Below are 102,220 nucleotides of genomic sequence, written 5' to 3'. Positions count from 1 at the left end.
GTATGCAAAGATCAAATCACATATTTTTGATTGTCCTATGAAATGTACATCTTCCGTCTATGTAATCTGAGACTTATTGTAATGGAAATATTTGCTTCATGTTAGCGTATTCTGGATAGGAACAACAACTGTTCTATTGATTTTTTTCTTTCCTCACTATTTTTACAAATATAATGTATGCATTACTCACGCTTCCTTCTTTTGAACTAATTCTTTTCCTTCTTTTTGTAGGGAGGAGAGAGGAAAATGGGGTGTGGCACCAGTCGGAAACCCAAAATGGGTAGTCGACGGGTCATAACATCTTCAGCACACACTCCAAACGGAGGCCCAGTGGAAGCATGGATCACTAAGACACTGCAAAGTCGCTCATGGGAATCGTTGGTTCCTAGCCAGCAAGGAGGAGGGAATCACCAAAAGTCATCCAGCAATGGAGTCATTCCAAGAGTCGACTCTGACGTTCAGACGGAGCCTGTTGAGGAGGACGAGGAATTTGACTGGGACCTCTCCGACAAAGTGGATATGGAAACCCAAACAACAACGTACCTCATACGTAATCGTGAAACCTCGGATGCGTTTGCCCAGACAGATCAACGGATGATATTTCTAGCTGGTCGCGAGCAACAACACCAACATCGCAGTAGTGGCTGGGCAGAAACTAAGGACGCCATTTGTCAAACGGAAAAGTCTACAAGAACTAAAAGTGTCCAAACCGATTTTACGATAAGTCCTCCAAAAACTCCGGCTGCTAAGTGTCGATCAGTGTTACGAAGAACTCCTCGTGTCTCAGTGAAGCAGCATTCCATAGAACTTTCAACACAAGACAATAACAAGATAAATAATAATAATATCAATAATAGTGTGATAAGTGATGACAGTGTTGTTTCTCCCGAAACGGATCGGTTACGTGAAATTTTAAGAACTAGTGATAGTGCGGAATCGAATACAGGTTCTGTGTATAGAGACGCTCAAAGTTCGGTAGCTCGCGGTCATTTTTCACAAAGACTCGCACGGAAGGAGTTAGATAGCCCAGACGAAGGGTCTCCTGTTGGTTCGTGTACAGCTTTAACAGTGACTAAAGTAGATATGGCAGTCCAAACAGAAAATGATATTCTTACTGACGAAGCGCCTGAATTTGCAGCCCGTCCCCCTCCATGTCGTAAAGTGGAATTGCTCCCAGATTTGTATATATTTGATGAAATTGATGCTCATGTTCTTCTCACTCCAGAATCGGAGACCAGAGACATTCAGAGGTTAGTGCAGTACCTTGTGAAACCAGCCTCAAATGACATCGATAAAATCCGAGCGTTCTTCCGATGGATAGCCAATAATATCACGTAAGTCCTTTATCTTATTTTTAAATACTGTAAGTAATAAGTTATGGTTGACCCGAGTATATTTGTGTCCACGTCATAGTGTGATTCTAGGGGGGGGGGGGCACTGTTTTAATGTTCCTTCCTTTTTGTCTTTCATTTGATTTGTTTTTTTAATTTATCACAAGGATATTATATCCTATATCTTACAAATTCAACCGATCCCATTCGACGTAGATCCTGCTTGGCCTGTTATACAAACTTACAGAAACAAAGCATTATGGTGCGCAGACTTTTGGTTCCTTAGTTATAAGTTTTTACATATATCCTTAAGTTTCAACCAGTATTGAAACTATGTGTTAGCATTTTCAAAAATCAGAATTTCTTCATGCGGTTAAAAGTTGAAAGAGAAAGAAAACAAAAAGCTTCAGAAATTACATATCTTTGAGTCATTTGCTATAGATTATAAGGAAAAATTCTTATATCCCAAGCTACTCACCACTTCAGTAAAATGAAGAAATTTGGGAAATTATTGGTTCGAGGAGATTCCAAGCAAAACTAAAGATATAATCATTTGCTGTACTAGTCTAGGCTTTGGGCTACCTGGATCTGAAATTGAATTTGTCTCTCTTTGGCCAATTGAATTTGTCGTTCTTGAATACATATAAATTTACGAACGGATAAATGGACATGACAAATATGCATAGGTTTACTGTTCGTTTTACCTAACCTCATACATTCAAAACACTCCTCACCATGCTCGAAGTTATGCTAAATACTTAGACCATTGTTTCTATGTATGTAAGAAAACATTTTTAATATTTAAAAGTTCAATTTACAAACGGATAAATGAACATGACAAACATGCATAGGTTTACTGTTCGTTTTACCTAACCTCATACATTCAAAACACTCCTCACCATGCTTGAAGTTATGCTAAATACTTAGACCATTGTTTCTATGTATGTAAGAAAACATTTTTAAGGGGATCTTCTACCATCTCCGCTTAGGTTTCTAACTCTCCATTTGATAACATGTAAAATTTAATATGGTAATTTCTAACAAAGTATTGCAGGTAATAACTTGAAATTTTTAATACAAATACACAAGACCCATATAAATCCAACCACGGTCTCCAATTTACGTTACATGCGTTAGATTAATTGCAATATATTCTTCAGTAAGTTTGGCAACAGAGAATAAAAAGTATGCTGCAGAGGGGAGAGGGCTGACCATCTGTTTGCTTGTTAGCTGCTTTTAAAAGGAAACTCTTACCAGAAAAATCACGTTGTGATTCTCACTTCTCAGTGGTTAGAATGGTCTGGACTGGAAGAGCCCAAAACCTCTTCTTTCTTCCTTTCACGGTTTGTTTGTTTCTTCCACCCCCTGCTGTCACAAGAAGACAACTTGTTTCGGAAAGCACTTTGAATTAGTAGCGAAAAGCCAAACTGAATGACACCACGGACGGATTAAAGGGAGGGGCGGTCACTCCCTCCGAGAACATTTGAATACTTTGAAAAATCGGAGTAAGAAAATAGAAATTGCTTAATCTAATAAGAAAAGTTTGTTGAAGTATACAAATCAAGACGCATTTTAAGTGTCACAGCATTGTACTCTCATCCCCTCCCCTCCCAATTCCCTTCTGAAGAAGTTCTCTTTTGTTTCTCTGTTCCATATTAGCCTTTACACTTACACTTTCATTATCCAGTATTGATTTTTACCATACCATCTGCACAGAAGGCGAATAAGGTTTACGAGTCCTTCCTGCCCCCTTTTTTAAAAATTGCTAATTATAATAAAATTTATCGAAAACAATTCATCTCAACGATAAAGACTTACACATTCATTATTGCAATTTTAAAATAAACTCGCCGCCTGTCGCGTATGCTAGCGATCTAATATATACGAATAGATGAAAAGTTAGTTTGAAGCGTATTGTTTTTCTGTAATTAAGTCCGAATTCATATTTGTTTCTATTGTTGCATCGACAAAAGTGAGTGCTAAATCGATTTAGGCTCGTTGGTCTTTGCGAGGTCCCTCAAGATGCAAGGCCGTGGGCAGTCGCCCACCACTTGAAATGCCTCTGCACTAGAGGTCTGCACGTGCTCGTGCCTACAAAGAATGTATCACTTCGGGCCCGGGAGGGGTTCGGGCAGTAGCGTCATTTCAGATTTGGCTTGGGGGGCCAAGACCCCTTGATATATGTAAAATTTCGCGTTTTTCACTGATTTACTACTATGCTATTGATAAAATTATATAAATCTCAAACTCGGGAGGGGGGCAAATGCCTCTCCCTGTCCTCCTAAATGACGCCCCTGGGTTCGGGCTGTGAATTTTTAAATATACAACCATATTTCTCGGACTTTTTCGGGCCTAACTTTGTAAAGATAGTGTAAAACGATACAAATTGCACCGTTCTTTCTGGAGGACTTTCAAAACACAACTGCAAAATCAAACCTCGAATTGCTGTAAATAAAAATACAATTTTGCATTAATAATTAAGTTTCTGCAATTCGGGCTTATTTCGGGCTCATTTGATTATCACAGAGCTCAGTCCGGGCTAGGGCCTAAATGCTAAGACATATTTTGGACTCGGGTCGGGCCTCACATTGTAAATTCACAGGCCGGGCCCGGGCTGAAAATTCCGGCCCGTGCAGACCTCTGCTCTGCACCCGCACACATTCCTTCCTAGTCCAGAAAATCTCCTCCCCTCCGCATCGTCAATAGTGGTAAATTTGTTCCTCGTATATTTGCTTATTATTGTAAGAGAAGTTCAAACCAGAACTCTAAAATTTGTTCGTTCTCTGGGGTAATGTGAGTAATGCAAATTAAGAAAGATATGCGTAATATACAAATGTCAGATAAACTTGATATCAATTTGAATAACCTTTTACGTAATGTTTATTTTAGAAATAATAAACTTATGCAAGTATATCGAGGCATCTGAAATTTAATGTTAAATAGTGGCGAGTGAGCCAGAAGGGGCGTGCACTATTCAGTTAGTCAAAGAACTCATATATGTAGCTTGAAAACTAATACTATTTAAACCAATATTGATTCAATATTATTGAATTAGACAAATTTGATCACTCTGGCCACAGAAAAGGCGTCACCTTCTATGGCCCACCCATCGCATGATGGGAATGAAAGACAGAGGAAAAAAACACAAATTTGTAAAAAGTAGGATAACCATAATTGGAAATAGTGTGTGTATTTTTAAGGAGGAAACACAGAAGTACATTCTCGATATAATAATAATAATAATAATAATAATAATAATAATAATAATAATAATAATAATAATAATAATAATAATAATAATAATAATAATAATAATAATAATCTTTCTCACTTCAATCATAGGTTGATGCGCAAGAAGGAAATTTTAAAACTTTTCTCTCCCCTGGGAGAGCTGTTTTATAATTTGATAAGATCTCTTCTTCGTAACTGCATCTATCCCTGATCGGGCCGCGGTGGGTCAGTGGTAGAGCGTTCACCTCTAATGCATGGCGTCCTTAGTTCGATCTCAGCTCGCACCAAGTGAACTTTGTGGAGGACAAACACCAGGTGTGGGGGTTTTCTCGGGGTTCTCCCGTTTCCTTCCACTTTTTGCATTCCAGCATTTCCTTCTTTTCACAACATCACTAGCTCCTTTAACCTACCAGGCATAACTGTGGGACGTAAAACTTATAGATTTTTCTATCTTTGATCTTCCACTTCCTGATTTTTCTTCTGCCTTTTCCCCTATCAACATGGTGATCCAATCGGAGTGCCGAATAAGATGTCCAAGCATGCTGTTTCTTTTTTTTTTTCCTATTATCTTCATGATCTGTCGTCCTTCATTAGCTTCCTTTAGTACGTCTTCATTCCTTTTCCTTATACAGTATTATTATTATTACACAACCACACAAAATAAATAAAAGTTCTGTGCACTGGATCCCAGGGTATTGATTCGATGTATTTTGGTACCCAGAACCCAAATTTCGAAACTCCAGGACGATTTGACCGTGTCAACTTTGTTTTATGGGCGAAGAACGTAAGTGCTGTTTTACGTTTGCTTATGTTTATCGCCCATTTAATAAAAATATCACGGTCAATCGTCCTGGGGTTTCAAAATTTGGATTCTGGGTACCAAAATATTTTGAATCCATACCCTGGGGTCTGGTGCACAGAACTTTTATTCTTTTTGTGTAGTTGTGTTATTATTATTATTATTATTATTATTATTATTATTATTATTATTATTATTATTATTATTATTATTATTATTATTATTATTATTTTCCATGCGTACATTTTCTCGAAAATATCCTCCCCCTAAGAGATGATCAACAATTCATTCCTGAATAGTACTCAGCTTCTTTTCCTACTAATGACTATTTAGGAGTTTTTCCTTAGCTGAATCTCGTTATATTGTGTCTCCATTGTACGTAGAATAGGATTCGATTGCCAGTGTAAGCTCACAACTTCCGAAGTTGAGTCAACATCGTGAAAGAAATGAAGAACTATCCGAATAAAGTGGTAGCGATCTCTGGCCAAGAAAGACGAAAGGATTGTTTGATGTCATTGCACTGATCACGATCTTCTAGGTTGTGAATGTTTACCAGCTGGCATGTCCAGGCCCCTATGGGCTGTATTGCTGAGTTTAGATTTTAGACTAATAAACAGCTGTCTTTAGAAAATAACCTTGTAACACAAATATGATAGTCATGAGTTCCGAACCATAGTGTCAAGTGGTATAAATCTCACTTGGGTGGTAAAATTTGTTATTAGACATTCGTGGAAATCAACTGCTCTGTTAAAATATTTCAGTTTTCTAACATTGTTATGCCTAATTATTATTAAGCATTAATAATTACTTATTATTAAGAAGAAGCTGAAAATCGAGAAACATGGAAGAAATATTTCAAGGTCCAAACTGAAAATTAAGAAGAAACGAAAAAAATCTCATCAGTCCCAGGACCGGCCAAAAGGCAGAATACTTAATAATAATAATAATAATAATAATAATAATAATAATAATAATAATAATAATAATAATAATAATAATAATAATAATAATAATAATAATAATAATAATAATAATTTTAAAATTTCGTTCTTGATTATAAGAATACATTATACATTATAAAAGTCGTATACAAAGAAATGTATACATCCTAGAAATAGTATATACATATCAACGAAATACCTTACTACTGTCAAACAACATTTGTACTGTGTATACATTTATATTAATTCTATAGACTGTCACGTCTTTTAATCACGTGGCTCCCCAGCTTGCCTCACAACGATGAGCAAACGCCAATGATTTGAGTATTCTAGTGGGGAATCGAACCTAGAATCACGCGAACAGGAGTCAAAAGTTCTAACCACAAGACTATGGAACCCCTTAGTATGACGTTATGCTTGAAATTCAAATGATTCTACCAAAAACAATTATCAACGAAATAGTTTATTACATCTCTAACACATTACATTTATACTGTGCATACATCTATATTAATTAAATTATGAAAAGGAGTAGAATGACTATATGCCTGAAATTAAAATGTTCCTACAAAAAGCATATTTTTCAACGAAATACCTTCCTATTGTCATGTATACGGGTAATTTTATTCGTGGGTGGAAGGAGGAGTCGCCCGAAGTAAGGAAGAAATACAATACTCTCCTATCTGATAATTGAAATCATGAATAAATTTTATTATTATTATTCTTTCTGTATATGTTCATTTTCGAGTTAATCATTCCATATCGGACTCCCGAAGAAAAAAAAAACTATCGAAACAACTTATTGACCGTGCTGATAGCGACTACTCCCCGTCATGACACCGTTTTTCAGTTTTGTTAGTGTTAGGAAAAAGAAGAGTGAGAAAGAAGAGTAGCAGAGGGAGGCAGAGAAGAAAAGAAAAAGAGAAAGAATGAAGAAAGATAAAGGATTGGATGAGAAAGGATTACTGGATAATTCAGGAAATATAGTAATGAACTTGAATGGTTATTAACGAAGGATCAATTCCGAAGTGATCCGGAAATAGACACATGTCCATAAATACGAGCCTGATCTGGGTCCAGGCGACTGCACAAGAGGGAGTTGCCCAAACCCAGCCCAAGCTAGGTGAAAATGGAATTTAATTGGTTGTAAGGTAATCCTGAATGGTAAATATTAACTATCCAGTCTCTGAACTCCATACTCTGAGATCGACCGCACATATAAATTAGCTTGGCGAGACTTCTTTTTTGGAAGGAGAGAGTACCAAATTCTTTTCCTCTTTGATTCCTTCATTTTGTCACACTTCTTGCAACACAGATATTATAGCACAACGACAGTAGAATTTCCAGTAAGTGCACTTTGCAGTTCGTTTCAAGAATATTCTAAAACTCAAGGGTCACAAAATCACCTTCCCCTCTTTCCCTTTTCGAAGGGATCTTTCGGGGGGAAAGGTGAAAAATGTGGAAACAATTGGATACAATTACTAAGAACATTTTCCTTCTTCCTTCACAAGTCTCTTGTTTATGGTCATTTCGTCTTGTGTGATAAGGCGGACTCCAGAACACAAAATTGCAACGCTCCAGATTCCCTACCCAAATTGTCACGCGGTTCGTATGTCAGTCTTCGAGTTTCTTCAAAGAATGTTACATTATCTGCTATGAGATCTGCAAACGATCTCCATTGTATAACTGCTATCTCGATAGAGGCAGTGGACAAAACTGAGGACAAAGCTGCCCAAAACAAGTTTTTGACAAAAAAAAAAAAAAGGAAGAAACAGAGACAACATTTGTTTTTAGCCAGAAGCGCTCATAAATCACTACCACGTGACGCGAAGACTATTAGGGCTAGAGGTTCAGCAGAGAGCTCTCAATTCCTGGAGAAATTCTATCCTCTACGTTGCCAAGTGTAAACGGAAGTATACATTATAATTAATCTAAATTAATCTGGGGCATTAAATCAAAAACAGAAACCATGAACATATAGGTATTGCTGTTGGAAAATATCATGGAAAATTTTGAGACGGTAAGTGCAATATCTTGTTAAATATTCACATAGAAATATCTACGTGTTATCTTATAGGGATCCTGAAACACTTGCAAGTGGGTAGACATCCCCTTAATATTTAAAAGTTCAATTTACAAACGGATAAATGAACATGACAAACATGCATAGGTTTACTGTTCGTTTTACCTAACCTCATACATTCAAAACACTCCTCACCATGCTTGAAGTTATGCTAAATACTTAGACCATTGTTTCTATGTATGTAAGAAAACATTTTTAATATTTAAAAGTTCAATTTACAAACGGATAAATGAACATGACAAACATGCATAGGTTTACTGTTCGTTTTACCTAACCTCATACATTCAAAACACTCCTCACCATGCTTGAAGTTATGCTAAATACTTAGACCATTGTTTCTATGTATGTAAGAAAACATTTTTAATATTTAAAAGTTCAATTTACAAACGGATAAATGAACATGACAAACATGCATAGGTTTACTGTTCGTTTTACCTAACCTCATACATTCAAAACACTCCTCACCATGCTCGAAGTTATGCTAAATACTTAGACCATTGTTTCTATGTATGTAAGAAAACGTTTTTAATATTTAAAAGTTCTTAATACTAGTGTCTAATATAACAGAATAAATGTGTTTTCTAAAATGTGATGTGGACAGAATCAACTAGTTAATATTGTTCTTTTTCTGCAACATCTTAAGCAGATTGTAATATAGTATATCAATAGGTAGGGTGTGAAAATTACCGTTTTCAATTTTGAACGTATTTTCAACAGTTGAGTTCCCTTGTGTACTAACGAACCAGAGAGTGAATTCAGATTTTTTTCGTATTATAGCCAAAGGTTCCCATCAGGGGGGACAAGGTGGGACGCTCGCCCCCTAGAGGAAATTGTACTTCAGAATATTGAAAATCCAATATAATTTTTACATTTGTTACAGCAAAATTTGAAACTATTTTTGAAACGTCGCTTATACTTGCCCCCCTTGGAAATCACAACATGGACGCTCTTGATTATAGCTGAACTCTATCAAAAATTTCAGTGCGCTATGTTTAACATGATTAATGTCGAAATTGCTCCTAAGCAGGTATGAACATTTTGAAAAATAACTCCGAAACTGCTAATAAGCTAAACATGCAGTAAATAACTATGCTTTTGAACACTACTGTCACTTAACATTTGATAAAACATTAAAACCACATGAAAGCTCACATTTAAGTCTGAAGTACAATTCCATTTAAACCAATACAAGATAAGTTTCGCTATCTTGTTATGTTGGAATGATTTACAAGTGAGTCGAAAGAGTCCAAAAATTTTTAACACGTTTACTATCTAGATTTCCTTAATTATTATCATCATATCATGGATTTGTTTACTATTCACGTTGAATAGCTAAACCATTTTCTTTAATCCACTGATTTACATGAGGAATTAGAGTGTAGCAGCTAAAACTGAATCGATTTTTTAAAACTTTTTTTTTACGGTTAGTAGGCCTATTTTTATTTATTATTTTATTTTGTGTTTACATTACATCCTGTATTAAACATATATTGCATCTTGAATTCTAAAATCAGTGGTAGAACAATCGCCTTTGGTATGAAGGTTCTTTGGTTCGATCCCAAGTCATGTCGGCTTGTAGTGTACAACATCGTGTCCATAGTTTTTCCTCAGACTTTCTCGTTTCCTCCTACATTCTCATTCCACAAATTATTCTATAATAAATCATTCAATTTTCATTGATTATTATTCTTGTTCTCTTGCCTTCAGGGCACAATCGAGGGACCAAAAGAGGTTACGGTGGCTCAGTGGTAGAGCGCTTACCTCTGGTGGATGGGGTTTCTGGTTCGATCCCCGAGCAAGTAAGTTTGTGGTGGACAACATCGTGTCCATGGGTTTCCTCGTGGTACTCCCATTTCCTCCCACTTTTCATTCCACCAATTCTTCCTTTCATCATTCACTTGCTTTAATCATCATCTCCCTGAGCCTAACAGGCATAATCGTGAGACGTGAAACTGATAGATTTCTTTTCATTTCATTTCGAGGAACATAAAACTAGAAATTTCATTTCATTTTCATTTAATTTGAATTCTGAAAAGCAATGAAATACGAGGAGAAGAGAATTTTAAAAACTGATCTGTTTTGTTCAAAGTGTAGCAGCAAAAAACCGTTGGTATCGAACAGGCTACAAACTGTCATTAGGTTACGTATTACTACTTAAAACACGTATTTACTTATACATATATTTTTTCGGTCACAACCTTTTAAAAGCTTTTTACCAGAAAATCGAAAGTATTGAATCGACATCTGTTTTAGGCCATTAGTAATGAAAACATTATATTATCACGTTTCGTATGTACGTACGTACAATGCGTGGCAGCATCTGTACTTATTGTAACATATATATAGCGTGTGTCACGCTTTGTTTATTTATAAGAATCTGGGGAATTTATTGATTATTGATTTCAACGAAGTGTATATTTTTGTACGGCATGCGTTACAATAAAGATGATAATATTATTGATAGAAACTGAGTTGAAATGTTAGTACAAGCAAAATTACTAAGTTTTTTTTTCTTCTGTTAATGTTGAAGACTAAGTTTAATGTTTTTCAAAATAGTAGTAATAATATCATAGGTTTTCCTTTTAGCTCGCCTACTGAGCCTTTTATATCACATTCATACTTCATATTAGTGATGTGAGGTGGGAAAATTTTCCGCTATATTTTTCCGCAAAAATTTTCCGTTCTAAAAAATTATCAGTAATCAAGTAACAATTCCTCAGCAATCATAAAATTGGTTGAATTCATGTATAGAAATGTTAAAAATTGAAAGATTGTTTAACGAATCTGAAAATTTTCTTGGCTTAGACAATTTTCAGTACTATGTAGGAACAAGTGAAACAATTTTTCATGAATCGAAATATTTTCTGTCTTATATGGAAAAATTGAAGAACTTTTCGGAAAATTTTCATCATTTTGAAGCAAAAAGCAAAACAACTTTTTGTAAATCGGAAAGTTTTATTGCTCTGTAGAAACAAGTGAAAGGAATTGTCATAGATCAGAAAATTTTCATCACGATGTAGAAGCAAGTTGAAAAAACTTTTCGTAAGCCGGACAATTTTGGATATTATGTATAGTGATGTTAGGTGGAAAATTTTCCCTTATATTTAACTGCACGTCAGTGATGAAAATTTTGAAACGGAAAATTTTCCGATTCATAAAAACATACTCCACTTATTCTTAGATCCGTGATGTGAGGTGGAAAATTTTCTTTTATATTTTTCCGGAAAATTTTCCGTTCTTAACAAATAGCAGTGATCAAGCAACAATTCCTCAGTATTCATAAAATTGATTTAATTCATGTATAGATATTGTTAAAAAGTGAAAGATCGTTTAAAGAATCTGAAAATTTTCATGGCTCAGACAATTTTCAGTACTATGTAGGAACAAGTGAAACAATTTTTCATGAATCGAAAAAATGTCTGTCCTGTAGAGTGATGAAAATTTTCCGGAAAATATTGAAACTGAAACTTTTCCGATTCATAACAACATACTCCACTTATTCCTATATCGTTGTTTAGCTGTAAAATTTATTGGTAATAAATATTGTCTTAAAAAGTTTCATGAAGTGAAAATCTAACGATTCTTCATTTCAAGAATGTTTTAAAAACTTCAATGCGTTCTTCCCTCAGAATCCCCCTTTGATCTTACAATATTAGATTTCGTCAGTTTAATACGCATAAGACGGTTTTCTCATAGCTTTACTACATTTATAGATTTACATACACAACATTTATAAATACGTAGATAGATTTCTATACATAATAATGGTAGTTTTACAATACAAATATCTGCTCTAAGATGTTGATTATACAATATTCCAATATTGAAATTATGATTCACGAGTGTTAAACACAATAAAATCAATTTTTCTTATTTTCTGTTACAAAAATTATCTTCATAAGGAATTTTTATGTAGTTATTTCATGTCATAGGCAGTCCTACATGTGAAGAAATAGTGGAATTTTCTGTTTCTGAAATTGATAAATTCACAAAGGTTTCTTTTCAATTTCTTGTTACATTTTAAATATTGGAATGGGACATTTGTTCTCTACGAATTCGATGTATGTTCCGTGCACTTTACACACACACACACAAACACAGAGGGGGAGAGAGAGAGAAACACTGTATATTTTTACTTCCCAACTTGAAACATTACAAAATTTACTGGTTTCCGAAAGCTAACTGGAAAAATGATAATTTGTTGCTACAACTTCCCTCTACAGGAATTGAATTTTATAGCTGAATGTGTAGTTAAATATAGTGCAAAATTTTCCACCAAACATCACTATACATAATATCCAAAATTGTCCGGATTATGAAAAGTTTTTTCACTTGTTTCTACATCGTGACGAAAATTTTCCGATTCATGAAAATTCAATTTACTTGCTTCTACAGATCAATAAAACTTTCCGATTCACAAAAAGTTGTTTTACTTTTTGCTTCAAAATGATGAAAATTTTCCGACTCATAAAAAGTTCTTCAATTTTTCCATACAAGACAGAAAAGACTTCGATTCATAAAAAATTGTTTCACTTGTTCCTACATAGTACTGAAAATTGTCTGAGCTATGAAAATTTTCAGATTCTTTAAACGATCTTTCACTTTTTAACAATATCTATACATGAATTAAATCAATTTTATGAATACTGAGGGTTTGTTACTTGATCACTGCTATTTGTTAAGAACGGAAAATTTTCCGGAAAAATATAGAAGAAAATTTTCCACCTCACATCACAGCTAAATAATGATGTAGGAATAAGTGGAGTATGTTTTTATGAATCGGAAAATTTTCATCACTGCTTCATATTATCACTAATATCACCCAGGTATCGAAAACTAGTCACCTGTTCTATTTTCTCCCCTCCTGCTTCTATATTTGACAACTACCGCTTCATTCCAGTCACCATGGTTTTTTTTATTTCTAACATTTATTTTCATCCCATATTCTTCATCCCTTCCTCAAGTTTTCTAACTTTTGATTGATTTTCTTTTCAAATCGCGCCACAAGTGCCATATTATCTGCAAACCGGATACTTCTAATCATTCTACCTCCTACTGAAATGCTGTTTTAATTATGTAGGCTCTTTTTCACTGTGTCTTCTAGAGAGATATTATACAATGATAGTGAGAGACAGCATCCTTTGTCGAACTCCCTTCCAATTGCACTCTTCTCTGTCACTTTCTCTTCTATTCTAACACTTACTTGTTGGTACATATATAAGTTTTTTATGAGTCTTCGATCTTTCCATTCCAATCCAACCTTCTTTAGAACTCCCAACAACAATTCCCAATTCGCGTGGTCAATACAACATAAACCTCTTTCCCTCTTTCTATAAGATTTCACCGATCACCTTTAATAATCCAATTGCATCTCTTGTGCCCTTACCTCTCCTGAACCAGAACAGTTCCTTCTCAACTTTTTCATACAACATGCAACATTCTATTCAGAATTCGAAGCAAAATTTTTGCTGCATGCGATACGAGACTAATAGTTCTATAATTCTCACAATCTCTTTGGGTTCGATTTCTTATCCATGGGTAACATGATTGTCTTCAGGAAGATTTTTGGGCACTCTTGTATTTCACGTATTTCATTGCAGAGTCGGAACAATTCTCTATTTCCCTTGTCTTCCATAATTTTAATGGATTCGATTGGTATATTATCTATCCTGGTTGCTTTCCATTCCTAGTCTCGGATATAGCTTTTTCAAACTCAACCCCGAAGAACACTAAACCCTTTATCATCTTCACCTATTTCATTTACTACTTCAACATCTAGGCCACATGGTCTATCCCTACTCTTATATAAGACCTCAACATATTTTCTCTCGCTGGCTACCTTCCCATTTTTATTTTCTACTGCCATTATAACATCCTCCTTGCTTCCTCCGAAGTTCAGTAGATTTCACCTCCTTGTACACTTCCTCATATTTCACCATTCTTTCTAATTATTCTATGTTCTCGCATTTTCTTTTGTAAAACTCTTCCCTTGCTCTGTCTGTTTCAATTCATAACTCGTTATTTAACTTTCTGTACATCTTTCTGTCCTCTTCTGTATGAACCTGTTTCCACGTCTTCTTTTCCTCCATTTTCTGCAACATCTATTCTGTAAGTTATGGTTTCTTAGCCGTTTTGTGTTCACGGTAACCTACTACTTCTTCTGCAGCCTGCTATACGCAGAGATTTAAAATTAAAAATTCAAGACTGAACTATCTTTGAATTATATGATGAATAGGGCATTTCTAAGAACGTACTGTAATTTTATTATTTATTAATCAATTCAGATAGATTTATAGTTAATATTAAAAGAATTATTGTAAGCTTATTAAAATAAATATAAAAGATTTCTTAAATGCTAGGGCTTATAAAGTTTTAGGTTATATAATAATTCGTTATATTAAAATTATGGAAATGTTTCAAAAATAATTCATATACTAACTGTTCAAATAATAACACAAGAAATCACATCTATTCGAACTACTGTATTTTTCGTGAATTTTTTGCATTAACTTATTATTTTTATAATTAATCTTCTTTATATACGAACTTACACTATGGCTTCCTCACATACTATATAAAGAACTATCCAGAAATAACAAGTTTCTACATGTTTGGCAACGAAAAAAGAAAATGATACCATACGATGCAGACCATACGAAATGATATCATAAGATACGGACCATGATCCTTAATAATATATACATATTTTCTACAAGTTATCGTTACACGCTTTTTAGTTAAGACATCCCTTTCCACTTCTATTGAAATTGATATGAAATTGTATTCTGTTTCTGAATTTATTTCATTATTATTATTATTATTATTATTATTATTATTATTATTATTATTATTATTATTATTATTATTATTATTATTATTATTATTATTATTATTATTATACTTCATTTTGCATATCGTTCAAAATAGACTTTATTTACTGTTGATCAACATTCGCATTTCTAATTTAATTACGTGCTGTTAAGAACAATATTTATAATCTTGACGATAACCATCACAATTTACTTATTTTACAAAACCAACTTAAAACTTAATTTTCCTTACAAACTGAACACGTTTTAATATTGCTTAATTTTCGTCTATGAATATCATATACTTGAAATTGATTTATATTACATGGTTTAACTAAGTTTTCTTGCATTCATAATTTATTTTTACCAAATCTATTATCTCTTGTTCTTAAGTAATATTGTCTTTGATTTTCTTTCGATCAACTGATATAATATAAAATTATACAATAATATAGCATTTATCGTGTTAATAATTCAGTTAAATCTTGTTTATTATGAAATTTAGTGAAAGCTAGCCAATTAATATAAACTTTATCAATTTCCTATTTTAAGGTTTTCTCTACTAAATGCTATCTGAACATTTTGTTTTTGTTAATAATTCTTCTTAAAATCTTCTTTAAATTTCTTCTTTTGGCATAAATTAACCATTAAGTTACGTAACTTTCATGATATAGAATAAGTAATATTTGAAATTTCAAACAGTCATTGGGTTACCTAACAATTTTAAATATGCACTTTTAATTTGAATATAATCAAATATTTCTCTCATTCTGTTGAACAGATTTACTAGAATTTAATTTATGGTGTAATTATAATGTCTTTGAATTCCTGTATACTCTTCACTTTCTTAGTTTCTTTATTATTAGACTGTAATGAAAACATTATTTTTTTAGATTACGTTACGATAAACGAGATATAATTTTAAAAGATATTTAGTATACTGCTTAGGATAGTGAATTTGAAAATATACAGGGTATTCTCCTATATACACAGAAAATACACGAAACAATAACAGAAAAGCATGTGAAAGCCGAAAAACGAAACAATAACAGGAAATACAGGAAACAATAATGTCAAAAATACATATGATGATCTCTACAATTGCATTTTAATGCTTCCTTTTATATTAATATTTTATAACAATAACAACAACGAAATTTAAACATGATTTCTAAGGAGCAAACGCAATTTGAATAAATATTATGTTACAGGTGGATGGAGTTTAAACCTTTAAAGTTTAAACCTGAAATACTGTAAAATTTCTCTAAACGTTGATATATTATTTTTATTATTCTATTGTTCACTTGTTTCTGTTGTAGTATTTTTGTTTATTTTAGAGTCATTTATTCTTGAACATTGTTTAAAATCAATTCACTTCAGCTTCTATTTATCTCAATTTTTCTCTTAATTCTTGTGTTTACTTCCATAATAAGTTTTATTTCGTTTATGAAATATGCTTTAATTATTTGGAGGCATGTATTACAAATATTTTAAAATTTAATGTTTAAAATTAATTTTTACTACCACATAAATTTCGGAAATAATTTGATCAGTTGTATGTTACATTAACATTTTCTTTAATTAGATAGTATCTCCTGATATCCGTAGAATCTTTTTTGAATATCAAATGTAATAAATTTTAGATGTTTTCAAATTTTAAAACTAATTCTCAAATATTTCTTCAACATACTTACACAATTTTATAATGTTAAACATTTGTGATATAGAAGCAAATTACACATTTCTACAATTGATAAAGTAAATTTCTCCGTTAAGTAAGTATCAGTAAACCATAAGTAAAATATTTATGAAGGAATATTTATTGATTTAAAATTTATTAATATTGTTTTGTATGAAAACTTAAAACAAGTTAAACCGGGAGTGTATTTAAGTACATGATTATTGCCAATTTTCCATTTAATTTTTCAATTAAGCAAATTTATTATTTTCGAGTAACACTAAGAGAGAAAAATATATAGTGATGGAAAAGGAAAAGAATTCAACGAATGTACATGTTTTATGGCCATATTGAAAAGTAATTTTAGGTGTCTGTTCTGCTCGTTCTGATGTATATACATTCGGCTAGAAGTCACACCGTTCAACGTATATGCACGAATTTTTTTAACTTAAGGTTATCCAGGAAAGAGGATGAAATTTTCTTTCTACTCCCGAAACCAAGGATAGTTTACTCGAAAATGAAAATTAAAAATTGCAATTTTTTTGAAAACGGCTCTAACAATAATGAATATTTTTCATAAAATAATATTTTATTAACAGCCCCATACTATAGTATGTCGTTTTCCTAGAAAAGGCCAGAAGTAGTTTACTCTTGGAGTAAATTCATTTTGGATCATTTTCTCAGAAACAACTCTAACAATTTTGACTATATTTCATAGTTGTTTCATGAACAACTAAACAATATGGCATAATTAGCTAATTCAGGATTTCAAGATGCAAGACACATTAAAAATTATATGTAATGCACGTTAAATCGAAACTAGAATACGTTGCCGAAATCTGGAACTCTGCAAGCAAAAAATATAGCCGCAAAATAGAATCGATACAATCAAAATTCGCAAGGTACTTAGTTTTCAAGGAAACAACCATGTGTAGTAAATTTGAAACATATGATTCTTTAATGAAACGACTGAACCTTGTATCACTCAGCAGCAAAAGAAAAGTTCCTCTGCCTTCTAAATACAATTTTAAATTTTAAACAAAAAAATCTAAAAGCTGGTTTATTTCATTTAGAACTTTGAAAACCAATATAATAAAAAGCTCACCTATTTGGAGCATGTGTGATCTCTACAGCAATCTTCGTGTGGTTGATCCAAATATTGATATATTCAGAACGTCCTTCGCTGAATTAAAGAAAAAAAAGCAATACATTCTTTAAGTGATAGACTCGATGAGAAACCACTCATTAAAATTATACTTGTATGTCTATCCTACTGTTATGTTTATCTATTTCTTGTAAATACTGTAAATAGGTATATTTGCATGTAGTATTCGTCTCTCTACAAATAAATAATCATGAAAAACTCAAAAGTGGTAGTTGTACTTCGTCATGAGTTACTTTCGAACAATTTCTTCAGAAACGACTTCAGGCTTTTTTCATATTTCATAAATAAACAAGATGTAATAGCAGCAGTATAACCTGATCTAATTTAAGAGATAGGAGTGAGAAAGTTTAGAGTGGTGTCCTCTACTCTTTATTTATCAGTTAATTGAAAATTGTCGCTAAGTATATATGATTATGTTTAAGTTAAGCAATACAAATCATCTTCAAAATATTTAATCACTATATAAATAATCGATAAAGAAATTTAAATATTAGAATAATCAGTTTCAGATGCAGAAATAACAGTTCCTATAGGGCAATATAGATTTGAAAGATCTAGATAATTTTGTAACATAGTACTGTATATGATATGATTCATTCTGGGGGGGAAAAAGCTTGAAGGAGTGAATGTTACTCCTAAATATAAATATAAATAAAATTACAATGGGAAAATGAAGTATTAGATCGTGGAGAAAATGAAGCGTTACAACCTGGCTGAAATTATTTTATTTGATACTACAAACTACTTACTTACTTCTCAACGCTACAGTTCATTCAAGACTCAGGTCTCCTCAACTACACACTTCCACTTTTCTCTTTCCATGGCCTCGGCTCTTCACCTTTTAATTCCAATTTGTCTCAGGTCCTCTTCTACATCGTGTCTACATCCACCTCAACCTAGGTCTGCCGACCAATCTTTTTCCTCTATTAGCATCCTTCTTGGTAGTGTATCCTCTTCCATGCTTTAGACATGACTTAGCCACTGTATTCTTCGTTGTTCAATATGTGCCACTGGATCTAAATCTTTGTAGATTTGGTACACTTCTTCATTTTTTTCTTATCAGCCAAGATTCCTCTATCCTTCTCGATCCATAGACCCTTCTCAAAATGTTTCTTTACCATCTCAGTAATAATATTTCAGGTTTTATTTATTTGTTTCCTAGAGTCCATGCTTCCCTTGCATATGTTAATATAGGTCTTACTAGTCAGTATCATTCTATACATGGTTTCTTTTACCTGTATCGATATCTTTTCGAAAGTGGCGATTTTTTTCCTTGTAAAGATAATCTCCCGCTAATTTTGCTTTGATTTTGATTGTTATAGCATTTCCTTCCGTTAATAATGTACCTAAATATTTAAACTGGTTTACTTGCTGGTATTTATAATTCGTCATATCTTTATTCTCTTCTCCTGTTACGTCCCTTTTCGTTGTCAACACCTATTTTGTTTTGCTTTCGTTTATTGGTAGTCCAAGATTTTTTTCGTTTCTCTCTCAAATTCTTCAAAAGTTCCTCCTAGGCAAAGAAGACATCTGGATTTTTACAGACATAGATAATTGTGTGCCTGTAAAATTTGCAAAGTGCGTAGTATAGTAAATTATAAGGCATGTGCTATAATATATAAAATATCTGTACATTACACAATGATGAATATGTTATTAATATTAAACAGGCGTGAGAGAACAGGCATTATGATAATTAAAAAAATAAATACCAACTATTGTCCACTTATATTAATAATGTCCTGTCTTAGAACAAACATTTATTTTATTTACCAGTTTTAATTAATTCAAAATAGTGGAAAAATTCTTCAATAAGTATCACAGTTGAAATTTCTACATCTGCGAGAGAATATACACATTAGTACACAATATCATAATACTGTAGAAATAAATAGCACTTGAAAATGAGGCTAAGCACACACTGAAAAGACAAAACATTCCTAAATCTTTTACTCTATTGATTCTAATACCAGTAAGTTGAAGAAATTCTCACGGATTTTTTAAAAACATTAACTACTTTTCTTTTTCTTTTTCTTTTTTTTAATTTAAAAGATGATGCACTAACAACTTAAAAAATTTATGTACACATCCTTACTTAAATGTGGTACTGGTAATTTTGGCATATAATAAACAAATCTAGATATTCTGGATTGTAATCACAGATAGTGTGAAAAGAAAAAGTGCTCATCTTGTGCAGTGAATTTGAAATTGTGTATATGAGATACTCGTAATTACAACCGTATATTTTATGATTACTTGCTGCTTAAAAATAATGCTAATGATTTGCTTTTTTTAAATCTAAAAGTAGCAATATCATTATTCGAAAGACCCCAACAGATAATGTAAGACGCAAATAAAGAATTCAACTTATATGGTAAAATATCAACAATATGTTTAGAAACACTGCACCTTAAACTTTAACGGCCTTATGAAAAATCGTTTCGACAATGTTTAGCGTCATACTAAAGGGCTGACTACTGCAGAAACATATGGGACCTTATGCAGAGTCGTTCTGATTCGTGATTAGTGTCATACTAAAGAGTTTCACTAACATATGTTTCCTGCAGTAGTCAGGCCTTTAGTATGACGCTAATCATAAATCAAAAAGACTCTGCATAAGGCCCATGTTATCGAACTCTTTAGTATGGCACTAATCACGCGTCAGAACGACTCTGCATAAGGCCCTTAGCTTCTAAGTAAAGCATGACAAACACTGCTTAGTTTCTTATTTGAGTTTGAAATCTGTGTTATCCGTGGGAAAGCATCATTGACGACTTTCCTTGTAATATTTTAGTACTGTAATATTGAATTTTTCGGGAAGTTATTTCATCAGGAAGTTGTTATCATAGGTATTTACCCAGAAAGTGAAAATTTAATAAAAGATTTATTCCAGGATTTAAAATTAACTGATCCTTGTATAACCAATTTATCTGGTCAAGTATACATTATCTTCCAATGAGTAAAGCTAGCCTACGTTGTATATTAATAAAAGGGAATATTAACACATGTAATTAATAATGTTGTATATAATTTTAGGTTTGACTGGAAATACGTAGATGTCGTTTTGACGTCAGAAGATATTCTGAAACACCGAGCGGGTGTGTGCAGGGATTTTGTAAAACTGTTCACTGAAATGTGTGAAACGGAAGGGATCCGAGTGAAGAAGGTTCATGGATTTGCTCGAGGATATGACTTTCGGGCGGGTTACAAGTTCCAGCCTGGAAAGGATTCCTGTCATGCATGGAATGCAGTCTTCCTTCATGGTGCCTGGAGATTTGTGGATTGTACGTGGGGTACTGGTAGGTATTTTTCTTCTTCTTTTCTAACTCTTAAGGGTTTTAAATTTCAAAGTCCCAGCACTAAGACATAGTGGACTATATCACTGAGTTTGTTATATGTAGATGTTGTTTTAATTAATAAATAATTACATTAATTACAGTGTATATGTAAAGGGGTGTTTTCACTTAGTCGATTTGTTGATTCAGTAAAACTGACGTCACTTTCGACTCAGTCGACTGTGTGAAAAGGACTTGGACTGAATCGCCTATTGGTCGAAGACGAGACGACGAATCAACTGGCAAATTGAAAGGTGCTCTATTTTCTGTGGTCGATTCCATCAGATCGAGCAGCGAAAGCGACTACGTTGCCTAGTGGAAACACCTCACTTGTCGCCGGGTGAAAAATAGAACACGAGTGCATTGAAAATAGCCCGTTTTGAAACTAATGAGATTATACCTAGGTATAGAGTTAAATATTAACAATAAAAAGTGAATGCGCCAAAATAAATACTCCAAAGAAGTTTGATGCAGCTGTAATGAACATTTACCGAGAAAATAAAGTTTGGTTTCATGAAACAAATCATTTTTACGTCATATTATACGAGGATGAACTCCATTAATATTAAAAGAATTCGTACAGTTTGATAACTTGTCGTTGAATAAACAAACTTCATTTTTGTGCTAAAGAACAGATTCTATTTTATAATGGTAATTTTATTAGATAATTTTAGTTATACAAGTCATTATAAGTTATATCTGTTATTTTTCGCATCCCTATAGAAATACGTGACGTTTTGAGAAAAAAATGCAACGAAATTAAATCCTTAATAAAACTCAAATCATTTATACCTTTTTAGGCTAAAAGAGAACTGGTGATTATTGAAACTAACTGATTACGAACCGGAAGATTCTCGAAAACCCAAGCACAGTGTTGTCCATAAGCTCGTGTAGCCTGGAGTAGAACCAAAGTATCTTTACACAACCAGAGGCAAGTCACCACGCTCTACCCCCTCCTCTATTGCATGGCACTTCATATCTCAATATGTTATTCATGGTAAATGAAAATAAAGTGAATACCTTAATGACAGAACCATACATATATCCAGGGCCAGATCTACTAAATATTGCGCCCGGGGCAAAGGCGTATACCTGCCCCGCTTCCTCCCAATCTTGCATCGAAATGGCGCCCCCTACATACTCTCAATCAGCTGCGTCCCGGGGCAAATACTCTGAATTGACCCCCCCCCCCCTAGATCCGGCCCTGCATATATCTTAAGAGAACGAAATATAGCTGTTTCTTGTTCGTTTGATTTTTATGTTTTGTAGAATAATAAATATGTATACAAATAAAACACGGAATATTTTAAGATTATTTCCGTCAATAAACGGATACAAAACTGAAGTTATTATTAGAACTATATAAATTATATAATGGATTTATTCTTAAAATTGTAATTCTCAAAACCACACTTATACAAATTATATGTACGTATATACTAGCATAAATTACCCGCTTCACTGAGTTAAATTAAGAAAACATAGTAATAGTATATTCCATTAGTCAGTCACTTTTTACTATTACTAAAGCGCTCTTTGATATCAGTCATTTTCCATCATCTTTATATTTCTCTGTCCTCCTCCTCCCCCATATTGCGTGGCTGAATTTGGATTTCAACGGCATCGGAAGTGTCAGTATATATCAGAGCTACTCCGAAAACTATGGATTCGGCACTAATATCGGTCATTTTCGATGATTTTATACATGTCCCCCTTCCCTTAACCTATGTTACGGGTCACGGCATCGGAAGTGTCACTGATCATCTCAGCGACCCCGAAAACTATGGATTCGACACTGATATTGGCCATTTTCGATCATTTTATGTATCTCCTTCCTCCTTTTCCTTCAAGTTGTGGGACTGAATTTGAACTTAAACGGCATCGGAAGTGTCACTGTTCATCTCAACGACCCAGAAAACTATGGATTCGACACTAATATTGGCCATTTTGATCATTTTTATATATCTCCCCCTCCTCCAAATTGCGGGGCTAATGAGAATAGAAATGTCGTTGTTAATCTAGCGACCTCGGAAACTATAGAGTCGACACTAATAGACCCTATCGGTCATTTTCATCATTTTTAAATGTCTGTTCCACTTCCCCTTCTCTAAGCTCTACCGTCAAAGTGAATATACCCTAGATAAAAACTACCCTAGACCCGAACCTCATTTATGTTGAAAATTTGATCTAAATCGGTCTTGTAGTCCAAGAGATTAAGAGCCACAACATATATATAAGATAATGTTGAGACTAAATCCATTATACCATTTATGTAGTCCTAACAATAATTTCAGGTTTGTATTCGTTTATTGACTCAAATAATCTTAAAATATCCCATGTTTATTTGTATTTGTACTTATTAATCCACCAAACATAAAAATCAAACGAACAAGGAACAGCTGTATTTTATTCTCTTAAGAATCTCTAAGAAAGAATTGGCATGCGTAGTTTCTTTTTTAAAGTTCTGAAAAAAATTCAGAAGCATGCCAGTGTTGTTATTATTAATTTTTTTTCTTTCAGAAATATGAATTCAAGATTGTCTAGACAAGACATTTCTAGGGAGATTCAAGTGCATCGTTTACGGAATGAAATGCTTTCAAGCGACAGAAAATTATCATTGAGAAATATTGATTTATTCTGCCTTCAATAGCCACGTTTCAAATCTATATAATCGTTATGCTCCCTTAACTACTGCACCCGCTGATTACCTCCTGCTGCCATACCCTCCCGCAACCCTCCACTAAGACCAAGAAGTAGCTGTTACCACAGTAACAAGTTTTAGAAACAGAAAAGAAGTTCGATTTTTGTGGTTATTACTAATTTAACACGCACCATGAACTTTTGCGCTTCAACTCACGCCTACGTGAAAGAAAATACACAGTGTTTGCAAAAAGTCTATGAATTAAATATGATCATTTTTTCCTCCCTTTTATCCATTTCAATTACTTATTCATTATGAAGGTCTTCATTTCGTGTTAATGGACACTCGTGGAAATTAGCAAAACATGTTTCATAATGTTACAAGAGTTTTCACCTTCGACTTTTTCCATTTTATATTTACTTTTGAGCGACGGTAGACAAGAAGAAAGTGTGTTGGTCGGGAAAAGAAAAATCTAATTTCAGATTTCAACAGATCTGCACATATCGTGACCTCTTACGCTCCGAAAAAAGTGATTTTTCAATGTCTGTCAGTTCATTCGTTACGATTTAAGTATAGTTACTCAGAGGCCATACCGTTAAATGTATCTGCACCAAATTTTAAACTAAAGCTGTTTGATGAATGAATGATTACCTGTATAATTTAATGGAGGCGTCAGCAACGATTATATTTTTCTCTGTCACTGTATATCAAGGATGTTATAAAATAGAGGATCTGCCCATACAACAAAATCGTGAGGCCATACATCACAGTTTCGTCACACCTAGTCCGCCCGCTCCGCGCCAATAGAATAGCAATGTTTTGAGCCAACAATCATGGCGGAAACGAGAGTAGCCGATCAGACGATGCTCGGTTGTTTTTTTGGCTTCATTGAGTTCATAAGATGAAGATACGTATGGGCAGATCCTCTATTTCATAACATCCTTGCTGTATATGTCGCTGTCTCTGTCTTTGTCACTGTATATAAGGCCAATGCCCAAACACCGTTTCCTAAGATTTTCTAAGGAGATTTCAGAATGTTCTTCCTATCCGCCAAAACAGGCCGGTAGCCAGCCCAAAAATGTAGGGGGACCCGGCTGAAGTTAGGCGGGGAGGGCGATCCAACCATATTATAGTTCATCACCATATTATAGTTCATTTGCAAGCCTATCTTGAAAATTTTAGGGGGGCAGAAAAATTTAGGGGGCGTAGACCCCCCTGGATACGGGCCTGCGCCAAAATAAGAATAGTGTAATGGAAAGTGAAAATTAAAAACAAATAAATAAATGCAATTTCTTTTCTAAAACGACTCAAACAATTTTGTTTATATTTCATACATGAATATTTCATTAAAACTATATACTGCGGCATAAGTCATTTCTCTGTGAAAATCTAGAGGAGATCAGGGGTAAAAGTGCGGGGGGGTGCGAGTGGACGTTGTCCCCCCACTACCAGAAAATATCTGTGACATCCCCCCGCTTTTTTTAAAAAAAAAATTACAATGGGCAGAGATAGGCAAGGGGGACGGCTTGACGTCATGCGTCCCCGTACCTTTTCAGATCCACTTTTATCCCTGGAGGAGATAGTTTGTTCTTGGGAGTGAATCCTCTTCTAACTTTTTTTTTTTTTTTTTCAAAAAGATTCAGATGATTTTGTTCATATTTCATAAATAAATGTTTCGTCAGTACCTTACAACATGACACAACACAGTTGCCATGAAAATATCCATCCACAAGGAGTAGTTTTGTCTTCGGGAGAAGTTTTATTTGGATATTGCGGGTGTTTCCTTCAGATGCCTTATAATTTTGTTACTATTTCACAAATAAATATTTCAGTAGCATAACATGATTTAAATTAACAAATTGAAGCGAGAAAGTTCTGTGCTGTGACTCGTACCTTTTATTCTTTCTTAAGTTGCAAAAGCACTTTCTTTGTCATGGAATCGACTTCTAATAGTTTGAAAAGTCATGCTAAAATGGATCTTCAAAAATCCACGGGGTATTATGGCTGCACGTTCAATTGAGAATTTTTGGATCAAGGCCATTGTTTAATCGACGTAGGCGTTCGTTTGTCCGAATACTCCTCCGAGATGCTTAAACCGTTCTTCACCAAATTTGACATGGCGATTCGAGAGCGCGCTCTGAGTGTCGTAAGGGTCTCATGTCCCGATCAGACATATCATTGAGGAATAATCACCGAAAACTGGATCTCCGAGATGTCTAAACTGTTCTTCATCAAATTTGACATGGTGATTTGAGAGTTCGCGCTGAGTATCGTAAGGGCCTCATGTCCCGATCAGACATATCATTGAGGAATAATCACCGAAAAACTGAATCTCCGAGATGCCTGAACTGTTCTTCATCAAATTTGACATGGCGCTCCGAGAGTGCGCTCTGAGTGTCGTAAGGGTTTCAGGTCCCGATCAGACATATCATTGAGGAATAATCACCGAAAACTGGATCTCCGAGATGTCTGAATTGTTCTTCATCAAATTTGACATGGTGATTTGAGAGTTTGCGCTGTGTGTCGTAAGGGTCTCTTGTCCCGATCAGATATATCACTGAGGAATAATCACCGAGAAACGGGATCTCCGAGATGCTTGATCTGTTCTTCACGAAATTTGGTATTGCGATTCGAGAGCGCGCTCTGAGTGTCGTAAGGGTCTCATGTCCCGATCAGACATATCATTGAGGAATAATCACCGAAAATTGGATCTCCTAGATGTCTGAACTGTTCTCATCAAATTTGACATGGCGTTCCGAGAGCGCGCTCTGAGTGTTGTAAGGGTCTCATGTCCCGATCAGACATATCATTGAGGAATAATCACCGAAAACTGGATCTCCGAGTTGTCTGAACTGTTCTTCATCAAATTTGACATGGTGATTTGAGAGTTCGCGCTGAGTGTCGTAAGGGTCTCACGTCCCGATCAGACATATCATTGAGGAATAATCACCGAAAACTGGATATCCGAGATGTCTGAACTGTTCTTCATCAAATTTGACATGGTGATTTGAGAGTTCGCGCTGAGTGTCGTAAGGGGTTGCGTGTTCCGATCTTATATTCCATTAAAGAATTATCACCGAAAAACGAGATGACCATAGACTTAAATCTTGGAAAAGCATGAGACGTCCGAATTCTTATTACAAACAATGGAAAATAGAATTTTCAGCATTAGAAATAGGGCGAAGCCCTTTTCGTTTTGTTGTGCGAAAATCCATCAAGCTTTTCGCTGATATACCAAATTCAACTACTTGAATGTTGTGTTCGTTTATGAAAACAATTGATGCTCTAAAAAATTCTATGAATAATCAAAAATGGTCGATCGCTTTGCTCTAAATTTGCAATTAATGTATACCTAGTATTTCATTTTACGAAACGCACGACAGTTTGTCATTATTCATTGGCAACATTGAGTAGCAGGAGCATTGAGCAACACCTCATAAAATTTCTGAGGTGTATGAGATAAATTAAATTAAATTAAATTTGTAGTCTTACTCTCTACAATTATGCTGCTCAGGCTAAACGAGACGAATAATTATCGAAAGTGAATGATTATGAAAAAATGGTGTAATGAGAATGTGGGAGGAAAATGGTGAGGATCGAACCAGGTACCCCTGTCTTAGAAGTTGATGCTGTTAAAACAACTGTATTTTAAAACAGGCTAGTTGTCCCAGCTTGATTACTACTTTAGAGTGTTATTTCAACATCAACGGTGCAGTGTTACGGTTAACACAGGCCTGGTGATATTAATTTGACATATAGGCGGTGTTGACCGGTTGAAAATATTATCGCAGCGGTGTTACAGAATTAGGCGGTTAGAACGAAGGAACGCGGAAATAGGAAGAGTGTCACTGTTATTGTTTCTATATACGGTTTCACGATACCGCAACGCAAATTAAGTTATTTAGTTTGCGATAATCAATATAGCATTTACAATTGCTTGTGCTACTTTTTTTGTGTAGAGTTACGAATTCGCAAAAATTTTGCGAATATTGGTACGGAATGAGAATCCATGTGTTGTTACATGTAATAACATTCCATCTAGTATGCTGAACACAAGCTATTGATATATTAATATTAAATAACTATATTATTAGCCAATGGTCAATGTAACCTTTCATTTTCTAAGAACAATGATTTAGCAAAGATTTTATTCGTATAGCCACATTCAAATCTTTCTATCAGATAGATACATCTATAATGTTAATTTAACCGTGTATCAGATAGATATACCTATACTGTATTTTTAACCGTGTATAATAGATACACCTATATTGTAATTTTAAGCGTGTATCAGGTAGGTACACCTATACTGTAATTTTAAGCGTGCACATTACTTTGCAAGAACGTCATATTTGTTTAGTAACTGATATTGAGAATCTGTATTAATATTTACTTTGAAGTGACGATAGAAGAGAAAAAAGTGTGGCGATTATGAAAAAATTGAATTCGATAATTCAACGAATTCACACGTTTTATGGCTTCTAAAAGTCGAAAATATTATTTTTGGATATCTGTCCGCCAGTCCTTTCGTCCCGATGTAAATTTGTTCCAGTAGTGTCATTTCAGATTTTGCTTTGAGGGGGGGGGGGCAAGACCCTTTGGTATAAGTAAAATTTCGCGTTTTTCATTGATTTACTACTATTCTATTGATAAAATCTATATACATCTCAAACTCAGGGGGGGGGAAATTGCCCCTCCCTGCCCCCCTAAATGACGCCCCTGATTTGTTCATTCGTCAAGAATTCCTATCATTCAACGTACCCAAATTAATTTGAGTACTTTCACTTTTAGTATAAATGTCTGTGCCCTGAAGATATCTCTTTCAGTTAGAGTCTGATGAAGACAGCGTTAAGTTCTCGAAACCGTTACACTGTAATTTAGTTTTTAACAAATAACTCTGGTCAGAAGTGTTTTTTATTCCATTTAGTGAGCTCCAGAGTCGTGGTGGATAGAGTTGCATTTGGAATTAATGTTATTGTAGTATAACCCAGAACTGAGAATTAAGATTATTGTAGAGTTGTGTGTAAAACCAAGTAGTAGATAAATATTATTTAAGTAAGATTTCGATTAAACCTGAGAGGCTGAGTAAAGTACTGGTCTATGAATATTGTGCAATGTCCTTTCGGAACACGGTACTAGTTGTGACTTATTCCTTACCAGTTGACCTGATTACCAATTAGTATTTTTGTTTTTCTACATCTTATCCCACTCGCTCTCTCTTAAGCATCACCTATATACAGGGTGAACCTGAAAGATATGCACAAACTCCGGGAGGGGATTCGTGACATCAAAAGACAAAAAGTCCTCTTGTATGTTGTCGAATTCCGCATCGTGTACGAGTGACAGGGATGCCAACTTGGGGTGAACATACTTCAGGAGGTGATTTGTCACATCAAAAGAAGACAAAAAAGTCCTCTTGCGTGGTGCATTGATGTGTATATTTTTCAATTCCATTCCAATTATCAGGATTCGAGTTTCGATTGCAAGTTCGCACCCCCTGTCACTCGTATACAACGCGTAATTCGACAACATGCAAGAGAACATTTTATCTTCTTTTGATGTCACGAATCACCTTCCGGAGTTTGTGCACATCTTTCAGGTTCACCCTGTTTATTCAATAGATGTTACTACTTCTACAGAATAAATAATAATAATAATAATAATAATAATAATAATAATAATAATAATAATAATAATAATAATAATAATAATAATAATAATAATAATAATAATAATAATAATAATAAAACTCCTACACTTAAGCCACCAAGTATCGGTTAGAGAAACTGAAAATGTGGTTACTCTATCTATAGAGAAACACATAAGCTATAGCATTGACCAACATTTGATCATTTTAGACAACCTGAAATATTTTCCATTAAACCTCGGCTTCTCTTGAAATATAAACACAAAGGCGTTTATAAATAGAAGAAATGAGGTAAATGACAGAATTGTCAATAAAATACATTACATTGAACACCGTCGTTTACAAATCGATACAAGCCTTTTTTTCACAGACATACGTCATTAATACAAGGAGCACTTATCATCCTTTTTATCTACTAGTTGCATTCCTTCTTGTCCTCCCTTAGTGCGTCATGACATAGCACGATGAAGAAGAGAAGTAACATTAATTCATTTCCAAGAATAGTTAGGTCACTTGTTCGATTCATCCGCCATCTTTCATCATCATCCATCATTTTTTTTAATTTTAAAATTACCGCATTGAAAAGAATTATTTATATTTATTAATATTTTATGCAAACAGTTTCATTCATATTTAATGAAAGGAGGTGGGTTGATAAGGGCCATTTTTCGCCCATCAGGCCCGAGATATGAAATGCATGGTTTTCAATAGTATACCTCATAAAAATAAGAAAACAAATATATTTTGACGGAAAGCGCTATAAGTGAGATGTAAAAAAAATAAAATAAACAAAGACGTAAGTCGTGTGTTAACGAAGGAACGTAAACACTAATGTCATGAGTTGGAATCCGAGAAAGCAATAGTAAATAGAACACTAACGGCAAGAATAAGAAGAATGAAGTCTACTACGACTATGAGATCAATATATTACATCGGAAATAATCAAGCATAGATAATAATCAGACAGCTGGAGACACTTGTAGCTAGTTTGCAGATTAGGCATCGTGCTTGCTGTCGTCATCCGAATCGCCACTGGACCATCCTGCAGGCGGCATCTTGTAGTGTATGAGTATATTCTAGACTTGGTTTCTTAACTGCGCTGGAATTGTGGCGCCAGTAACCCAGAAACCATAGTACGGAAGCAACATGCGCACAACATCCGACGACCCGTGCGCCTACTTTACATTGGCAGTACCGCTGTATGTGTGCGATGTTGCTTTGCTCTGTTTTGATCCAAATATAGGTTTTGGATCTTATGTGTCGTGATCGTACTTGAACTTGGAGAACAGAAGCATCGTCATGATGTATGTACAGAGAGTACATACCTTCGTCACTTAAGTGCTCGTGAGTGTAAGATTGGCTTTGTTTAAGTTGATATATGCCAAGAGTTAATTGCCGTAGCTCATCCCAAGTTAGCCGTGGAAAATCTTGAAGATCTGTATAGGTTAACTTAGCCCAAATTGCCTTTTTCTCGCGCCCAGCCTTGTTGGTCGACCATCTGTTTTAAGTAATTAGGTTTTTAACTAAAGCCAGCATCCACTGAGCGATTGTTTCGTCATCTTCGGTGTTGTGAATCCTTGTAGGATAGAAAGCATTGAGAAGAACACATATAATTCGCACATAGTCACCAATATAAGGTATTTGCGTATTGGGTACCACTTTATCCAATGTGCGCCAGTTTTTCAACTGTCCATTAATGGCTTCGACGACCCATGGAACTTTCGTCACAAGACGCTCCTCGTTAGCATCCGCTGTTGTAAACTGTGGCTGCTTATTGAGTAATCTAGGCATTTCAGGTCCGAGACCCATTTCTTCCAGAAGTGTCAAACAATCACGGAAGCCTCTATCAACAATCAGAACATCCTTTGGCTGCAGCCACTCTCTGATATTGTGTGCATCTTTTTTAAGATATGAGTATGTTAGCGTCATTGTTCTTTGAATCCGCGAAGTAAGGTCCAAAGACATCCAAAATGTAACCTGCCGTCGTGACCAACATCATAGGCTTCACCAAAGGTTTTCCTTTGTGTAACGAAAATGATCGTCGCTGAAAGGAATAGTGGGAGCTCTTCTGGATATAAATGTACGTGCCATCAGAAACAAGTGTTACAGTATCATTGTCGTCGTCGGAAATGAATAATCGTGGTGCTAAAGGCTTCGTATGGTTTCAATAACCTTGTATTCCGTTCCAAGATATAGTGGAACAAAGTTCTGCATAAAAGCCTCACGTGCAGAGTGCACAGAAGATGATATTCTTCGTTTTCTGACATTGAATAATGTGGACAGAATAGCATTCGAGAGACCCGTTCGAAGCTTACAAGTAACACTGCCAAACAAGTACGAGAGGATCTCTGTTGAGGAATGCATTTTGGACTTTACTAGGTCATAAATACAGTTAAAATCAGACATTAATATACCCATAAGAGTATAATAATCGGAGTCAGAAAGTTGTCCCGGTAAGTCGAAATCGATACCTTTCTTCTGTGCTACCTTTCTGATATCGTTTATTAGACTTTCAATATCTTTGGCAGACATTGTTGTCTTCTCACTTACAGGGCGCACAGCTTGCAGAGCCTCCTCACAGAATACGGACTCCGTAAGATGCGTTTAACAGCAGCGTTTTCCCGACCAAATATAGATTCCCGTTTCTGTAAAGGCCTGCGTTCGAGCTGCTTTTGGTACAGCCACTAAGTATTTCTTACGCTTACATATTATACAACAGCTATTAGAGTAGTGACAACGAGGTATTGCTAACTCTATGTTAGGACTCTTACAGGTGGTGTCGACGGCAGTTCTCGTAGACGCACGATCTCTTTGTACAACAGACGAAGGCATAGGAGTGCTTCTTATATATATGGGGGTGGGGTGGGGGGTGTTTGTGGGTATGGGTATGTATTAGCTTGGATCGGATGCATCAGGTAGCTATTGTTGGTTGTTGTTTTTCATCTTTTCCTCAGTATTGCAATATAACGTATCAATGAATTCCCATCGGTACTTCATTGACGCGTGGTATGTATGATTCTTCGATATATATATATCGCAGAATTTCATGCAATTCTGCGACTGGTTTTCCTGCTCGCACTTTTACTCATACCACTTTCAGAAATGACAGGCCTTCTCAATACTCCAGAACGTGCTGTCTCTATTTTTACTGCCCTACACACACATCCGCGCAAACAATACATTTTCTTTATATATTTTATTGACATGCTGAGCATGTATTTTCAGTCACAATCGGTAAATAACATCAGAGCTGGAGTCTCCAGTTAAACTCGTACATTACAGCGTATAAACGGTAGTCATCGCTCTATACTCTCGCGCAATACATTTTGTTCTCTAATAGGTAGAAGGACACACTGAACCAAAATCAATTAGTACTCATATCAAAGGTTACACAGCGTTATATTATGACGAGTCAGATTTATTTTGGTTCATCGACTCCTTCTTCCTATAAGCCTCCATCAAAGACAGCAAACAGTACCAAAATGTCGCAAAACGCTGAAACGAACTCTTTTCGGGCACTCATTTCTATGACTTACTATTTTCTTTATCACGTATCTATTATCTTTATATATGTAACATATCTTCTAGTATAAAAATACATTGCAAACTTGTAGGAATCGGACACTTCATTTTTCCGTTGTCTGATGGGCGAAAAATGGCCCTTATCCGCCCACCTCCTTTCTACTTAATGCATTGTAAAGAGATATGCTTTACTCGAGTCAGTTTTTTTTATCACCTGTGTGCGCCTTAGAGGTGCATATATACAGAAAGGGAAAGTAAAAGATATCACCAAAAATACAGAAAGTGCTCAAGTTCAAGAGGTACGCATAACAATATAGTGTAGAGTTCTTGTGTACTATTTATTGTTGGCGAAAAGTTTTCTTCCTCTTTTCTCCACGTCAAAGGATTACACCGAAAAGTTTACAGGAATAAAAATAAGCTTTTCATTGTTGCGTTGCTCTCAATGATTTTGCATTGCAAATATTGGTTTAAGAAAATACAGTATGTTAAACTTGCAGTTAAATAGAATTTTCCAAGAATTGTGCTATATATTTTAAATTGTGTTTTATGCTTTATTTTCTAAAATTAAGCTTTATTATGCTTTTAAACTTAGTTTCCTCTGGACCCTTAGACAACAACAACCATGTTCAAGGTATCAACCATATGTGTACATTGCTGTTATGCTTTTTATACTTTTGTGTTGCCCTAGTAATGATGTAAAGATATAAATTTATTGATTTATTGAAAAGTAACAATGTTATGCACTGCCTTTGCATTCATAATCAACTACTCAATGGCGTTCGTATATATACATCCACACGTTCCTGAAGTTTGGTTTTCATCGATCGCTTTGCTCATGCAGAATTGTCACTAGATGGATATACAATTATAATAAAATACTTAGTTCGGTAGCAAGACTCATCGATTTTTATACTTTTCACTAGTATATTATTATATTACTGAACAAAATATATGTATATATTGGGTGTTTCAGGGAAAAGAGCAATGCTTTGGAAAATGGCAATATGGGTGATTTTAAGCAAAAACGTTCATATGAATATGTGTCGTATTCTCAACAGTCTCAAAGCTACAGATTGAGAACCATTTTTGACCTTAAGTTGCTTACTGCTCACTCTGTTATTATTCCAAAAGGGTGAGGCATAGCGCATTAGAAAGATAATAGAATAACCTTTCTAACGGAATGCAAAATGTGGCAGTGTTGTCATTGAAAATGAAGTTATTGAGGGAAATTTGGGAAAGTTAAGAGTATTTTAAGGTTAATTAAGTTAATAGGATGGTAACACTGATTCCCAAATTTCCCTGAATAATTTCCCTTCCTAAGACAACACTGCAACGTGTTGCATATCGTTGGAAAGACCATTTCATCACCTATGTTTTCCTTTTGTGGAGTAACTACAAGGTGAACAAGAAACAAAATAAAGTAAAAAATAGTTCACAACCTGAAGTTCTCAAATCATTGAGAATATGCCCCATTTCGTATGAACACTTTTTTCGCTTAGAATCTCCCATATTGCCATTTCCCAAAGTATTGCCCTCCTCGCCTGAAACATTCCACACACACACACACACACACACACATATATATATATATATATATATATATATATATATATATATATATATATATATATATATATAAACAAGACGGTGCACTGTCTATTTGTCTTCCTTACCCAGTAGCAAAGCGCAATTCCACAAACAGAGTAACTCCAAGCTAAACGTAACACAAACGTATTCATTTACAAAGGAGCAGTATTCTTCGCTATGTGAACTCACTGGCTTCAGAAACAAGCTATGTAGGGCGGAGGCTCATTAAATCGTCTAACAGTGAAGCCACCCATAATTTTTGTTATCAGAAATGGGACATTTTTAAAATAAGAATTTAAATTCATAAGAATATACTTATTAAATTTAAGGAAATAACAATAATAATATGAAAATAAAATTAATAGGATAGGATACAATGCCCTACTCAAGTTTATCGTGTCTTTCTTGAAATTCAGCTCCTTATTCCTGAAATTATCCCTGAATTATCCTTTCACTGGGAGAAAAGGATAGCGAAGTACACACAGACGATTTCCTGGTTAAAGAACCGTTTCTCATCGAGAGTGAAACCGCTGTTTGAAAAATACAGAACCATGGGCACCAGAAGGGGGAGAGGGGACTGCCCCCTGGTTCACGAAAATATGTACGTAATATAGTAAACCACAGCAAAAATACCAGACGTAATATAGCAACCATGGAGATTCCCTTCCCCCCAAGCAAATTTTCTTCGGGCGCCCCTGTACAGAACCACATTTTTTTAAACTAATTCCATTCGAGCCGAACTACACAAGGAAGAGAAATCAAAGAAATTCGCTAGTTAATCTGCTAAATATGACAAATCAGAACAATACAATATAAATAATAATAATAATTTACCATAATTATTTAAGTTGAATTCACGTACGTTCGAATAATTTGCATACTTGCCCTTTTATTTACTGTGTCTAATATTAATGTACAGTATTAACAGTACTGTTTTGGTGTTCCCTGGCATCTTCCTCAGAAGATCTGAGCAACTCACCTCACTTCTTAGAATCATATCTTGTACTATTTCATGTGGACGATAAACAATTGATGAAGCCAAAAAACTCATTAATATGATAATGTAACTTCCTTGCATTAGAATTCTCTTCTTCCGAAGGTCTTATTTATGAGAAAACCTTTCGAAAAAGATTTTTATGAAGATTACAACTTTGTACTAGTTTATAGAACTCTTGTTTAGAAATGCTAGCAGGTTTTTGTGAAGGTGCTATTATAGCCTTAAACTTACGTATTAAACATTAATTGTTGATCGTTAAACTTCGGAGATTACACACTTCTTTAACTTGTCAAGGAATAGTCAAAAACGTATAAGCTTTTATATTATTTAGTAAGTACTTACCCAACTTTCTACGTAATAACATTATTTCTTGTTTCTAGAACCACATTTGTGGTTATATATAGATTAAATGCCGCAGCTATTAGCCATGTCGACTATTACACTTTAAATTGATAAAAAGTAGAAAATTGAATTGAGCGAATTGATATACACTATATATTGTCTTGGTAATAACCGAAGTTATTAAACCAAAATGGCGCAGACATGTTATCCGAAATCGCCCGTGTTAAACTAATTGTTATACAGCTTAAACATTGTAAGTAATAAGATTGTCGTTGTCAGAAATCTCCACACTCATTTAAAATTTGTTTCACACTAAAAATAACTACAAAATAGCATTTGTAAAAAAATTAATATTGTATTAAACCAGAGCTCGAGATGGATCATCCTCTATCGGTGCCATGTAGTCTCGAACCTTCAAATAACATTATACTATGATATTTCTGAGTGTTTCTTCCTCTTCTTCTTCTGTTTGTTGGACTAACAAAACTTTTCTTTAAAATTGTTTATGTTGCCAGGTTTTCGTGTGGTTTGTCATTGTCTATCGCGAACACGAAATAGAAGATAAAATTCTAAAAAGTGAGATAAATTGCACGTAATTTGCTCAAATGTAATTTGCTAAGGAGAATGTCAGAACACACCGAAAATGCATAGTTCATAGAACGCAAAACAATAGTCACAGTAAAAAAAAAAGAAAGAAAGAAAAAACAAAAAACAGAAAAAAGAAACAAAGGACAATAAACTTAAATGCATTTTATTTTGTACAATCATAGATAGACCTTTTATTTTTCTTTTATATATAAGTTTACTAGTAGCCAAGTATCTAATAACGAACTTATCATTAAAGGTAATCATGATCATGTATATTAACAATTGAATAATAATATAAAATTTTAATTGTGTTTTAGATTTTTCATCTTTATCTAAATTAAATTGCACTCATAATAAGGTATTTTAATCAATACAAACAATTGACATAATCAATACATCGTAATCGTCCTAAAATGTAAAACAATAATAATAATATACTATAATATAATATAGGATAATATTCAAATTTTAAAATATGTATAATATGGTAACATTCTAATGTTGAAATTTTGGATTTTTGAAAACTCCTGCACAAATTCATGAATAAGATAACGTCTGTGAAAAAGGAGATGCGTCTAATATTACGAATATCATTTATTTGAGGGTCAAAGAGGAAAGATGTTCATACGTTTATTTTATGAGAATGAATTTGCTGGGACAAACAGATTATTTGTCTTAATATCTGAAAGCATTTATAACTTCTTATGCTTACTGTTATTTATTTATATCAAGTATTAGAAATAAAATTTATTGGATCAATAGATTTTATTTCCCATATTTCAGTCAAAAAGTTTCTTGTAGGCCTTATATCTGGAGAACTACATTTATGTAGCCAAACCCAAACTATCACTTAACTCAGTATAATGTGCTTATTCCGTTAAAGAAAAAAACGCGAAAACTAGCTTTAGGACCGTTCAAAAATTGTGTGGCACCTGATCTGAAACTAATTATTGATCAAGATCACAATCTTTTGGATCATTCCTAAAATTCTTGTATTTTCGTTATTTTATTTGAATTTTACAACATATTTTATATTTAAAAAAGAAAAAACTACATAATGACGTCAGACGGTTCTCAGCTGGGTTCTTAAGCCTCGAAACAAGTTAGAAGCTGCTCGAATTGGTAAGAAAGTGGTAATCAAGGCATAATAGTCACAGAAGGGAAATTGACATGTGACACTTTTCAAATAAGATTATTGTAATTTACAGAAGTAAATTCCTAAATTAAGCATAGTAAAATAAATTTGGACATTATTGTTATTAACTTCATGAAACACTTTAAAAGGAAATTTTGAAAAATCGGATTTTATAGAGTCCAACATTAAAAAGTATCAATGAAGAAAACTGTAAACAACAACTTTAAAAATCACAATTAACAACTTAGCTGCTAAATGCATGAATCAAACTTCGTGTCAACAAAAGTGAGTAGTTTCAAAAGTTTTATTTACAGTTTCAAATACAGCATGGTTGCAAGGTACAGAAAATGTAGGCCATTATATGTATTTCACTTATTTTCTTGTGGTTCCTTATCTGATTATTATGTTTGATCCGTTTGTTCTTTGCTCTTTTCGAAACAGTAAACAAAAATTACAATTTTCTCTTCCACTATAAAGTTCACCCAAAACATAATAATTGTAATATGTTAAAGATTTCATTTTATACACAATTGTGTATAAAAAATAAATAATTTGCACAATACAGGTATGTGAAAATTGATTATATATACTTTATACATAATTGCGTACAAAGCAATAACTTTAATGTATTATGGATTCTGAAATACAAATAAAACGCACAGATAGTGGGAATTATTTATTTACTTTATCACAACAATTGTAATTGAGTCGACACTTTATAAAACAATGCAGCTCCAGAGACACGTTTTTCAGGAGAGACAAAAACTGTTTTTAGGAAAACTGGTTCAAGATAGTGGAATGTTATGTTTATTTATATTTTAAGAACATTGTTATAGAAATAAATACACTCTGTACTCTGGGGATTTCACCTTGATGTGGAAAATAAGCTGAAAAATCAGAAAATTGTATTGTTTTTTTTTTCTTCTTTTTTTATTAATGTAAAATTATATTTCTCTGCAAAATATTGATACATATCTTCCATATAACATTTCTAAAACAGCACTCGAAACATCACATTAAACTTTCCAGACAAAGACATAAAACAAATATAAGATAATATATCGGAAACAGTACAGAATAACTTAACATAATTTATGTTTATTGTTTGAAAAACTTCACAAATAAAAAAAAATATGGATTGTTGCTTCCAGCAATGCCTTCATAAAACATCTTCAATTTGTCTAGAATATACTGTTCCATTTTCTTGAAATCAACTATTTTGGGTTCACTTAATTCCCTTCTTTTATTTTTATTTTTATTTTTTATTTTTATTATTTATTTATTTATTTTTTTTATTTATTTATTTTATTTATTTATTTATTTTTTTTTTTTTTGAGATGAGGTCACGTTCTCAGTGTGAATGTATGCTAAAGAAATTAAATTATATATGATGATGCGATGATGTCCTGAGACAGTTTCCAGAGCAATGAAATTATCTGAAGCATATATTTAGAAAACAACGCGCTTATCTTGTGGAACATTATTAGTTTCACTGGAATTAACAATCTTCTTATACAGATATAGGCGAGGCCAGCGTGGTCACTGTGAACTTCTGTGATCTAATGGAGTGTGCGATTATTTCCCAAATTTTCGGAATGTATACCCTGTCATATTGTGCAAGAATTTTTTTTTCCTAGTGATCTCCAAAATCACAATCATTTGGAAGACGTGAATGACCTCATAGGGGAAGGAAATGTTGAATCAAACTAAAACGTTTCAATTCTACGAGATATATTAAGAATATAACCGTACAATCCTGTTCTGGTCCCTCTCAGCTGTCGGAGAAAAGGTGAAGTTCATAAATATATCTTGTCAAGTAATTGTCTATGTAACGCAAAAGAGACTACTTTGATTAGTCTTTTAGGACCTTGAATTTCTCATACAAATAGAAATGGCCTTCTTCAGTGTTGATATTATGTATTTCAAATACATTAAGTGTTGACTGATAGAGATAAAAATAATTCCTGTACAGGAATTGTTGACAACGAATTTGCATGTAATCGAAAGTCAGAACTGCAAGGTCTTCCCTTTCCTTACTAAGCTTTATGAAATCTTGAAGTTGATTGCACAATTTCTTAGCCCTTCTTGACCTCTTAATTACTACATGTTTGTAGTCATTTCCATTTTTCACACGCTCTTGCGTTCTCTTCGTTAGGTATTTATCGTTTTATTCATTTCAACTTCAAATAGAATTTTCTTTCCTGGTCGAATCTTGCTTGTTGAACTTCTACACCAATACATGAACTAACTTCAACTTATCGTACTTCAATACGATATTGTATTGAACCTATACAATTACTTCGTTGTTGTATTGAGGGAACAAAGATTACAAATACAATATTGCCAATTGTACATAGTGTCACATAATTACAAAGCTGTAAGTGTTAAAGAGTAGAAACAACAAAACTCAAGGAGTAACATTGTTTCTGCAGTGAATGGAAATTTAACAGTACATTTTTTTGACATGTCAGTAAGTAAGAACTACGTAATTTCAGCATGAAATTATGCAACTATCTTCATGAAACAGTTCCGCACAAATTATTCATTTTCTACCAAAAAAGTAAAGTTACATCATTTTATAAATTTCCCATTCAATATCCGAATATTATATAATTGTTTGGAATATAACTGGAAATAAATGATGCTAGAAGTACATCGTTATTGAACCATCAACACCAAATACGTACCTGTACCGGTGCTATATTTGAAGACGTTCAGAGCACAAGGGAATCACCTCCCATTACCAAAGTTATGAGAAAAAGAGACATACACTACACTTAAGAGTTATTTACAACATTCGGACGTTAATCTTTTAAATTCTGAAAGGAGCTTCAGATAGAGATCTTAAAGATAATATATGTCCTAATTGACCAAAAGTGGATTTGATTCCCTTGTTTCTTACATTATAAGAGTTATTTACAATATCTGGACTGGAATCTTTAAAGCTCTAAAGGGAGCTTCAGATTAAGATATTAAAGATGAAATATGTCCATAATGACCAAAAGTAGACTTGATTCCCTTGTTTCTTACATTATAGGAGTTATTTACAATATCAGGACATGAATCTTTTAATCTCTGAAAGGAGATTTAGATAGAGATCTTAAAGATGAAATATGTCCATAATGACCAAAAGTAGACTTGATTCCCTTGTTTCTTACATTATAGGAGTTATTTACAATATCAGGACATGAATCTTTTAATCTCTGAAAGGAGATTTAGATAGAGATCTTAAAGATGAAATATGTCCATAATGACCAAAAGTAGACTTGATTCCCTTGTTTCTTACATTATAGGAGTTATTTACAATATCAGGACATGAATCTTTTAATCTCTGAAAGGAGATTTAGATAGAGATCTTAAAGATGAAATATGTCCATAATGACCAAAAGTAGACTTGATTCCCTTGTTTCTTACATTATAGGAGTTATTTATAATATTAGGACATGAATCTTTTAATCTCTGAAAGGAGCTTGAGATAGAGATCTTAAAGATGAAATATGTCCATAATGACCAAAAGTAGACTTGATTCCCTTGTTTCTTACATTATAGGAGTTATTTACAATATCAGGACATGAATCTTTTAAGCTTTAAAGGGAGCTTCAGATTAAGATATTAAAGATGAAATATGTCCAAAATGACAAAAGTGGATTTCATTCATTTGTTTCTTACATTATAAGAGTTATTTATAATATCAGGACATGAATCTTCTAAACTTTGAAAGGAGCTTCAGATAGAGATCTTAAAGATGAAATATGTCCATAATGACCAAAAGTAAACTTGATTCCCTTGTTTCTTACATTATAGGAGTTATTTACAATATCAGGACATGAATCTTTTAATCTCTGAAAGGAGATTTAGATAGAGATCTTAAAGATGAAATATGTCCATAATGACCAAAAGTAGACTTGATTCCCTTGTTTCTTACATTATAGGAGTTATTTACAATATCAGGACATGAATCTTTTAATCTCTGAAAGGAGATTTAAATAGAGATCTTAAAGATGAAATATGTCCATAATGACCAAAAGTAGACTTGATTCCCTTGTTTCTTACATTATAGGAGTTATTTATAATATCAGGACTGGAATCTTTTCAGCTTTAAAGGGAGCTTCAGATTAAGATATTAAAGATGAAATATGTCCAAAATGACAAAAGTGGATTTCATTCATTAGTTTCTTACATTATAAGAGTTATTTATAATATCAGGACATGAATCTTCTAAACTTTGAAGGGAGCTTGAGATAGAGATCTTAAAGATGAAATATGTCCATAATGACCAAAAGTAGACTTGATTCCCTTGTTTCTTGCATTATAGGCGTTATTTACAATATCAGGACACGAATCTTTTAATCTCTGAAAGGAGCTTGAGATAGAGATCTTAAAGATGAAATATGTCCATAATGACCAAAAGTAGACTTGATTCCCTTGTTTCTTACATTATAGGAGTTATTTACAATATCTGGACTGGAATCTTTTAATCTCTGAAAGGAGCTTGAGATAGAGATCTTAAAGATGAAATATGTCCATAATGACCAAAAGTAGACTTGATTCCCTTGTTTCTTACATTATAGGAGTTATTTACAATATCAGGACATGAATCTTTTAATCTCTGAAAGGAGATTTAGATAGAGATCTTAAAGATGAAATATGTCCATAATGACCAAAAGTAGACTTGATTCCCTTGTTTCTTACATTATAGGAGTTATTTACAATATCTGGACTGGAATCTTTAAAGCTCTGAAAGGAGCTTCAGATAGAGATTTTAAAGATGAAATACGTCCAAAATGACAAAAGTGGATTTCATTCATTTGTTTCTTACATTATAAGAGTTATTTACAATATCAGGACATTAATCTTTTAAGCTCTGAAAGGAGATTTAGATAGAGATCTTAAAGATGAATTATGTCCTAAATGACCAAAAGTGGACTCATTCCGTTAGGCACTGAACGTGTCATTTGTCAGCGTATATATATAGGTTGAACATCCCATAATTATGAACCACGACTAAGGGCAACGGTGATAATGTGATGGATGATAATGGTGGAATGACAAAAGTGGAAGGAAACTGGAAAATCCCGACAAAACCCACGCTCACGGTGTTTGTCCACCACAAATCTCACTTGGTGAAAGCTGAGATCGAACCAGGGACCCTACGCACCAAAAATGAGCGCTCTACCACAGAATCATCGCCTCACCAGAATATAATGATATTCTATCCTGTTTCCTAATTGTTGTCCTGATTATTTATATCAGAAAACCTATCTTAACTTTATTTATTAAGGTTACATTGAAACAGTCGAATATTTATTGTAGCCTGGGATCTCTTTTTAAAAATATACAGTTATATTCTACCTCGCCTAAGATGAAGGTTATGCTACTGTGTACCTGTCTGTCACTGTGATTTTGTCTTGGTAGTTCAATATTTTAGTTAACGGATCAGAAAATTCAATTCGTTCTGTAATCTTGTAACTTATGAGAAATATCTCCTTTCTCATATTGATTGATTTTTTTCTGTTATTGTGTTGATATCTCAAAATACAATGGCAGAGAATATCCTTTTGAGCAAAGGATTTTCTTTCAAAATGTTAATAGTAGACTCAGATATAAGAAATGCTTTATATCCACATTTACAAAGAAGGTATTATATTTTAAGCGTTGAAATTTATCGACTTTATGTTGTAAAAGACAACCTGTTAATATTTTTTTAAAACATTTATTTTTAGGTTTCACTGATACGACTGGTAGCTTTAAACGCCAGCTCAATGAACATTTCTTCCTAACGGATCCAGAAGAGCTCATCTGGACACACTACCCATACGATGAAGTAGAGAAAAATTACTCCAGGTAATACATTAGTATTAATGTTATTCAGCACTGTATATGAACTATGAAACGAATGTAGAGAGCACTTTTCTTCACAATATGTACTTATTGTTTAGCAATATAATATCTCTTATGTCTGTGATATCGTTAACGGTACGGGAAAGGAATTAATTGTCGGTTATATGATTGAAATTTTTTGAAACTTGTACTAGAAAAGAAAAGAAAAAAATACTCAATGTAATACACATGTACGGTTATGATTGTGAACATCTGTGAAACCACGGCTAAGCAACAATCTTCTGAAAGGAAAATCCCATGATATATGAGGAGAAGGTCGCATTCGAGTAATCTAATATTAAAGTCTGCATTTGTTATATCAATTTTTAATTTTATGACTGAAATATTTCTTTTCTAAAATAATATTAATGCATAATCAAGTCGTCTTTATGAGTATCTAGAAATCAAATTATTCGTAATTGCGATTTGCAGATATGTTGATTGCTACGCAAGTGCACGACAATCAAGGAAACAGTTTGTGATCTATATTCTTAGAACAGTGGGCTACTCGGTCACCAAATTTGGTTCATATTCGCCCAATAGTTGCCGAGAAATAAGGTAACACATACACAGCGAGCAGAACCAAGCCTGTCACTGCACCAGCTTGGCCACCAAATATATTGATCTTTATTCCTTAAATGATGAGCTACTTGCCCTCCAAATTAATTAGTTAAAAAACACGCCGGAAGCTAAAAGAAACAGCTTAATTTGAAGTACATAAAGTAGAGAATACAATGAAATAGAGCATGGCTATTGGACTCTTGCAGTACAGGAATTCGTTCTCATTGACAAACGTTGGGATTCCTGGAAATGATTCAACAAGTGGTATCCAATTTTTATCCGAATTACATATGCCAGTTTCCTTCAATAGTAATCACATTTCAAGTTAGTATCTTTGGTTTCTCAAAACTACAGAGAAAGACAGCACGAAGGTTATTGAAAATTTTTCTTTATTTATTAAAGTTTATCGTTCTCTTTCTGCACAGTGGCTATTTGAGACGAAACTAAGTTCTTAAAGTAGAGACAAGCATCCCTAAAGGAAACTGAACCAAGACTACGTACAAAACGCATTATCCATTTTGTCGAAAAGAAGGATTGTCGAAAAACAAATAATGTGTACAAAATTTTAATGGAAATCATCACAAAAATTACCGTACCTATAGTAACGATTCAGACACTTTTATTTATTTATTTATTTATTTATTTATTTATTTATTTATTTATTTATTTATTAGTTTAAATATAAAATAGCCTTCGTTTTCATTAGAGTTAAGATTTTTATAAACTTCTTTCCATCAGTTGAAACCGTACCTTATCAAAACTGTTATATTATCCCAAACCATCCGGAAAGCAACTAACAGAAGATCTTCTTAGATCAATCATTTGAGATGTTTAATGTGTCTCATTCATTAGGACGTTAACATAAGCAATAGTACTGAAAATAGAGTACTAATCAGTAAAATAAATGAAAAGAGGGATTTTTACACTCATACTTTCTGAAAATTTTTGTATACCAGAGCATCACAAACCAAGACATAAGTATAAGATTATATAATATTAATCAAAGCTCATCCACGCATGTGATTTATATTTGAGAGGTATTTGTGTATGTTTGTGATAAAGGAATGTCATAGTAAAATATGCAAATCAAACTGTAAGGGAATTACATAATTGCGCATTACATACACAAGACATAAACAAAGTCTATTGAGACTTAATTATCATCATTAGAATATAGAAATTATTTGCTTTCTCGTAAGGTCACCATAACGGCGAACAAAACTTGGGAACGATCTTATGTTTTTTTCTTATTTTTCTTTCACTTTTTTCCTTTTCAAAATTCCCTTACTCAGGAGTCAACATTAAAGACATAATACAAAGTTTATGGGGTACCTCTGTCTTTTTGGAAAGTTGTTCGTCATAATTTACAATAGGTTCGAAAATTTAGAAAGAAACTTTATGCTTTGTAGTCTGCTTTATGCTTTATGAGCCTGTGTTTTTCTTCTCTTTCGATGCCCTGGTAACGATTTCTTGACGAGTCTCTGTTCGTATCCATTGATTTATGTAGTGAGTAAAATAGGTAAGGACAATGCAAGAACGCAAATTTAATCATTAACGCTATCCTTTCTAAAAAAATTGTTTTACTTTTACAAACATATTCATGATAAGTTTTGTCCGAGCAACAATGTGTTAACACTAGTATATGAGGAACAATCAAAATGTTCCCAGAATTCTGTTGTAGCTCTTTATTACCACAATATAAGTACAATTATTTAATCGCCTTCAAAGTAGGCACCTTCGGAAAACACATACTTGCTCTACCGTTCCTGCCATTGCTGGAAACATCGACCAAAATCCTCTTTTGGTATCTTCCGAAATTCAGCTGTCGTGTTGGTTTTGATGTCTTCTACGGTGGCGAAACGGGTACCTTTGAGGCCCATTTTTACTTAAGGCATTGTCACCGTAAACTATTGTTAAGGCTATCAAAGTCTCTGAAGCAGATTTCCTCAATTTGCATATGAACTTGATGTTTACGCGTTGGTTGAACTGTGACATTACGCCAACTAACCTCCACACACACTCCTCTGTTCAACTACACTACTCGTACACTACTTGTTATGACCTGTTTATAATTAGCAAATTCTTAATTAGGCAACCTAAGAACTGAATTGTACAAGATTCATTATGATTGCATCACAAATACCAAAACTACATTCCGAGAACTTATTGACTACCCAACGTAAACTAATAAAACATACCTTCCACTGAAGCAATGTCTTTTTATAAATTACTTCTTTATTTTTGTCATATATTGATGCTTTTCATCATTCCTCTGTACCTAATTTCTGGACTTCTATTATCCTTATATGCCAACGGCCTAGCCGGACTGAGATACTGCTTCTCATGAGATCAGCGAGTCAAGTTGTATCGGATCTGGTCACCGTTCATACTCACCCCATGGCGTTGGTATTGCGGCGTCCACCCAGCGTTAAGAATAATCAAGAAGCTAGTTGAAAGAAAGAAGTAGCGGCCAGGATCTAGAAAGTCAGCATTAACGCCGAGGATACCCGATATATATATATATATATATATATATATATATATATATATATATATATATATATATATATATATATATATATATATATATATATATATATATATATATATATATAATTGAAATGCACCTTGTCACACACACAGGTACATGTTCCATTATATAAAATTTGGAGGTTCGGTGCGCAAATGAAGGAACTCCCACAATGAAGAACGTAAGATCTCTTTCCATTAGCCATGCGTAAAAGTGCCCATTAAAACTCAAGCTGTGCAGAAAACATCGTTTAAATGTCAACTAGACTATGCAGCATTGAAGAACATATGAATATTAGATTATACTTTAATAGGAGTCAATTCTAAACTTTTCAACAGCCCTTCTTCCAAATTACATATTATCTTAATATATTCATTATATATTATCATATTATTATCTTCCTTGTAAACATATATATAATTCTTATAGTTCATCATATCATTAAAAGCATTTTCATCTCCTTTTCAAGTTTATAGCGGCTGTATTCAAAATTAGAATTAATATTCTCACTATATTTATAAACATAATCAAAATTATTAATTATCTTTCGTTCTGTTTTCTATAAAGCTGCACATCATCTGTGAACAAATAACAATATATTTGCAACAGCTTGAACTGATTTTATATTTCTAGGCATTAAATATAAATACATACATGATTTTACAGATGGTTTAGCTTTTGACGAACGATCCGAGGTTTTTACTAATTACATCTTCATATTTTTAAGCTGAATTGGTAGTTATAAAACTCAAATCCATACTGTGTAAACTATTTATAAAATTGAATTGCTAACTAACTTTTAAATTCGATTCGAAAAAGTTATTCTTTAAATTTTAATCTTAATATCACAAGACACCCCATCACCAAATGAATTTTATGTAATGCGCTTCGGGACAGCTAGATAATAGCGGCGCATTACCTAATCAACAGAATTCAATCATCGTACATTAACTAAATAAACAAGCATCTTCTTCGAAGTATGTGACTTATTAATAAATACATTTTGCTGAAAAACATATTTTATTTTTACTAAGACTTGAAATTTTGAGAAAATACATTTTTAATACATTTCCTTTTATTGTTTACTTACTAGATGGCAGCTTCTTCCACGTCCAATATCTCTCGACCAATTCAATGCCTTGCCGAAAGTCACTTCTTTCTTCTTCGAGTACGGATTGAGGTTGGGACGACGATCTGAGTGTCCTCTAATAGTAAGAGAGCAAGTTGAGATCCAGATAGATGCTCCGGAGCCCGTGAGATATAAATATAAATTTTATAGAACAGATGCGGTAGGTAATCTAAAACTATTATACGTTTACATCTGAGATTTGTTTCACAATATTTCTGTCTACTATTAAGCGTAAATACTTCGGACATCCGTCTTACGATATGTCTCCAAATCAGATGTAAATGTACCATGAAATTTCTTCCACAAAGCTGATACTACTGAATATCATGATACAAATCTCAAACGTAAACGTTCAATAGGTAATATATTATATTTTAAAATTATTAGGATGGCAAAGAATTATATTTTAAAATTTTCACCAACACAAAATTCGTAAAGTGTAGTTATGCTTACTGTGTAGAATGGAATTTATAGTGTTCTATGGATTACGAATTTTGCATCATAATATAATTGAGTTGTTTTCAAAAATCAAAGTGTATTATTATATTGAAGCAACTGCTCAACGAAAATGTGAAAAAATTTTCATATAATGAATCATACAAATACTTACAATATCAAAATGATAAACATAAAATACCCAGATCAAAAGAAAAGTCGCTCTTATGTGTATAGCAACTAATGGTGGAGATAATGATGAAAATATGTGAATAAATCCACTCTTTAGGCTCATTCTTTTATTTGTTATTATCTGTAATGCTCCATTACGTGTTGTTAAAAATTACAGTTTAATTAATATTTTTTTCCCAGTTCTTATTATTTATTATTGTTGAATGATTTTGTAGTTATGTAATTGACGTTATGAAAAATGTTCAGATGTGATGGTGGTAAAGAATTTCACTGTAAAGAAGTGTACCAAATGCGGAATAAAAGGGGAATTACATAAGCTATTTCAGCACCGTTTAGTCCAGAGCAAATTGGTTTAGCAGCAAAAGAAAACCGAAAAAAACATACTGTTATCGAAATAGCAAGATCTATATTTACATTCCAAAACATTTCGCAGAAAGCTGGACAATAACAGTGTCTACGGGAAACATATTTGTTACTTGAATAGAAAGGATAGATAAAAAGAATATGACCGTCATTACATAAAGTTATAAATTCACATGATGTGTATTTGAAACCAGAAAATATGTGTTCTGTTTGAGAATTGTACAAAGAAGAAACAAAGACATTTCAAAAAGACAACAAAAGATTGTGTATAGACGAAAATCGAGAAACTTAGCAGATTGAAAAGATTAACCAATTAAAGGCATTAGAAATAATAGGGGTGAGAGTATATAATGTCAACTAATTGAAAAGATGTTAGGACACTATTGGGGAAAAAAAAAATTGTACTCTGAGTTACGTTCTGGAATATATAATGGAAGGAAAACAAGGAAGGTATAGAAATATGAAATTAATTGAAATGAGGGTTTTAATAGTATAATTCCTACATCAAGACGAAACTTCCTAAGGATCATAGTGTATGAAAACTTCTAAATGCGTACGTAGCAAGTGATCTACTAGTGATGGGAGAAAACTATGATTAATTGTACTGGTGGAGGTAGAAACTGATCCCGCTAGCTCCGATGGAAACTGAACAAGGTACTTCCCATCTATCTAATAATTTTGACGTTACTTTCATAAGGGTCTAAAAGCATTCTGTGTTCTACGGATCCTCCTCAATGGTTACATACTAGAGACGAACATGAAGAAAACAATAAGTTATTTTCACAATTTTTTTATGTCTTAGACTTCAGTAAACACTCCGTGTACAAGTGCCATTGAGGATTGAATGTTTTTCATTCAATTTTAGTATTACCTAGGTAAATGCACTAGTGATCAATTTTGTTCAAAAAATTTAAAGTTTTAAAAAAACAAGTTTTATACAACTCATAAACTCCAGAATAATAAAAAAAGTTTCTTCCTTTGTATTCAGTCATCTTCAATCTACAAGTAACAAAATATTTCAAAATGAAATTTTTGTAGCAAAGTAAGTTGAGCACTGAGGACGATAATAAAGAATTATTGAAACCGAATGCAAGTAATGAATGCTGTAGGACATATTGTAAAATACACAATCGGTTGTTTAACCTACCTCAAACCTGTATCAACTTTCTCTATGTTAGTGAAGGTCGGTTATCGCTGTAACCTTCTTCAGCACCAATTCTTCTTATAAGGTTTGACTCATTACATAACCACTTTAGAAGTTGTTTCCCTGTAATCTTTTATTATTATTATTATTATTATTATTATTATTATTATTATTATTATTATTATTATTATTATTATTATTATTACCAGAGTAGAAATTGTTATGATTATGGTTTTCTTCAATTACTCCCACTTGAATGCAGAAAGAACGTGGCCTGTGTTCTTTCACTCAGAACTTGTCAAGCCATTTTAAGCACTTATTTCCTATTGTAAATTTTTAAACTTCCAGTATATGTATCTTCTTAAAAACTAACCTTCAGTCATTAAATATAAACAATATCCTCAGAAAATGGTAAACAAAACCCGAAGAAATATATATTAACTGCTCTATATGCAAAATTAGTTATATATATATATATATATATATATATATATATATATATATATATATATATATATATATATAGATAGATAGATAGATAGATAGATAGATAGATAGATAGATAGATAGATAGATAGATAGATAGATAGATAGATAGATATTGGCTATTTTATAAAAGTAATACTCGTATATCCAATTTACAATCAGTAATTTCACGTATTTCTTATTCTACTCTTGCGCACACGGGTGTCTTTATTTCTAGAGCGTGAAAAATTTTTATTCTTAATTTATCTTTATTCGTTTACCGCGAAGATCATTCTAGAAGTTTTCTTTTGTAACTTTATGATATTAAACCTAAAAGAAATTGTGACTAACTTGAGTGTACTTTCATTTTAGGTTGAAAACGATTGCCAAAATCAGTATGTCTTCTGTCAAATGAGAGAAAGTCGCCTCGTAGTAAGTTTCCTGATTGCCCCTCCCTCAGAGGATCAGTTCTTCCTCAAGATCTACGCAAAGCCAGAGATCGACATTTTGGAGGACTCGAATTTGGATCACGTAGTAACATTTCTCATTGAAACCCAAAAGGTACAACAAATTTAAGAATATGATACTGTATATCAATGCAGCTTATTCTAGTTTTCGAACTACGAATAACTTAAATAGAAATAAAATCTAATCAAATCGAACACTTATTATTAATAACCTACATTACAGTTTCGGCAATATGAGCTTGTTTTATCAGACACGTTATGATTATTAATAACCTATGTTACAGTTTCGGCAATATAAGTTTGCCTTTATCAGACACATTATGATTATTAATAACCTATGTTACAGTTTCGGCAATATAAGTTTGCCTTTATCAGACACATTATAAAAATGCTATCTACGACTTCAGTTTATATGGGTTTCAGAAAATGAAAGGAGGACACTTCTAACAAGTAACAAAATTCTTCCTTTCATTTTTACGGTTCTAAAATATGAATTAGGTGCAGACCTTAACTTTTTATTAGGTTTAAACTTTCACTTTTTTTAAATTTCAACTTTGAATTAGGCACACACACTTTTAATGTCTCATGAAAGCAATGGTAAGTTGTAGAAACTGTAAAACACATTAGTAATAATAACTATTTGTTTCCATTAAATTTTATTTTCATTTAATTATTCATCCATATATTCTATTAACTGATATTTATTTATTAGTCTGTTGTGCATGCAATTAAGATTTATTTTTGAGCACGCATACAGTTGTCAATAACTACAATATAATATATAATATAATATAAATGTTTGAACAAACCAAAAATACAGAAATACTTAATAAAATAAAATAACATTTTATACACAAACACACACACACACAATACATCCAGAACATAATTAGTACAGAAGGAAAATTATAAATTGTTCTCATAAAACTCATTAACAAAGCAATAACATTTATTTTACTTACAGGTTTCTGTAATTCCCCTGGAGTCTTGGATACAGAGGTTAAAAACAGGAATTAAAAGAACAGAAACATCAAGGAATAAAAAGAAATGGACCTACCAAGAAAAAGAGCTGTGTGGAAACATGTTGTCAAGTGCGTGAGCGATCTGCAGATGTTATTAAAGCTATCTAACATATGGCGGAGTCAGTTTGTGCGTCTTTTCCCTTTCTATTAGAAAGTTGCTAACTCATGTTATTTTTATTATCATGCCAATGCTGTGAAACTTTTGTGATACTCGCTGACGCTCTTGACAACGTGTTTTCCACACAGCTCTTCCCCTTGGTAAGTCCATTCCTTTTTATTCCTTGATGTTTCTGTTCTTTTTCTTCCTGTTTTAACTTCCGTGACCAAGACCCTCGGAGAGAGTCGAAAGCTTGAAAAATTTAAAGATTCAGGAATTACAGAAACCTGTATGTAGAATGATAGTTACAATTCCTGAGTGTGGTTTTGCAATGTCTAATAACATTTAGGGAATGAGAAACCATGCTCAGGAATTCTATCATTCTACTCGCAGATTCTTGTAGTTCCTGAATTTTTTTTTAAACTTTCAAGCTTCGACTCTCCCCTGAAGTCTTGTACAGAAACACATTGCCTACGCGTTGTCAACGTTGGTACTTGACAACGTGTTTCCGCACAACACAGCTCTTCTCTTGGTAAGTCCGTTCCATTTTTATTCCTTGATGTTTTTATTTATTTTCTTTCTTGTTTTTAACCTTTACAACCAAGACTTCAGGGGAGAGTCGAAAGCTTGGAAGTTTAAAGAAAATTCAAGAATTAAAAGAATCTGTAAGTAAAATGATAAAAACATTTATTTACAAAAAAAAAAAAAAAAAAAAAAAAAGTTACAATATTTGAAGAGAATATGTCTTATTTGGTTTACAGACTCAAGTAACTTATTGTAAACTCTCGTACAGTTTATATATACACTTTTCTCAAAGAAAAAAAAACGAGTAATTTCGCGAAATAACATGTAAATTTTTGACATGTAGAGTACTGCACTTATGTACGTTACTGTTTTCCATAAATAAGTGTTTATTACTCAAACAAAATAATTTTATATAAATATATACATAGAAGAGTTTTTACTTTCTTGTCTTTGCAAGAAGTCTTTGGCGGGAATTGAAACGTAACCTTTAGTGCCTTTTTCTGCGACCAAAACGTACTGATATATACACTGGTGTGACCACAGAAAATAATACTGTAACATAATGACTGGAATTTTTCATAATAGATTGAACGTGAGACTTGCGTTGTAGTATTATCTCTTAGTAAACGAAGACCAAAAGAAACATTACTTAATTTTTTGTTAAATTAAAAAAAATACAAATTTCAATTACATTCATACCAAGAAATTTAGTTGAACTAAAAGCTCAGAGTATTTTTATTTTATTTTATTTTATTTTTGTTTGAGAAAGATGTTGATTTTGAACAAGAGAATAAACATTTAGCAAAGTAGTTTTATCTTTATTGAGAACTATACTTTCGCCGCTGTTACTCCCGCCCTGATCTAACCAACTTGTTTATTCTCGCTGACTTGAAAGCACGTGGAATTAATCCTGTGTTGCAATTTATCACTAACTTTGAACTTTCCCAATCAATTACAGCTTTATGGCTTTTGCTTATTGGCGTGACATGGCAACAGCAGAGTGCTTTCAAGAACATGAAGTCAATATCAGCTAGCTGCAAGCACCTGTATTTAAATCATTAATATATATATATATATATATATATATATATATATATATATATATATATATATATATATATATATATATATATATATATATATATATATAGGGTGGTAAGAAACTATTGAACGAACTTCGGAAGCTGATTGCTGACACCAAAAGAAACAAAAAAGTCCTCTGGAACTTGGTCGGTGAGGGATAATTTCGGCGATATAAGGTGCCGATAGCGTGGGAAAATGAACTTCAGAGGGCTGTAATTCTAAAACAACGATACGTAGAGAGTGCGTTTTAGAATATGACCCTCGAAGTCATACCTGCTCGATTGAAAAATGTATGTTTCAAACCTCCGCAAGATGTGTGAGACATTTCCCAAAGGAACGTAGGGATCCTCTATGACCTGGCAGGTATTCTCTACGTACCTTTGGAGAATCCCTCACGCTCATCTTGAGGAGGTTTGAAGCATACATTTTTCCAGATGACTTTTTGCTTATTTCTGTGTCAGAAATCAGCTTCCGAAGTTTGTTCAAATAGTTTCTCACCACCCGGTATATATATATATATATATATATATATATATATATATATATATATATATATGAGAAAGAGTAGTGGATCAAGCACTGATCCTTGTAGTACATCAGTTAGAACTTTACCTTTAAATGAAATAAAACTTCGAATTTTTGCATTAATTTCTTTCTTAATGTGGACAACTTGATATCTATTTTTCAAGTAAGATTCAATCCTCTTATTGGCAGTTCCTCTTATACCATATGAACATAATTTTCTAAGTAAGAGATCATGATTTATAGTATCAAATGTCTTAGTAAGATCAACAAAGAGTCCAGTGGCCTCTTCTGTGTTATTTATTGTGTGCAAGACCATATTAAAGACTTCAAAAACTGCAGAATAAGTACATTTGCCTCTTACAATACATGTTGTGATAGTAATAATTAATTATTGGTATGTAAGTATTTCTTTGGTCAATTTAACGTTACCGTCTTTTTTTTTTTAACAGAGATAGCACAAAGCATATATAGGGCGATAATTCTTAATATTGTAACGATTACCTTCCTTGAAGAAGGGAATTACTTCCGCCACTTTTAAACACCGAAAAAATGCCTGATTCGAGATATTGCTCATACATGTGAAAATTACGATCGTTAAATGTTTTGACTAATGTATGCATTTGAGCAAATACGATATCAGTATAGACTAGTTGCCTTGTTTATATTTCTGCATGATTTACAAACAATGTGCATAATTTCTTTAGTACAACAAGTAATATTTTAGTCCTTTATAATAGCAAATTTAAGAAAGAAAAAAATTTTTGGGCTATAGGAGTACATTATTTAAGATAAATATATGCAAAGATCTGGGTGTAACCTACGATAGCTGCTTGTCATTTAAAACTCATATAAGAAATATAATAATGAAGCATACAGAAACTTAACCCCTTTCTGCATGATTTTTTCTTTTAGCGAAAAAATAATAATCAGTATTGGAAATCCTCATATGGGAACTTGAAAAATAAATTAAAACTTGAATTTTAGATTTTTCACTTATTTCCGACGATAAATAAGTAAGTGCCATATATGACACACTTACAACTCATAAAGAACATACCAGATGACACCAAAATCTCTTATTCATACACGTCAATATCTCACACAGTAGACAAAATAGTCATTTGACGCCTTTGATAAATCACCAAAAAAAAAAAAAAAAAAAAAATTAAAAAAGGGTATCTGCCATATATGGCATGGCATGCGGTAAGGGGTTAAGCTTGGTAGTAAGAATAGGTAGAGACTTCAATACAATGCATGTGTTCAAGACATTTTACACATCTTTCGTGCGGTCGAAACTAGAATATGCCAGCCAAATATGGAACAGGAATCATGTTACCTATACAAAACAGAAACGATACATACTAAATTCTTAAGGTATCTCACTTACAAACAGACAGGTCACTACCCGAAATTTGATTCAATTGCTATCCTGGTAGCAAATTTTAGTTTTGAAACCCTTGAACAAGGAAGAAACATTATAGATGTGTTATTTTTATTCAAAATCATTAACAACGAGATAGACTGTTCGGAACTAACGAATAAGATTAAACTTTAGGTTCCTACCTTAAGAATGAGGCTAGCAAACACGGATTTTTTTTTTCTGTCAGAAAGTTAGGACGAATGTACTAATAAAGTATCCTATGTGGCGAATATGTGCTTCTTATAACAGGTACAATAAGGTAAATAAAAGTTTAGGTATCTATAGTATGTCTGCAAATGATTTGCGAGCTGAACTGTTGCACCACTTTAGAATACGAGTACTATACAGAATACTGTGATTGGGCCCTAAAAGCCTGCTGTATTTTTAAATAAAATAAATAAATAAGTAAATAGTATGACATTCAGTGTTCACACCATATATATTCCATGTTTCAGAAACCTAAGGTACTCACGTAACAATGTTTATAGAAGGAGTTAGGTTATGGGCATATAATTTCAAGTACTCACCAACTCTATAAAAATTGTTGCGGAGGTGTCGCAGGGTTCTGAAACATGTACTTTTGGATAGCACACATATTAGTTCCTAAGGGAAGTCTTGATCCGACTGCGATAGGTCCTATAGTTTTGGATATATGGACCTTTAAAGTTCATTTTTTCATATTTTCGGCAACCTATAACTCCGAAAGGAAGCATTTGTGCACCTTGGTTGGTTTATACTTTTTGTCTTGTCTTGGTGTCAGGAATCATTTCCCAAACGTTGTCGGTGTTGTTTTGAAACACCCTAACATCCTCTCTATATATATGTATATATATATATATATATATATATATATATATATATATATATATATGTATGTATGTATGTATAAAACACACTAGAAAACATAATACGTTTTTCAAAAATAAATGTTGTATCACTGTTACTTTGCTTGACTTAATTATGATATCAGAGTCAAAGAGTCAATTGTGCAATTCTGTCTTAAAATAAGTATAATACGAGTTATATTTTGTTTTTTCTTTACAGGATTATAAAAGTTTAGAATGCTTCTCCTCTTGTATCGTAGATCTTAATCATGACTTTCCTGCTCCATAATTTCTATTTTAAAATTCCCCTTCGTGATCAAGTGGTTAATCCGGATTCTTTCAATGCACGTAGTCCCAGACTCGAATCCTAGTAGGAACACTTGCGAGTAACGTGTCAGACCCTTTTTTTTAAGCAATAGATCCCTCTCAAAGATATATTATTAAACTTTAATAAATCAATTAATTTCTATGAAAATATTTATTATCTTAGAGATTATTACTAAGTTTTAAAGGTGATAGTTGCTTAATATGGATAACAGATTGCCTTAATGGGCAACAAAAGATCAATCAATCTAAACAATAAATATTCTCACGACAACTATGGTCGAGACTTGATCCCAATCATTTCCAATAATGGGATTTAATACCTTCATTTCAAGCGTACCCACCTTTACTACGTAAACGCGTAATCCTCTGATTGATTGATTGATTTTGAGTTTTTACGTCCCGTTCAGCAGCGAAGCTATATGAGACGTGGACCTACTGATTAACGTGGAATCCGAACCACATGAGCTCCCGCCGGGAATCGAACCCGGGTCTCCCACGCGAAAGGCGCGTACGCTAACCGCTTAGCCACGGAGGAGCTCGCGTAATCCTCTGGCCATTGGAGTAACTTATAAATGTTCCCAGAGCACATTTCCTTGATAATTATTTCATCATTTCATCATTATTATGAGAAATGGAATACTCAATCCTTTATAAATCTTATTAGTTGATGATTTGAGAATTCAAACGAAAGCGTTAATAATAACTGAAGAGAACAGACTCCTGATTTAGGAGATACAATATCGGTTTTCAGATCTTCGTTCCCTGTTTCTCGTTTATGACTCGCAGGACCTATAATTCTTCTGGCTTCTATTCACTTTTTCTTTTCTTAATATTGCATATTTAATTAATTTTGTTATAAATTCATTTATAAGATTACTAGAAAGAATATTTATGTCCTATAAAATGTTGCACTGTTATTTCTCATATCGTTATTTTAATCATCGGGCGAGGCGAACACAAACAGGAAGTAGGGAACTGAAGAAAGTAAAACTTCGCAACGATAGAAGCAGAAGTTCATATGAATTTTATAAATATAATTTTTATTGATAAAATTTGATATCTCTAGTTATAATAAAAATCTTATGTCTAGGACTATACCTGAAACCTGCTATAAGTATATTATTATTATTATTCATTTTTTTTTCTATAACTGCATCTGTCTTTTCTTTCCGGTAATTTTTTTCCCCACTACGAAGTTCTCTTAGAGTGGTCAGAACACCTACGTGTATTTCCTTTATGCATAGTATCGGCTTTTGCTTTTGATGATAAAAGTGATAGAAGGTTCGATTTTTGAATCAGATCCTATGTTAAATTGTAGGTGGCGTCTGGAATAAATTGATGGAGAAAGTGGATCTCGAGCTTCACTCAAACAAATACTTACCTTTCTTGTATTAATGTGTTTGTGATGATCTACACGCAAACCAGAGTTTTTTTCTTTTTTTTCTTTCTTTTCTTTTTTTTTTTTTTAATGAAGTATGTTTCAGTGTATGTAGCTGAAGGTGGTGGATAGTTTTCGTAGTTATAAATTATTAATAAGAATTTTCATAATAATAATAATGCATAATATGCTCTCCTGTGAACTAGCATGAAGGTTTTATTAGCGAGGTTTCTAGAAACAGGGAATTCAACAACCTTTATCAAGTTTGTACAAATTTTTAAATTTTCTACTGTTAGAAAAAATTAAATGTTCACTTGAAAAGAAGGATGGATAATCTCGTCTTGTTATCTCGGAATAAAAAAATATAAATAAATCTATTTTGTAATAATTTGTTTTCCCTTCTTTTGTTTTTTTAAAATACAAGTTCCAAACCGAAACGAAATATAACAAAAGAAAAAAAATACGAGAAAAATATGTATATTAAGAGCAGAAAACCTACAAATGTTTAAAAAATCTGACAATTTTCATTAAAAGGTCCGTCATATCGGGATATCCAAATTGTTTTTGTTGATTTATTTATTTATTGAACAAATTCCCAGATAGAACATAATTTTGACATTTTATGCAAGGAAATGTTAAGAAACAGAAATTAAATATCATCACAATAACAACAGCAGTTTCAACAACGAGTGTAAAAGTAATTTTATTTGGCCAAACGTGTTTCTTTACTCTGTCAAACACTGAGTAGCTCGAAAACGTATCCATATCAGTTGTTAGATGATTATAATAGTTCGGTATGCTGTGAAAAAGGGACCTCTGTATAATTGCCAACCTGGGGCGGACAAGATGGAATAGGTAGGGTATTCCGGGATTTGCAGGGACATGTAAAAGATAGATCTTGAAGTAGAGTTTCCGGTCTTAAGTCTCTATTAATTATCTTATGAAGAAATTTCAGATCAGAGTTATTTCTGCGTACTTCCGGGGTTTGGATATTAAGATGTCACAAGAGTTCCTCTTTAGGTAATATCTAAAGTGTAGAAACACGAAAGCATACTATAGCAATAAAGAAATTGAGAATATAATCAAGTTTAGAGGGATGTGTAGGTGTGGCCGTGGCCCATATGGAAGAGCAGTATTCGATCCTGAGGGGCTATTATAGTGTTTTATAGAATGTTGCTAATGATGCCACAGCGCGTAATTAAGGAAATCGGTAAAGAAGCCCCAACATACACATTAATTTCTTAATTATTGAGGGGATGTGGTCAGAGAACGTGAGTTTCGAGTCAAAGAGGACACCGAGATCATTATGCTAGTTCTTTATAAGATTTTTCTGTTAATTTATAAAGTTGCTCTATTTATTGCGTCAATAGAAATTGGTCATTTTTTTTTCTCGCCATAACGATGCTGTAAAAACTCTTGAGCTTTATTATGAATCGAAGCTGCTGTTACATAGGCTAAAGTTGAGCATATTAGTTATAGCATATGCCACAATTGAGTGGCTCAGAGGATGATAATGGTAAGCGCTACTTCCTGCGAAATTGAGTTTTAGGTAGAATGGTTTGGGGTCGGATCATAGAAGCAGGTAGTTTAAGTTCGGAACTCTACCTGCACACAGCAAGGGAAACTTGTTTCGTATGTGTCATTTCATTGCATTGCATGTAAATGTTGAACATTCTTTTTGAGGTTACCCGAAAGTTAGGAAATAGCGCTTATCATTGTCTTCCTCTGAGCCGCTCAATTAATAATATCACTTTAAAAAAGTGTATCTTTTACAGTCTCGTTCCTGCTCATAATATAATTAAAATTTCTTTGTAAATTATAGGTAAGAAAGTACCTGCAACCGTGGCCATTCAATGATGTTCCCTGGGGTTTAACTCAGAACTTTTTCAACATGGAGCTTACACACACCAATCACACTCCAGCCATGATTGTTCTTTGGGGCGGGAAGAGAATAATCATCTTTGAGAAGAAGTACGAGATGTTAACGTTAATTCAGCTTTTTGACGCAGAAGGACATGAAATGGATACAAAGGTATGTTCATTACTTGTATATGTGATATTTATTCCCAAAACAAGCATGTCATTTTAGAATTTTGTACTTTATTCAGTGAATCTAAAGTGGTTGGAGAGTAAATGGTTTGATAAAACTGAGAAATTAATAATGAAAATAAAGGAATGTAATGATAAGAAAACTATAGTCTATCTTAATAATTTACTACTTCATGTTAAAGTCTACTTCACTGGCTGAAGTATCGTATATAGAAGAGTTTGAAATATTTAAGTTTAAGAATATTACTTTACAATGTATATCCTCTGTATATGAGCAAATGTAATTTATTCAATATTTCCGCGGAAAATCATCAGCCTTGATCATAAATATAGAATAAAATTTTTTAAACGTTTTAGGGAAGAAGTGAACCATAAAGATTTTAAAATTACATAGTGAAATTATGAATATTCTACTTCTCTCCTACAATCTTATCTTATTTTAGTGATAAAGCTAACAATTTTGAACCAAAATACTGAAGAAATTACATGTACTTACATACGGAGAATGAGATACGGCTGTTTTATTACTTTTGCATTTTCAGTATATATAAAGAAAACATAGTTGAATAATTTTATGGATGATTTTTTTGTTTTAAGTATTAGTATTAGTACGAAAGTATTTCAACTTATACAGTTGAAATACAGCTTTTTAAAGAATTGCTTTCTAAATAAGTATGTTAACATATCATTTTTAAACTTTAATAGGTAAAAGCGAAAGAATAAATCCAGAAAAAGAAAACACATATGTAAATGTACTTCTATATTTTCTTTCACATTCATTTACGTAGTCATTTATCATGATCAAAAATGAAGTCAATGTTACTGTAATTTGATCCAATATCAGCTTGAAATTGTATTAATTTCCAAGTTCGTACATTTCCAAATGTCTATAACCTGAGCTATAGGGGAGCCAGCAAGAGAAGATCTCTGACAGCTCGCAGTGACGTTGCTACTACTCACGTGTCAAGGCTTGTTTCGGTGTATCTATAATGGCAATTCAATTAATGGTGTAAGACAGAGTGACTGTGGTTGGTAAGACTAATACCAAAGTAGGAGCTGCATTGTCCCAATGCATGTAGTAAGAAGCGTCAGAGACCATCTATTGTTGACCCTGCTATAGTTATCTACTTAATATTTCCTTCCAGTCTCAGCATCTGGTACCATTTCTCTTTTCGTTGTGATATACATATCGTAATTACTTGTGATGCAATGTTTGTTAGTCTCTGTTTTTGTCTTTCTCTTTCTCTTTAAAAAAAAAATCGTATCAAAATTCCTGCCGTACCTAGTTTTACCTCTCAACTCACTATATACTTGTTCAAAATACATAGAAAGCATTATTTGGATAAACCACTCTGATATAAGTAGAAAATCTCAATTACTTCTAATGCATGATTTGTGTTTTCTAGCTAGGGGAGTATATCATTTACCTAATCCAACATTTAAAAAAAAAACTTGTAAATTTTAAGTTTGCCATGCGCAGGAATGCAAATCCAAACTGATTTCACCAAACGCTAAAGAAATAAATTTTCTATACAGCTACAAATTGCTGCAACATATATGAAGTAAAAATAAAATAGAAAGCTTAATATTGATTGCAAAAGTTCCAAAAATTAAGCAGTATTTTCAAGAACATGATCCTTATCTTCAGCTTACTCACGGCTGAAAAAGGCTTTGCATGTGCTTTTATCTTTATAAAAACCTTTCAGACATGAGTATTTTAAAGATGAAGACCGTGTTCTTCGAAAATATTACTTAATTTTTGGAACTTTTGCGGTGAGTACGAAGTTTTCTATTTTTCTTCTTTCCTTTGTTTTTTTTATATTAGATAAATTTTCTATTCCTATCTTCATCGTAATTTCTTAAAATACATATATAATAATAAATAACAGAAAATTGAATAAGTGCAATGAAGTAATAAAAAAAACTCAAAAAGTACTCACTTTGTTCCTCCAAATTTTATAGATGTTTTAAAAATCATATTCCGCTGTGTGGTTGAGTGGTAGAATGCTTATCTTTGGTGCATGGAGTCTATGCTTCGATCTCAAATCACGCCAAGTTAGCCTTTGTGGTGGACAAACACTGTGTGCGTGGGTTTTCTCGGAGTTATCCCGTTTCCACTTTCTTCACTTCATTCATTATAATCATCACCATCTCCTTAGTCTCAGTGCATAAACGTGGGACGTTAAACTAAAAACAAGTCAGCATTTTCAAGACTTAGGTTCGTGTTGAAATTATTTTCTTCTTTCTTTCTTTATGCATTACGTAGATAAATGTAATTAATATCAAATAATATGTTTTTTTTTTTTATGTTTTTACTTCTGGGGTATCAAGTTACAGGATAGATGTCATGGTTGTATTACACTAGTGTAAACAGCTTAGTGTCAATCAGCAGAAAGCATGTGCTATGAAAGATTTTTTTAATGTTAAGAGTATAAAAAAAAAAAAAAAAGATAAAATTTACAAGTAACAAAAGTGCACGTTTTGTGCTTTCTATATCCTTTCTTACACTCTCTGTCCGACCTATGCCACTAGACGAAAACTGTATTGTAGAAAGCTTAACTCCATTGGTGCCACATGGCATCGGCGTGCGCTATTCGCTAATATACACATTTTAAGAATATCATTATTATTGTTATTGTTATTGATTCACTATGATGCCAATTGGCATCAAAATGCATTTTAGGGCTGAGACGGGTTTTTATGTATGGAAATTAAGTTTTTCATTCATAAATGAAACCGAAAGCAAGGTGTTCTTTTTTTTCTGTAAAGTACCAACATGTTTTAATTTATGAGTTCAAATATTTCATTTCCAAACATCCTACACTCACTAAATACCTTTCCTTACCTAAATCTTAAGAATGCTGACAACTGACAGCGAAAATTCGACGTTTAATATGATTCTTTAAAACATCTATAATAATTTGGGGAGAAAAAGTTAGTAAATTTTGTGTTTATTGATGAGATTACAAAATTAAGTAGTTTATAGCCGAGTTTATGGTAAATCTTGCGTTTTACACAGATAATATATAACTCATCTTATTTTTAACCTTTATGCACCTTGTAATTAGGATAAGAATAAGATTTTTGGATATGGATTGAGAATGAATCTCCAGAGACAGTGTTTGTAGTATCAGTTAGTTAAACTTCATATAAAATAATAATCCATGTATTGGTACTTGAATGCTCTTATGTAGTTTTTCCAATTTTTGAAAAAAATAAAATATACAAAGGTTAAGCAATGATTATAACGAAATTACAAAAAGAATTAATAAGAAATATTCTCCTGTTTCTTCTCTTTTGCTTAACAAAAAGAGATAACAGAAACATGTCTGTATTTGATACTTTTCCTAAATATACATCCTGAATACAGTAGAAAGACAATCCTTATGTGTCACAAAACTATTTTCTCAGTTACAGTGTTTAAAGAGACAACTGTGTAAAATTTTATCATAAAATGATCAAACTCATAAAATATGATTCATTTAATTTTGTGTTGCTATTCGAAAGAGAATCCTAAAAATGCATGGTCAAGAAACATCTAAGATAGCCTTTTACTGCTAATTTATTATTTTGACAATTCCCAAAATTTTCCTCTTTATTATGCATTTCAACGAGAATATACACTGTGTTCATACATGTACTGTATGATTACACGTGTTTCATGTGTGAAATTCTTTATTGCATCAAATTGACGGTATGTTGATGACTATATTTTACTTAAACTAATTCCTTAAATAGAATTAGCTAGCTAGATCCTATGTTTGCTAAGATAATTTCTAGCATAGACGTAAAAATGCGCTAATGTCGATAATGAGCACGTATGACATAAATATTCTCGATTCCTCGTATTGTGATGCCTAATATTGAATAAAAATTTCAGGTACAAAATGTCTCCTTGTGGAATAAAACGAACTAAGTGTGGTGTAAAAGGACAGAAAGTTATTCGAATTTAGTTGAATAAAGTAGCAAAAGAGTTAAACATTTTTAAAACTCCAATAGTTCATTTCAAGATGGCTTTGAGAAGTTAATAAATCTGAAAATGAGTGATTTTAAGGAGAAAACTCAATTATCTTTCCATGAAAGTCAACCTTCATTGTCTTTTTTTTTTTTTTTTGCCATTTTAATAAGTGAATAAATTCATGAAAAAATATACTAAAATTGTACCATGCTTTAACGACGTACGGAACTTGTATATTCTCCTTATTTTCAATGCCTATAGTTATTAAATAATGTTTTCTAATAAGATAGAATGTGAAGAAAAATACATACATACATACATACATGTATATATATATATATATATATATATATATATATATATATATATATATATATATATATATATAAGTGACTATGTTTGTGATTTAATAAATCTTTATGTCTATCAAATTTTCAACGTAGATGAGGTTTCGGGTCTGGGATGGTTTTTATCACTTCCCTCTTACGGTGCAACTTGGGAGAGGGGGATATATAAAAATGATCAAAAATGACCGATATTAGTGACCGAATGAAATGATCGATATAAAATGCCCGAATCCATAGTTTTCGGGGTCGCTGAGATAAACAGTGACACTTCTGGTGCCGTTTAAATGAGAATTCAGCCTTGCAACTTGGGAGAGCAGGAGGAGGAGAAATAGGCCTATAAAATGATCGAAAATGATCGATATCAGAGAGGGTTTCAGTAATAGTGGAAAATGACTGATTAACGGAACATATTGCTACTTTTTTTTTCTTATTTTAACCCAGCGAAGCGGGTAATTGACGTTAGTACATCTATAAAAACATAATACAGTGAAACCTCTACTAGCGGACACCTCCCGTAACGGACATATTTTGTAATCCCCAAACATTGCAATAGGAAAAAAACGTATTGGCAAACCTCTTTAAAGCGGAAACTCTTTAGTACGGACACGGATAGTCTTTTCTGTCTTTTATAGGTATTATTTACCTCCGTATTACGGACACTTTCTCTAGAAACAAGTTAAAAAATATAGTAAAAATTCATTTTTAGTAATTCATATATGTGTTACCAAGGAAGCAATGTGACATTTAGCTTCCTCAACTGTCTGCTCAGCAACTCAGATGATGCGTCTCTGTTTATCAACACTCTCATGTTCTTTGCTTGCATCCCACTCCCACCCAAGCTATTTTAGACACAAAAATGATTGATAGTTGCTCGCCGTTTAGGATGACATGTTATGCTACTGTCCCTCTGGAATCTCTAAGACACTTCTGAACTGTAATTATCCCACAAATTAAAGCGACATACTGAAAACGTAGTAAGTAGTGGTAAGTGTAAACTATAGCATCATAGAGTATTGGATGGCGGAGGATAATGCAGGTACCGTAACATTTGGTAATATTCCTAAGTACACGATTTATGCAAAAATATTTTTTTCTAATTACATATCACCTTGATTACTAATTTACGTAAGAAAATATTGAAACCTCTGTCAGGCGGACACCTCTCTACAGCGAACAATTTTTGATTCCCCACGGCTGTCCGCTTTAGAGAGGTTTCACTGTACACCACATTTGATATAATAGAACAACGCCTCAAATGTAAGTAAAATAAATAACATAGCGTAACATAAAAAGATTACCCATACGTTCAAGCTGAAATGTGCTTATAAGAATTTGTAACCTTAGTATCAGTGCAAGCTCTTGAAATAAGTCACATAGGTAAAATGTATAATCATAATTAAAAATTCTAAATCAGTGTATTTGTTTATATGCATTTTAACTAACCACAAGGATGCAGTATAGATATCCAATGAAATATGATGAACTAAAAAGTAAATATAGTAAATTCCAAAATTCTATGTTGGAGTCAATAATTAGTTTTATTGCGAGCTAACTGTTCATTTTGTGTTTGTTCCACAGGGAATTGTGGGGAAAGACGAATCACCCAGTGAAATACGAATTGCTGTCGTCCCACCTCTAAAATGTGGTTATTACAAGTTGTTAATCTACGCAACGAAAAAACCCAAAGTGAAAGGGAAGTGTCGATTGCCTCTTGTTGCTTCCTTTCTTCTGGATTGTAAGCTAAGTAGACAGTCAGTGGATCCACGGATAGACGAAGGCAAAAACAAGAAAAAGACATCTGTGCGCAAAAGATGAGGTTAAATGGAATATTGTTTATTGTTTGATGTCTTCTCAATGAGAAGGTTATAGTTTCCGGAAATATAACGGCTGTGTCGTTTCTTGGCTAACCTTTATTACGTTTTTTTTTCTTTCTTCAGATTACATTACTTTGCAATAACATATCGTTATCTGGATTTTTTTGTCAGGCTAACAAAAAAAAAAAAAAAAAAAAAAGGTGAAGATTATCGCTGATAAATTCAAGAAAGCCAGCTATGGGAAATAAAATTAAGACATTATTTAGCCCTAAGAAGTCCAAGAATTTTTTTGTCTCAAGTAGGTCCAAAGGGGAGGCTCCTCGAACCCACAGTATAAGATACTATAACTCACATAACGCCATCTAATAAGAAATGAATATAGAATAAGCATTCAGAACTTACTCGTGGCTTATATACTGTTTCCCAACATAAGAATACAATCATTTTTAAATACAAACGAAAAAAAATCTAACTTCAGGAAATATATTTGTAGAAAATATGTCACATGGAAGTCCAAGGAGGGGATGCGATGAGAGGGGTACTAAATAAAAATGCACATTAATGATGTGAATTTATCAAAGAAGTATTAATAGACAATAATTAAAATTCTCAATATTTTAATCAAAACTTACGACGGGTTTTTTTTTTCAAGAAATACAAACGAGTGGGTTCGAGAAGCCCCCCTTGAACTTCCTACGGTTAATGTTGCCATATTATTAGTGTGTATAACTTAATTTACTGAAAGAAGCCTTTCAACAAGCAGAACCTACGGTAAAGTAATTTAGGTACATTTAGAAAGTAATTCTATAAAACAAATTTATCGCTATTGTTCAATGTACAGGTGAGATAACTAGATATCAGTTAGTCTTTCTTTCTAATGTTCGAACAGTAATATATATTGCTCACTGGTTCACTTATCATCAGATCTCCCGAACTACCTTGAAATTTCGTATAAATATTGCCCTTGCATGCTAGGCTCTGTTCATAACACGGGATTTTGGAAAATGCTATCCTTAAAGGGATGAAGTTTTTTTTTCCCTCCAAATCTTTGAAACTATTAGGTGTAACACCTTTGAAATTTTGTAGAAATAACTTCCTTTCGTCCCTAGGGGGCATACAAGATGGGATTTTGTGAGATGCTACGACTGATAAAGGAGAACTACTTGAATTGTTTCCTCATTCTCTAGGTCTTCGAATCTATTAGGCGTAAAACCTTGAAATGTTGTAGAAATATTCCCCCATGTATTTTAGGCTAATGATGAGATAGGGTTCTATAATTTTAGTACTTAAAGGTTTGTTTTTACATTTACATTCATTTTTACATTTTAACCGGAAAAGTTGTATAAAAATACAAAACTTCGACAAAATATGTGCTTCTTTGTTATTTTGTTGGTGTCCTAGAACTATTATCAGATGGGCCTAGCACGCCTGCCTCGCGAACAGGATGTTGGGAATCAATGAAACAAGATGGCGTCACCATTGCAGGTTTGTACCAACGTAGAATAGCGTGTCATTAGTTTCTGTTAGCTCAATCGAAATTCACCGTATGGATGGCAGTGCAATATGGTGAAAGTTGTTTGAGTCAAACACAAGTGTAATATGCCTGTTTTCCCGTATCAACTCTCGCAGTGATGTTCTCCGTGACTACACAATCATAGCGAATCTTCAATACTTGTTATACCCTGTTTGACCTTATCTGCCCACACGTACACTTGTGTTCGACTCAAACAACTTTCATCATATTGCACTGCCATCCGACGATGAATTTCGATTGGTTTCAACCCTTGAGTTAACAGAAATCTAATGACACCCCACTGTAATGACACCTGCAAGAGTGCCGCCATCTTGTTTCACTGATTCCCAGCATGCCGTTCGCGAGGCAGGCGTGCTAGGCCCATCTGATAATAGTTCTAGGACACCAACAAAATAACAAAGAAGCACATATTTTGTCGAAGTTTTGTATTTTTATACAACTTTTCCGGTTATTTATTGAATAGAACTTGGACAAATGATGGCACTCGGGATGCAAAATTTAGTACTAAAAGCTAATCCTGTTACCTTTATCATAGCAAGTTATCAATAAATAGTATGGCCCAAACTGTTTCGGACTAATTTACAATCAGGAAGGAACAGAAGTGCTTTCAGTGCTAATAATTAGGATAAAAAAATTTCTGCCACTTTTGTCAAAAATAGAAACATTTACCTATATTACGGCCAATATCCACGCAAAAAGTTGGTCATAGTACCACAAATAGAGGCAAATGAATGTAGAACGGCCATCTAAATCTAATAATGCATAAATTAGTTGTCCAGCCATTAGTCTTCAAAGATTCAATTGATTCTAACTAATCGTTTTAAAATCATATTGGCCATGATCATTATCAATACACGTGTAACACAAACCGTCTCGAACACAGAGGGTCAATTTTGGGTCCATTCTTCAAATATTTTGGGTCCATTCACATACATCATATTATTGAACCATTTTTACAGTGCCTACTCTAAACATGCCAATTGTACTTCAAACATTCTTGGAGAAAAGAATGATGATGAGTGAAACAATTTTTTGGTTACTACTTGTTTATACTGCCTTTCTTTAAACACATCTACTATCAACATGCAAAGTTTGTTCACATTGTACCAGGGGCGGATCCAGGACCGACTTCTGGGGGGGGCGGTGGGTTGTCATACTGCTACTTTTAAGGGCTCCAAACTTTGGGATGGGTTTTATTTATATATATAAAATAAGAAAGTTTCCTCTTTTTGGGGGGGGCAATCGCCCCGATCGCCCCCCTGGATTTGCCCCTGCATTGTACCTCAAATAATCTTAGAGAGATCAATGCTAATGCGAACAGTTTTTGGACTATTGTTCCAGAAGAGCATGATACCTCAGAAACATCTTGATTCAAAAAACCATCAATGTTATACTGCAAATACGTGCAAAATATTGGATAATTTATCCTAAACCAACCGTCTTTGACAAAAATCGCTGCAAACAAATGCACAAGAGCTTTGTTCGATTATCCGAAATAGATTTCAACTGTACATTGAACAGTAAAAATAACCATTGTTGAAATAAGATTGTTAGATCAAAGGCATTATATAAATTATCAACTGATTTTTGTTTCTTTAAAAAAAAATCACATTTACAAGTAGTTGATTGCCTTTAATGAAATTTCTTTGTAAAAATGAATTGACCATTTTACCTATAAGAAATTAAATCTCGTTAAGTTAAAAACTTAAAAATGCCCAAAGCAAATCCTCATTAACAATATGTATTATAGACCTAACAGATAACATATTGGAAAGCAATTAGAAAAATATAGTTGCGGACATGATTTTATTTCCAGTAATAACTTTTGAAAGATATAAATATATATGAGTATATATGAAAAAATTTCAACAGTTAGAAGCAAAGAAATTCATTTTCGTTTGCACTAAGTTCATTTAAATTAACTATAGTGTATAATGTACACTAATAAATTACGTAAATAAACTTAAAATATCATTATCAAACGAAAAAAAAGAATATGGTTTAAATGGCACAATTTTGTAGTTGACTAACCAAATATTGCTGCCTACGCTTTTATTTAACAGTTTGTCTTTATTACAAACTATTAATAACATATTAAATAAATAAAACATAAATATCTTTCAAACAAATTAATTTTAAGAAACTATTGTTACACAGACATCTTTGATTATTAATTTACTATTAGAAGTTAGATGCTGGAAAGATAAAATAGAAAATATTATGAGTGTCTTATTCTTCTTTCTCACCTCAACCATAAGTTGGAGGGCAAACATGGAAATTTTAAAACTTTTCTCTCCCTTTGAGAGAACTGTTTTATACTTTGATAAGGTCTTTTCTTCGTAACTGCATCTAGATATTCTGTCCTTGGTCTTCCTCTTCCTGGTTTTCCTACTACCTTTCTCTCTATCAGCACGGTAATCCAATTGGAGTGCCGAATAAGATAGGAAGGCGTGCTGTTTCTTCTTTTTCCTATTATCTTCATGACCTCCTCCTTCGTTAGCTTATTTTAGTATGTCTTTGTTCCTTGTCATTTCGGTCCATGATATGCGCAGCATTCTGCACCAGCACCACATTTGAAATGCTTCCAGCTTGGATATTTCAGCTTTTCTCAATGTCCACGTCTCTGATCCGTAAAGCGCTACGCTCCATACCAGGATCTTAATAAATTGTTTACGAACGTTCCGATAGCCGTTCTTCGATTTTCCCTTCTATTCGTTGTGCAATAATTTTGCACAGTATTTTTGATGCATGGGAAAGCAAACTTAACGTTCTGTGTTCTTCGCATTTACGTGCGTCTTTTCTTTTCAGGATAGGGACCAATATACTTTTCTCAAAGTCTCTTGGTATTTTTCCTGAGATATGTATTTCATTAATAAGATTGAATAGTTTCTTCTTTGTTGCTATTCCGAGATTCTTAATCACTTCCGTTGGTATTTGGTCTATTTCTGGGGCTTTACCGTGTTGCATTTTCTCCAAAGCACTGTCAAATTCGCACTGTAAAACTGATGGCCCTAATTCATTTTCATCGACGTCTTCTTCCTTCTCTATCTCTTCCTCGTTCACTCTGTTTCCTTTGTAGAGTTCTTCAATGTATTCCTTCCATTCTCTCGTTATCTGCTCCTCTTCTATTAGCGTTGTCCCGTCCTTGTCTGTGATAATGACTGTGCGTTTCTTTTTCTCACCGAACTGTTTTCTAACCTTTCTATATGCCGTTTCTGTATTGCCTTTCACTATATTTTCCTCAATTTCCTTAGTACAGTACTGTAATCTCTGAGGAAACTCTTGTACTTATTCTTTTTTAACCCCATTTCCGATAACCGTGCATTTTCACAAACTCGGCCACCCTTCGGTCCACATTAGACCGTTTCGGGACTCTACTATATTAGCAAATTTTCACCCAATCTTTTGGTTTCTGCAGAATGAGCTCCATTACTTTAAATTTAATGCTTTCCACTAGTGATATATGTACAGTGGCGTATTTACGGTTTTGTTTCGGGGGGCTTTGCTAACTTTCGGGGGGGGGGCTTTGCCTGAAAATGTGAAAATTCTGCAAATTATTTTACATACTTTACTATAGTAAGTAAGATTTCGGGGGGGAAGCTTAAGCCCGGAAGCTCCCCCTAAATACGCCACTGTATATGTACATAAACATTTACAATATTTTCTTTTCTTTTTGTAATTAGCTCATACATTTTTTTCCTTGGAGAAAATATAACAACTGCACTGGCACTTAAATGTAACATAAATTCTTAATTGAAATTTAATATGTGTCTCTTCTAAGCTACATTTCTGAACATTCCCAAATGAAATAAACTTATGTCGCCAAAGATCATAACAGTTCATCTAATTAGAAAATATTATTTGAATTTTAATATAGTTAAATTATTTATTTTTTACATTTTAACTACAACAATAATCTATATTAATATATATGTAAAGATGACGATTGTACGGTTTACTTTTACATTAAAAGTGTAACAAAGTTACAGTCATTTAGCCTAGACATACTGGATAATTGTGATAATTAATGTATTGACAATTAAAGAACGATTTCACATGTAAAAGAAAGAATCAACAAACTAATTTATGTCTAAAATGTAATGGATGACATTCTGCATTTAGTTACAGCAATAATGTGGATTTTTAATGTATGATATCGACGTTACAATCTTATTATATGCAATTAAGATTGACTTGCAAAATTCTTCACGGCTACACGCCAATAAACGTCAGACATCTATGTTAAACGAATGTCATATAACATAATAAATTATGACACTACATGTGTATATTGCATCAATTAATCTGAATGCCACATACCGGCTATGTAGGTGTACAAATCAAATGTTATTTTCGTCTATTTTTATAGAAATAAAATAATAAATGATTTGAAAATAGTTGTATTGTGTTATCCTTATCCTTCGCTTCTTTCTGTCTTAATAGCAAATCTGAAGATTTGAAATTTTATCTCTCTCTCTCTCTCTCTCTCTCTCTCTATATATATATATATATATATGTATATATATATATGTGTGTGTGTGTGTGTGTGTGTGTGTTTTACCTCATTCTAATAATTTTTCAGTACTTCAGTTGAAAAATTAACCTTCTTAAGGTCCTCGTTTTGAGTTTACACATAAGGTCCTCGGATCCATTTGGACCCATTATGCATTTTCGTCTTTTTCTCATGTATGTTGGAGTAATAAATTTATTTTATTTATTTAGATGTTATCGTTAAAACGTCTTGACTTGTGCACTAAAATATTTCACATTGTACAAGGGTGTAGGAGTGAAATGTGCATATCACTCTTGTGCAGATTGTGAGAAGATTTATATATACTTATGCACAGGTCGTTAAAATATTGATTTATGTAATAAACTTTTGTTCATATTTCGATCGTAATCCTATGTGAATATTCTAAAAAGAGTAACTTTACGTAATTACGAGGGGAGGCTGGAAAGTTCATGAAATCGCCAAGAAGAAGTTTACCTGGAAGAACCATTTTAATACGCTATTCAGCGTATCCCGCCCCCCGAAGCTCAAAACACTTTTCACAACGATGTTGCAACATTTCTAATCCTTGCAATTAGAAGGTCTTGTCCTGCTGTGCAAACCAGCCTTCCCCTCCGCAATAAGTGTCTCATAGGATGGAAAATGTTTGCCTTTGAGATGATATATGGAAAGAGGTTATATTCGTAGGAGGCCAGATCAGGTGAGTAGGGTGGGTGAGGTACACAGGTGAAGCTCAGATCCATCAGCAATTGCATGGTTTGATGAGCCGTGTGGGAGGGTGCATTGTCCTGGAGAAACTGAACACCACTGCTCACTTTTCCCCGACGTTTCTTCTTCAGAGCCTCCTTCAGCTCAATCAAATAGTTCGAATGAACCCCAGCATTAATGGTTTCACACTTTTTAAGATATTTGATAAGGATGACACAGTACTTATCCCAAACACTGATGCAAGCACCTTCCTAGCTGATCTTAGTCTTCGGAACTTCTTCGGTCGAGGAGATCCACTGTGGCGGCACGCCATGGATTGCTGTTTAGTCTCTGGATCAGGCCCGCAACCAGAGGAGGGCTGGGGGGCCTGAACCCTCTAAACTTGACGTGGCCCCTGCGGACCTCAATACAAAATGCTATTATAAATGCAAAAATCATAATTTAGATATCTGTAAGAGAATTTTTAATGACGTGGCCCCCCTAACATGTTCATGCCTCCCCAAACCACTGTGGCTGGTTTCGGGCTTGCTCTGGATCTTAGTAGTGCACCATTTTTAACCTTCTGTCACCAGATTATGCAAGAACTAAACAGGGTTTTGAAACTTTTGCAAAATTTCCTGTGACATCTGCACCCGTGTCCTCTTCTGGCAGCATTCAAACATTTTCGGATCCATTTGAAACTGACCTTCCGCATGTCCAAATATTCTGCTATTATGATACCCACACGCTCGCGCGATATCCCCACACACGCAGCAATGTTTTTGATCGATATGCGCCTATCCTCCATGATCATGTCATGCACTTTGTCGATGTTTTCCGTGGTCACTGCACTTGAAGGCCTGCCTGAGCGAGGTTCATCTTCAGTCTCACGATGACTAGTCTTAAAACGCCTCACTTACTTCGCTACTGTTGTATATCCAGGAGTGTGTTCCCCCAAAGTATACTGCAAAGTTTTATGAATTTCCATAGAGTATTTGTCTTGCAGTACAAAAAACTTTATGACACTGCAAAGCTCATTCTTCTCGAATTTCCATAGATCCTCTGCCATATCTTCTTACAGAACCTGTAACAAAGGAAATAACAATGATATAATGATCATATACAGGACGAGAGGTTCACAATATATGACCTTTCTAATGACTACAATGATATGTTTCAATGTTTATTTCTTCTTGGTGATTTCATGAATTCCCGTCCCCCTCGTACTTAGTAAAATATTTAGACTACAGCAAAAGAAATAATGCTATATGAAATCCCTTATACAAAATACTGATCCAATATTTCCCTCCGAGCACAAATGCAAGCAAACAGAAACATACAATAAATATGAAAGAGTATGTCCATAGACAGTTAAAATATTATGGTTTATAATACAAATGGAAGGATTTGAAACATATACGCGAAAATAGGGAGAGATACAGGCAGTAGTGAAGCTACAGGGGACTGGTCAGTCATCAATATTATATCCAGGGTGAGTTAAAAGTCCTTGGACACCTGCATAAGTTTGAAAATCGACGGAAAAAGTAAAAAGTGATGATGAGAACAGAGGTTTGATGAGGGGCCGCAACTTTTGGAGTGTATGTCATTCATGGCCGCCATCTTGAAATCAGCCATTTTGGATTCAAGTCAATTTTTTTAAATGGGAAGGGGGTGTATGACACATCAAATAACACTAGCTTGAGCTCAGGAATTTAGTGGCGTATTTTTTTTATCTTGTACAGTTTAGAAGTTGTTAATGTTCAAAGGTGGGAAATTACCTTGATATTGACCCAGTGATCCAGTTCTCTCTTTGTTCCAGGTGATCTAAAATGGGTGTGACACGTGAACAGAAGATCGAAATCATCCTTATATCAGGAGAACGCAGCTATCGAACAATAGCAGCTGACTACAACAGACGGCACCCAGACAGAGAACCGGTATCGCACAGCACGGTGGCTCACGTGATCACCAAATTCCGGGAGACGGGCTCTGTTCAAGATAGGGCACGTAGTGGGCGATGAGGAAACTGCAACAGCGGTTATTGCGTCGTTTGTGAAAAGTCCTAAACGAAGTACCCGTCTTGTGTCCATAGCATGTGCAATAAGCCAATCTTCCGTTGTCCGGATATTGCACGCCAATCAGTGGCATCCTTACAAGCTGCACATGCAACATAAACTGAACGAGGATGACCCTGATCACCGGTTGGAGTTCTGCATGTGGGCTACTGAACAACACGAACTCAATCCTGCGTTTGCCAAGGGCATACTGTTCAGCGACGAGGCGTATTTCACTTTGAACGGGGAGGTTAATCGACATAATTGTCTATACTGGTGTGACGCAAATCCGAACTGGGTTGACCCGAGTCGAGAACATAGTCCAGCCAAGGTGATAGTGTGGTGTGGCATATGGGACACCCGCATCATTGAGACATTTTTAATTTACAACACCTTAACTGCACCACAGTATCTGATGCTTGTAATGTACCATTACAGTTGAAAGTAATGGCAACTTTTTTTTTTACGCACCCTGTACCTAGTAATTTTTTTTTTCATTCAATTTCGGTTTAGCTACACAATTTATTTACTCCCTTTACTTCGAATTAAATACAATGAATCGAAAGGTTTCATTAATAACCATATTCCCACTGTATAATATATTTATTTATATTTTGATTAAGTGTAAATCCCATTTTCTGATATATAAGTTGAAAAGTTTCAAGGTTTACCATTCTGACGTCATACCGAAACATAGTTCGGTCATTGGATATAAATTTTCTTAATTTCAGACCAATGTAGAATTTAGTCAGGTACCTAACCTTTTCCCTCACCCCCTCTCAGTAGTCCATAGTCACTTTCAGATCCGGTTATATCTGGATTTGCCAAATTTCTATTTGCTTTGTAATTTCCGCGGCTAAAGTTTTCGTTCTGATTGGAGGAATTCTCCTACCTCTGGCTTTTTCGGCGCAATGTTAGGAGAATAATCAAGAACGACTCTACGAGCACAGCCGTGGAAATCAACTACGCTATACTGGCTGGTAAAGACGTGGATTTCGAGTGTAAAACAGGTAAAATTTAGACTAAATGTCATCGTAAACGTCGTGTGATCAATCAGGAGCCAGGAAACCCATATTTTTGTTGAAAGAACTGCAAAACCAGGGGAAAATATCTGATTCAGGATTTCGGTTTGCAGGAAGCCATGTTTGCTGCCCAGATAGGATAGACAATATAGGAAAGTGATTTTTTTTTATCTTTTCAAATTCAATTAGGGATTAGGGAAATTACGACCTGATTAGTGCATGTTGGTCGTGTATTAAGTAAATGTGATTTATTATTATTTATTTCGTAATTGCATGTATGTAGTAGGTTTGATAGTATTGTAAATAATCATAATGGCAGCTTAAGTTAGCCTAAAAGGGCTCCTATCCCCTTTTCCAAATTGAACCGGTTCTAGCGGGGGAATGGGTTAGTTATTGTTCGTTTTAGGGCCTTTTCCCCTTTCAGGGGAAGGGTCCCTCCATAAACCTCGTTAAGGTGCCCCCCGGGCATCAACTTTTGGTAGTCATTATGTAAACAATTGGTCAGGTCAATTGGACCTAGTGGTTATCTTTCTCATTTTGCCCCCTCTAAATTAAATAGAGCCGACGGTATATATCAGAAGGGAGTATTTATTTTGTCAACATGCATGTAACTAAATGGTGCATGTTTGGTTTAGTTAGTTGTTTTTATGTATAGTATTAGCAGTGGTGTATGTAGTTAGTAGTTTTGTGTGAGTGTGTGAATTTTCGGTTAGGACAGTGTATAAATATGTGTTAATTTAGTACCATTTTCCTAACAGAAATAAACCAGAGTAAATATTAAATTTCTGATTAATGAGTACAAGTATAGATTTCAGTACACGGTAAATTATGCCTCCACTACAGCGCCACAGCGTCCGGTTTCGGTACTCAATTGTTTGTTGACAATACGACATCGCATAACTTAGTGATCTAGGTTGTTGGATTTTAGTCATTTATTCAAAAATTACTTTCATTGGACATGGTTTTCGGTTCAGATGAGTATACCTTCGTATAAAATAACATGAGATCTTGCTGTGCGAAAAATTTCAGCTTGCTAGGGTCAGTAGAAATTGAAATATCTGCTGAAATAAAGAATACCTATTTTCTTAGTAGAAGTAAAGCCCATATGCTGTTACTGTTTGTTTCAAAATGTAGTATTAAATTCTCTTTTCCCGTGGCTGTAGAAAATTCCATTGTTGCTTTAGTTTTATCAGCAAATAGATTAATCGTTGACAACTTAACTTTCAGTAAATACATGTATGATTTTTGTTTTAAAAACTGCGAAGTAAATACAATTTGGGTGCTTCGAAACAAAGAGTACGTGGTTCGATGAATGTTATCGTGTAGTAGTTTGAGCGTGATAGATTGTGATAATTATATATATTTATTACTGTGTAATGTAAATATGTGTATGGCCTGCGTGTAAAATGTATGAAATAGGGTGTCTATAAAATATTACTTCGCGCGAAAATTAGTAGATAATGAATGAATATAATGGTATATTAATAATATGATATAAAATATGAATGAGATGATGACCCCTATAGTTAAATGGATAGGCCTAGTGTATGTTATATAGTGAAAATATGAATACGTTTACTAAAAAGAAATCTCTCGCGTTTTGACTTCTACACCAGTACATTCATCCAACCGAGTTTGCTACTTGAATAGTAAATTGTAGTTGAGAAATTGTGTCTTACTTTGCATTTATGTACCTCATGATAATAGCCCCGGAATCTTAAAACTTTCAATAGATAGGGTAGCATCATGTGGGAATTACTTCTAAAGGTTGACAGAAATGATAATTAAGAAAACCAACTGCTATATTCTGTGATCATCGAAAAGTACAGGTTTCGGTCATTTATACCTTTAACATTCATTGCCTCTCAGAGATTTTTTTTTTTTTGTCGCTTACCTTATTTAGTTATTGTGCAGTGTTCATATAACTCAGTTCGGACTATCCGATTAAATCAACTGCTACTAAATTAATATTCATGTCATTAGCGTACCCGGACGTCGACCCCTAGTCCCCTTAAGTATTTTTCATGTCTTTTCTTAGTTTAATTAGATGAGGGAAATTAACGACGTCCCAGACGGGGGCATGTCTGCGCTGGGTAGCCATCGGTGATGTTTCGGTAATTGAAATCACCGATCCAAAATTCAGTTTATTTACTTAATTTTTTTTTAATTTTGGCGAATTACTAATTAGGGATACCTTAGCTATTACTCTAATTTCATCCCTATTCTGGAATCTTCTAGTTTCCAAGAGGTCGGATGATTTTTTTTTTTCTTGAAATTCTAAATTAGCGCCTTCTCTAACCTTCCGGACGATTTCCGGGAACCTGCTGGTTTGGGCCGGATACGGGGATCGGATTTCAATCTTACAACCAAACTCTTGTGGGATTGGGATCTGATGGACACAGAACTTGCATCCTTGGCAGCAGGGCGTTCCTTGAGTCTACGTATTTGAGTAGACCACCCTTTTGGCATGTTAAGAATATTTTGGCTATGGATTTGTTGAGATAGAAATTCGACTTTTGTCTTTGTAGCGTTAGTTATTTCCCACTTAAGTCTTTGGCGCCACTATTTCTTCGTCTTCCTTCTTCTCTATCTCTCTCTGTCTTCATTACTTCGAGATTTTTTTTTTTAAATTTCAACCTCCCCCCCCCCCGGTTTCTGAAACTCATGAAAACGTACAATATTTCATATCACCTATTTCGATCGTATGTACTAACTGAGACATCGAGGGATGCAATTCGTGGAGGTATTGCAGCACATCTCGGGACCATTTTCGCGATATTCAATCCACCACAGGAGAAATTGACGGGAAGGTACACTATGCCTTCGGATTCCTAGAAACATTTGTTATTCATGGATCATACAAATTATATCCATTGACAACTGATTACTGGTTTTTATTTCTATTGATTGGTCATATAGTGTGTATGTATTAGTAGTCTGGGCCCACTAGTTTCCAATAACATTGATTTTTTTTTATATACATCTATATATGTGCTTACATAGTTTTAAAAGTTACGTGCCTGCTCATTTTGTTGCATTTCCACCTCTTATGTCACTAAATAACACCAACTATTTTTTATATATATATATATGCGGATCTTTAGTAAATTGAAAATGATTATTGATTATCGGGTTTATTCATATGAAATACAATGTTGCAACCTTATGAAGGAAAAAAGTGAATTTTGATAGTCAGGGTTTTTGTTTTGTCTTTGAGCCAAATAAATATAAATATTTATAAAATATGAATACTTGTCGAATATGAACGGTGATGTAGAATTTAAACGTCGATGAAATATTAAGATAGATATTAAAGTGAAATTTATTGTATTGATTAATATGAATACATATATATATATACGAGTATGTATGTAATGGGCTCGGTATTTACCCTGGTTTTGTTTAGGTTGCCATAGGTTTTTGACCCCGACCTTTACCAACTATTTGTGATATATAGTGTTACCGCGTATATTGTAATAAATTACATTTTGTTGAGTGGTTACTGATGTCTGTAACTATTAAAGTTGAATATAATGTTAAATACCGCATGTAAGTAAAACAAGTAGCAGGTCGTAAGATAAGTAAAATAACCCTAATCCTCATCCAAATTTGTTCGCGAGATCATAGTGAAATTAATAACCTACGAAACAGTGTGCCCCACCAACGAATCTTCTATCAGTAGACTCTGAAACAAATCCTTCCCCTACGATCGGAAATTTAACTACTCAGTGACTAGAATCTTCTGACTACAAGATCTATACTATAAAGAAAATTACTGGTCTTAAATTTAATGAAGTGAAATTTGGTTGATAATTTAATGTGAATACCGGAATATGGAAATATGTTCTCAATGTCTGTGACTGGATTTAATAAATTTTTTTAAACCTTGATAAACTTTGAAATTTTATATTGAGTGCGTCGAGTGACGAAATGAGAAATATAAATATATATATGATATGAAGCAACTATTTGTCTATAGTTAAAACAAAAATAATTAAATACTCTCATGGACACAAACCACAGTGCGAAAAGAGAGTTGGAAAAAGGAGCTATTATCGATGTGAGAACAAAGACTCATAAAATCGTCGAAATGTCTCCTCTTGGGACAGAGACCTAATAAAATGTTACTAAAGTGTTTTTTTCTTTTTTTTTTTAAGGATGATTAACCAATTATATTTTTTTTTCTTTCTTTTCCGCAACGATATATATATATTCATTACATTGAATCCTAAATGTATTGATCTTTGAATTTTTTTATTTTTGTCTTTCATTTTTTTTTTCTTTTGTCAAATTCTCTTTTATGTAATTCAACTTTTAATATATATATAGGAAGAGAAATGTGTTATTTGGTCTTGATAAAATTAGCGAATTTCTATGCATGTTAATGAAACATTCTTTCCATGTATTAAGTTTTTCCCTGTTATGTCCAACTAATTTTTCTTTTATTGAAATGTAATAAATGTATATAGTAATGTAGTTAGGTTAGTTTAATTTAACTAAATACAACCCGAAGTATACATTGTCCTGTATGAATGTGTGTGTGAGTGAAATGTAGGTTTAGTATTAAGTGCATCCATTATTTTGACATATATGTGTGATTTATTATAATTAATGGTAGTTATCAATTAAACTCATTGAATGTTAATACTAACTTAAGTTGGCTCTATGAAGGAAGTAAAAAGGACTGAAGTAGCCTGAACGAATGATCAGCATGGGAGAACTGTGAAAGTCAAAATCTTCTACGAATATGTGATACTCTGATTTTTGTTTTTTTTTTTTTTCTTTGTGGTCGACTCTAACATGCCATCAACTTCGTCGTTCATTTTTCAAATATTGGATATTAGTGGAAATATTGAATAAACTGTAAAATCAAACTTTCTCATCTATCTCAGATCTAGATCGGGATAATTTGGTAGTTAGGGTTAAATGGATCTAGATCGGGGATGTATGGGTTAACATGTGTCTACCCTTGATCACCTTAATACCAAATATTAACCCAATAGCTATTGGAATTCGATAATTATTCACTTTTCTTTACCATATTTTTCAAAATATTCAGTAACAGCTTCCTCTTTATCACTTTCTTACTTTACCTCTTTCCTCTTCTATTTTCCTTTTCCTTTCTTCATCTTCTTCTTCTATTTTTAATAAAACTGAAAAGGGGGTCGTGACTGGGAATCCTAGATGTAATAAACACGGTCATGTATTTAGTTATTTTATTTCATTCTCTTTAGAAGTCCGATAAAAAGTTTTCTCGTTTCGATCGAATCTAGTATGTTCAAAATTAAGAAACGGCTAATATATTCCAACGTAATTAGACATAAGCTGATAGCTTCATGAACATCCCCACCAGGGGTGAAGGGTTCCCACTTACGACTTATTCTTTTCTTCAAACAGTTTTAGACTGACAAGCAGTGACAGGATTCGTTGTTATGGAAACGGTAGTTTCTATGGCAACGACGACTCTCCCTTTTTTCAGTTTTATGCTGCTGCAGGATCTTGTGTTCCCTGCCACACTGAACGATGACGGCATTTTTTCATCTTATTTTCAGCACGATGGAGCCCCTCCACATTATGGACTTGGTGTCCGTGAATGGTTGGATGAACAAATGCCAGGGAAGTGGATTGGTCGCCGTGGTCCCGTGGAGTGGCCGCTCAGATCCCATGACTTAACGCCCCTTGATTTTTATCTATGGGGACATCTTAAGCAGATAGTGTATGCTGAAACAATCCGTAATTTGAGACACCTGGAGGAGCGCATCCAACAACCCCCTTCCCATTTAAAAAAAATACTTGAATCCAAAATGGCGGATTTCAAGATGGCGGCCATGAATGACATACACTCCAAAAATTGCGGCCCTTCATTAAACCTCTTTCCCCATAATCACTTTTCACTTTTCCCGTCGATTTGCAGATGTCCAAGGACTTTTGACTCACACTGATATATATATATATATATATATATATATATATATATATATATATATATATATATATATATATATATATATATATATATATATATATATATATATATATATATATATATTATAATGCCCCACGTGCTTATGTTTATAAACACCCTACATGTGCTCCTATTTAAAAACAACAACCACGTACAAATTATTTTGGAGTACTACAGCTGCAAACGAAGCAGGTGACAGGGACACTGCTGCTCACATGTTGACGAGAACAGCAGCGCCACCGCCTCGCCTGGAGCACCATATAACCAAGAGGATTCCATGGACATCCATCAGTTTCGACTGGTTAAATTCCCTTTCTTATCTTGCAATGGAGCCTAAGAAGTACCCTACTCAAACCCAAAGCCTTAGTGTACAATGGTACTAATGATTCCTTTCCCTCCTGGCTCGCAGTGGAGCCTTGTGGGAAACTTTTCCTCTCTTTGTAGTTGCAGTGGAGCGGCGAGAGATCCTAATTGCGACCCGGCCTAACTTGCAGTGGAGCAGAGAGTGTTCTACACCCCCTCACGTAGTTCGCTACTGAGAAATCCTTCCTGAGACTATCAGGTTGAGGTGGCATCTATTCCTATCTTATATTAGAGAGGTTACATTATTGTAGTATTTTTGTAAAATACTGTTTATACAGTATAATATTTATGTAATAGAAAAACGGTAGTGGAAACGATTCTGGACTGTGTTCTACCTACTCCTGCACAAGCAGAGCTTTACAATTTACATTAATGACACTGATATTTGACCCTCCAAGCGAAAATTTGTGGTTGGGCCACTGAATACAGGGAGAAAGTGACAGTAGGAGCTCCAGAGTAAATGAGAACCTCTCTGATCGAATATAATGTAGAAATAAGTGAAGAGTGCAAGAATTTTCCGATTTCTGTCTATATTTGAAGGAAATTCCCTTTGTTTCCGCCGCCGCTATGCATTTCCCGTTTTGTGGGAAATTTCTCGCCAACGTCCGAAAATAATAAAAGAATTTATGTACCAAAGCAACGGGTGATCATAAACAGATGTATCTTAGTGAGCAATGGACCGAACACAGCATAAGATCTGTATAGTAAATTATATGGGTCCAAATGGACCCAGCGGGAATTAAGTGTAAAAATTTTTGTAGCTTCCTAATTTAAATACCTATGGCGATTATATTAATTATATATGTAAACATAGGAAAATTATTAAAAATCATGAAATTTGAGAAGTTTAGTTGATATATTTTAGGAATCATGGAACATTGAAAACGGGTCAAAATGGACCCGAGGATCTTGAGAGAGTTAAATTAAATTTCTACTTTTACATTCCACGCTAAAGGGTTGGATTTTAGTTTATTATCTCGTTCAGAAGTGAGGCTATACGACACATGGATATATAGCTTAAAGTGGGATCCAAACCACATCAGCTCCAGCCGGGAATCGAACTCAGGTCTGGCACGCCAAATGTATGCTATTCATATAACCTCGAGCGGGCTCTTTAGACTAAAGGGGACGGATTATTAATGAAAGTGAATGGTTATGAAAGTTTGTGGAATGAATATGTAGGAGGAAAGAGGAGAACCCTCGAGTGAGCCCAAAGATATGATATTGTCCAGCACATACATACAGTACTGGCACAATTATTATGGATTTTTGAAAAAAAAAACATAATTTTTCTACAAAAACGACATTTAAGCAAACAAATAATAATGCAAATCAATTTTATTCACAAATAATGAGTACGTCAACAGTAAACAACTATTTTAATATTTAGTTTGTCCACCCTTTGCATTAACAAGTGCTTTAACACGTCTGGGCATTCCAGTGATCAACTTTCTGCACAATTCCCTGATTCTACCTGAATGAACCCATACTTTGATAAGACGTTGTATGAATTCTGTTTTGGTCGTTATGGGAACTTCATGTATTTCATCTTTCAATACAGACCATAAACTCTCAATCGGATTCATATCCGGGGAATTTCCAGGCCATGAGAGCACTTCTACACCATTTTCTTCAAATCAGGTCTTCACTGACCTTGCCGTGTGACACGGGGCTGAGTCCTGTTTGCGCAAATCAGTCCCTTGTTTGAGGTAGCAAACGTCTTTGTAGTACTTCTTTGTACCTATACTGGTTCATTGTGCCATCAACAATCTCCAAACGACTTGTTCCATGCACAGAAATGGCTCCCCAGACCATGACCTTCTGAGGGAATATTACAGTCTTCTTTAAACATTCCGGTGTAAATTGCTCACTTATCGCCTTCTTACAGTCTGCACACGGTCGTCAATCATTGCAATGGTAGACTCGTCAGAGAACACAACCTGACACAATACAGAACACAAAATAAGGTGTTGAACAGCTGAAGAAAGTGATGGAAGCAATTGAATAATGAGTAGACTTAAAGACGTGAAAGTCTGCAAGGCTTAAAATTGGAAGTAAAGTTAAATATTTTGTATAATTTAACTATTTGTGTTATTAACGTCTTTACATGAATATTTTAAACTCTTTCCTTCTCCCATTGCTCAGATGTCCAGTCAACGTGAGCCTCTGCCCAGGCCTTACGAGCCTGTTTCATCTTGTCAGTAAGGCGAGGTTTTTTTCTCGGACGATATGCTTTTAGTCCACCTTCCAATAGTCTCTTATTTACTGTTCTGCGAGCAATGGTAATGCCCTCTGTTGTAAGTTGATTGGAAATCATTCTGCAATATGCTCTTCTGTTGTTAATTGCCATTTTAATTATTTTTCTGTTCATTCTCGGTGTTATTTTCTTAGGTCTACCACATTTTCCAACCCTATTTGATGCCAAACTGTGGCCATATTCCAATTTCTTCTTGATATTACTGACGGTTTGAGTTGAAACTTTAAATTTCTTCGCTATTTCTTTCTGTTTTAAGGTGGTTTCTTTCAATAAAACACTAATCTGTCCAACTTTGCGAGGACTCAAATCAAGAACTTTGCCCATATCTGCTCAGCTGCACAAACACATTAGAAAATCTGAAAAAAAAAAAAAAAGTTGACATTAAACTTAAATGCACAAATACACAGAACTAAAGTAATCACATGGAAATGACAGGCAGACAATGCAATAAACACACATTTCTCCACGCAAATGCCAGACTATTACTGAGCTCTGTCCAGACAATGCAGTGATTGTCTCAAGGTTGTCAGACATTTTCTCTCTGTATTGCCAGACACTCCCATATAAGACTGTAAAACCCACTTAAAATAACTAATAAATATTTGTTTGGTACTGGTGTGGTAAAGTAAATAAAGTATTAGTTACTAAAATTGTTTGCAAGACATTTTTGCACAAAAGTTTTGTTTTTATCAAAAATCTATAATAATTGTGCCAGTGCTGTACGTGTGATATTTCTCATTACTCGCGTTTTCATTCCGGTATTTCCCATTACTCGTGTTTTCATTTCGGGATCACGGGTAGGAAAGCCTTGATATTTGATCGCATTATGGTGGTTCGGATTTGATCTTAAGCACTAGATCCACGTCTTATATATTCTCGTTGCTAAAAGGGACGCTAAACTCAAAGCCGACAATCTCATTTTCATTTCTTATAGTCTCTGGATTCCTAATTTTTTTTTTTGGCAATGAGTCATGAAACCTGTAAATCCGTTAAAATCTCGAATTCGACTTGTTTTCCCATCATCACCACACTTTCTTCTCTCCTTTCATTGTTTGAAAGTAAAACGTAAGGATTGAATATTCATCAGTATCACTAGCAAACCGGTGGTTTATTTGTCGCTTTAGATATTAGGTAAATCATTGTAAATGCTTTTCAAAAATTAGTGATATTATACCAAAACCATAAATGTGAAAAATAGAGCTAAGTTATCGTGCATTTATCAGAAAAAAAAAAAAGAATAGAAATCTGTAAAGATGCCATGTTCTTGAAAGTTTTTACTAGTTTTCAGTGACAGCAACACAGCGACCTAATATGCAACTTTAATGTACCTACGTTCCTATTATTCTCCATGAACTGGTAAAGTTGACATTTTTAGGACCTCTATCTTTACTTATCCCAAATACCTATCCAATATCCCACCTGTTTTTGCTGGGATAACCGCAACCCTAGCTAGTTCGGTTATTATTATTATTTTTTTAATTTTGATACTTTCATTGTAGTTTGTATGGATCAAATAAATGTCTCTATACACGATGCGACCATTGTATGCAATCTGTCGCAATATTATCCTTTGCTGTATGCATCTCATCTGATGTTGTAATCTATTTGTCCATGGATGTCTATACCCATGCCAGGGAAGTATGTATCTGATCCTAGTGGTCTAGAGTTTTCTCTGAATTGGGTCTAATTTTTGGAAAGATTTTACAAATTTTAACATAATTTCTCATAATATTAAACTTGGACTTCCCCCCAAAACTTTGGATCCCTCCCGAATTAAATACCTGGGCACATGCCTGCCCTATACCATTTGGCATGAAAACTTCGAGAAAACAGTAATTTCAGTTAGAAAATTTGATTGCAGTAATTTTCCTACACTTTCCATGGGCTATTCCTAATTATGTCAAGGTGTATAGCTAATAGCTAATAGCATATGCTATAGCTGATAGTACATGCTATTAGCTATACTGAAGATGGTCCTTGGCTATTACTAGTGACCAGATGTTAGGCAAAATGTTTGTTTCTTTTCTTAATGCTGTAGATATCATTAAAACAAACATGGTGAAGTTAATTTGGGAGGCCTTTGCTTCAAATTTTAGTAACATTTATTTTGCCTATTTTGCTCCATAATGTCTACAGTATTGCTTAAATGCCAAATATATATTATATTCTTTGCATTTTCTTCAAAATCAAGGCATAAATATATATATATATATATATATATATATCTTGCTTCAATAAAGATCTCAATATATAGATAAATATATGTAAAAACTAACTTAGTTCCGATGAAGGTCAACCTTCACCCGATATATAAAAAAATGCTGTCGTCAGAAACGTAAACCAATTATTGCCGCTAATAAAGACTTGAACTAATTAAATACAGTAAGACCGGTTCTCACAAGTGAAAATATATTAAGTAAATTTGATCCACGTGTTCTTGCGTCCTTTAATTATGTACCGATTATATCCATGGAAACTGAAAGATCGTTCTAGATTAAAACAAAGATCAAAGACATGATTTATCAATTGATATCTTGAAACAATATCATGTCATGTCATGTGGAAAGGCAATTAATGATTCTTTACACTCGACTGCAAAAATGTATTAATATGTATTTAATCATTTATCTTCCCATTCGAAAGTGGCCTATAATATATTTTCTCGGATTACTGTGTGTAAACGTGAAGTACTGTAGAGGGTTTGCTATATTAAGTGATATAGTATTAGAAATATATGGAAATAATTCCATGCTTCTCAAAATCGTTCCGGTATATTTTGAGATTATGACTTCTAGATTATTTCAATTGATCCTTGAATTGAATCGAAGACTTCAGAAAGGACCTGAATTCTTTTTTTTTTTTTTTTATTTGTGTACATCTTCCAATTTTGGTATCATTCCCGATGTCCTTTAAGACCAAATTCATCTTCTACCGGCATGAAGTAAGGGTAGGAAGGGATGACATTAGGAATTTTTGTCAATACACTTGTACCAGTTGCAATATATCAATTTTTATTTAATTTTGACTATTTAATTTCATATGGACTTATTGAAAACTTTGCGGATATTAGTTTAAATTCTTGTTATAATGTATGAATAGATTAAAAAGGCAATAGATATACTACAGTGCTTTTCGTTTGCTCTCACGGTTTATGGGAATTTATTTTCCTAAAGCTCTGGAATACCACGGGAATATAAGATTTCCATTACCATGCAATCAGTCTCCAGTTCTTTCTTTAATATTACGGGATGCTTTAATTAAGGATCGTGGGTTCGAAATCCAAACATGTCGGTTTATCCTTCTAGAACCTCACGTTGCAGTGCCAAACATTTTTTTAGACGTCATGTAGTTTCTTTAAATTACAATTTTGGTTCATAAGCATAGCGGAATGCATCCTCATTTCCATTTCCCATCTAATTTACATGCGTGACGTCATATACAGGACCGGAAACAGTGACTTATTAGACCACAAACAATTTTGGCTCTACGAATGGAGACTCCAACAGTGGTGCTCATATTTATAGAATAATTGAGGCCTATGCAAGGACTCAAACACCGGCCTCCACTTATTTTATCATACACTTGCACTGAAATGCGTATCCTAAGGATGAAGGAGTTCAAACACTTTTCATAAACATATTCTTTCTGTGAGAAGAATAGGTCCTTAAATTCAAACCGATCCCCAACTGCCTCGTAACTCTAGATTAATTCTGTACCTCCACTGGGAACAGAACCTGTGGTCATGCTCACGAATTGTTTAAATACATGGAATATCAGAGAGTAATGCGTCAGTTGTAGCGCAAAGCAATGATTTATTACCATATACAAAATGTGTTTTATATATACAAGGAGAAATGCCCCTAAAAATTCTTCTTACGTCCATAAAAGCAAAATACACTTTCAAAGAGTTTGATTAAGCAGGCCTATATTTACTCTGTCTGTCCACCCTAGAGGGGGGGGGGGAGAACTCAAGAACTATTGATGGATCACCATCAATTTTGGCCAGGATTTAGGTCAAAAATTAGGACTAAAGATCGTTGATGGAGGTGATCCAATCTCCAGAAGTGGCAGAAATCAACCATTTCCGGTTTCAACGTTCATCACTATAGACCAAATATGGTAAGTACTGAAAGGTAAAAAAAATATAATAACAATCTCTACTCTATCTATATATTTAATTATATTTTCTTTATTCTAATAATAGAATATCAATAAAAAGGAAATTCAATCTCACACAACTCAAACTATTGAGTCTGCCATACCTTACAACAAGAAATTGTTTCCTCAAGATAAATCGTCCGCTCGCTGTTGGCTAGGTAACAGGTTCAAAAGTACGATTGAGTTAAATAAAATACCTAGAAATGTATAGTGGATTACCAGTTTATTATAATTAACATCTCTCTAATTTAGGTAAGATGCGTGACTAGTGTTATTAGATTTAAAGGACGTTACTTTACCCTTAAAGACAACTGTAATATTATGCTCGGCTTCCCCAAGTATTCATTGGAGAGGAAAAAGAGCTCAGCTTCTGATTTAAACATTTCTAATAATTAATATGATTTCTCTAATATTCTTCGAAAACTGCGGCAATATGGGAACTAGTATTCTCTCTACTCTAGACCCATATTCCTTACTTTCAAAGACTGTTAAACTTGATTACAGTGACAGTCTGGTTTGGAGACCTCAACTCGCAGGGAAATCCAGATAGGGAAACTAACTAAATAATTTAAGGATGAGTAAACTTAGGGGATAGGAGTAGCAGCCGTCACTCATGGCCCAGCTATTCCATGCGTCTTTATTTCAAGACTTTAGGTTAAAAAGGTAAACCACACACACTTACACTTTCGAACACGAAAGTCACAGTGTGAAAATAGTATTCTGAACACCATCCAAGCCTCACTACTGCCTGACTGTACGGGGATCAAACCCAAATCGCAAACTGGATTCAAAATTCGTGAAGAAAGAAAAAAAAAAACTCCAGCACTTGGAGATTTCAAAACCTAAGCGTCTTGGATTCACTCTATTCCTAGGATCACCCCCAAGAATGAATTATTCTTCACTCTTTCTAATCATTAAACTAGAGCCCATTTAAACCATTATTCTGACGTACAGCTCAGACTCCCTACTTGATATCTTAATTCCTACTCCTATCGCGTGAAATCACCAGAGTTATGGCCAGAGACCACTTACTCTAGCGGGACTGGAAGCGAAAGACTAACATATCCACTGAACATCCAGCAACTATTCTAAAGGACAAAACTCCCGAAAAAAAAAAGGTTATACCGGTACTTGCTAATTTCGTTCGGACTGAACTAGGGATGGGCACGAGCGAGTTCGAGCGAGTTTTCTTTGAAACTCGACTCGGCTCGAAACAGACATCTTTAAGTTCGACTCGAGAACTCAACTCGGAGAATTTCCTCCAACTCGACTCGAATTCGGTTCGAGTTTCGAGTTGAGTCGAGCCAAGTACACTCTTCAAGTATCTTACACAGGCAATATAATTATTATCAATAATGATATTACTACAACTTATTATTATTATTATTATTATTATTATTATTATTATTATTATTATTATTATTATTATTATTATTATTATTATTATTATTATTATTATTATTGTAACAGTACCGTGTATAACCATGAAAAATAGGCAGTTTGTAAAAACTAGTTGACTGCCGATCTCGGTCGTCTAGAAATCTTCGGGAGGCAAGGACATCGTTTAAGAGCAGGGATGGTACCGAGACCGAGACAGCCTTTTATATATCGAGACGAGACCGAGACGGCCTTTTATATACCGAGACGAGACCGAGACGTACCTCTATAAATCGAGACGAGACCGAGACGAGAATTAGGTCAGTCTCGAAAGTCTTGGTCTCGTCTCGAATATTGATATAGATAGCTACTAAGATTGCCCTTTACTCAAAATTTGTTTCGTTTCTGTGTTAGATAATATGGAAACGGTTGACTAATGTTCAGTGGCGTATTTAGGGGGTGGCTATCGGACAAAAGCTAATCCCGAAATAAATTTGTGATCAATTTTTTGCATTGCACGTACAACACAAATGTTTCTTACTCGTTCTCAAGCTTCTCCGAAACAAAATCCACTGCTGATGTATATAACCTTCTCTGTCTCTCTCTCTCACTCTCTCAATATATATATATATATATATATATATATATATATATATATATATATATATATATATATATAGATAGATAGATAGATAGATAGATAGATAGATAGGTAGGTAGGTAGATAGATACATATAGATATATACAGTGGCGGATCCAGAATATGATCAAGGGAGAGTCTAAACTATAGTTTGGCGTTTTATCCAGTGTGAAGCAGGATTGAAGCCCATTTTATCCCGTGTAAACCTGAGCGTCAAGTGGGGGTTATAGCCCTTATAGCCCCCCTTGGATCCGCCACTATATATATATATATATATATATATATATATATATATATATATATATACATATACATATATATATATATATATATATATATATATATATATATATATATATATATATATATATATATATATATATATATATATATATATATATATACCAGCGGATCCAGGATATGATCGAGGGAGGGGCTAAACCATAGTTTGACATTTTATCCAGTGTAAAGAAGTAGGATTGAAGCCCATTTTATACAGTGTATAGCTGAGCGTCAAGGGGAGATATAAACCCTTTAACACTCCCCTTGGATCCTCGCCTGTATATCTTATCTAATATAAGTAAAAGGAAGAGTTTGTTTGTCTGTGTACCTGTCTGTCTGAATGCCTGTGTGCGGCCTGGGGACCAGACGAGAGTCCAAGAGTTACCAAATTTGGGTGACGGGTATCATGGCCCAGGCCTCAGACCAAGAAGAAGCTTTTTTTAAAAAAAAATTGAACCAGGGGGTCTCAGGGGGAGCGTTTACCAAGACATGTAAAAATAATACAAAATGACCGATATTATTGTCAAATACATAGTTTTCGCGGTTGCTGAGATAGTGATAGTCCCACAGGCCTTGACTTCCAAATACTGGTCCCATGCGAAAAATGCTGATTTTTTTTTTTAAGATGCTGTGTGAAAAGTGAAAGAGGAAATTCTTCTAGATACTCTGCAATACCACTAGATAAACAAGCAGTGTTGCCAACGCAACATAAAGTTGTAATTTCTCAAATTGCACTACGTATGGTATTACATATTTCTGTTCAGTTAATTGAGTTTAACGTCCCTTTCAGCAGCTAGGCTATATGAGACTGAACCTACTGATTAAAGTGGAATCCAAACTTTACGAGCTCCCGCCGGGAATCGAACTTGGGTCTCTCACACCAAAGGCTAACCGCTTAGCCACGAATGAGCTCTATATATTTCTAATTTAGATATTAAATATAACCACAAAAGCACATATATTCAGTGTAACAAAGGACAATACATATCACTAACAACAACATTTTATAGATCTCTAATGACTCAAATGCAGGAACATTATAACATTAGTGTTCGGTAGTTTTAATTACAACAAGTCGCAGTTAGATTATTTTAAGCAGTGTTGCGAACTTAAATAAATTGCTAAATATTATTATAAATATAGTGCAAATAACGTAGCTAAACTGCAAAATATTTTAAAATCACTCGTAATTTGTTTTATGGTGCAAGAATGTTTTCAAAACACGATGTTTTTCATAGTCTCTGGGCTACTTATAATATTAATGACAAAGTTTCCGTTCCAGCAATACATGTAAAAGCAAATTGTTTTTATCGATGGACGTATGATCGATGGACGAAAACAGTTCTATATTGGATCCCACGTGACAAAAATAGCCTAGGAAATGTCTACATACAAGAAATACTGACAAAATCAGGAACCACTGGGAAGTAACCTGGAAAATACTTACCCAAGATAGATAGTTGTAGAGAAAACTTGGGAAGACTTCATCCAGCAGTGGATTAATAATAGTTGATTATGATGATGGTGATGATTTTATATCGAGACCTCAGAGTTAAACTAAACCAAGTCATAATTTTGTAATATTACAGGAGAAGCGAAAAACCGGTTCCTTAGCTAAGATCTATAGTACTGTTTCTCCAACTATACTAAGTAGTTACAAAGTAGTAGGATGCTTTTACACTTACATCATTACACCACTAGAAAGAACATAGAGTGACTTAGCATAATCTACCACTAATGTTTTGATATATATATATATATATATATATATATATATATATATATATATATATATATATATATATATATATATATATATATATATATATATATACTGTATAAATTTACTAGGTAAGGGAGGGTAAAATTGGATCCAAAATTTAACGAAAGTCGTACAGCGAAAAAAAATATTTTTGACTAGTTAACACTTCATGTTGCTGCAAAACTACGAAAATTAATACAAAGAAAAACTACAAAGTTAAGAATCACTTCTTTTGGGGGGAGAGAGAAAATAGATATAGATAGCTCGAATTACCTATATACTTATATAATATGTATGTTATATTTCACAAGTAATTTTCAATCAATATAAAATTTCAACGTAATGAACGCACGATTGGTTTTCTTAAGTATAGATCACATGCACCGCTAAGTGCTCAGGAATAAGCTTAATCTATGTTATGGCAGTGGATATAATGCTTATGTAATGCATTACAACTTTAGGAACTTGTATAAAAAACAGAATGTACTTGAATTTAGACGCAAACTATGCGAAACATCTGACTTTGAATCTAATTTCTTTCGTGATCCAACCCGAGACCACACATAGCAAAGGTGACTGCCGTAGCTCCCACCACAAAGTTCAGGAAGTTCGTGTTATAAGGTGGTAATTAAACACGTAGATGTGAAACGGTAATAAAGCATTTGATCAATTTTAAAGAAAATATATTGCAGTAATAATTTACCCTATTTGTTAAGATAATGAACGTTATATTCTGTTTTTAAAATGACAATCAAAGCAGAATGTATTGGATAATAAATGAGAAACTGTAAAATTTCAATTTCGGTAAGACTAAATACATTCGTGTTGCTATGAGTTGCGTTATCCGTTAGGAGGTATTGAACAATTCTGATTCAAAGGAAGGAAACAAACTACTATATAGTACTGAAGTTAATTTAATAGAGTTTAATTGTATGGGCAGTACTGAGGCCATATATGAGAAAGTCTTTTGTTGAAAGTGAATTATGGGTTACTGTTAGGGTTTTATCCCAGGCATGATATACTCACTGATGATTGAATCTGGAATACACGCATGGAAAGCATTAGCGTTAGCAAATTAGCTCTGAATAAGTACACCATACTATAATTTTAAGTCAAGAATGAAGGCCAAAAATAAGAAGCGGAAACGACAGACTGTACGATAATAATACTTTTACAATTTTAATTTCACCTATTTATTTCGAGACTTTCGAGACGAGACCGAGATCGAGACAAGCATTTGTTGACCGAGACGAGACCGAGACCGAGACGGCGGTTTTTGACTCGAGACGAGGTCGAGACCGAGACAGCTACTTTTCAACCGAGACTGTACAAAGTCTCGTCTCGTTTCGTCTCTATACCATCCCTATTTAAGAGGTTCTGGGTTTGAGTTCAAGAGGAGCAAACTCTAGCCAAAAATTGTTTAAAATTATAGGCCACCGGCCAAACATGTTCAACACTGCTCGGCCCGGGTATAGGGTATGTTAACGGCTCGAGCAGCTCGGCTCACAACTCATTCACTATCGAGCCGAGCCAACAGCTCACCCAACCGAGCCGGCTTGAGCATATGGCTCACCAGACCCGAACCGAACCGAGCTGATGGCTCACCCCAACGGAGCCGGTTCGAGCCACTGGCTTAGTTGTGCCGATGGACTCGTTTCGATGCCTCACTTGAGCCCGAGTCGGTGGCTTATCCTAACCGAGTCGGCTCGGGACATCGGCTCAATTGAGCCGAATCAATGGCTGATCTAAAAAAAATTAACTTACAAGGAAGGGTCACGCAGTGGCTCCGCTGAGATCCGAACGAGACAATTGTGTTTGCCTTTGATATGTTATAACTAGATGAATCCCAAAGTTATACGTGTCACCGGGCGGAATATCGTGAGTTACAACATATTTTGTAATGTAAGAACTACAAAAAGTTACCTAGCAGAATAGTTTGAACCGAATCATTTGTTCGGAAACTGTTGGGTAAGTGGGAAACTTGGCCAACACGTATCCCATCATTTTCAACGACAAACTTTTGGGGGTAAAAAATTTTGTCCCAGGGTCCCCCGCAGGGTCCCAGACGGGGTCCAACTCAAAATTTTCAAATGGCAAGGGGGTTAAGTAGCACATCATTTGAAAGCTGTTGTAAAATGAAAGAAATGCAGCAAGTCTCGACTCTCTACAAGAACTCTGTGCAAAATGGCGGTGGGTCAAAATGCAAACACAATTGTCTCGTTCGGATCTCAGCGGAGCCACTGCGTAACCCTTCCTTGTTAGCAACGGTTCTGGAAACTTCTACAGTAATGGAAAATTATTGGAAAAAGCAAGTAAGAAAGAGAAACCTTCAAAAAACTAGCCTCTCAACCAGGTCTACGAAAAAGTGTGCGAGAGTAATATCTGATCTAGCTAATTGAAACATAATAATGAGAAATGGTTAGTATATATAAATGATCGGGATAATTCTCTAATTGATATTTACATACATTTACATAGTATAAATATAGTAAAATTATATATTACGATATACTTAGAGTAAATAAATAGAGTCTGACCTGACTTATACTAATTAATAAACACAACTTAAATATATATATGTATTTAATATTGAAATTTATCATACACAAATATTTAGATAATACGGAAGGAAATTAAGTGTCCCTTGTAGTACATAGCGAGAACCGGATTCTGCAATCGACTAAGTGTCGCGAGAATACACTTTATCTCCATCCTTAAATCTCTACTAAAACCAAAAGTGCTAGAAGTCTTCTACAACTTCCTCTTTCAATATTGACCTGCATAGACCCAAAACGATAAGAGACAACGACAATCGTTTTTTTCTTTTTTTAATCGATTTAGCGTTGTAGGATTGGTGCCATATTCTCTTTTAATCCTCTTTTCAAACTGGAGGTGGTAGAAATTAACCATTTCCGCGTTAAGGTTGATCACTATAGAGTTAAAACGGTACAAGATAACGAGAAGCTGTTTAGAGTTAAAACGGTACAAGATAACGAGAAGCGGTTTAGAGTTAAAACGGTAAAAGATAACGAGAAGCGGTTTAGAGTTAAAACGGAAAAAGATAACGAGAAGCGGTTTCCTGCAATTAATTAAACGTCCCAAAAATATATTCCATCTCCACTCTAATCTCTCTACTGTAACAAGAAATGGTAGAAATCTACGGCTACATTCGGGTTCGATATTAATTGAGAAAATATCACGTTATACGCACCATACTCCTTTACGTAGTGAATACGTGATACTACTACTTCTTAATCTTCGTCTGATTTCTAATACTCTATCATGGTTTAGCAGGAACAGCCCGAATTATACAGAGTGTCCCACTTAAAACCGGTACTCCTCACTTCCATAGCAGCACATAAGATCTCTTCAGATGTTTGAGTCGTTCTATGCACAATTAACAAAAAACTGAAGAGGAATATTGCGCCTTTCAACAAGATGGTACAATACGAAGCAAAAAACCTGCAACATGAAAGTTTAAGTTCATTGTGAAACTACGCCAACAACATAGGCAACCAACCTAACGTCTTTGTGGCACTGATCACGCCAGGATTACTTTCGGCTTCGTCCCCCTGCACACTTCGTTTGGAGCAAGAAATGCATAGACCACGTGACTACAAACCACAAATTTCTCACAAGATGGAGTAATAGATTGAGGTTCTTCTCATTTCTCTTCTCATTTTACATCCTCAGTTTTAAAGAGAGAGAAAAAGAAAAAGGTCAACGTGATAAAAAACTAAATAAAGAGGAATATGCGAAATATAAAGGAAAAGAAAACGTGCGCATATATTGACAAATGACACATGCACTTCAAAGGAGACCACCTCAAATTTTGTTATGAACCATATATAATAACTGTGAGAATCAGCAAACCACAAAGACATAATTACACAGTAAGTGTTATATAACACATATTCATTTAAACAAATAAAAATGCTCGCAGAAAGCTGAAAATGTCTTTAAAATCTCAACCATAACTGAAACAAGAGATTACTTCTCTATTGTTTTTCTTCGTAGCATCCATCTACATGGAGAAATGAGAAACAGAGAACATCTTAAGAGATTCGCACGTATACAATATAGGAAACTGCTAAATGGAAAAAATTACAGTCTTTGGATGGGATTCGAACCCAGAACCATAGTATTAGAAATCCCACACTCTACCGATGTAGCTAGTCTGACAGTAATACCCTATTCCTCCATCATTACCTATGAAAGATGGAATGGAGTCTGCAGAAAACTACGTCTAACATGTCCACGACAGACCGCCTATAACCTATGTCTAATTGGTACTTAAAAAAGCTAGTTCTACACGTGCATAGAAAAGTAAAATCAAATGAGTAGTTAGTACACATCACTTTGTCTGTCTCACTCTATCTCTGACTATAGAAATCGAGGAAGAAGAAAAAAGTATAGAGGTGAGAACACAGGAAGAACAAGCAAAAATATAAGTTGCAGGAAACTGAATATCAAGGAGAGAGAGAAAGAGAGAGAGACATAGAGACAGAGAGAAAAATAGAGGAACGGAGCAAATGATTTAATATACATCGGAAAAGAAGGTTCACAACTGTGCTATACATTTAATGTATTGAATACTCTGCAGGCCCGTATCCACGGGGGGGCTAGGGGGCCGCCCCCCTAAACTTTGGCTGACCCCAATAAAGGTTTCACGATAGGCTTGCAAATGAACTATAATATGGTGATGAAGTATAATATGATTGGGTCGGGCTCCCCCTAACTTCGGCCGCCCCCCCCCCTAAATTTTTGGGCTGGCTACGGGCCTGATACTCTGTTTCTTCTAAATTGCTTGCTAGATGACAAATATTAATTTGTAAAAACGTAGCAAATGCCCGCGTTGTCTTGTTTTCTTACTGTTTCAGTAATAGTGGAAAACGTGGTTTATGCAACATAATAAATTACTAATTTTCCCACAACAATCATTTAGATGTTGTTGATTTTGAGTTTAACGTCCGTTCAGCAGCGAGACTATATGAGACGTGGACCTACTTATTAACGTGGAATCCGAACCATATGAGCTGCTGCCGGGAATTGAAGCAACCATGTACTGTTGGTAAGAAATTTCTAAGCAAAAGAAAAAACTGATCAGCAAAATACATAAAACGATAGTCCTGCAAACTATTACTTAAAGAGAATTTATTGTAAAATCAATACATCCATGTGGCGGTATATAGTCGTAAAGTGATTAGAAAACGTAATATCAAACTGTCGATCACATTGTTTTACTTATTTGAATTCAATGTCGTATAGATTCGGTTTTAGCTCTAGATTTCAGAGTTCTCACTTCGATTCTTAACTTGTTGGAAATATGCATTAATCGAAATTATAAAAGTATACGAAATTTAACTAGCTAAAAGAAGAGAATAACATAAAAATCCGGATTAGAGTACGTCGTCGCCAACATGTGCTTTTATTTCAGGGAGCATAAAGTCGAGAAGATCAACATTTTTTTTACCATTAAGTCGGCCTATAATTGGATGGATACCACCTCAACCTGCAGTCTCGCATATCCATCCCCAACAGTGAATCGTCACATGACCCATTCGCGCTGAACGGGCCATATATTGTGGATCAAACCGTCTTCCAGATGGGCGATACACACGTGTTGGCCCAAAGTTTCCAGTGGAAAATATTTTCTCATCTGTAAAGACAACAGTGTCCCAGTGACAAGTAATATTTAGCTCTGCAAACGCCAGTCTATCGACTTTGTGATCTTCTGTCAATCTCTCCTTAACAGCAGCCCGGAAGGACCTTAAGCCTGCGGCCCGAAGTCGCCGTCGGACTGTAGTTACATCACCTGGAAAGGCGGTAGACTGCTGCAGTTGTCGGGCACACATGAAAGGCTGTCGACAGCATTGATCAACTAATCGTTGGTCTTGTGTCGGTGAGGACACTCGTGGCCGACCACTTCCAGATTTTCGAGTTAGACTTCCAGTTTCCTCATATTTTTTCCACCATCTGAACGCTGTTGCACGATGCACGCCTAATCGAGCGCCTGCTTCAGGAACACTCAATCCCGCATGTTCAATACGAGCGATAACACTCTCAAGTACAAAATGATCATATTGCGCCATTCTTACACAAAAGTAAAAGTGCTAAAAACGTCTTTGAATATAGAATAATGCACAATATTGCTATACATGACGTCGTATTATGAAAGACATGCGCAGAAGAAGTAGATGTGCCTGTAATCAACTGTTGTTGCACGCAAAAATACTCACTCACTGTTAGTAACAAAATATTTTCCATTTTTTTTAAAAAATCCAATACATTAGAATATAGTAGCAGTTACTATCTTTCAAGAACATAACTTCCATCGAGTGGTGGGCATAAACAAAAACTCGTAACTATGCAACAGTTAACTTCCATCAAAACCCCCGAAGCACTTTACAGATTTAATCCGATTTATTTGTGCAATTTAGATACATATAAGATTACAACTTGTTTGGGAAATTTGTTCATACTCGTCTAAAACAGTTCTATTCTATTATTCGCCACTCGTATACATTATATGACAAACCACAAAACAGAAACAAGTAAAGTGCAAATACTCTAGACAATATTTTTCAAAACGTACTAGAGAATTAAGATATAGCCGAGCGGTTTAGTAGAGTAGTCTACTACCTCCGCCTTCTCGTATTCAAACCCACCTGAGGTTTGTGTCTATTCTCTGCTTTTTTTTCTTGTGCTTTCACAACGAACGTTTTTTCTATAATTCCTATAAGCTATGACTTGCAAACCCTAAACAAAATACACATGTTTATTGTAATACTCTAATCCGGATTTTTATGTTATTCTCTTCTTTTAGCTAATTAAATTTCGTATACTTTTATAATTTCGATTAATGCATATTTCCAACAAGTTAAGAATCGAAGTGAGAACGCTGAAATCTAGAGCTAAAACCGAATCTATACGACATTGAATTCAAATAAGTAAAACAATGTGATCGACAGTTTAATATTAAGTTTTCTAATCACTTTACGACTATATACCGCCACATGGATGTATTGATTTTACAATAAATTCTCTTTAAGTAATAGTTTGCAGGACTATCGTTTTATGTATTTTGCTGATCAGTTTTTTTCTTTTGCTTAGAAATTTCTTACCAACAGTACATGGTTGCTTCAATTCCCGGCAGCAGCTCATATGGTTCGGATTCCACGTTAATAAGTAGGTCCACGTCTCATATAGTCTCGCTGCTGAACGGACGTTAAACTCAAAATCAACAACATCTACATGGTTGTTGTGGGAAAATTAGTAATTTATTATGTTGCATAAACCACGTTTTCCACTATTACTGAAACAGTAAGAAAACAAGACAACGCGGGCATTTGCTACGTTTTTTACAAATTAATGTTTGTCATCTAGCAAGCAATTTAGAAGAAACAGAGTATTCAATACATTAAATTTATAGCACAGTTGTGAACCTTCTTTTCCGATGTATATTAAATCATTTGCTCCGTTCCCTTTATTTTTCTCTCTGTCTCTATGTCTCTCTCTTTCTCTCTCTCCTTGATATTCAGTTTCCTGCAACTTATATTTTTGCTTGTTCTTCCTGTGTTCTCACCTCTATACTTTTTTCTTCTTCCTCGATTTCTATAGTCAGAGATAGAGTGAGACAGACAAAGTGATGTGTACTAACTACTCATTTGATTTTACTTTTCTATGCACGTGTAGAACTAGCTTTTTTAAGTACCAATTAGACATAGGTTATAGGCGGTCTGTCGTGGACATGTTAGACGTAGTTTTCTGCAGACTCCATTCCATCTTTCATAGGTAATGATGGAGAAACAGGGTATTACTGTCAGACTAGCTACATCGGTAGAGTGTGGGATTTCTAATACTATGGTTCTGGGTTCGAATCCCATCCAAAGACTGTATTTTTTTTCCATTTAGCAGTTTCCTATATTGTATACGTGCGAATCTCTTAAGATGTTCTCTGTTTCTCATTTCTCCATGTAGATGAATGCTACGAAGAAAAACAATAGAGAAGTAATCTCTTGTTTCAGTTATGGTTGAGATTTTAAAGACATTTTCAGCTTTCTGCGAGCATTTTTATTTGTTTAAATAAATATGTGTTATATAACACTTACTGTGAGTAATTATGTCTTTGTGGTTTGCTGATTCTCACAGTTATTATACATGGTTCATAACAAAATTTGAGGTGGTCTCCTTTGAAGTGCATGTGTCATTTGTCAATATATGCGCACGTTTTCTTTTCCTTTATATTTCGCATATTCCTCTTTATTTAGTTTTTATCACGTTGACCTTTTTCTTTTTCTCTCTCTTTAAAACTGAGGATGTAAAATGAGAAGAGAAATGAGAAGAACCTCAATCTATTACTCCATCTTGTGAGAAATTTGTGGTTTGTAGTCACGTGGTCTATGCATTTCTTGCTCCAAACGAAGTGTGCAGGGGGACGAAGCCGAAGGTTATCCTGGCGTGATCAGTGCCACAAAGACGTTAGGTTGGTTGCCTATGTTGTTGGCATAGTTTCACAATGAACTTAAACTTTCATGTTGAAGGTTTTTTGCTTCGTATTGTACAATTGCCCACACGTCCAACCAGAATATGGCCCATATCGGTGAAATGTTTCCCGAAAATAGACTTGTTAGCAAAAATGTGTGTCTTTCGTTATTGGCGGACTCAACATCTTGAGACTTTTTACATAGGGATCTCTGAAAGGCAAAGTATACGCTAGTAATCCTCAGACAATAGACCAACTGAAAAGAGCATTATTTCTCAGAACATACTATTATAAACGCAGATATATCTGAAAGTTGTTGGATGGCACTTCCAGCGTTTGTTATAATCCGGAAAATTTTACAAAGGAAGTTTGCATAAGATGTAGTAATATGGTGACACATGCTTAATTTTGTGTAATTTACATTTGAAGTAATGTAAAATGTCTTTTGCGTAAAAGGCAGATAGGCAGTGAGTCGTACGGTTTAGTATGGGACACCCTGCGTAATCTGCCCCTCACCCCATGAATTATACGGAACTTCAAATATCTTGATTTTTCTCCCAAACATAAGTTAATATCGTTCGTACAATTGTTTTCTTTCTTTTTTTACGCTTTTATTAGGCATCAATATTCAACTGGTGGGAATAATCTATCCTTGGTACTCTCTATCACTCACTTTTGGTGAGCCTTGACATATTATTGAATTAATTCTGATATTTCAGCAAGAAGCAAGTGCACAATTATGAAGAATGTGTTGTAAA

The 102,220-nt window shown here is 34.0% G+C and overlaps 2 protein-coding genes across 2 annotated transcripts; both read left to right on the top strand.

Annotated features, from left to right (window-relative positions):
• Window positions 1-246: 246 nt before the first annotated feature.
• Window positions 247-31,114, top strand: LOC145681816 (uncharacterized). Its single transcript, XM_081753424.1, has 3 exons — window positions 247-1,334; window positions 21,074-21,336; window positions 31,032-31,114. The coding sequence occupies exons 1-3, from the start codon at window positions 247-249 to the stop codon at window positions 31,112-31,114; spliced, it is 1,434 nt and encodes a 477-aa protein (XP_081609550.1).
• A 580-nt stretch (window positions 31,115-31,694) lies between these two features.
• LOC145681814 (hillarin-like) lies at window positions 31,695-66,367 on the top strand. Its single transcript, XM_081753422.1, has 6 exons — window positions 31,695-31,740; window positions 43,555-43,675; window positions 47,896-48,091; window positions 50,903-51,091; window positions 60,021-60,230; window positions 66,131-66,367. Exons 1-6 carry the CDS (start codon window positions 31,695-31,697, stop codon window positions 66,365-66,367), a joined length of 999 nt encoding a protein of 332 aa, XP_081609548.1.
• The last annotated feature ends 35,853 nt before the right edge of the window (window positions 66,368-102,220 follow it).

The sequence above is a fragment of the Thermobia domestica genome, chromosome 3 (genome assembly GCF_964235325.1).
Source record: "Thermobia domestica chromosome 3, izTheDome1.hap1.1, whole genome shotgun sequence".
In the NCBI taxonomy this organism is placed as follows: Eukaryota; Metazoa; Arthropoda; class Insecta; order Zygentoma; family Lepismatidae; genus Thermobia; species Thermobia domestica.
This window is presented reverse-complemented; position numbering and strand designations above follow the sequence as displayed.

What these genes read in the sequence shown, in the direction of transcription:
- LOC145681814 (XM_081753422.1), top strand. Translation starts at nt 31,695, where the DNA reads ATGATCGTCGCTGAAAGGAATAGTGGGAGCTCTTCTGGATATAAAT. An exon ending in GTAGAGAAAAATTACTCCAG is followed by an intron (nt 43,676 to 47,895) that starts GTAATACATTAG and finishes TTTACTTACTAG; the next exon opens with ATGGCAGCTTCTTCCACGTC. An exon ending in GACATGAAATGGATACAAAG is followed by an intron (nt 60,231 to 66,130) that starts GTATGTTCATTA and finishes TTTGTTCCACAG; the next exon opens with GGAATTGTGGGGAAAGACGA.
- LOC145681816 (XM_081753424.1), top strand. Translation starts at nt 247, where the DNA reads ATGGGGTGTGGCACCAGTCGGAAACCCAAAATGGGTAGTCGACGGGTC. An exon ending in TGGATAGCCAATAATATCAC is followed by an intron (nt 1,335 to 21,073) that starts GTAAGTCCTTTA and finishes ATATAATTTTAG; the next exon opens with GTTTGACTGGAAATACGTAG. An exon ending in GGATTGTACGTGGGGTACTG is followed by an intron (nt 21,337 to 31,031) that starts GTAGGTATTTTT and finishes GCTTTGTTTAAG; the next exon opens with TTGATATATGCCAAGAGTTA.